Source organism: Ostrea edulis, chromosome 1 (genome assembly GCF_947568905.1).
Source record: "Ostrea edulis chromosome 1, xbOstEdul1.1, whole genome shotgun sequence".
NCBI lineage: Eukaryota > Metazoa > Mollusca > Bivalvia > Ostreida > Ostreidae > Ostrea > Ostrea edulis.
In genome coordinates, this window is record NC_079164.1 from 28,775,125 (window position 1) to 28,919,303 (window position 144,179).

At 34.9% G+C, this 144,179-nt stretch overlaps 9 protein-coding genes across 17 annotated transcripts in view; 5 read left to right on the forward strand and 4 right to left on the reverse strand.

The window, feature by feature from the left end:
- The window catches only part of LOC125663899 (RAB11-binding protein RELCH homolog), a 90,398-nt gene extending 74,127 nt beyond the window's left edge, over positions 1–16,271 (forward strand). For 2 of the 3 annotated variants that reach the window (XM_048896324.2, XM_048896325.2), the window contains exons 26-28: positions 9,352–9,468; positions 9,850–9,991; positions 11,337–16,271. In XM_048896324.2, the coding sequence (XP_048752281.1) occupies positions 9,352–9,468; positions 9,850–9,991; positions 11,337–11,460 (383 nt within the window). In that variant the 3' untranslated portion in view covers positions 11,461–16,271. Of the gene's footprint in view, positions 1–9,351; positions 9,469–9,849; positions 9,992–11,336 lie in introns of those variants that run through there. The other variant, XR_007365675.2, reaches the window with a different exon arrangement.
- A 2,921-nt stretch (positions 16,272–19,192) lies between these two features.
- On the reverse strand, positions 19,193–28,076 carry LOC125663900 (zinc finger protein 454-like). 3 transcript variants are annotated; one of them, XM_048896327.2, is made up of 4 exons: positions 27,948–28,076; positions 26,045–26,475; positions 24,233–24,322; positions 19,193–22,248 (listed from the first exon to the last, which is right to left on the reverse strand). In XM_048896327.2, exons 2-4 carry the CDS (start codon positions 26,462–26,464, stop codon positions 20,371–20,373), a joined length of 2,388 nt encoding a protein of 795 aa, XP_048752284.2. In that variant the 5' UTR covers positions 26,465–26,475; positions 27,948–28,076; the 3' UTR covers positions 19,193–20,370. The 3 variants fall into 3 exon arrangements, with proteins under 3 accessions (XP_048752284.2, XP_048752285.2, XP_048752286.2); XM_048896328.2 differs by lacking the exon at positions 27,948–28,076 and adding an exon at positions 26,923–27,707; XM_048896329.2 differs by lacking the exon at positions 27,948–28,076 and adding an exon at positions 26,701–27,707.
- Positions 28,077–28,230: 154 nt separating this feature from the next.
- LOC125663901 (zinc finger protein 260-like) lies at positions 28,231–36,861 on the forward strand. Of its 2 annotated transcripts, none has more exons than XM_048896331.2 (3): positions 28,231–28,364; positions 31,496–31,710; positions 33,891–36,861. In XM_048896331.2, the coding sequence occupies exons 2-3, from the start codon at positions 31,503–31,505 to the stop codon at positions 35,642–35,644; spliced, it is 1,962 nt and encodes a 653-aa protein (XP_048752288.1). In that variant the 5' UTR covers positions 28,231–28,364; positions 31,496–31,502; the 3' UTR covers positions 35,645–36,861. The 2 variants fall into 2 exon arrangements, with proteins under 2 accessions (XP_048752288.1, XP_048752287.1); XM_048896330.2 differs by lacking the exon at positions 28,231–28,364 and adding an exon at positions 28,437–28,572.
- A 2,840-nt stretch (positions 36,862–39,701) lies between these two features.
- LOC125665337 (uncharacterized) lies at positions 39,702–42,622 on the forward strand. 2 transcript variants are annotated; one of them, XM_056161302.1, is made up of 6 exons: positions 39,702–39,833; positions 40,011–40,104; positions 40,534–40,683; positions 40,776–40,868; positions 42,180–42,402; positions 42,556–42,622. In XM_056161302.1, coding segments are annotated over exons 2-6 (507 nt in total). In that variant the 5' UTR covers positions 39,702–39,833; positions 40,011–40,065; the 3' UTR covers positions 42,558–42,622. The 2 variants fall into 2 exon arrangements, with proteins under 2 accessions (XP_056017277.1, XP_056017245.1); XM_056161270.1 differs by lacking the exon at positions 39,702–39,833 and having other exon boundaries at positions 40,005–40,104.
- A 969-nt stretch (positions 42,623–43,591) lies between these two features.
- LOC125663904 (GPI ethanolamine phosphate transferase 1-like) lies at positions 43,592–69,101 on the reverse strand. 2 transcript variants are annotated; one of them, XM_056161204.1, is made up of 29 exons: positions 69,035–69,101; positions 64,524–64,760; positions 64,161–64,282; positions 63,561–63,659; positions 61,950–62,056; positions 61,261–61,385; positions 60,669–60,922; positions 60,484–60,524; positions 59,456–59,515; positions 58,502–58,594; positions 58,188–58,243; positions 58,005–58,026; positions 54,919–54,975; positions 54,731–54,810; positions 53,915–54,102; positions 53,711–53,783; positions 53,198–53,297; positions 52,863–52,958; positions 52,610–52,692; positions 51,793–51,840; positions 51,124–51,169; positions 50,087–50,195; positions 49,637–49,739; positions 49,368–49,455; positions 48,498–48,581; positions 46,945–47,000; positions 46,739–46,814; positions 46,489–46,605; positions 43,592–44,292 (listed from the first exon to the last, which is right to left on the reverse strand). In XM_056161204.1, the coding sequence occupies exons 2-29, from the start codon at positions 64,748–64,750 to the stop codon at positions 44,134–44,136; spliced, it is 2,769 nt and encodes a 922-aa protein (XP_056017179.1). In that variant the 5' UTR covers positions 64,751–64,760; positions 69,035–69,101; the 3' UTR covers positions 43,592–44,133. The 2 variants fall into 2 exon arrangements, with proteins under 2 accessions (XP_056017179.1, XP_056017196.1); XM_056161221.1 differs by having other exon boundaries at positions 69,011–69,081.
- A 197-nt stretch (positions 69,102–69,298) lies between these two features.
- LOC125663906 (cytochrome b-245 light chain-like) lies at positions 69,299–74,999 on the forward strand. Its single transcript, XM_048896335.2, has 6 exons — positions 69,299–69,628; positions 70,402–70,471; positions 72,558–72,632; positions 72,789–72,872; positions 73,012–73,093; positions 74,140–74,999. The coding sequence occupies exons 1-6, from the start codon at positions 69,571–69,573 to the stop codon at positions 74,284–74,286; spliced, it is 516 nt and encodes a 171-aa protein (XP_048752292.1). The 5' UTR covers positions 69,299–69,570; the 3' UTR covers positions 74,287–74,999.
- Positions 75,000–77,991: 2,992 nt separating this feature from the next.
- Positions 77,992–96,606, reverse strand: LOC125663907 (cyclin-dependent kinase 10-like). Its single transcript, XM_048896336.2, has 15 exons — positions 96,405–96,606; positions 95,157–95,229; positions 94,623–94,694; positions 93,434–93,536; positions 91,968–92,049; positions 90,674–90,794; positions 89,132–89,201; positions 87,715–87,774; positions 84,460–84,583; positions 83,943–83,992; positions 82,998–83,087; positions 79,818–79,870; positions 79,364–79,436; positions 79,123–79,177; positions 77,992–78,611 (listed from the first exon to the last, which is right to left on the reverse strand). The coding sequence occupies exons 1-15, from the start codon at positions 96,489–96,491 to the stop codon at positions 78,585–78,587; spliced, it is 1,140 nt and encodes a 379-aa protein (XP_048752293.2). The 5' UTR covers positions 96,492–96,606; the 3' UTR covers positions 77,992–78,584.
- A 3,241-nt stretch (positions 96,607–99,847) lies between these two features.
- Positions 99,848–121,751, reverse strand: LOC125663911 (Y+L amino acid transporter 2-like). Of its 2 annotated transcripts, none has more exons than XM_048896343.2 (10): positions 121,000–121,751; positions 119,221–119,346; positions 113,894–114,008; positions 110,633–110,677; positions 110,331–110,454; positions 107,867–107,970; positions 105,771–105,867; positions 104,448–104,597; positions 103,763–103,940; positions 99,848–102,823 (listed from the first exon to the last, which is right to left on the reverse strand). In XM_048896343.2, exons 1-10 carry the CDS (start codon positions 121,475–121,477, stop codon positions 102,759–102,761), a joined length of 1,482 nt encoding a protein of 493 aa, XP_048752300.1. In that variant the 5' UTR covers positions 121,478–121,751; the 3' UTR covers positions 99,848–102,758. The 2 variants fall into 2 exon arrangements, with proteins under 2 accessions (XP_048752300.1, XP_048752301.1); XM_048896344.2 differs by lacking the exon at positions 113,894–114,008 and adding an exon at positions 111,066–111,165 and having other exon boundaries at positions 121,000–121,721.
- Positions 121,752–133,746: 11,995 nt separating this feature from the next.
- The window catches only part of LOC125663912 (large neutral amino acids transporter small subunit 1-like), a 13,577-nt gene continuing 3,144 nt past the window's right edge, over positions 133,747–144,179 (forward strand). The window contains exons 1-9 of the mRNA XM_048896345.2: positions 133,747–133,963; positions 139,692–139,850; positions 141,104–141,239; positions 141,561–141,686; positions 141,903–142,002; positions 142,838–142,882; positions 143,141–143,264; positions 143,434–143,537; positions 143,704–143,800. Of these exons, the coding sequence (XP_048752302.1) occupies positions 133,802–133,963; positions 139,692–139,850; positions 141,104–141,239; positions 141,561–141,686; positions 141,903–142,002; positions 142,838–142,882; positions 143,141–143,264; positions 143,434–143,537; positions 143,704–143,800 (1,053 nt within the window). The 5' untranslated portion in view covers positions 133,747–133,801. The remainder of the gene's footprint in view (positions 133,964–139,691; positions 139,851–141,103; positions 141,240–141,560; positions 141,687–141,902; positions 142,003–142,837; positions 142,883–143,140; positions 143,265–143,433; positions 143,538–143,703; positions 143,801–144,179) is intronic.

Sequence of the window (144,179 nt, forward strand, 5' to 3'; positions counted from 1 at the left end):
CTAATGCAATTGGTTGTTAACTACATCATCGTGTGTCGTCTGTCGTCCGTTGTGTGTTAACAATTGAACATTTTTAACTTCTTGATAACTACCAGTCCAATTCTTTTTAAATTTGGTATGAAGCATCTTTGGGACAAGGGGGGGACATAAAGTGTAAATTTCAGGACTCCAGAACCCCAGGGGCATTAGGGGCGGGGCAAAAACTGCCCAAAATTGACCAATTTTCAAACATCTTCTCAAGAACCGCACATGTGTAAGAAAAACTAAATGCATGGTGATGTAGAGCAGGAAGGCCTCTACCAAAATTGTAAACTTCATGATCCCAGGGGTAGGGGTTCTGACCCCAGGGCGGGGACAAACTTGTTATATAGTGTTTATGTGTAAAACACTTAGATAACATCTTTAGTACTAATTATACTAAATTGAAACTAAATGAATATTTAGAAAGAGCAGTTAGTTCTTTACCAAAATTGTAAATTTAATGATCCCCAGGGTAGGGGTTCTGAGCCCAGGGTGGGGCCAAACTCAGTATATTGTGTTTTATGTGTAAGTTTGCTGATTCTGTATAAAATCTAAATGCATACTAAGGAATTGCAGAGAAAGATGTACACTTGTGAATTCATGTTCTCGCAATTTGATGTGTACTGAGTCATTTCACAATATTAAGTACTCACATTAAATAAGGAATCTACAGTATTTTTTATAACCTTCACCAATAAAATATTGTGTGTGTGTATATATAATTATAGTTTAATACAGGACTTTCGAGATACGGATCCACTCTGACTTTTATCGCGCGTTGAACGTAATTTGTAGGGCATGTCACTTCCGGATTACAATAACAACTAAGTAAACAAGCATGGAATACTTCATTTACTATCAAATTTCTGCATTTAAATGCTATCTTTGAAAGTAAGGAATCACTACAACCATTTTATAGGAAAATGCATTTGATTAAATAATGTGAGTTGGCGAGGGAAATAAATATAGGGAATATCTTGAGGATGTCGGTAAAACTTCACGCCTTGCATCCAGTCATACGCGTCTATATACGCCTTTCCCCTTCCATCTAACTTACTCCCAGGTACTAAGCACCAATAGTGACTTGGATTGTCATCATAGGACAGCGCTTAGCTCTTTACGGGCTGTCCGCTAGCGAAACACCATTTGTATCAATGTCAACTTTGCCCTACAATTGGTTATTATCACGTGACCGTGATGTATAAACGTCAAATATAATCGGTCGTTCCGGCACGTCCCGAAAGTTCCGTATTAAGAAAAATTTGGGCAATCATTACTATCAAATATATCTGGTGCCTCTTTCTTATTTGTATGTAGTTGATTGATTTATAGTATATTGTTTAATGTCCCTCTTAACGTTTGTATGTAGATTTACATTTTAGTGTTATAGTGGCAATGGCACCAAAATATGAATTTCACTGTGAAATAAGTACAAATATATACAATATGTGTTTTCATCACTTTTAGTGTGCCACAGCACACATTTACCTCAAAAAGTTATGGACAGTGGGTAGTATAACATTTGTAATTCGTTTTCATGGAGACCTTCGGTCAAAGGAAGAACCAATTAGAATATACAGTACATTTGAATACAAATGTGGAAATGAGCAGGGACAGTTCAGGGTTGATCCAAATGATGTCTCCCAAGATCATCGTCACAAACCATGGCCAATATGTATGATCCTCTCCCGTCTGGAGAGAGCTATATGTGGACTACGGACCATGGCTTGAGACGATGCCCAAAATCAGAACGATGGAATTACATGTACATGAAAAGGAGCTATTTTAAGATTGGAATATCCCATTCAAATTAGCACACGTAAAATACTGTGACATTAAAAGGGGGTACAAGTTTTGTCAAAATAAAATATACAGGGGAACACTGAGACTTGGATGAATTCTTTCTAAAGGAGGGATACAACATGCTTCTTTACTTTTTGTTCATAGAGTGATCTGCCCTTGGATAATTAAAGCTGTAAAGTCATTTTTTTAATGGCATTTTGGTATGCTTAAAACTTCATTGATAATGATGTCTTTTCCTATAATCATATAGTTTTCTATTTTATAAAAACAATGTACATTTATTGGCTAGTCTCAGAAGCTAGCATAGAACCCTAGGATAGAAGTACATGTACTATGCATAATCTCTTACTTCTAAAAGAGGGCCTTGAAAGAGGCTACAAATATTTGTTTCATCAGTGTCATAAAGCAAGTTTGAATGTGTTTACAGTGATAGAAAATCACTTGTACCTTACCTCTAAGCTCTACTGTACTGGTTGCCAATGGTTAAATTTTCAAGTCTAACAAGAACTCTTGATTAGTTGTTTGGTCTAGTAGTTACAAATTGGATTTCCTTTTCCAATATTTTTTCATTGCAGTCAGTATTATTTCTCCAAAAGAAGAAAATCAACAGAAAGAGATGAGATCTTTATATTTGTGTTGCCAGGTTTATGAGTTTAATCTTGTTTGACCAGCAAATTGATCTTTCCTCTCAGAAAGATTGTCCTGCTCAGTGACAGCTATTGGTGCTGGAACTGTGCCCCCTAAATGAGATCTTTTATAGTCATCTCTCCACCAATGGTCAGCCAATGAAAAAGGGTTTCACAGGAAGGAGATTTTTAAGATCCAGAGGGGTTTAATTGTCAGGGATATATAATTTTCATCACTTGGACATATGCCATTTACATTTTCTTTTTTTTTTTTTATCCCATTTTGATACAGTTCCGGGTTTAATTCATTATTCATAGAAGCAAGAATGATGGACGGAACTTAAATTAGCTTCAGTTCACTGTCAATCTAAATCTTCTTCCTAGTATATAGATCTACTCAGGAACTGATCAGGATTTGAAGGAAATGTATTACCATATTATTTTTTTTTTCATGAAAGCTTTGATTGAAATGTTTGAAGACTCTCCATTTAATGGTTCAGCAGATTAAAAGAAATACTTGTTTGGGTGTTATTGGATCCAAGATATAATTTTACATTCCATTATCATTTTCTTCAGTAGGGCTGAAACGATTAACCGAAATATTGATACTGTTCAATATAAGCGTTCAATTCAATATTCGATTCATTGCCTCAATCTCTTCGGTTCGATACTTTGTTGAAAACTGGCTTTGGTAAAATACATTGGGCTTGACCTGTATTTATTATTTTTACATGCACGTGGGACAAAATGGCATCTGATAATAGTTAGACTGTTGTTAGCCTCAAGTCTGACAAAAACAATAATGAACTTAATCAGTTCAAACTACAGAGTCAACAACAGGCATCTTGCCATTCGGTGGTTTGGAAACAGTTTACTTTTGAAATTGTGACTGCATGTGTATCTTCTTAATGAAATTTTTCTTCGATTAAATTGGTTTCTTCTATGAAATTATTGTAATGAAAATATTGAGTCTTGGCATAAGTATTGCAATACATAATTAACGTATCGTGAAGGGGGTGTATCATTTCAACCCTATTCTTCAGTAAAAATAAGATTAAGAGACAACCACTATTAGGTCTTAAACTGCCTTGTGACAGCCAAACTAACCAATCATGTTAAAACAGAGCTCTTTGATGGCTGTAATACATTAAGGTGACTGGAACTTTGTATGAAGTTGCTATGATAATTTCAAAATGTATGTTTGATCAAATTGTGAAATATCACACTTAGGCCAAAAAAAAATATATGTTGGTTTCCACTTTCCCGACCTACCCTATAAATTTCTGCTGACCCTAAAACATTTTTTTCCATTCTCACAGATTTTGCAAATGTCATCACTACAACAAGAGTATATTTATTGACTTATTTATTAGGTTATTTATTATGCACTAATACTAGACATATTCCAAAACACAGAAACAGTTTTTGTTAACAGTAAAGTGATGAAATATATTGATTCATCATATAAATTTCATTTGATTACTAGATAATCACTTTATTTTATGCATAGTAGAATACTAAATCATTAGAAAATTATTCAACCTACAAAAAACAAACAAAAAAACTACCTGACCCTTAAAAATGTTGAGGTGAAAGTGGAAACCAACATATATTTTTTTTTTAGCCTTAGAAAAAATCTTGTGGTATTGAATGCTACATGGTAAGCAGACAAATTTACATACTCACTTTTCCAATGTTTTTGCCTTTGATATTTTAACAAATTGTAATGATAGCCATGCATTTCTTCATGAATGTGCTACAGTTTTGAACAATTAATGCACATATGAATCCTGATCAATTAAGCACGTCTATTTTGATGGCTAATTATAGAAATTCTGACAGATATGAAAGTAGAATGTGAATATGAAAAATAAATTTCATTTTTGAAAATACATGAGGGTATGAACTGCAATGCTTCACACCGGCATACTTTTCATGAAGCACTATAACGCACTGGCTTAAAGCATTGCAGTTCAAGCCTTCATGTATATATTTTCAAAATTGAAATTTATTTATTATATAAATAACAGTACATGTATATATTAAATATTATTCATTTGTCTGCTTAACATGTGGCATTCATACCAGCATGATTGTCAGAAAATAATCATTCAATGCTATTAAAAGAGAAAGTATATCTAGATTTTATAAACCTTATATAAAAGGTCTTGTTTATATTTTGTTTTTTCATGTGGTATGCAAATTAAGCTATTGTAAAGATCAGATACTGGGCATTACCATGGTTACACTTAAAACTATGTGTAGTTTATTATTATCTAGAGTCTCAATATGTAGATACAGTTGTGACCTCCTGGCTCCATTACTATCCTCCTCCTAAAGTATTACATCATGGCTGGACCCTTACTATGCTAATCAGGTGTTCTAATCACTAATGGACCAGATATATTCTTGCAGGTGCTGCGAACTCCATAGAATAAATCAATGCACTTAGTGATAGCAAAATGAAAGGGCAATTTAAAAATCCATAGTAATTTGAGTGTAATTTTTTAAATGATAAGTAAGTTAAATCTATTGATTGATGTTAATTAGACCTTGAATACATTTGATTAATTTTTTTATGTGCAAAGTTTTTAGGTTTCTGTTAAAGATTCTGAACTTTCATTATACATGTACTTCATCACAATAAAGTACCACAGACAGCTGAAATTTTCCTATGCAAATTTTCTGCAATTTCCACTTACAGCAAAATAAGAATTATTTTTACCATTAGATTTAATAATGTTAGGAAGCTTACCTTATAAGGTGATTGCTAATTATAGACTGAAAGTCTGCCTGAAATCAGATTCCTGCTGCCTGTGGTGAAGATGTTATTGAATGAAGAGAAACTATTGTCACGCTGGAGGGTCTCTAGTGAAGTCAGCTAATGTTCCAGTGGGTCTCTAGCGATGGCAGATAATGTTATGGAACATCACATAACTCGTCACTAATTTGATTACTTATAAACCTCACATGGCAATACACAGTCTAATGTAATACTGACCGATTACTCAGTCTGGTAAGAATTTTGGTGATAATTTCCCCCATCGAGTCCCGATGACATTGAACACGGCACTAGCTTGTTAGCTTCTCAGGACTGCATCTTAATGTTCAGGCACTTTATTACCACCAGAACCACCAGCTAATGGATCTTTTGTCATGTCTTCCTTAGGAAACTCTGTCAGAATTTATTTGATTTTCTTAACTTCATTTGTGTTTTATTCAGATAATGTATGACATTGTTGTAGGAAAGGTTAGTTTAGGAGTGTATCCACAAGTACATGTACTATGTATTTCTTCATCTGATGACAAAAGAAGTATCTCAAACTGCTACTTAATTCTCCTTAATAAAAGATCAATAAATGGACGATACTTGGCATTTAGAAACTTGATAGTGTCATACAGACAGGTTATATCAACATGGAGGTTTATGATTGCATTTGATTTTTGACTTGGAAATTAATCACTAAAAGAAATTCCCATTTTCTGCCTAGTTGATTACAACTCTATTTACCCTATATAAATGCTCATTTCAACAGCTAATGACAGTCCTTGCAATTATGAGTACTGTTGTTTGTTGTTTGATTTAGGTAGTCAACAGAATTGATTTTTGGTAACATATTACGAAATACAGTTGGTCATTACAAGGTAAAAAGCTCTTTATAATGCCCACAGAGAAGGGCATATTGATTTGCCCCTGTTAGTCAGCAGGTCAGTCCTGTGTTGGTAGATAACCAAGAAATTTCCTTTTTATCCTTATAAAGTTTATGGGCATGCAGGTTGATCATAACTAAAAGATGACCACATTGAGGTTAGAAAGGTCATTTGGATTTCTACTATAATACATATGCAAATTATTGTTTGACTAACACTGTGAATCAAGATTTTTTTTATTGAAAGGAAATATTTGTGGGGTTCATTTTCTCATGAATATTGGTTTAAGGAGGTACTTTACATCTTCATATTATGGCTGACTTCCTTTTAAAACATGGATGAAAATATAAATATCAGCAATATTTGCCTATTCATTTCAAAAAATCATCGCCTAGTTGAGTAGCTCAGTAGGTTAGCACGTCGACTACTGCACTGTAGATTGCAGTTTGAGTCCAGCAGGGGTTGTAATTTTTTTCAGATTGCTTTCATCTAAAACTGCATTTTTTGACTAAATAAAGTAAATAAAATTTGAAAGTTTTCAATTTCAAAATATTGTTGTATAATAAAAGATCCTTCACTTTTCATCCATATAAAATTTCTCTGGTGTAGCATTCCTCCTTGATATGAACTCGTCATGTTGATTTATAATATATATGATTAAAGTGTTGCTTGCTTGCATGAGTGTTACACAATGCAAACACTTTTACCATCATTGATTCACAAATGTTTACAATAGTCTTTAACAAACTCATGATTATACAGATTCCTCATGAGATGTAGATGGACCGTATTCATTTTTAGGATAAATACTTGAAGACTACTGATTTTCCATACATGTGTTGCAGGGTCACTCACTATTTTTATGCTCCCCAAAAAATTTCAGGGGAATATATACAATTGCCATCATGTCTGTCTGTCCGTCCAAGCTCATATCTCATAATCCTTTCATCAGAAATTGATAGAATTGATCACAAATACTCGTTGAGACAGGAACTTTTGGACCAAGATCATTTTGGAAAGGTCAAGGTTACTCAGAACATATACCCTTAAATAAGTAAAAAGTTCTTTATTTCAACAGTTTTTGAACATATTTCGCACAAATAAGTAATAGGCAAATGGCTTTCAGACAAAGATCACTCAAGGTCATTCTGTCAAGGTCAGAACATATTCCTTATATATGAAAAAAAATACTTCATTTCAACAATATTTAAACAGATATTAATTGATCTTTTGGACCTAAAGGTCTCTCAAGTCGTAATTTTGGAAAGGTCAAGGTCACTCAGAACATATACCTTACAGTTTTTGAACAGGTATTGATCATATATCTCACATCAAGTAATAGGGAAATGTCTTTCAGACAAAGGTCACTCTGTTACATGTGCACCCCAAATCGTCACCCTATCCCAAATCATCGCCCAGCATCCCAAATCGTCGCCCCGGTGATCATTTGGGACAAGATTTCACTATCATAAGGGGTGATGATTTGGGATGTACTATAGTACACCCCAAATTGTCGCCCGTCCTAAATTGTCGCCTGCCAATATTCTATTCACGTTTTTAGGATAGATTACACAGAAGTTATTATATTGTACCACCTCTTATATCGGATGTACATAGGTTTCACGTGATTTGTTTGTCTGTTTGTCACTCCTATCTCTGGTGTTTTTCGATCTATTAGGCTGAAATTTTGTATGTAGATTACAAGTGACCCTCTGCCATGTCTCCCCAAGAATGAGAAATCTGGAATGAGAGCTTAAAGCGCTGTGCACAATTTTCAGCAACTCTGCAATATCTCTGGTGTTTGTGAACTGATATGTGGGTTACATGTGTTCCTGGCATATGCTTCCTGTAACATATCTCTTGATCGCGAGCTCAAAGTGCCGCGAGCTCTGTAATCATAGCGAACTATTTTTAACTGTCACTCTGGTGTTTGTGAACCGATTGAGCTGAAATTATGTTTGTAGATTATATGGGACTAAGCACATAGGTTTCATTTATTTGTTTGTTTGCTTGGTTGTTCATTTACTTATTTAAAGAGAGAGCAACCAGTTTAACAAACAAAAATATTGAAAAATAAAGATGAAGGGTGGATGTTTCTTGAGGTTTTCACGAGTGTCCAAACGGCAGGTAACAGGCATAATCTAATATAATCTGAGGTGACTAACAAGTCTGCGACGCACAAGACCTAACAACTCCATGATCAGCAGAATGACCCTACAACAAAAGGCAAAATGATTTATTTTCGGACACATCCCCTTCTCTATCTCTTTCTCTCTCTCTCTCTGAAGGACTGGATGAACAAAAATCATATAGACAACAATGACACCACCACCAACAACAAATACAACTCTTTCAATAGTAACAATACAACTTCCAACCGAAACAACAATAACAAATACTGTGATCATAATAAATCTTTTTAAAAAATTGTACAACAGAACAAGTACAAGATCAAGTAGAAGATTAAAATGCCTTGCTTATAGGGTCCAGAGAACCTTTATCAAACAGGACCAGTTTGTATGTAAATGATGTTTCCAAATAGTTGCAGCAAGGGGGACGACAATTAGGGGTGTGAGGTTATGCCCAAATCGTCGCCGGCGACAATTTGGGATGGACGACAAATTGGGGTGTTACATAAGAAACCCCAAATCGTTGCCTATCCAAAATTGTCGCCGGCGACGATTTGGGATGGGCGATGTTTTGGGGTGTAACACACTCAAGGTCATTTTGTAAAGGTCAATGTCACTCAACATGTACCTTGTATATGAAAAAGAAGATTTCATATCAACAATATTATTTCAACAGTTATTGATCATTGTATGAGTCATTAATCATATGAAGTAGCTCATTCACTCAGGTTAGATGCATTTTGTGGAGCATCCATCAATTTTACTGATATTCTTGTGTTTTACATAACACAAAACTGGGTCAGAATTTGACAATTTATTATTTGAAGATGTATGGTTCAGAATACCCTTGTGACCAGCAAAATTCAATCAAAAAGATAATTTAAAGATTAGCACAACTTATTTACAATTATTGAAAGAAAAACACATCAGTAACAAATTACTAACTCAAGATAGATATTCGAATACTAATACTGATACAATTATAGTGCATAAATATATTTTGAATAAATCAAAACTTTGAAACATGGATTCAATTTTATGAAGGGGCGTGTGTTTTTTAAACATTTCTTTTATCTATCAATGTTAGACAGTTTTATGGAATAGTTTTTGTCTATTTTCAGTGATTCTGCCCCGTCTTGCATTTGTGGCTCTCAATAACAATCACCAGCAGGACGACAAGAAGCGGACAGAGGTGGCGCTCCAACTCTTTGAAGCTTACAGTTCTCTGTCATGTTGCTGTATCCTTCGGCAATATCATTCAAAAATTTGATCCTGTGATAAGTTTTCTCCTTTGAATTTTTTTTATTGTCAGGAGCATGATGCACAATTCTAAGTTTAATGTCAGGGGCTGGAGTTTCTTGGAGTCACAGAATTTGACAGTGTAGACTAAAGTATTGTCTGAAGATCAATTAGGACATTTTTCTACATGTTGATTATTAAAATATAATTATACACAATATAACAGATGCACTGAAACACTACTATAACAAAGCATAGTAATGCCAGGTCAAAGCAGAAAATGTTGAATTAATTAGTAAAAACAGATTAGAAAGATGCAAGGGAAATGAGGTTGAGCGATTCACTTGGAGTATTACATATTTGACCTTGACAATTTCCAGTCATTAATGACCAGTTAGTGCAGGAAGCTATGTTGCCAGGACTACGATGTTTAAAACAGGACATGGCTGCCATGGCTCCTGAGAGGGAAGAAGTGGTGTCCTCCATCATTAGAGAATATGAAACCAAAGTGGAGGGGATGAGGTAAGGCAGCTATGAACCAAAATAAATCATTTACAGGAACTGTATCCAAGGGATGCCAAATAAGAGGCTGCGGAAATTTTAATCATACCGGGCCATGCAACAAAGATGCAGAGATTATAATGTTTTTGACCCGTCCGTCAGTCCCTTTCTCGTCAGCGCAACTCCTCTGAGACCGCTCAACATAATTTCATGAAACTTTGTAGTTAATAAGGACACCCTGTGTAGATGTGCATATTCCCAGGAAATTCTGTCAGATTCATTAATTTTTCTGAGAGTTAAAATTTCGAGCCCGTCTGTCCTGTTTTTGTTAGCACAGCTCCTCTGATACTGCTCAACAGAATTTTGTGAAACTTTGTAGTTAATAAGAACACATTGTAGATGTGCAAATTCCAAGGAATATTCTGATTCAATAAATTTTCTGGGAGTTATGCCCCTTTTGATCTTAGAATTTCAAGCGTGTCTGTCTTGTTCTTGCAGTAATACATAGCATTACCATTCATTATGTGAGGCATTATCAAGCAATGTTGGAGCATGGGGTATTTGAGCTTGCTCACTTTTTCTGTCAATTTAGAGATGTATTACTGTATTTTTATGTGTTTAGCAAGATTTGTATTTTGGTGCATTTTGTGCTTTAATAATGGTGCTAATCCATGGTTTGCAGTGATGAAGAAATTCAATATTTATCCATTATTGTAGATCATATAACACAAACATGTACATGAGCTCCATTCATGCTAAATTTTAATATGTATACTGAAATAAGTTTACATGTACATACAGCAATTGCTTAATCATGCTTAATGAAGACTTGGATTATCCTACCATAATTTGGTGTCAAGTATACCTGGCGTCAAGTATACCTGGCATTTTTTTTTTTTTCTTTAGAAAATGAATTTGAAATGTTGGTACTTTTTTTTCATTGGATTTTCATTTTATCCAATTATGATTCCTTTGAATATTTCAATTATAGTGATTTTTCATTGTCTTCCTAGGAAAGCCAACATTCTGACACAGCAAAATTACCCAATGTACACTGTGCTTTATGCTTGCTTCTACATTATGTATATCCGTAATTTATTCAAGTAGAATTCTTTTCTTCTTTTGAAAGAATATGTTTTATTAAAGAATTGTAGTGGGTTGTCATCTTTAGACCTTGTCCAGGCTGATTAATACATTATACTTGTGTTACTGTACAGATGTCAAGGGAAGATATCAATCTCAGAGCTGTCAGACCAGCATATTGAAAAGCTCCCAAAGATCATAAATAACAACCCAGATTCTTGTTACATACAGAATTACAAAAAGGAGACCAGATTATTGATATTTTGTGATATGTTTTTTACAGATCTGGAACAAGTCATAGTGGAACAACCCCAAACTTGGAGGATGTCAAATCTCGTGTCATGAACAGAATCAAAGATACCACATCAAAAGCTAACATCTCTAACATATTTACCAGAAAGAAATGAATGGGTTCCATCAATAGTTCTTATGAACAACCTGAGGTGTTCAAACAAGATGTTAAAAAACCAAGCCTTGACTGTTATAATTAATTTGATCATCATGGTGCTAGAAACACAGCACTGATTCTGAAGGAGTATGAACAAGACTTGTTACGTACAGAGCTCCAACATTTCTCACTTGATGACATTTTTGCTCTTTGTTAAAGAAATGAGGTCTGCTGTTACATGAATTTGATCCCAGGCTCTGTCTGTCTGAAAGCAAGTGTCATCTCCAGAGACGTAAATAGCTGAATTATGAATGAACACAAATTTGTTAACTGTATCTTTATGTCTGTTGTACAGATATCAGAGTGAACAGATTGAGTGAATTCACGACAGAGCAGCTAGATCATTGATTGATATATGTGCAAGTTTATTCCTCAATGGGCAGATACATTGATATATAATTGAGATGTCAAAAATGAATTTGTTTGGGAACTGAAAGTTATTTTATATTTATAAAACATTTAAAATTGATTATTTTTAATGCTGGTTGAAATGACAATTGTCACAAATATTTGCAAGCCATGAGCAGTTTGTGATATCTCAATTTCATTATGGTTGGTTTGGGCATCAAATTGTTTTGCATTTTTCCCCTTAAAATGTTTGTGTGCACTAGGCTGTTTATTTCTGATTATGATACTTTGAGCTCTACTCATTAGAAAGTGGGAGGAAATAGGTACTCTGATATTACGATGTTGGTTCAGGTTTTTGTAAAAATTAAGATATAGATATCTGTTCAGATAATATTTGAAACCAATAGACACAGTTGTTTTGTTTCACATAATGTGATTATATATGCAATTGTATTACATTTTCTGTGTATTATTAATTTTTTTTATAGAAAAATAGTGTCTTTTATATTTTCAAATTCTCCATTGTTTTACAGTGAAAGGCCCATGGTCCAGAATGCTCACATACACCTTGTTTGCTTGCATACATTGGACCCAGTATTGTAGTCATGCACAATGTAAAAGCTCACTGTTACATAACTTAACACAAAATAAGGATGCCTGCATATTTTTTTCCCACTAAATGTAACTGTTGTTCTAAATATATTTCCTGAAAGTCCTGTAAAATTTTTCACTTGTATCCGTATCCTTTTTATATGTCCGTCTTTAGATGGGACGTATTATGGTACAGCGATGTCTGTACATCCGTCAGTCCATCTGTCTCGGGGTTTTCTGTTTCTAATTTCATTTCTCTGTCACATATCAAGCTGAGACTTGTTATGTAGCTTCTTTGTGGATCACTCTAGATCTTGCAATTTTGATCCATTTCAACCTCTGTTGCAGGAGTTTTGCCCCTTTATTCGAAAAATTATTGTTATATGGAGGGTACATAATTTGTCCAGTGAACTCCTCCCACAATTTTCAAGTGATGACCAACTTGTGTTACAGAGTGTTTGTATGAGTATTGAAGATGTGCATGTGTCAAGGATTTTTATTTTCTTCAATTTTTGAGAATATTACAGGTTGTTAAACTTAGTAATTTTTTAGGAAATATATCAAATAAAGGGCATGGTTTGTCCTTTAACTTCTCTCACAGTATAGAAGCTAGGGTCTTTGTAAATAACTTGAAGATGTGCACAGTGCAAGGATTTTGATTCTCAACAATTTTCAATTTTCTTTGATGTTTTAGATATTTACAGATTGTTGAACTTTGTCAAATTTGAGGAAATATTTTAAACACAGAACTCTTGGTTTGTCTATCTACCTCCTGTCAGTTTTAAGCTAAGACTCTTTATTCATACAATGCAAAGAAAGTATGCCACAGCCTGATGATAGCTGATACTACCTGAAGCAAAGTTCTACAAGTTATAGCTTAAGGAAAACACCCTATGTAGGCATTTTCATGGGTGTATAATGTATTGTTTGCGATACTCTTGTTTCAGTCTTGTCCTTGCCACTGGGACCATGATTTGAATTGAAAAAAAATGTTCATTGAACCCACTCTATATGATCTATTTTTAAATTATCTCCATTTGAAGACGGATTTGCTTGTAATTAACCCAGGAGGTCCTTAATAGGAAGTACATGTACAATGTAATTGAAACTGATGATGGACAATCAGTTTGACAGGGATCAAATAGAAAAAGTCACATGTATGAATCTTTGCCTTGAGTGAGCTAAAATACAGATTCCTTCAATTTTGTTTTCACAAGATGGGCATTTATTTCTATAACCAGCAGTCTGATTTATAATTGACAATAGATAACATTTCTCCAATGTTCTTGTGTTTCAGTTTTGTTGACCGGATTGCAAAGCAATTCCAGGCTATAAATTGATGATGTCTGAAAGGAAAGCTGTCCAACATCAACGATTTGTAGTTAGTTCTGTTTCTATAAATGTCTTTGAACTATTGGTCCATTTACAGACTTTGTACAGACCAAATGAATGCCCTTTGACCTCCAGACCAATTAGAGGAGTATTTACAATTAGCCAGGTTTCTCTTTACCCATTTTTGTTTGACACATAGTTTCAAATAGTCCACAATCAGATCTATCTGACACGACACCCCATTTTGTGACCTTTGACATTAGGTTAATTTCTGTTTATGCATAAAATAGCCATTGATTTGCAGTAAAAGTGAACTACCACTCTTGCCTAATTTAGAGCATTATAGATAAAGAGTAAGGACTTCAAATTTTTATAAACTATAAAACGTTTATTTACAAAAGTACAGGGCTTTTGAATTTGTACTAACATTCTTGATTTTAATGGGGAAATGCTTCATTTTGACATTTGCTTGCAAAAATCACAAAACCAAATACAGTTACAAATTTATTGAATTAAGAAACATCAGATTGGATTGTGGGAACTTACAACTGCTCCACAAATGGAAGGAAATTACAAAAGTAATGGAAAACTATCCCCAAGACATTTGGGGTAAAGTGTTTTGAAATTAATGTTTTGTCAGTAAACATATATGAAATATAGATATTGGTTGTGCTCTATACAAAACTTTTGAAAATATTTTTGCCTATTACAAATCAAGATTTGACACTCTAATGACATTTTATGACCCCACAATGTACAAACTAGAATTGTGAAAATTACATCATAGTTTACAAATTGTAAATATGAACAATAGATTTCACATTGGAAAATACATGAGTGTATGAACTGCAACACTTCTTGCTAATGTACTTGTCATGAAGTGCTAACACGCTTCATGAGGTATGCTGGTATGAAGCATCACAGTTCATACTCTCATGTATTTTCAAAAATGAAATTTTATTTCTTTATCAGGACCTTTCAACATATTAGATGCACTTTCTAAATATTGTCTATGCAGGAAAATGAAAGACATCAATTTAAATAGTTTTAGCTCACGACATCAATTTAGATAGTTTTAGCTCACATAAGCTTAGCTTTTTTTTTTTGTCTGGCATCCATCCATCTGTCCATCCGTAAACTTTGAAAAATTTTTTTTTTACCTCCTCTCCAGAAACACAGGGTTAATTTCAGCCAAACTTGCCACAAAACATGCTTGGGTAAAGAGGATTCAATTTTGTTCCACTGAAGTACCATACCCTTTTTGAAGTGGAGATAATTAAGAATTAGTAAAAAGTTTGTGACATCATTTTAAAATCTTCTCAAAAACAACTGGGCCAATTTCAAACAAACTTGCCACAAATCATCCTTCAGTGGGTAGAAATCTTGTTCATAACTTTTGAATGGGGTGACAAGACCTTTCTTTTGGTTAAAGTTTTGACCTTTTAACCTTGACATTGGATTTTGACCTACTTTTAAAATAAGTTAACCTAGGCAATATTCTCTGCACTGTTTAATGTAGGGCTTTCATATTATGTATATAAATTCTCTATGGCTGAAGACCTTATTTTTCATTGCATGGCTTTTTGTCTTGTGACATTATATCATGGTTATGTTGTGACCCTATGGGGCTAGGTTGGGGCCACAATAAGGGGTCAAAAATTTTCATGGGAATAAAGATTGCATAAAATCTTTTAAAAATCACAATAACTGAACAACAGCAGGACCAAGGTGACTCATGTGAGTAATGTGGGCTAAGGGTCTCTTGTTTTTAATTCACATGGCCAAATAAGGCCTTATGTGAACTTTTTACTTTAGTCCCTCTACCCAGCTACTTTGATTGTTGGACAGTATTTAATCATTTCACCTCAATTATCAAACTTGGATATTGATCAGACCTATGGGTTTTGACCTTAAAGCAGGATTTCAGAAAAGGTCATTTAGTACATGTAACATACAATTGTTCATGTTATTTAAACAGAAATATCTCCTTCTATATACTGTAGATGTACTTGATTTAGTGGTAATTACATTGAACCAAGGGAGCTAATTCATGGTTTGAGCTAAAATATGAAATTTTTTATTTATCCATTATAATAGAAAATTATCGATTTCTTTTCATAATTATATCAACTAGTATATTAGGTCCAATAATGCTGCTTTTTAGATTTTCTAATATGAGTACACATGCAGTATCTCCCGGTATATGGAGAATGTGACTTGCACACAGGAGCAGTTTTTGTACCATTACAATATGTACTTTTACTTTGCAATCCGGTCATGCTGCATTTTACAGTCTTTGTTATTTTGAGCATAATGCTTATACACCAATGCTATATATTTTTATTCCAAAAGGCATATCACTTAAACCTGTTACTGTGATGAATCTATATAATATATATATATACACTTTTATATAATGCATTTCATTATGATCAATAATTTATTGTTTTGTTTGTAGATCGAATATAAATAGATTTACAATAAATCATTCTATCGGTATCAGTTGTCTTGTATGCATCCATTTGACATGATGGGCATTAGCAGTGTCAAGCATTGTTGAGGTGCAGTTCTGATTTTAGTAACCTTATATTTTTAAAATATCCCAAAGATGGAATGAAAAATGTGTGCAGTACTTGAGATAGTACAGATTGAGTTGATCGAAAATTCCATTCCTACTGGTGGAGTCCTCTCTGTGGGTTGGGATAATTAATGAATCACTGAAAAAGAACTTGTATCATTAATTTCCTGATGGTCAGTATTCAAAGGATGTGGTCATTCTTAATTAACTTAGAATTATAACACAAGTAGTATGGTTTCATAATTATTCAAATAACACCAATGTTTGCGTTTATACCCCCCGCAAATGAAGTTCACCCATCCATATGTAGACGCACTTTCTCCAGGGAATTTCATGGAGGCTGTAATCTTCGCTAACCAAGGATTTTTGGTCCACTCCGCTCTGTTGCCCCATCCCAAATGATGTTTCCAAATAGTTGCAGCAAGGGGGACGACAATTTGGGATATGAGGTGGTGCCCAAATCGTTGCCGGCTACAATTTAGGATGGGTGACAATTTGGGGTGTAACACGCTCCCCATAAACCCCAAAAGAGTGGACAGAAAACCCTTGGCTTGTGGAGATGAGAGGCTGTTCATCTACTTTATATACCAAATTTTGTGGAATGTTGTATAATACTACATAAACCTGTGCACCTGGTATTTTCAAACTTGTTTTATCATTTGTACTTTACCTATTATGACAGGTCAAAGTTTTTGGGAGAGGGAGGAGAAATGGTTGAGCAAGATTAGTGGAATTATGAGGAAACTCATACTCTCAAAATTGTATTTATCTGACAAAACCACAACATGTGATTCCCTAATGTCATGCCCATGGTAACAGATGGCTTGGACAGATCCATTTAAACTTTTTATACCCCCCGAACGAAGTTCTGGGGGGTATATAGGAATCACTCTGTCTGTCTGTCTGTCCGTCTGTCTGTGCAGATTCGTGTCCGAGCCATAACTTCTTTGTTCTTTGACTTAGGCATACCATATTTGGCACACAGGTAGATCACCATGAGACGATGTGTCAAGTACCTTCATGACCTCTATATGACCTTGACCCTTGACCTCAAGGTCAAAATTAAAGGTTTTTTACAATGGATTCGTGTCCGGGCCATAATTTCTTTGTTCTTTGACATAGGCATACCATATTTGACACATGAGTGTATCACCATGAGACGATGTGTCATGTACCTTCATGACCTCCATATGACCTTGACCCTTGACCTCAAGGTCAAAATTAAAGGTTTTTTACAATGGATTCGTGTCCGGGTCATAACTTCTTTGTTCTTTGACATAGGCATACCATATTTGACACATGAGTGTATCACCAGGAGACGATGTGTCATGTACCTTCATGACCTCCATATGACCTTGAACTCAAGGTCAAAATTAAAGGTTTTTACAATGGATTCATGTCTGGGCCATGACTTCTTTGTTCTTTGACATAGGCATATCATATTTGACACATGAGTGTATCACCATGAGACAATGTGTCGAGTACCTTCATGACCTGTATATGACGTTGAACTTTGACCTCAAGGTCAAAATTGATTATAGGGTTTTGACATAGTCATACCATAAGACATGGGTGTATCACCATGAGACTATGCGTCATGTACATTCATGACCTCTTTATGACCTTGACCTTTGATCTCAAGGTCAAAATTATAGGTTTATGCCATGGATTTGTGTTCGGACTATATCTTCCATTTTCTTCTACAAATGCATACCATATTTTTACACTCAGGAAAGAGGTAATTTATACCTATTAACAACACCCTTTGGGAGATTGGGGTAAGCAGGGGGTATTCTTAGTGAGCATTGCTCACAGTACATCTTGTTCATTTTGTCTATTACAAGAAACTAATAATGATAATAATCCAATACCGTACACAGACCTTTCACCTTCAACAAATGCTCTTTGCCGTTCATGATTTAAATTCAGCATTCGGAATGAATGACTAAGTCATAATTTTTGGCAACAGAACAATCTTTTTCTTTTTGATTAAAATTATCCATTTCCAAGAAACTGTACATGGTTAAAACTTGTTTGAATAATTATGATTTCATGATTATAGATATACAAAGATTATGCAAATGAATGTATGCCACAAATTTACAATTTTTTCAGTGCTAGCTAGGGCCAGTAGGAGCCCTTTACTTCTGACTTGACTAGGTTTAGGAAGTAGGTACACATGCCATATCCATAAAAGTATTTGTCCACGCTGATGCAGTGCTGCATGTATTTTCATCTAAAATAATCCACCAGGTTTAAACATACTTGCACTTTAGAGCATGAAACCATACTACGATGGCCCTCATATTCTAAAGAACAAAGTGTGACTTGGTAATGGAATTCAGAATTGCTGAAATAAGCTTTCATATTGATATTAATCTCAGACTTTCATCTTGAGATACTAGTTTCAGAATGACTGAATAAGCTTCCATATTGAGATACTAATCTCACAATGACTGAATAAGCTTCATATTGAGATCATACTAATCTCACAATGACTGAATAAGCTTCATATTGAGATCATACTAATCTCACAATGACTGAACAAGCTTTCATATTGAGATACTACTCTCACAATGACCGAATAAGCTTTCATATTGATACTTATCAAATCTACCAATTGTTAACTGGGAAAATATACAGTGAAATCTGATCTACCTGGTACTTTTTACTAATATAATTTCTACTAGTCTAATTTCAATTTTCACAGGTGTTTTGGGCACCAGGCTAGTGCTTTTGACAGTCACTGTCAAAACTATCACCCCTTCTGAAACTAATTCCTATTCCCAGCCAGTATTTTAGTATCTGGAGTCCTAGAGAAAAATTTGAAGCAAAAGCATGAGCTAGTAATAACAATTTTAATAATTTCAATTAGCCAACTTGTCAAACATAACTTTAAATTTTAGAACCAGAACACAAATATACTGTATGCATACTTTTTTCTTGGGGTTAAAACTCTCACTCTGTTCAATCCAGGGGTAAAAAACTGCAGATTTGTGTTCAATACATTTATTTTCAACATAATTTCATGTGAAATACTTGAAACTGATTGACTGAGAAAAGTTTGAAAAAACATGTTTTTCCCGTGGGAGTAAAAACCCCACACTCCAATGTAATAGTACCTAGCAACGGGAAACATTACTCGACAATGGATGATACGTTATTATAAAAATATCACATTCTTCAAATTGATGTGCAAATTGTTTGACATAAATTTTCTACAAATTGTGTTATTTTAGCGCCAGAAATAAATGCTGTCTACAGTGCATTATGGTAATAGTTTAAAGTAATTTATTAAAAGAAACAAACGATAATCGACAGCCTGGCAGGAATCTTTAGATAAAAGATGTTAAATTAAGTCGAGTTTTCGTGCTTTAATAAAAAGTGCATGTGGTTACATTGGTAACATTGGTTTTCTCAGGGTGGAAATTTTCAATGTTGCCCTCAACCACATGCACTATCTATATATTATGTTGCCTTTAGTTTCCCGGTATAAAATTCTGCAGATAAAGTGGAAACTGTACCACATGGCAAAAAAGTATATGCCTACAGTATTTCAATGCTAACAATGAGTGTTGTCAAGAAAACTTCATATAAAATAAAATTTTAACTCATTTAAATACAAATGTATCATAAAATTTACATATGTTTAAATCATAATATATGCTCCAGACTTTCACACTGGATTTGCAACACAAAATTGCATAGGTTACTGTACTCAAAATAATGGCAAGTACTCATTTTTGATAGAAACTGCCTTGAACAAAAGACAAGACAAAACTGTACCACACACTGACTTTCCATTCACCTGTTAAATCGATCTACCTTTAAACAAGGACACTGAGACTAAAACAAACAAAAAATATATAAAAATATAGTGTGCATTATCATAAACATTAATCTCTGTCATGAATTTCAAATAAATGCAAGGCATGTATAGAATGAGTTTTTTTAATGATGATCGACTGTCACACATCCTGCATTTAATTTTTCCTTTAATATATCCCTACACGTCGTTCGTTACTCTATCAGAGTTTCCATTCCCTGGGAGGTAGACTCAGTGATCATTTCTCCCCCATCCTCCAAAACCACACCCTCGATGTCTGTCGTCTGTGTCTCTCCATCTTCTACAAACTCATTGGACAGGGCTTCCATGTGTTCAATGACGTCTGCCTCCATGATCTCCACCTCCCCCTTGATAGGGCGGACGGCCGTCCTCTCGACCGAGAATTCCTCCTCCTCCATGTGAGTCTTCATGTGTTGCTGTAGGATTGTCTTCCTGCTGAATCCCAGTCCACAGAAATCGCAGCGGAATGCTTTCTGACCTGTATGTGTGCGTTGATGTGTGACTAAGTTGACCTTCTGACAGAATGTCTTCCCACACATATCACATTTGTATGGGCGATCTCCGCTATGGATTTTGATATGGCGATACAAGTCTGATATCTTCCCGAATTTCTTTCCACAAACATCACACACAATTTCTCCAGTATGAACCTTCATGTGAGCATTCAATCTCAGAGTGTCATTAAATCCTTTGAAGCATACTCCACATTTAAACGGAGAATTATCTCCCTCATGGATTTTCATGTGTCGCCTCAGATTTCCACTTTCGTTGAATCCACGAGTGCAGATGGGGCATTTATAAGGTCTTTCACCTGTATGGGTCCTACAGTGCATGCGCACCTCGTACCTGTGTGTGAATGCCTTGCCACAGTAACCACATTTGAAGCCTTTGGTGTCTGTGTGGGACTTGAGGTGTCTGTGACAGTTGCTCTTGTTGTTGTACTCTTTACCACACACATTACACTTATAGATGAATTTGGTTTTAGTTCCCTCTTGGATTTCAGCTTCAGCCTCCACTTCCATATGCATCTTGGCAGGGATTTCATTTTCTGTGAAAACTTCAGACTCGGCTGCTGGCTCAGGTAGTGAAGCATCATTTGAGGATACGATGTTTGCGGCGGCAGTCATGACTTCCGCTGCAGGTGGAGGGAACAGATCAGGATCAATTTCTGTAGCTACGTCTGCAATACTTAGCTCAATAATGGAGGCTTCTTCATTGGGAAAAACCATCCCTGGAGCTTGTTTGTAATTCTTCCTCTTTAAGTGATCTGGAAGATTTTCAAACACAGCTATCTGTCTGAGCTCCGAGTGAGTGCGGAGATGAGTAGAAAGACTACCTCTAGGATAGATTTTACCACAATAGCCACACATGTAGACCTTTTCTTGAGCATGAATTCTGATATGTCCTTGCCAATTCTGTTTATTTTTGTAAACTTTCCCACAAATCGTGCATTTATGGAGAATCATTTCATTTTCGTTCCCTGCATTAAGAATGATTGTGCTCTCGCTTTGATTGACTATATTGTTCTGAATAACAGTGGTACCATTTGGTAAGCTGCGTAGCTTGGGATCTCTAAGGATGTCTTTGGAAGTAACTTGTGTAGAAACATCATACAATCCTTGTCTGGAGAATTTTGGGAAAACTGTTATCTGAGTGGCCACATCTCGGTATTTCTTGGCCTGAATGGTCATAAGAGAGCTGGTTGGTGGGCATGGGGCACTGCTTTTTGAGGGGGAGATTATGTTCATAAGGGTTTTATTCAGCCCTCTCTGTTCCTTCGTCTTATCCTCCAGCATATAGATCTGGACTGTCCCGTCCTCTAACACTTCTGTTTTGTAATTTGACATTTCCTGAATGTTTTCTATGGTAACTTCCTGATTTGTTGTGGTTTCTTGGCTTTGCATTTCTGTCACTAACTGGTCCTCTGAGATCATGATCTCCTGGATTTCTGTTGGTGAATCAGGGGGCAACACTTCTCTCTTGGATGGGTTGAGCACTTGGAGGTATATCTGATTTCCATCTTCTGTCGAGACTGGCAGTAACTGAACCAACTACAAGAAACAAGGGAGGATAACTTACATTGCTTCATGCTCATCAAACAGATCGGTTATCTGTCTATAAAATGGCTTGACTTACGCTATATTTTAACCAACAGTGAAAAACAAAATATATTCCCATCATTACCACTAAGGATCTTTAAATCAAGTAAAATGAGTTAAATCTTATAAATCAGATCATGTAATCAAACTAAATAAAACATAAATCCCCTAAAATTAATCAATGAAGTAAATCAATAAAGAACCATAACTCTGGAAAACTGTGGGAATTTCCAAGAATCTTGGAAGTTGCAAGTAATTAAAGAAAATTAAAAATCCTAGCAAAATGCACATCTTCAATAAGCACGAACACTGAGTGAAATGTTGATCGAGGCCTAAGCCTGAAAACTGTGAGAGGGTTAAATGAAGAAACCAAGTACCCTATAAAATTGACTACTGGGTAAGCTCCAAAACCTGTAATTTCCATGAAAATTAAAATCTATACTACCAGGTACATGCATATCTTTACTTTAACAAAAACTGTATGAAATAATATTAGGGTCCTTGCCTGAAAACTGAGAGGAGTTAAACTGACAAACTCTGTACCCATATAACCATGATAACTATTCAATGCACCTCTGACAGAATTGTCTCCTATACCTCCTATATACACATGTATATATATAAAGCACTAAATAATCACAACTAGGTACTGAAAATTTTCGCCCCAGCCCGGGGTCGAACCAGCGACGTACAGCACCCACCGCCTAGCAAGATTGTCAAACCAGTGCGCAAGTCCACTCGGCCACAACGACTTCCCTAAAAAAGGAAGCTTTGTTATGCTCCTAAAGCGCTACTTATACACACTGATGCAATATATTAAATATTCTATACAATTGCATCGAGAGATCCACTCTCCTTATAAAATATCTTAAACACTGAACGACACAGCGACTGTGTGGGATTGCATCAGTGTGTATAAGTAGCGCTTTAGGAGCATAACAAAGCTTCCTTTTTTAGGGAAGTCGTTGTGACCGAGTGGACTTGCGCACTGGTTTGACAATCTTGCTAGGCGGTGGGTGCCGTACGTCGCTGGTTCGACCCCGGGCTGGGGCAAAAATTTTCAGTACCTAGTTGTGATTATTTAGTGCTTTATATATTAATTAATTGATTTTCACATGTATCGTTTAGATCCTAGGGGTAAACGTAAGGTTGGGTGTTATAATTGTTTGTTTGTGCTTTATATATATATATATATAAGAAAGAGTTGATATCACACAGTCAAAATAATTCAATAAAAAAGCAGGAAAATATACAGTTCCAAAATATATTTAAATCACATTTAATGTATATTTTCCTGCTTTTTTATTGAATTATATATATATATATAGATAATAATTACTTTTCGCAATGATCGGTAAAAGTATAGGAAGATTTGAAATGAAAGCGCTAAAGCTTTACTAAACGTCTTCGTGTATTTTTACCAATATATATATATATATATATATAAATTGATGATCAGATGGAGTTCAATCACATAACATAAATGTTATGTGATTGAACTCCATCTGATCATCAATTTATGTAGCTCCGTGAGGCCACGTCGAGCACTCTAGATTATATCAGAGATTTATCCCACTATATAGATATATATATATATATATATATATATATATATATATATATATATATATATAATAAAAAAAATTGGAATATGACAGTTTGCAGTTTTCCAAAGGAAGGTACATAACAAAGTTCAATGCAATTCGTGAAAACATATCGTAAAGAACAACCAGTGCCCCCCCATAAAAAACCTCAAAACCCCCCCAAAAAAACAACAAAGAATGAAAGAGACACATGGACAGCCCACATCAAAATAAATCCTGTCCAAAGACAGAAATTATGCATTCTTTTAATTTCAATCTGATCAATTTCTTTTCAGAATGCATGTATCATATGATAAAACAAATCTGTAGGGGTGTGTGTGTGTGTGATGTACCTGGTCATTTTTTTCGAGTTTTACAGGGACTTGATGAATGGCACCATCTTCATCTGTGTATTCTGCCATCGTTTGCATGTCTTCCATGGTCTAAATAGAATTAACAAAACACAATGTAAACATGACTGACAAATTGCTAGATAGGTTAATAAATTGTTTATCCAATCATCCAAATTCTTCCAGTATTGTATTGTATTGTATTGTAATGTTTATTGACCAAGAACCATACAGTTCATAGGTATAAATTATATACAACAACTTATACAATGAAATGATAACAAAACATAATATATCATACTGATGTACATGGACAGGATAGATACTGAGGATAATCTTATAATAACTGAGATCTAATAGTTGAACATTTATATAAGTATTTACCAAGTTTACATAATTCAGTAATATTTCCAGTTGATAATAGTTGGATAAGCTTGAAAGTGGAGGGGTGTTTATAATAATATTTCTTTAAATACTGTTTTCTACAATCATTATAAAAAGGACATACTAATATAAAATGATATTCATCTTCAATACTATCTGAACATAATTTACATTTTCTTTCGTTTCTTGGAATATTGCTAAATCTACCTTGTTCAATTTCCAGTACATGTCTTTTCAAAGATGTAATTGACCTTTAAAAGTAATTCTACCCTTGTGTGACATCTGCATAGGCTTTTGCAAAATCTTTATTCCATTAAAATTTGAGCATGATTAGAAATATATCTTTTGGAGGAATTTTATTCAATGGGTATTATTTAAAATCTAGTAGACAATTTAATATTGAAAAGTTTTATATTTTCTTTAAAGGGACAGGGACACAATTTGAGTAAAAAAAAATTCAAATTTAATTTTTCCATTTTTAATGTTTAGAATGCTTAACTAAGGTATTTCTAATGGTTAGCAAAATTTGAATATCAGTTGTCAAGGTCCATGAGAGATACAGAGCTCACAATTCCTTGTTATGTAAACAAGGCTCATGCCTTGTTTTTGTTTACATTAGGTTAAATATACAAGTAAAAGTTCGTTTAAAGCAGATTTTTTTTCAATTTACAAGTTAATTCTGAATACAATCAAATAGTTTCTAGTGTTTGGCACATCTCATTTTCTTTTAAACATGCTATTTTCTATTAAGCCATCTATATGTAAACAAAAACATGGCACGAGCCTTGTTTACATTTTAAAGAATTGCAAGTGCTTTATCTCGCTTGTAACTCAACAAATGATATTCAGATTTTGGCTAATCTTCAGAAATACTTTAGTTAAGCATTACAAACAATAAAAATGGAAAAATAAGATTTGAAAATTTTCAGCTCAAATTGTGTCCATGCCCCTTTAAATAATCAATTATCTATATTACAAAAATGTTTTCAAGGGCAATAACTCCTATGTTGATATTTCTCTATCGTATGTTTATTATACAATGATTTCCTTAATATTCACAATTAATTCAAATATATTCATAATTCAGCTGTTTTTTGGAACTGAAATAAAAAATTTGTCATTTTAACCAGTTTTTATGTACATGTAATTTTACCATGCTACTTAATGAAAATGTGTAATTTTCTGATGATTGATATAAACTTTTGTTTTTGTATGTCTGACATCTTTAAAAATCTGGCAACAAATATATTTTCTTCTATTATTGATTAGATTAACTTAATATATTAAGTGGAAATCAATTTAATTTTTCTACTTTGAACCATAAATTTTAATAAGTCCCATAAGGGTGAAGCTATCTTAATACAACTTGTGAGTTGATAGCAGGACTTCACATAAATAAAACAGATAGTGATCGAATGCTGTTCATCATACCTCCACCTGATTGCTGTTTTGAACAATCTGCATTTCATTGACAATGACTCCAGCCTCGTCAACTGTCTGTAAGATTCCTTGTCGATTTCCCTCCAGACCATCCTCCTGACCCTGCTCCATTACAATTGCATTGGCCATCTGCAGGAGCTGCTCCCCTGCCAGGGCCTCAGTAAAGCTGTCGCTCTCCACAGTCCCTGCCTCCTGATTGGGTGTATCTGTATAGAGGCAGTCCTCTGTTTGATCTGCCTTGGACATGGCTAATCCCTTCCCCTGAACTTGGAGGGCTGCATCCTCTGTGGTCTCAGTTGTATAGGTGATGACAACAGGTTCCCCAGACATGGAAGGTACCCCATAGGACAGGTTCCCTCGCCCTTCCTCAGAATCCTCCATCTTCACAGTGGAAACCGAATCTTCCTCCATTCAGCTCTCTCCTGGAAAATAAAAAATAAATCTAATGGTAAAGAGAACAACACTTCGCCTACACCAGCATGCTAGAGGTTCACGATGCGATGCTTTTAAACTTGTCAGGCTAATCCAAGCCCTCATGCTGTATTGATAAAAAATGAGCATTTTAATTCCTGCTGTATGTTTTTGCTGATGTAGTTCTTGTTTGTTGGTGTGAATGAAGCTATATGTTCTGATTCTGATTGGCTTACTAAAGTACTTTTCCTGGCCAGCTGTTATAAGTCCAACTCTGTTTTTCATCAATATCTTTAAATGTTTTCTTTTGGGTTTATTGAGTTAATGTAACAAGCGATGATTAAACGTAAAGGATAAGACCGGGATTTCAACCTGCCCGCCCCCTGAATCTCTAATCAGGTGCTCTAACAACTGAGCTATATGGCCACTATAACTATCAAACCTGTCTAACCACGTACCACATTCCTCCCTCCTTGAATGTCTTCACACCTTTCAAGACATCAACTCGACCATTTATTCCCTGGGAGGCATTTTCACCTGTCAGTTCTCAAGGCCGGCTGAGGCTAGTTTAGTCGGCACCAAATGTCACATTTTTAAGAAGGGAGAAAATGCAATGGATCAGACCAGGAATCAAACCTGGGACCCTGAATATTTAGTCAGGTTCTCTAGCAATTGAGCTATGTATCTGGCCACTAGCTGCATGGCGATCATCGAACCCGTCTGACTGCCACCGAGTAATTAAGGTTATATGATTTCTCGATCTACAATTTATTAGTACATACAATATTGTTTACTGGTACTCCTGGGGTTGTGTTTATTCATAGTATACTTGTGTTAAGCAGAATGTAGAAACTACTCATTCCTAACCTCATCCTCACAATGTCAGGACCCCTGACAGTGTGATGATGCCCTACCCTGTATTTCTTCAAAAATATTTTCGTCTTGTTTAATATACTTATGTATTATTTCTTATAAGGGGCAAAGTTCATGTTCAAAGGACATTACTTGAAATTGTGATGAATGATACAACTTTCTACAGCATGCGTTGCTTTCATCGCAATATAGGCCTATAAATTGTATATTGCTTAATATACAGATAATCCCTCCGAGTATTGCATTAGACACGCTTCCTAAGAGAAAAAACTATCTGTACAAATTCGGATTAGAAAAAAATACAAATCCATTTAGCTTAGATATAGCCATTTATTGAAAACAGGAACTGAAACGACTGGTGATGTTTTTTCCCTTATAAGATAAAACGAAAATAAACCGAAAGTAGCTTTTTGAAAGCATCTCTTTGGCAATGAAAGACTCAAACGCATTTAAAACCTGTGAATTCCCGTTGATGCTTGCATGCCACCCTAACTCAACGCTGCCAAGCATCCAAGTGAAATAGTTATACGATGTCTTAAAATGACTTTGATAGACCTGCAAAATTTAATATTTCTGTAGATTTTTTCGTCTTTATACACTTAAAACTCACCTTGCTGACGCAGGCTCGGCAATAAGAGGATGTAAGGTCTCACTAATGACCTTTAGAATTCGTGAATCGAACACAAAATGGCGTTGGAGGCGCAAAAATACATTAGGCTAAATCTACTCCCGAAGTTAAGACCAAAATCATGTAAAGAAAAAAATTAATATTTACGTATTTATGAAAATATTTTTTTAACCGTTGTTCACTATATTCAGAGAAAATTTACCATCTTTTTTAATTAAAATGGGATTTGAGGACAAATGAGAGCACTCAGTTTTAAATCGTATCAACATGAGTTATTTCCCTTTGATGCCGTTTTACATCGCTCGTGCCGCCATTTTGATTTATATTCCATGGGTGGCGTGTAATGTGACTGAGGCATTGATGTAATTGCAAAAAAAATTTCAAAGACAGATACGTGAGGTTAGTTGATTTTACGTTTTCAAGGATCAATTTTTGTCTGTCACTCCGATGCTTGCTTCTATCGGACTTGGGCAGAATGCAAGCATCAAATTGACTTTAGAGGTTTTAGATGCGTTTGAAAATGAAAAGATTTACTTTCACTTCATCATGACGCTGGACTTCAAATCGCTTGATATACTTCTCACAAGTCTTATGAACTGTGTCATATGTAAGATATTCATTACTTTAGGAAATTTCCTTTTTTACTGCAGGGGATCTAACGCTTAACCCGATTATAGTATAGGCTTGACCCAATATTTTCAGTAGATCTATATTGCATTCATGGGTATTCAATACACGTATCAACACTTCGCGAAAGTTACGTCCCTTGTCCGCCGTCTCCCGGTTAAAAATCTTATTTCCCTACGTTGGCCTTTGTAATTTTCCTATCTGTAGCTTTGACATCTGTTATTTTACCATCAATTGCAGTCAACTACAATAATGCCCCAGATTGGGGCAACCCATTAACTTGTATGAAAACTTGGTAGATCTAATTGGCTAAAATTCAAAGTAATAACATCTTACATTTGGTAAGGTAAAGGAGGAAAACTTGGTTTTTCACCGATTGACCTTTGGCTGACCCCACAAAGGGACGTAACTCGCGGCGAAGTGTTGATACGTGTATAATAATACCTTGCAACTATATTAAGGATACCATAAAGTAAATGTACGCATATAATTATGTAAACTACACATACACTAAAGTACACTGTAGAATGAAATCATAAGTACACTCACCTTAAGTAAGTTATATATATTACAACTTGTGTGAATGTTGTGTACATATATGGCAAGAAATTGGAGCAGTTTCCCTGGGTGGCAATTTTGTAACCAGGTTACACTAAAATACAAGGGTACTGGTACAGATACGCCTACTTCTCTTCCAAATCGGGGTTAAAATGGCAATTTTGTAACCAGGTTACACAAAAAAACAGGGTTACAAAGTTAAATGCAGGGTTACGAGGGTTACAGACCTCTCTCTCAACACAAAGTTAAATGCAGGGTTACGAGAGTTACAGACCTCTCTCTCAACAAAGATAAGTGGGTGTTGAGAGAAAGGTCTGTAACCCTGCATTTAAAGATAAGTGGGTGTTGAAACAATGGTCTGTAACCCTGCATTCAATGATAATTGGGTGTTGAGAGAAAGGTCTGTAACCTTGCATTTAAAGACAAGTGGGTGTTGAAACAATGGTCTTTAAAGCTGTATGGTCCGAATTACAATATTTTTTTCCATCTCGTAAAAATGCTATTAAATCATCGCACGTATGTAGTTATGAGACTGTACGACATATCATGAATTATTTCACCTGTTTTAACCCAAATAATTTGATTTTAAATCGATGTTTACAAATAACCGCGTCACTCTGCCATTTCAAGTGACAGTCATGTGACCAGTTCAAACTTTCAGATCATCGGTGGTCTTATCTGTGTAAAGCTGTGTATTTTGTTATAACCATACCGTACTATAAGTTTAATAGAAATAAAAATATCAAATACCTCTTAGTAATTCGTTGTTTTACGCTCTTTCAGCCTTAAAACTAGACATTTGTGTATGAGTTAATACATCATGTTGGGATTCCCCTGACGCGCGTGGGTCTATTTATAGACGTCTATTATGGGATGATTTATATATGTAGCCACTATATTTACTTTCTAAATAATATTCGCATTGTTTTCTTTTACATGCAGAAGTTTTCAAGCATGTAATTAAGGGAAAGTTAATAACTTTATAAAGTAATTAATCTGCTTTAAAGTAATTATGTACAAAAATAATACATAAACATCGGGTCATACAGCTTTAACCTTGCATTTAATGATAAGTGGGTGTTGAGAGAAAGGTCTGTAACTCTGAGAGAAAGGTCTGTAACTCTCGCAACCTTACAATAAGGGTGGTCAATATTTACTAGCTTTTTAGCACTATAAGACATATGTTTGATATGCTACATTGGATAAAAATATTGTCCCAATTGTAAGTTTGTAACCTGGTTACAAAATTGCCACTCGGGGAAACTGCACCAATTTCTTGCCATAAGTAGTGAGTTCATTTACTATTATAACCAACCCCCCTTGCAGAACTACTGGGCCAATTTCAACAAACTTGGTACAAATCATCCTTGGGTGAAGGGGATTCAAGTTTGTTCAAAGGAGATATAATCACAAAAATTATAGGGTGGGGTCATTTACATGTAAAAATCTTCTCAACAAGAACCACTGAGCCAGAAAAGCTGAAATTTACACGAGAGCTTCTTGACATAGTGATGATTCAAGTTTGTTAAAATCATGACCCCCGGGGTAGGGTGGGGCCACAATAGGGGATCAATTTTTTTTTTACATGTGAATATATAGAGAAATATTTAAAAGTCTTCCTTTCAAGAACCACTGGGCCTTAAGAATGGAGATTTACCTGAAAGCTTCCTGGTATAAAATAGGTTCAAGTTTGTTCAGATCATGGCCTTCAGGGGTAGGTTGGGTCTACACAATAGTGGATGAAAGTTTTATATGCTGATATACAGGTATAGGAAAATCATCTTCTCCAGAAGTAATGGGCCAATTTCAACCAAACTTGGTACTACCAGGTAACTTGGGATTCAAATTTGTTCAAATGCCCATCCCCCCTTCAAATGGGAGATAATCACAAGAATGCAAAAATAGGGGGGGGGGGGTCATTTAAAAATCTTCTCAAGAACCACCGTGCCAGAAAAGTTTACATTTGCATGAAAGCTTCCTGGCATAGTGGAGATTCAAGTTTGTTAAAACCATGGTCCCCAGGGGTAGGTTTTATCTGGTTTGGACCACAATAGGGGATCAAAGTTTTACATACAAATATACAGGGAAAATCTTCTCAAGAACCACTGGGCCAGAAAAGTTTATATTTTAAATACATGAAAGCTTCCTGATGTAGTGCAGATTCAAGTTTGTAAAAATCATGTCCCCGGGGGTAGGTTGGAGCCACTATAAGGATCGAAATATTACATGCGAATAGGTAGGGAAAATTTTTAAATATGGGCCAAGGTGACTCGGGTGAGCTTGTATTGGTTTTAGGTTGATTCTCCACAGCTCTCCATCACTTGAATTACACTTTTACTTTTTAGGTGCATTATGTCCAGTGATTACCTGACAATTGCCCCAAGTGATGACCAGGCAGCAGCAGAGACTGTACAACAATCAAACATTCCTCAGGGAAGTCAGGAGATTATCATTGATGGCACGCCCCTCCAGATTCCTGCAGGGAATTACCGAACAGAAGTCTTGGAGGATGGAACAGTACAAGTCATAGTGTACCAGGAACCAGTCAATCAGACACTTAGTAAGGGGACTAGTTTTTTTGTGTGTTCAGTTTGATAAGGTCTTACAATTGAAGGTATAACACATCATAGATATAAATTATATTTGGATGAAAATTGGAAAATACATTTATGCACGTGTTACTGGGTGATAAATAATGTAAGTTGTACTGGTCACAAGATTTATTTCATCACTTTAATCCATAGATTCTACAAGAAGTAAAAACACACATGCACATGAAACATGTACACACTACAAATGACATATGACATAAAATCACAGATGGACATAACAAAGAAAATAACTTGATATTTGATTTCATCAACCTGATAAATAGAATTTGCTTTCCTTGATCAATTGACATCATTAAGAATAAAATTATAAACAGCCAGATTTTATTCAACAGTATAATGCCTTTAAAAACCAATTAAGAACCTGTCCAGAAGATATAATAGGAAAATCAACACACCAAACAAGACATAAACAATACACAACACATTCTTACTAAATATATGGCACTAGAATTGTGATGGATCTCATCTTTGCTAACGTAGGATTTACAATCCACTCTGCTTGTCGAGTGAATTGTAACTTCTGGCTAGTGAAGATGGATGGATCTAGGTCTGCTTTATATCTATCAATGTATATCATTCAGATTTCTGACTCAATACAGGCATTATGAAATAATATTTAAACAATAATCACAAAATAATAATCAAATTTACTCTCGCTCCATGCATGCACTCCTTAACATATTTAGTAACTGATCTGATTAGTAGATTGCATAAAGTCTGTATGTCCTAAATTTGACTGATGTGTTAATGCTCCTAGATGAATGCTACTGTCCATTTCGATATTTAAATTCAAATTGACCAAGAACTGTCATGTGACCAATAATTAAAGAAACCATCCAATAAACCATGAAAGCTGTCTGTAGCCAACCTAAACTATAGCTGACCATAAGGGAAATATTTAAAAGGACTGGTTCACAATTTAAAAAAAAAATATTTCTCATTTTTGATGTTAAACATTAAAAATATAACTCATTTAATGTAATGACAGCCAAAAATTTGACCTTCAAAAATGCAAAAATAAAAACAATATTTTAGCCTTAAATTTGTTTATGTAAACAAAGACTCAAGTCTTTATAAGTAAACAAACAAACCAGTGAAATAATTTTGTAATATAAAGCATCTTAATTTTGCATAGTCACAAATTTTATCATTTAGATGACATGTTTTACCTAAATAATGCTTAAAATGTGAAAGATATAATAGACTTGGCTTGATATCCATTTCTTTTGAAAATTTTGTAAACAATAACATACCGCAATCTTTGTTTACAAAACAAATAATAAACTATCTAAAATGAGCTTTTGTGATAATGTATAACCTTAATTTTTATGTGAAATCTTTTAAACACATTGGACAGAAGCTTTTGATCATTAAAAGTGAAAAACAAAATTTTGGGGGAAATCGTGAATCAGTTTTAAAACTATATCTAATACCAACTATGGAAACCCATGTGTGAGTTTAATTGATTTGCTATGCTGAAAATATTTATCATTAAATAAAAAATACTAAACATATGTACTAAATATGAAAAATTATTCCAAATGGGTGTGGATGCTGTACCACACACATGCTGACATTGAAATTAAAATCATTGAAATTTACCTTTGTAGTTTTACCATTTTGATCGTAGAAATGAGTAGTTTTAGTTAAAAGTAACAGAGGAAAACTTTTGAAGATTAAAATGTACAGATCAGCAGTCTTGTGCATTTACCCACGGATTTAACAAACTATAAAAAGACAAAGAATGCAGGACTCATACTTATGTATGCATCGTTTCTAAAGGAACTCGGCCATTATGACTTACGTGAAATCTAGCTAAATGGTTTGTAACACCTGCCTCTGTAGATGACTGGGATAAAGTAGTAATACTGAATGAAATGGAACTCCGTGAAACTGAAAAACTTGCATATTGCAGATTTGGGGGGGACTGATTAAGTCCATTGCTTTAATGGCAATATCCATGTTTCTTTGGATACTTAACCATATTCAGAGATTTATAATTACTGAACAATGGTATTGTTTAGGGAAGAAATAATCCTGGTGTGAAAATATATATAATAGTACCTAACTTTTGCAATGAAATCTTTATGTACTGTCTGATGTTCATGAATTCCTTTCAATCTTGCAGATGATAGTGTTACTCAGCCATCACAGACAAGTCCAGTTCTTTTTCCATTGGAAACAGAGGTAAAAGGTCGCCGTAGCCATGACGTCGGCATACAGAACACAACAGTGCCACACTTTAACACATACAGCTTTGCAGAGCAGGGCACCCAGACATTTTCTTTGCCAGATCCACCACAGGAAATACTTCAGCCCGAGCTGGAAGATGAGATAATAGAAGAGGAATTACTTTCTCCACTTCCTGCCAAGAGAAAGAGAGGAAGACCCCCCAAGGCTCAAGTCATCCATAATCTTACAGTTACTGGTGATGGGAGCAAGGTCAACAAAGGCACCAGGTTACTGCCCTATCACAAGTGCACCATCTGTGGTAAATGCTACAAAAACAAAGCTAACTGGACGGCTCATCTCAAGCTACACAACAAGGAGGAGGTCTTTATGTGTGGATTCTGTGGACAGATATTTCAGAAAACTGCATTCCCACAGCATCTCAAAACTCACAGGAAAGAAAATGTTAGCAACGAAAACACTGCCCCATCCAATATGGATACCACTAATGCCAATTCCACAGGAAGTCTCTCCAACCATTCTGTACATGATGAGGTCAAACAATCAACTCCCACCAAACAGACAGGAGTGCTGAAACCTGCATCCACAATATCAACCAAACTAGACATCAGAACTGGAGATCTGGACCAGCAGAAAGAGGTAGTTGTACAAAGCCACCAGGTAACCCTTCCCAATCAGCAGGTAGCCACGGTCATAGACCTGGGGAGCCTTGGAAATCTGCTGACATCTGGCAACAACCAGAGCCAGCTGGACATGAACAAGGATGGTGATCCAGACAATTCGCTGGAGGGAATGGAAGGGGAGAGTGATGATTCTAAAACTAAATATATATATAAATGTAATGTCTGCGGCAAGGAGTACAACAACAAGAGCAACTGTCACCGCCACCTTAAAACTCACACCCACGAGAAGACGTACAAGTGCCCGGCTGATGGATGTGACAAGGTTTACATGCATAGGTATGAACTTCGCATGCACATGAGAATTCATACTGGTGAAAAACCGTTTAAGTGTGCTGTCTGTACAAGAGGATTCAATGAAGGCGGAAATCTTAGACGTCACATGAAGATCCATGCAGGAGATGACACCCCATACAAGTGTGGGGTCTGTTTTAAAGGCTTTAGCGAGATGTTCCGCCTGCAGGTCCACCTTAAGGTACACAGTGGGAATATAGTGTGTGATACATGTGGAAAGAAGTTTGGTAAGATCTCAGACTTATACAGACACATTCGTATTCACACTGGAGACAAGCCGTACAAATGTGATGTCTGTGGGAAAGCCTTCTGCCAGAAAGTCAATCTACAGACCCACTACAGAACACACTCAGGGAAAACTCCATTCAAGTGCACCCTCTGTAACTTTGGCTTCAGCAAGAAAAGTATTCTGGAAAATCACATGCGAGGCCACGAACCAGAGGAGATTGAGCAGCATGAGATGAACTTGAAAATGCTGGAGGAAACGGATGAGGGGGTCTCCATAAAACAGGAGCCCCGCACGCCAGCCCCGCCCCCCTTGGAGGACATTGAGGAAACAGCGCCCCAGCAGATGGAGGTTATGACCTTGGATGGTAAGACTGGCCTGGTAGAGGTCACCCTGGAGAACCAAGAATCGGAGACCGGACTGAGTCAGGAGGAGCTCGCCCAACTGGTGGCTGCCACGGTGGAGGAAACGGAGGAATCAGGACGATCTTAACCACAGTGAATGAAACAAGAAAATAGGAGTCAATCATAACCATGGTGGAAGAAACGGAGGAATCGGGACGATCTTAACCACTGTGGAGGAGACAGAAATTGGGGACAATCATAACCACGGTGCATTAGAGGAATCGGGACAATCTTGGAGGAATTCGGATGATCTTAACCATGGTGGAGGAGACAGAGGAATTAGGTTGATGTAAACTGCTAGTGTCAACACACCATGCATTGGACACACAACATTGAAATACACGTGTACAAGAATATGACTTAAAATCAAAAATACCTAAAAACTGGGTGTGTATGTAATTCATAAAAACAAATAGATGTGTGATATACCTGTGATTTCTAGTGGATTTACAAGAGGGGAACCTGGCATAAATTAAGAAAATTCACTTCCGACTTTTTTTTACCCATTTCCTTTCGTGATGTTTTGACTTATTTTTATAATCCTACTTACATTGATTTTGCTCCATTTCATAAAGGATTGGACAGGATTTCACCATGCAATGGTCAAAATAATGCTACAAGACTATTGAGTGATATATGTGATTTCATGCAAAAATGTAAACATTGTGATACATTTTCCCTAGAAATTCATGATACTATATTTAGGGGATGACATAGAGAAACTCCAAATTTGTGAAAATAAAATGAGTTCTGTTCGGATTGAAATGGTAGGGACATGTCTGGTTTCTAACAAGCTAAGACTGATTCATGGCGACAGTAAATACTCATAGGTTTTATTTCATCATTCAGCCTCAAGGATTGAATAGGACGGAAGTATTAGTAGTTGGTAGACCAGAAAGTGGTCAGTTTGTGCAAGGTAGATCAGAGGGTGTCTGGTTCATGGTCAGTTCACCCGAGCAGAGATTGGAGGGTGTCTGGTTCATGGTCAGTTCACTCGAGCAGAGATCGGAGGGTGTCTGGTTCATGGTCAGTTCACCCGAGCAGAGATCGGAGGGTGTCTGGTTTGTCAGTTCACCCTAACCTAGGTCAGAGGGTATCCAGTTTGTGGTATTTTCATTTTACTTGTTCAGTTTGTTATTTATCATATTGGTTTTTCCTAGCCATGTATCAACATTCATGTCAAAGATGAAGAATTAGAAAATAAGGGGTCACTTCATTGGAATGAATGTGACCTGAAATTCCTCCTCTGTGATTTTTGTTTATATTATACTATAATGTGATTCATATTAAAGATGTTTGATTATTTATCTTCTTTTATCTTTTATGGTTCAAGGTTTAGATCATTAAAGAGAGAATTTTGCCCCTTTGCTTAATCAGAAGGTGTCTGTGTGTTCCTATGGAAAAACTTGTGGAAACAGAATATTTCAATTCTAAAGTGCAACAGGCCCTTGAGAGTGCCAGTGAGATTAACAATCGTCTATAGCTAGTTTACTGTTATAATAATATTAACAATCGTCTATAGCTAGTTTTGTGATGATATTTTATTTTATTTAGTAACCTGGGCCTACTTAGTTATAGATACTAGACAGCTTTAACCAAAGTTAATGGAATCTGAATTCCTTTATAATGCATTAATGTATAATGACCATATTTCATATCTAATAAATGGATTGTGAAATTTTTGTAATCTTGGTAGCATTTTGAAGGGTTCATCAAATAAAAATAATCCACCATAGGAATTTTCAAAATTTTGTTTACTGCTTGATTTATTTCACCTAGAATTTAACATTGAAGTATATGGGAAAAGCATGTTTTATTACAATATTTTAAAAAGAAATTATATTTTCATAAAAATCCCTTGGTAGAAAGTTACATACACTTTCTCTTAATGGACATATATGAAATAAAATTAATCATTGACCACACACATTTTTAAAAAATTAGATTTTTCTTATTTTACAAAGGGCAGGCAACTCTTCCAAAAAAAAAGTCTTACGTGCAAAAAGGTCAGCTTCTAATCATTTACCAGTCATGTGAATTTCATCTGCTTCACTTTCATCATTATTTAACAATAAACATTTATGTTGATCTAAATCCTTCAAAATTTTTCATTATACATGGAATACCTTAAGTTACATTTCTTTCACAAAAAAGTATCAAAATAAAAAAACTGAAGAAAACTAAGTTGAATCAGGAACTCCATTTTAAGGTCATAAAAGAATGACAAAATGGATAGCAAACTTCATTTGCAAAATACCGCAGTGGTGGTCTAGAGGTTAGAGCGTTCACCCCAAATGTGGAAGACCGGGGTTCAAATCCTGGCCGCAACAGACCAAAGTCGATAAAACTTTAGTGACAGTTTCATCGCCAAATGCTCTGCATCAGGTGTGAATGTCACGGGTCCTCGGAGATTACTTTAAAAACAGATGTCCGGTGTTGCATGCTAAAGAACCCTCGCTGTTCAATGGCTGTGAGCACTGAGCAAATACTTAGGACCAAGTTTGAAGCCCTTCACTAGCTAGCTGATATTGATGACGTCTCCTTATGAGTGGAAAATTCTCAAAAGAGATGTTAAACAAGATACAATCCATGCCACTACACCAGAAGTATCTCCGTAACTTCATTTGCAAATAGATTATTAGTAGATAACCATGTTTCCTAAACACAGATTTAAATTTGGGTGAAGGACATATCTTATTAATACATTGAAATGAAAAAGTGAAGATAACGAACAGTGATCAATCTCATAACTCCTATAAGGAATGTAAAATTAACAGTAGGGCAAACACGGATCACTGGACATAATAATGCTTAGGAGGAGTAAGAAACCCCAGTCGACCGGTCCCTTATATCTTTATCAGGTAGACGGAAAAATCTGTAGTCAAAATCAGTAAACATATCAAGCAGCATTATACCCAATGACAGGTTAATTTGTATTGGTGAATTCGATCTTTATAACGACAATGGAAGTTGTTGTTTGTCAGTACTGATCATATGCATATGGTAAATCACCTGCACACCCCTAATGGTATCAACATTTGTCTACATGGTCCTTGCATGCCCATTGTTTAACTATCAACGTTCTGAGCTATGATTTGTCCATCTGTCTGTAAACATTTCCATCTTTGACTTATTTTCCAGATCCACAGGGCCAATTTAAACCAAACTTGCTGTAAAGCATTCTTTGGTAATGGGGATTTTAAATCAATATTTGCATCATTTTCAAAGGGGAGATAATTAAGAAATCGTGAAAATATGGTGGCATGTTTTTAAAAATCGTCTGAAGAGCCTCGATCTGGACCAGAAAGGACAAAATTTGTATGAAGTCTTCCTTAATGAGTTGTTTAACTTATGGCCCCATGGGTAGAGTGGGGCCACAATAGGGGTTGGATTTCTTTAAGAGAGGAACAGCTAGTCTTATATGGGAATACTCGAGGACAAATCTTGAAACATCTTTTCCTCATGAACAAATAGGGCTATGATTATTCATAGTTTGATATGCAAGCATCAACAGATAGTGGAAATTCAAGTTTGTTCAAATCATAGCCCTGGAGGGTATTGGATGAGGTTTAGTTTATCAAAGTTTTACATGGGAATATTTTTAATCTTTGAAATTTTAATTCTTATCAAGTACCACTGAGTGACCATTATAGTCATATTAATTTAATGTGTCTGCATTCCATTAGTAGTGCAGATTTGTCGACGTACTGAATAGAGATTCTTTTTATTTTATAAATATGTACAGGAAATTTGAAAAATAAAACAAAACATCTTGTCAAGATCTCAGTACCATATGCTAATTAAAACATATCAACATAAAATTGTTCCAAAGTTGTGTGAATTCAAGGTTTCTTTAATGGACCCAGGGGTGGGGCTTAATTCATGGATGAAATATTACACAATACATACATGCAGGGGAAATTTCTAAATCTTCTCCTAAACATAAAGGCAATGTTATATAGCCAATATTCATGATCCCCTTGTTAAATGTGACTTGGGTGAGTGTTGTGGCCTATGGGCCTCTTGTTGTTTTAGAACTGGTATATCACTTTAGATATTCATCCCAATATAGATCCGGTAATTCACATAGATCCGGTACTTAATTGTTTGCACGTGTGTATATTTTAATGGGGTTAAATAACACTGCACAAGGTCACATGATACTTCACTTGTACAACAGCTAAATTACCATCAGCTGTTGTAAAATGACTCCACTCAATTATATGTATATATAACTTGTATAAATCAAAGTATACCACACAACTGAGGGAAAAAAGGTAAGGAACGTTAAAATACATTAAAATTTATGACGTTTTACATATTTACTAAAGAGAGCTGAATGAAAAAACATAGAAGTACCCGTTATCACTTTCAAATTGTAATTTATCTCCGAGGAATTAATAGAGATAATCTCAACACTTTTAAAATTAATCCTGTTCATCTTGACTTTGTAGCTTTCTCCAAGACATTTGTGATCTTCATTGGCTTGTGTATGGCTGTATACATTAAATGATGAACCTCTGTGTCTATACGAGTGCTGAAATGGAAGTCGGTTAAATTCTTTTTCAAACTTAATTCGATAAACTTGATAATTTATAAAGCCATTAATCGGAAAGTTGAAAAAAATATATGTCCGCATGATCTGAATGAAATAATTTATTCCTTCAACCCTAACAATTTATTGTGAAGTTCTGTTTATTTCTAATATAACATTTCATTTCATGAACTATTTCTGATTACAATTTACTGTTAGAATTTTCTGTGTCAGGTTTTGAAGTATGATTGTACATAATAAAAGAATTCTAAATAATATTTAAGATTAAATGATGCAAAATGTAGCAATGAAATTAAGATGTTAATAAATATTCTCAATTACAATTAATTGTTATAACATTGTTATAATATACAATTTGTACATTGCATTTTAAATGTCAGATGAAAATACGCTAAGTAAATATTCGATACCCATTTTTCCAGTTCCATCGGATAAAAGTATTGGCAAATGGAGTGCCCGTTTCTGAGGATGTTCTGTACGACAAAAAGAACAAAGTGGCCATTCTGAACGTAAATGGCGAGGACGGCAATAAATCTATCTGCCAGTCCTCCAACTTCCATGACCTTGAGAGGGTACCAAATAATTAACAACTGTATAATAAAAAAAAAAAATACGAATTCAACGGCTGAATACAATCTCTTAATGTTCTCTCTTTTGCATTTAGCATATACTAGCCCTGAAGCAAGTGAAGTCTGGTAAATGCTACCTCGTGAACACCAATGAAACTGAGTCTGACATTGAAGGTTTGTTCGACCATGTAAGTTATAAGTATTTGTGAAAGATTGCAAACTCCTAAATTTTATCCTTCATACAAGAATTGTAGCGTACTCCTAAATTCATCCATTACACATTCAAGATGTTGATCCATATATTCAATGCAAATTAAAAATTGATACTCATCGGAGAAAATATACTACATTTTCTTCATTGGGACTCTAAAGTTACAACTAATCTCTGATTAAAGAATCGGACACTGAGGAGAAAAGATATACTCTACTTCATTATGTAGAATGAATACTTTCTGTATTGGGACTTAAATTCTAAAGTTAGAGCTAATCTCCAATTAAAGAAATCAATGAATAATTAAAACACCTTCCAACTGAATTATTTCTTAATTTCTCCTGAATTTAATTGGATCGAGCGCTCTTGAGATATAGCTCTATTGAAGTTTATATAATTAGCAATAGAAATTGCAAGTGTGTTCGAAGATTCGGCCAGGTTGTCCTGTTTAAGTGTAGATCCAAGTTGATGACCAAATTGCTATATAATACTCATAGTGCTATATATATAGTCACTCAGATGTATTAATGAAAATCGTGTAACCTGAAACTTGTGTTTATGCAGATGAAACATAAATAATGCAGAAACTATAATGTCTCTCTGGTCTTCAGCTATAATACAAATTTCAAATTCACATCACAATGGATGAATCATGTTTGACTGGCATTTTAAGTCCCATTTAGGACGTACAGATTGAATTTGCATGTGTGAGGACTAATAATCATAAATTATTTGGGGATATCATCAAATAATTAGGGAGCATTACAATCATTTAGCATTTTACAAAATTATGTTTTAAAATGACTGAATTGCTATTTTTTTTTAACTTAATATATATTGACTGGTCACGGTTAGGGTACTTGCTTTGCAACTGCGAGGCCCGGGTTTGATTCTCAGAATTCCGGCACTATGTCGAACTTTAGAGATGTTTATATATCTGTACTGTAAAGAATTAACCCTTACTGCATGGAGCATCATGTCAAGCACAGATAAACTCAAAATAGTTGATGGCATCTCTCTAAGAGAGAAATTGTCCAATGGGACATTAAAAAACAAGCAAGCAGTAGAGTGTATCAAATCACAATGTTAACTTCAAAGATGACATAGTATTATGAATGCCTTGCAAGTTTAAAACTTTCTTGACCAATGGGATTCCAGGTTACAAACCAATGAGATTCCAGGTTATAAACCAATGAAATTCCAGGTTACAACCAGATTACATAATATATCAATTTCAGTTAGATGATCAGTGGTAAAACTGACAATTAATGTTTGCTTTGGCTTTTAGGGTAAAATACATCAAGCCAAGCTGCTTTCTTACATTGCCCGAAAAGACAAGGTACCAGTGGAAGATGTTGAAGCTGAAGCTGGCAAGAAGATTGCCAATTTCTGCAGGAACTATGATACATACTGGCTGGAAGATACAACTGATGAACGCCGTGATATCCAGTCTTCAGAGCAAGCACCTAATTGCTGGTTTGGTTGTGGAATTTGTTTATTCAACATTCAATGTAAGTTTCTAAGCCAACTTAAAAGGCATACATATCTCAATATCAGAAAGACTCAACTTGAATTTAATACTGTCTGTTGGAAATTGAAAACAATTTTTACACATTTTGAGGTTTGCCACACAGGTTTAATAACTTTAAAAACATGTTTTGCAGAATGGTCAAGTTTTGAAGATCAAACTTACGACTATGCGAAGTTGAAATAAAGGAATATTGCACCTCTTTTGATGTTTTAAACACTTCCAGCTGCGTACGGAAACGAATGTAACATGCAGTCGGAGCTATGTGAGACTTCATTCATTCGTTTAAGATATGAGATAATATACCTCGAGTCTCTTCACAACTGCATATTTTCCACAGATCGCACAAACACTCCATTAACTATGGTGGTGTGAGGAGCCTCATTTGTATACTTTCAAACACCGAGAAACATTTCTTAACATTACATTTGAGGCATTTCCATTGCATTTTATATGTGGTGATTAACCTACATACAAGTATAGATTAATTGGGTCAAATGAATTCATATGCATATGCAACTATTTAAGGTGGCTGGGTGTCTCAAATCTGCACGAAATGATTTAATTATGAAAGATATGATGAGATATAATAAGTACATATGTCAAAAAGGCCAAAAATATGCAATTTTGGATAAAAAAGAATTATTTTCAAAAATTTATTTCATTACATATGAACTAAAGACTCCTGCATATTTGAACTCGCGCTCTGCGGTTTACCAGCCCAATGCTTTAACCACTAAGCTACGACAATATACAAACAAATTGATCGATACAAATAATTTCACAAAACATTGAAATCACCATATAGTGAAGTAGTCATCAACAGTATAAGCCTTGGTGTAGTGAGCTATCCTAAAAAGTCAAAAGATTAGATATCAACCTTCAGTGTTTTGAAAAACGGAGTGAATGTAAAGATATGGTATTACAGTGCCGTTCCCCCATCTGCCAATCTCTTCTAGTAGGCAGGGAAAACAAAAAAATGCCCCAAGATCTGACAGTAATAATAAAAGTTATATGCAAGTGCCTTATATAAAACAAATTACTTTAAGGCACTTTACAAGGGTAAAAAGAGGAATGCAACGATAAAACAATTAAATGAAATTAAATGACAGTATGAAATAAAATCTTGTATCTGTAAAATTATCAAAATCAAGATTGATAGCTATTAAAAAGTTGAATTTTTGATGATTAAAACAGTCCCAGCTGGTTTATACATGTTAGAATCTATAAAGCTAATTTCTAAAAATGAGTTTTAAGGCATTTTTTGGAAATTTCAAGAGATGTTAATCGACTTCTTGGTGTCATCTGGAAGGTCATTCCTGCAGCCCAGCTGAGTTGGCATTGTTTGTATTTATTTGTTTGAATTATCACTCTGGGTATTTTGTACATGTCAAAAATATTTCAGAAAGTATGTGTTTACTTTTTACTAAAAAAAAAAACAGGATAATTCTTGAGGTCCAAAATATGTGTGCTCAAGACTGTTAATGAAAATTCATAAGAACCTTGAAGTTCTGTTAGATGAATCTAAACAAAATCAAAAACTGTTTTTTATTTAAAAGTGTATTTTAATGAGTCAGATGTATACTATAATTGATCAAGCATGTCCCCCCCCCCCCCTCCCAATGTTCCATCTCCCATGATGCAGTAGTATTTTGGAACTATGTATCTGTGACAGCACCTCATGGGGAAGGTGAGAGGCTCCTCATAATTGGTTCTACCATTTGATCAGTTTAATTTGTACAGTGGTCATAAGATGAGAAACCCCAAACAGAAGCATGAGGAAGATGTTCATACACATCACGATCACGTAATGACTAATGCTTGTTCCGATCTCCAACCAGCTGCCATAGTCCCGCACCAGGAAGAAGAAATTCTGAAAAATAACGGAGAGCATTGCAGGAGGTATATATGTTGATGGTGAAGTCCATGATGAATGTGCAAAAATTGAATGGCCGATCACATCAATCTAGCTGTTCAGTACAAATGAACAGCTGATCGCATTAATTCGAGCTGTTCAGTACAAATGAACAACTGATCACATCAAGCTGTTCTGTACAAATGAACAGCTGATTGCATCAATTTGAGCTGTTCAGTTAAAATGAACAGCTGGTCGCATTATTTTGAATTGTTCAGTACAAATGAACAGCTGGTCACATCCATTTGAGCTGTTCAATACAAATGAACATCTGATCACATTAATTTGAGAATGAACAACTTGTTGCATCAATTTGAGCTGTTTAGTACAAATGAAGAGCTGGTTGCATTGATTCAATCTGTTTAGTACAAATGAACATCTGATTGCATTAATTTGAGCTGCTCAGTACTAATGAAAAGCTGAACACATCAACATGAACTGTAGTATAATATATTCACACCAGTAATTATAGGTATAACAAGAGGTACTGTGAGCAATGCTCACTAAGAATACCCCCCGCTTACCCCAATCTCCCAAAGGGTGTTGGTAATAGGTTTAAACTACCTCTTTTCTGAGTGTAAAAAACAAATGGCATGACAAACCGAACCATATTGCTACTTCGATGTCCAGTGCGTGTGACCTTTGACCCCAAAATCGATAGGGAACATCTTCATCCCATGGGTAGTCCATATGTATGATATGGTGACTGTAGGTGGAAAGGATAACGCTTTAGAGCCCGGAAACCATATTGCTACTTTGATGTCCAGTGTGCTTGACCTTTGACCTTTTGACCCTAAAATCGATAGGGAACATCTTCATCCCATGGGTAGTCCATATGTATGATATGGTGACTGTAGGTGGAAAGGATAACGCTTTAGAGCCCGGAAACCATATTGCTACTTCGATGTCCAGTGCACGTGACCTTTGACCTATTGACCCCAAAATCGATAGGGAACATCTTCATCCCATGGGTAGTCCATATATATGATATGGTGACGGTAGGTGGAAAGGATAATCCTTTAGAGCCCGGAAACCATTGCGTCTACAGACGGACGGACGGACAACCCGATTCCAGTATACCCCCCCCCCCCCCACAACTTGTTGCGGGGGGGGGGGGGGGGGGGGTATAATAACTACAGCTGGCTTATTGGTGATAACAACAAGAGGTACTGTGAGCAATACTCACTAAGAATACCCCTCGCTTACCCCAATCTCCCAAAGGGTGTTGGTAATAGTTATAAACTACCTCTTTTCTGAGTGTAAAAAACAAATGGCATGACAAACCGAACCATATTGCTACTTCGATGTCCAGTGCGCGTGACCTTTGACCTTTTGACCCCAAAATTGATAGGGAACATCTTCATCCCATGGGTAGTCCATATGTATGATATGGTGACTGTAGGTGGAAAGGATGAGGCTTTAGAGCCCGGAAACCATATTGCTACTTCGATGTCCAGTGCGCATGACCTTTGACCTTTTGACCCCCAAAATCGATAGGGAACATCTTCATCCCATGGGTAGTCCATATGTATGATATGGTGACTGTAGGTGGAAAGGATAATGCTTTAGAGCCTGGAAACCATATTGCTACTTCGATGTCCAGTGCGCGTGACCTTTGACCTTTTGACCCCAAAATCGATAGGGAACATCTTCATCCCATGGGTAGTCCATATGTATGATATGGTGACGGTAGGTGGAAAGGATAACACTTTAGAGCCCGGAAACCATATTGCTACTTTGATGTCCAGTGCGCTTGACCTTTGACCTTTTGACCCCAAAATCGATAGGGAACATCTTCATCCCATGGGTAGTCCATATATATGATATGGTGACGAGGTGGAAAGGATAATGCTTTAGAGCCCGGAAACCATTGCGTCTACAGACGGACGGACAGACAGACAGACAGACGGACAACCCGATTCCAGTATACCCCCCCACAACTTGTTGCGGGGGGTATAATTATATGTACTACACAAACTTCAAGCTGGGCTGTGTGTAAATAAGGGCAATAATGATCACAAACATCAGATTAAGAGACTTTCAAATGAGTGAAGTTGAAAATTTGGTGGTTTATACATCAGAGGAGTTTGTTATCAGTTGGTTCAGAATGTCGAATTAAAAATACCTTAAACTTTCCATGTAATAATTACATACCAGCGCCATGATGTCGGACATGATCATGACGATCATGAACAGCGCTCTGGTAGGAATGCGTGTCAGGATCTGGATTGTTCGGAAAGAGCAGGCCACCAGGACTAGAGGTAAAATATTCTGTAACACAGTCAACACACTGATTTTACATCGTACTACAGTACATCACAGATGTACAGTTGTAGCATCGTACTACAGTACAACACAAATGAAGAAATTTAATCGTATACAAGTATAATAGTAATTTTCTTACTTTGAGCATCAGAAGAGCACCCATCACAAATGGATTAAAGACTGTCAGAAAACAGTAAACAGCAGCTGGCTCAAAGCTGTGAAAAAATATGATGAATCAGGACTTGATTAAGGTATTGCAAATCACAGGTACTGGAAATCCGAATTTCAACAGAAAAGGTTTGAAGTGTTATAGATGGCTGATTCTCATTAATAACTGGTTCTCACCTGTTAATGCTGGCTATATTTCCTGTGCTGTAGAAAGCTACCAGTATAAAGAAAACCTAGTCCTACTGTCAAGGAATGCACCAGAAAGGACATGGTGTGATAGTAGTTTTTGGCTTTGAAATTTCATACATTCTTCAATTCTTGAAAATTTCATTCATTTTATATTTACAATTTTTTGTTCAGGAAGTCAGAGAAGCGGAAATAAGAATTCATTTTCTTTAAACTGATTTAATTTGGAATATGATGCTCCTAAGTTGATGAATTTCTTGTTCCTTTAAAATTCAATTTACAAAAATATAAATTTTTCAGGCATTTTTTGTGTGTGTAAAGTATGGTATATTAATTTGGGTCTGTCTGTAACAGTTTCCAGATGATATTCCAAATACAGTAAAACATGCTTATAACAAAAACACTTATAATGAATTCATGTTTATTGCAAAGTGAAATTTATTACTTTATGACAGAATAATAACGAAAATTTTATTGTTTAAAACGAAGTTTTGTTGTTTGTCCATTATAATTATCCATTATCTCTGAGACTTGGGAACATACAATTATCCACTATCTCTGAGATTGTTGTGAACATACAATTATCACCTATCTCTGAGATTGATGTGAACATACAATTATCCACTATCTCTGAGACTTGTGAACATACAATTATCCATTATCTCTGAGACTTGTGAACATACAATTATCCACTATCTCTGAGACTTGTGAACATACAATTATCCACTATCTCTGAGATTGATGTGAACATACAATTATCCACTATCTCTGAGATTGATGTGAACATACAATTATCACCTATCTCTGAGATTGATGTGAACATACAATTATCCACTATCTCTGAGACTTGTGAACATACAATTATCCATTATCTCTGAGACTTGTGAACATACAATTATCCACTATCTCTGAGACTTGTGAACATACAATTATCCACTATCTCTGAGACTTGTGAACATACAATTATCACCTATCTCTGAGACTTGTGAACATACAATTATCCACTATCTCTGAGACTTGTGAACATACAATTATCCATTATCTCTGAGACTGTTTAGGTATTACTAATGTTTACCCCTTATTTAGCAGATACAGAATCAATAATATTTTTATGATTAAGCAGGGGACATAAATTCCGTGAATTTGTTGTTCGAGATCAAAACAAATCACCTGCTGCAGGTATCAACTGACACCATTTTCTGATATTGGTAACATTATGATATAAAAAAAAGTAACATTTCTTAATTCCGTCTTGGTCGGCACATGAAGCCCATACTTTGTAAAGCAGCATAGAAAAACTGACATTTGGTCAGTTGAAAGAAAAAGGATAGAGTGTAAGTGTTTGTGATGTTATCAGAAGTGAAAAATAATTCATACAAGAAAAGTTCCATCAATTATGGCTTTTAAATTATGATCTGAGAAGAGGGAAGTTTAACTATTGGTGAACATATTCGCTCACAGAAATTATCCTTGTGGAATGAAATTTATTAAATTGAATATAATAAATACAAATTAAGTAGGAAAGACTGCATCATTAAGGATACATAGAAGAGAGATCTGCGTATATCTTCTGCCACTAGGTGGCGTTCTCCCGATAAAGCTGATGCAAAATTAGAGGCAAGAAGACTCTGAAAAAGATTTGAAATTACATATTTACCAAAGCACTTTATATCGACTGACACTATAGTCTTAGTTTATGAATAACACGTTATAACCGTATACATGTAAGTGTAATAAATGGAAAATTAAATACATGTACCAGTAACATGATTTTGTCCTTTTAAACTTTCATGCCAAGCTGATTAGCTCAGTGGATTAATTTGCGATTGCTTATCTGTTTAGTTTAATTTATTCATTTAGGAATAGGCATATACAGAGACATACATGTGCATTTAAAATAAGAGATCATGTAAAAATCGTTAAACTATTTCATATTAAAAATATGGGGATATATAATGTATATGCCTATGCCAAGGAATACCCATGAAAGCTGCATGACTTATTTCCAATGGCTTCCTGTAGATCATGAGTTTGAATTTAATCTTGCAGGAATTAAAAAAAAATTCTAAACTACTTTTACTAAATCTGCATTTTTTAAATGAAATAAAGTAAATTTTATAGTTTTCTATTTAAAATTTTTATTTGACATATCCTCCAATTTCCATCCATATCGGTTTTCTCTAGTGCGTTAATTCCTGCTTAAACACATTATTTTGATCTTGTACTGTGTGCATGATATTTAAATGAGAGGGGCAAATTACTTCAAAATATAAGATAGGGACAACACTCATCCATCATAATCTAAGAATGTATCTTTATTCAAAATACTTTTCAGAGATGTACACTAATTTTTGAATTTTTGTCCAAATTACATGCTACTTAATGGTAATAAATTATATATACCATCCTCTTACCTTTTCTTTAGCATTATGCAATTCTTTCTCCAAGTGAATCCATGAAAACAGCACAACACAAAAACACACAATAAATAGACACTCCTGTCTATCACTGTTAAGGAAATCAACAGTCTCAACTCACCGCACATCTACTCATTTACAAGACACATTATAAAACCAGTTAGCAAAACATGAAAATGACGTAAACGTCTTCAATATTGTGTTGATAACTCTCAGACTTAATAAACAATCAGTCTTTCATTCACACTGTCCTCATAAAAGGATACAATAAACTCAAAAGAAGATAAACAGGAAAAAACGCAAAAACAATGGCGAACAACCGTGGCAACAGCTCGGTGGGGCTCAACAAGGGGACCACAAAGGAGGTGGCTGAAAAATGGCACATAACAGTACTAAATTTCAAATTCCTGTCACAAGAAAGAAAATATAATTATCCACTATCTCGGAGACTGTAGTGAACATACAATTATCCACTATCTCTGAGACTGTTGTGAACATACAATTATCCACTATCTCGGAGACAGTTGTGAACATACAATTATCACCTATCTCTGAGACTGTAGTGAACATACAATTATCCACTATCTCTGAGACTGTTGTGAACATACAATTATCCACTATCTCGGAGACAGTTGTGAACATACAATTATCCACTATCTCGGAGACTGTAGTGAACATACAATTATCCACTATCTCTGAGACTGTTGTGAACTTACCTAGAATAGTCCAGGACAACATTTGGTTGTACCAATGAAGCCCCTGCTTTCTGTATATACTGGAGGACACAGACCATAGGTTGTAAATGGCCATCAGAAGTATTACCAGCTGAAACAATATTGATTAATACTGTCAGGTATAGATGCAAGGTCCTGGAGAAACACAAACAATCCTAACACCTAATCCGACAACTGTGTAATCCAATACAGAGTACAGTTACACCTATTTAATCCAACAATTGTGTAATCCAACATAGAATACTGTTAAACCTATCTAATCCGACAATTGTGTAATCCAATACAGAGTACAGTTACACCTACTTAATCTGACAATTGTGTAGTCCAATACATAGTACAGTTAAACCTATCTAATCCCACAATTGTGTAGTCCAACACAGAATAGAGTTAACCTATCTAATCCGACAATTGTGTAATCCAATACAGAGTACAGTTAAACCTATCTAATCCGACAATTGTGTAGTCCAACACAGAATACAGTTAAACCTATCTATTCCGAAAATTGTGTAGTCCAACACAGAGTACAGTTAAACCTATTTAATCCGACAATTGTGTAATCCAATACAGAATAGAGTTAACCTATCTAATCCAACAATTGTGTAATCCAATACAGAGTACAGTTAAACCTATCTAATCCGACAATTGTGTAATCCAATACAGAGTACAGTTAAACCTATCTAATCCGACAATTGTGTAGTCGAACACAGAGTACAGTTAAACCTATCTAATCCGACAATTGTGTAATCCAATAGAGTACAGTTAAACCTATCTAATCTGACAATTGTGTAATCCAATACAGAGTACAGTTAAACCTATCTAATCTGACAATTGGGTAATCCAACACAGAGTTCAGTTAAACCTATCTAATTCAACACAATTGTGTAATCTGTTTCGCTGTGAACTTCCACCCTAATTTTATTCCTCATTCTCCTTTTTTCAGTGTTCTATAGACTCTGCAATTTGAATCTAATTTCTCTCCCAGAGCATGTCAGATCCATCCAGTATTCATGTAAAATTACCTGCATAGATCTAATCTTTGCACCTTTTGCATCCTTCAAGTATATCCTGGAAGAGAGAAATATATGTTTTATACACTCTCAAAGAAAACTAGAGAATGTTTTTAGGAAAAACAAATGTCTCCCCAGCTCCCCAAATTGGAAGTGCTCCAAATGAGACCTCCTCCCCCTAATGTACTGTACTATACAAAGGAAAGAGGAGAAAATCTTTGGCTGGACCGGGAATCGAACCCTGTTTTACTAATCAGGTGCTCTAACCACTGAGCTACCCAGGCCAATATCCACAGTCCGTATTGCCCTAATTACTATATTACTGCATGGTATGGAGGAGAAAGCAAGAGCAGGAACATACACATTATGAACTCCCATAAGCCATATAGGAAAAGTGTTCACAAACTATTTTACATCCTCCACCCCTCTTAGATCCACTATAACTTTAAGGAAAATAGTTGGATACTCCTGTCCCTACAATATGCACATCTACAAATGGCAATGAAGCATTGTACAAAGTTTCAAGTCTATCTGATAACCCATATAGGAGGAGAAGTGTTGACAAGATTTTGTGACAAATGGACGGAGAGACGGAAAGTACAAAAACAGTATGTTTCCCCCTGAAAGAGTGGAGACATAATGACAATTTTCATACATCAGATTATTTTGGCTAAGACCTACCTAGCAATCACAGACCCACAGATGAGGGCTAAAAGTCCAGCCAATAGCCTAAAAAAAAGGAAAAGGACATTTAGTAATCATGAATTAAAAATGTTGCCATTTTGAATTTGTGACATATTTTCATAATGCTAAAGGTATGCAAACACGACCATGAAATATCCATCACGATTAGCAAAATCTCTACAAATTGAACATTCACACTGTGCATACTTCATTTCTTTGATTTAAAGCTCATGCCAAAGATGTTTAATCTCTGTACATTACTACATTACATGCTCTTTATATTGGAGAGGTACGTGCATATAAAGGCAGCTATCAGACTCTTAGTTTCAAAGTATTCATAAGTAATTTTAAATATCTATAAGTAATTTGGCAGTGCATGTAGTATATATAGGACAGAGTCTCACTGTATTTCAGCCCGGGTTCGTGTTTGCTATCAGTTTGTCAATGAAAAGTCAAAATCACAACAAGAATAACGGAGTTTCATAATTTACTATTAGATAGAAAATATCCGAAGTTTACACAAAAGGCCTATATGTTTGATTCCGAATAACAAATACTTTTTAAAAGAAATTAGTAATTTACCTTGAAATGGCCGAAACGGGGAGAAGAAAAATGTTTGGTCCGCAGACCAATAAGTAAGAGATCCTGAATAACTGATGACAGTCAAATTTATACTGTTTTAGACAATAGAATTTAAATACCAAAAGGGCAAGATTACAGTACTTTTAAAGTAATAGATGCGGATTGCAAATATCCGGAATCCAACGTACAAATATACAAATTTATTACAAATTATAAGTACTGCATGACTTACACTATGGTGTAGTTGCTCTGTCTTCCCACCACAGGAAGTAAAGGAAACACGCACAGAATCAGACAGATTACCAGCCACACAAACTAATTAAAATACAAAAATTCACATAAAATCACAACTGAACAAATCAGGGGTTTTCCATACAGATTTCATGTAAAGCCAAGGCATGTAAATATGTTTTATATAAAGCCCAATAAATTTGCATGGTTAACACTGAGCACATGAAAACAATTCAAATGAATTTAAATCTGACCTGATTAATTGACCTAGATCTGTGAACACAAAATGGCCACAACCCCAGAGCAATGAACCCAACTGAAAAGATCTCCCTATAGAAGAATCCTGCCACCTGATAAATACATATTTATTAATGTAATGTCAAATATTTTATAAATACTGAAATTGACATTTTGTTTTAAATATGATTTTTTTGAGAATATATACGAGTATACTCGACTAGTATATATTTGAATATTCACATACTCCTGAAGAATTGAAGAAATTATAGTTGAGTAGACTCGATCACCTTTGTGATATTTTATTATACACTCTCACACACACATACATATTATATACTAAAGACTTTACCACTATTTCCAGAACCACCAGGGACATAACTATTGTTCCAATCACAGACCTCTGTCTGGAGTACCACAGCTTGTTAATCACAGTCGTCAAAATGTGCCACCTACCAGAGAAACAAACACTGAGTGAAAGTTGCATATACAGGAGAAATACTGCACAAACAATCACTGAAAATCAAATTTATACAGGAGAAATACCACACAAACACTCACTGAAAATCACATCTATACAGAAGAAATACCACACAAACACTCACTGAAAATCACATCTATACAGAAGAAATACTGCACAAACACTCACTGAAAATCACATACATACAGGAGAAATACCACACAAACACTCACTGAAAATCACATCTATACAGGAGAAATACCACACACTCACTGAAAATCACACACATACAGGAGAAATCCGCACTTACCTCAGCATTGCTAACAGATTAATATAAGTATGACTGTGAAATGCTACAAAATATATAACACACAAGCACAGATACAGTATTACAAAATGACTGACCTCTCGATGACCAACATCCATAGCAGGACGGGAACCAGACAGTACAGATAATATGTCCATGGCAGGGATTGGACTAAGAAAGAACACATAGGTCTTTGTTATGTCAAATCTCTTTTAATTTCAAATAATAACTTCATGGTCACTTACATTTGCGATTAAATGTTTGTCACAATTAACCAAAGCATCACCATTTCATGTACATACCTAGAAGTAATAAAATGATCACCACAGCAACAGTGACAGCCAAACATCTGATGAATTTCCTCGACAACAGAAAAGGAGAATTGATCTCGTCAAAGGAAGTCCTGTTAAAGGACACGCCCACATGGTCCTGTAGAATGAGGGTCAGGACGTAGAATCCCCACCCCACAAAGCCTGCAGTGATACTTAATCTGTAAATAAAGACGATTACATAACCCCACAAAGCCTGCAGTGATTCTTAATCTGTAAATAAAGACGGTTACATAATCCCACAAAGCCTGCAATGATTCTTAATCTGTAAATAAAGACGGTTACATAATCCCACAAAGCCTGCAGTGATACTTAATCTGTAAATAAAGACGGTTACATAACCCCACAAAGCCTGCAGTGACACTTAATCTGTAAATAAAGACGATTACAGTGTTTAGCTAAAGTAATGCTTAAAAAAGTCTCCTAGTCTGTAAACAGTTACATATAGTGCTTAGCTAAAGTAATGCTAGAAGAGAGGTCACTGCACAATGAACTGTCTATCCAGTAAAACATACTTATAATGAACACATACATAAAGAATTCATGCTTATTGCAAAGTGATATTTATTCCCCTATGAGAGGAAAAGAATGAAAATTGTATTAGATGTAATGAGGTTTGGATTTTTCACTGGCCCTTGAGGTTTGCTATAACCGTGTTTTACTGTAATTATCAATTCATAAGGTAAAGTACTGTCAAAGTAGTATCAGCGATATTGTTTACTTGCATTTACAACTGATAAATTAATGTTTCTTTGTGACATTTTCAATAGATTGATAATAAATTATTACCCAAGCAGGAAGCGGTCATAATTTTGATAGTATCCTAACCCTCTCAATGCTAGCTCCATCAAAACCCGAGACTCCTCTATCTGCAAATTTTAAGTCACTTCAGAACTTTACAAAACTCATCAACAGGAGAATGAGAAAGAATTCATCTATCAGCATTGTTACTTTTTCTTTCTATGTTCTGTACTTACTGCCTCTTCATATAAACCGTCTTTGATTAAACTTCGAATCTTTCTGGTATGCAATACCTTAATTAAAACAACAACAACCCATAAACCAATGAATTAGAAAACAAGAGGCCACATCATTCACCTGAGTCACCTTGGCTCATATCTTAAGATTTTCCCTCTATATTCGTAAATGAAACTTTGATCTCTATAGGCCTTTCCGAAAACGTGAGTTATCTCTCTTTGTATTCTTACATTTAGTGTGAATATGACAACTTCCGGGTAGTAACACAGTCAGACTGCGCATATATAATATATATAGTTATATTAGTATGGGCGCTGTTCAAAATCGAGAACAGTTGAAATCATTTGTACGAGTGAGTTAGAAAATGTTAATGGAAAAAAAGAAGAAGAATTTCTTGATCGAGTCGGGAGTGATTTTCGGAGGGAGGGGGGATTTTAAAAATTAAATTGGAAATCACCCAGACATTCATTTGTTTACATATGTATCCAATAACGACTGACATAATTATTTTGTAGGCAATTTTTTTTATTATAGATATTTAAAACGTCGAGTGTCTGTGGTGAGAAGATCTTGCATACATGTAAAATGCCCCCCCCCCCCCCCCCCTCTTTTCAAAATAAAAAAAATCAATTAAAATAGGGAATCAACGCTTTCATTGTTTTATCAGGGCTAAATTTATTCCACCACCACCAATCGACTCTTTCAAAAATAAACCAGATTGCAATCATTGGGTAACTTTCTCCAAAGTACCTGGACGTGCAAATCATTTTGTACACTGCAGCATGAAGCTAGGATTGTTAATATTAACTGATATGTTTAAAATGCAGTAAAATAGGTAACTAAATAATATTTTTTATTAATTTTGTTGAATATTGCTAGACTGATATAAATTATTTTTCATAGACCTGTGTCATCCCGGAAGGGGGGGGGGGGCATATTCTCAAATGTACTCTCTGGGGGATAGGTAAGTTTACCCCCCCCCCCCTAATACAATGCTTTTGACGTCTCTGTATCTTCCCTCTTTTATTCGTTTTAGCCCCCTTGAAATCTACTTGATTATGTATAGGCACGTATCGTGTCATAAAAGAAATTGCAATGACAGACTTAGACACCCCCTTTCGCCACAAATTTACAAAATAATTTGAGTAAAACTCCGAATATTTTACTCAAAATGGCTGTATTTACAGGTACATACTCTTGCCGACTATAAATTCAGGGTGTTCAATTATACGTTATTTTATTTTCAAAGCATTGCATGTCAGTTTAAAGATGGTTTGTGACGACGAAATTCTTTATGGTTATACTTGTATTTGAAACTGTATAAAATTTGTGGGCAGACAGCTGGAAATCTGTCAGTGGCCTCTGCTTCATTTACAAGTAGGCCTACAGGCTGGGTTAAATTTTACTCACCAATCGAAGGAGATGAACATTTTCAGAATCCAGATGTGTCAGTCCGACATACCTAGACGTACATCGTGGCAGAACTTTCATCACTGAATGTACTACATTGATATTGAACAAGTAACTTCTGATATCTTATTATAAATCTGACTGTATTAAAACACGGGCTAAAGATCCTGAGGAAATGTATGCAATATATGACATATACTAATTTCAGTTATAAAACACGTGAAATCCTGGAAAATGGGGGGGTTGGGGGGGGGTTAGTTAGAATAATCTTACTGCGTCTCGGGACAGGCCCGTCGTAGGAAATTACATCACTTTAACGATAGAACATCCTATCGGATAGGAGGGGGGGGGGGTGTCCTCCTCTACTTACAACATTGATTTTCTATTATTTTTACAGGCAAAGTTGGTTATTTTCACGTGTATGAAGTAAACCTATGCATTGGGATCTTTTATTAACGTTAACATATTTGTTGGCGTGACTACTGTAAAAGTATACAGCATTATCTTTGCGGCCTTCTGCACTGTTGATAATGACGCTTCTCGAATATACTACCCGGAAGTCTTAACCTACTGTTACGCAAGCGTACTACGTTCCGGATCAAGGAAAGATAACTCATGTTTTCGGATTGGCCTATTGTGGCCCCAACCTACTCCCGGGGGAAATGATTTTTACAAAATTGAATCTGCACTATGTCAGGAAGCTTTTGTGTAAACGTAAATTCTTCTGGCCCAGTGATTCTTCAGAAGATTTTTAATGATTTTCCCTATATATGTGTATGTAAAACTTTGATCACCTATTGTGGCCCCATCTTACCCCCCAGGGGCCATGATTTTAACACACTTTAGTCTGCATTATGTCAGGAAGCTTTCATGTCAATTTCTACTTTCCTGGTCCAGTAGTTCTTGAGTCTGCACTATATCAGGAAGGTTTCATGTAAATCTCGGTTTTTCTGGCTTGGTGGTTCTTGAGGAGAAGATTATAAAAGATTTTCCCTAAATATTTATATGTAAAACTTTGATCCCCTATATTGGCCCCAACCTACCCCTGGGGACCATGGTTTTAACAAACTTGAATCTGCACTATGTAAGGAAGCTTTCATGCAAATGTAAACTTTTCTGGCTTAGTGGTTCTTGAGAGGATTTTTCCTATATATTTGTATGTAAAACTTTGATCCCCTATTGTGGCCCCATCCTACCCCCAAGGGCCATGATTTTAACAAACTTGAGTCTGCACTATGTCAGAAAGTTTTCAAGTAAATTTCAGCTTTTCTGGCCCAGTGGTTCTTGAGAAGAAGATTTTTAAATGACCCCACCCTATTTTTGCATTTTTGTGATTATCTCCCCTTTGAAGGGGGCATGGCCTTCGTTTGAATAAACTTGAAAGCCCTTCACCTAAGAATACTTTTGACCAAGTTTGGTTATAATTGGCCCAGTGGTTCTGGAAAAGAAGCCGAAAATATAAAAAGTTTACAGACAGACGGACAGACAGACGACGATTAACAGGCGATCAGAAAAGCTCACTTGAGTTTTCAGCTCAAGTGAGCTAAAAAATGGTATAAAATCTTAAATATGCAGACTTTGACATTCAGTGTTTAATAAACTACATGTACTACTGGTTCAGGTAAAACTTTCCAAGAAACGGGTATACATACTTTCCCAGCATGAAACTGAATACCTGTTTATCAGCTGTTAAATCCCTGGAAGGAAAAACAGAAGACACCCATAAAGTCAAAGTCAAAATAGTTTTTAAAAATTTATACATATCACTTACAGTATTTGCTACAGAAGGAGTGTTTTTTGTTTCTACCAGATATTTGATCAAAGAGTTATCTCCCTGTAACAGACTTTTCCAACTTACAGAAATGGTCTAAATGTTTGGGACAGTGTGGTCGTTTGCTTCTGTGTCATTTTGACCTGAATTCAAAAACAAATTTTTGCTCAATAATTAAATAAAATTGCATAAAGTAAAACACACTTATAACGAACACATATTTAATGAATTCACACTTATTGTGAATGATATTTATTCTTCTATGAGAGGAAATGATGAAACTTTTATTGGATATAACAAAGTTTGGTTATAACGAACTGTTTTTTGCAGGTCTTAGAGGTTCACTATAGCCGTGTTTCATGTACTGTTTAAAACACTTGTGCAAATAAATGGAACTTTACCCTGAACTGGGCCAAAATTTGCTGAGCATTAGCAAACATGGCTTCTGCTTGATCAGATTGTGGAAACTCCAGAACTTCTATAGGAAGCAAACCCTACAAAACATGCAACAAATTGTAGAGAATCAGCATTTAACCAAAGCAAACATCTCAAAACTAAAGAATGAGGACCTGTAGCTCAGTGGTAGAACATTCGCTTTGTAACCAGGAGGTTGTGAGTTTGAGCCCCATTCGTGTCATGGCCACATCAAACCAAGACGTAAACAGAGAGGTAGTAATTGCTCCAAACAAACAGTATTTAGAAGAGTCTTTGAGATATGACCTTAAAAACAGGTTCTATGTTGCAGTAGGTGTTGGAACGTTAAAGAACCCTCACTGCTACGGCTGTAAGCGCTAAGCATAGGTCTAAAACCTACAACTGGTGATGTCTTAATAAGAGTGAAAAATTCTCGACGGGACTTCAAACAAACAACCAACCAACTAAATAATGACAATGGTTTCTGTATACATAAAGGCATAGAGAGATGCAGCCTTTATTTCATGATAATAATAATAAAATTTATATGAATACCATTTTACAGCTTGTGAATACAGACAGTTTGTATTGTGGACTTACCATTGAATGGTGTGAACTTACCACTGCATGGTGTGGACTTACCACTGCATAATGTGGACTTACCACTGCATGATGTGGACTTACCACTGCATGATGTGGACTTACCACTTAATGGTGTGGACTTACCACTGAATGGTGTGGACTTACCACTGCATGGTGTGGACTTATCATCATAATATGTGGACTTACCATCACTTGGTGTGCCTGCCACCCACATTGTTTTGACTTACCATGGTGGCATGAGGACTTAGCCCTGACCCTAACTCTAACCCTGGACATATAACCAAGTTGTCTGAACATACAGCATTGTGTAGACTTGCCATCGAGTTGTGTGAACTTACCACTGAGTTGACGGGATAGGGCACACCAATCAGTGCTGCCATCAGGGGAGACAAGTCTGCCTATAAATGACACAAAAAAGAAAATTCCTAAACTGTTTGAAGTATTATACAGAAGTCCCCACTGTAAAATTACAACTTGCATACATGTATGTACTGATTTACAACTTCCTGTCACTGCATTCTTTAATTCACCCATAGGGCCTAAGCTAGTCTGATTAAAACCAGCCCCCCTTCTCCTGACAACGATAGGAGAAGGGGGGCTGGTTTTAATCAGACTGGGCCTAAGCCTGATTTGTGACCAAAATCCATACATTACATTTTTATTAGATAAATTGAAAATACATGAGGGTAAAGTGTGATGCGTATTAGCTCTTCATGAAAATTATGCAGGCATGAAGCATTGCTGTTCATACCCTCATGTATTTTATATTTACATTTTATTCATTTCTTTCGGAATTCCCAGCCGTTAAAATAGTCATACTATATTTATCAAGATTCATAAGTACATTGTTCACATTCATGAGGAAATGACTATCACATCAATTGGTAAAGATATTGATGGCAAAAACATTGGAAAATGATATATTATGAAATGAATTTCAGTTAATGCAGATTGCTATTATTTCACGAGATCTTACTTTCACAAGGATAGAACGGGTTTTTTTTAATTTATGAAATATAATTTTCTAATTCATTCATATTTATTGCTTTCAAGTCTTCTACATGTATGAGTTTATTCCTGAGAATTAAATATTCGTGAATGGTTAGTCTCGCAAAATTACTCATACACTGTAAATAATGTTTTTGCTTATAAAATGTGATTTAAAGTATTAATCGGTTTAGTTTGTAGATTCTAAGCTAGTATTTCTCCACTCTCAAAAGCCAAAAAAATTCTAGCTACCTGTACAGTACTTTATTGCCCTCCAAATTAAAGCAGAAGAAAGATGTGTGTATTGGAAATAACTCCGAGATTTCAGCAAAGTGTGCTACATATGATAATTACAGAGTTACTATGTACATGAACATACCTGTCGTACATCTGATCTCTGTAAGTGATCTAGTTTCCATTCTACAATAAAAGGGATTTGAAAAAATTCATCATTGATTTTATTTGTCATACTTCCAATTCTTTAGAAGCTACTGAAATCAAGCATTCAGCTTAAAACATTTAATATTCAGAAGGAAACATCATCAGAATACTTGTGGAAATTACTTTCTGTGAATCCATCCTCATACAGCCTTTTATTGTGTTTCTGACTCTTGGGACCACGGATTCCAGCACCCCAGGCCACCATTGGGGTAAGAGTTTCTGAGGGGTGCCCTGCCCCATGCGACCCCCAGTCTGTCATTCCATGGTCTGCTGTCATGATGTATGCAGTTCTGTTGTCATGGTGATAGAACTCTTCCAGCAGTGCCTCTACTTCCTGTATCCCATAATCCACTGTGGCTATGTTTGTAAGGTACTCCCTGCAAAAGATGATAGGCGTAACATTTCCACTTATCTGTAATATTTTATAATTGTTTCTGAAACTGCACTGGACCTAAGTTTATTTATTTGTTTACCTGATCAAATTTAGTGCATTTTTCATAAACATGATAGCACAATCATAAATCAAAAACAAATTGGAATTCAAAATTACATTTGGACTTTCTTGTAGTCATAAAAAAAAAGTGTACGTAAATAAGTAAAACAAAACTAGCATGAAAAGTGCTGAAATACAGAATCGCTTTTGTTAAAATCCCTCCATAATACCAAAAAATCATTTATTCTAAAATAATAATTTCATGAAAGGTTGTCTACTAACTGTGAGTACGGTTTGTGAGAGTGACCATTTGTGTCAATCCCCAACAGATGAAGGAAGAAAACAATCTTGTCTTTTTGAAGTTTCTCTAGCAATTCCGGGTCCTTAGTAGCATCAGAGAGGAATACCTGTGTTACAGAAATTCATCTCGTAAAAGTGGTACTTATATTGTGGTAGTGTGAGAGATGATCTTCCTACTAGCCAGAGCTAGTGGGACGATCCGTACAGCATTGGACTGTTGTGACAGAAGTCCTGGGTTCAATCCTGATCAGAGGCAAATACTGTTGATGCCTACATTGGGACCCCGGTACATTACGGTGAGTAAACATGATTGCCCCAAGAATTTTGTCTCAGAAAAGGGAGTTGTAGAATTTTTTCACTTTTAAATTTTTAACAAACTTTGAGGTAACACATACACTGTATATACACAGAATTTATTATTCATTTAACTACTTTACACAAACATTATATATATGCAGAATTTATTATTCATTAACTACTTTACACAAAGATGATATATATGCAGAATTTATTATTCATTAACTACTTTACACAAACATAATATATATGCAGAATTTATTATTCATTAACCTTAGCTTTACACAAACGTAATTTATATGCAGGATTTATTATTCATTAACCTTAACTTTACACAAACATAATATATATGCAGGATTTATTCATCTCTTTACCTTGACCTTATCGAACACCCAAGTGTCGAGTTTGGAGGAGTCTACAGCTGCGAAATCTTCACTCTCTGATGGATAATAATCCATGAATACATGATCTCCTGATGCACCTAATAAAAAAAAAACATAAGAGATCAATGGGCCGCAATGCTCACCTGAGTCAACCTGGTCCATTCTAGTGTATGATAAATCATCAAGAAATGTACATTGAAATTAAGACAAAACTAAACAAGAGGTACTGTGAGCAATGCTCACTAAGAATACCCCCAGCTTACCCCAATCTCCCAAAGGGTGTTGGTAATAAGTATAAACTACCTCTTTTCTGAGTGTAAAAAACAAATGGCATGACAAACCGAACCATATTGCTACTTCGATGTCCAGTGCACGTGACCTTTGACCTTTTGACCCCAAAATCGATAGGGAACATCTTCATCCCATGGGTAGTCCATATGTATGATATGGTGGCTGTAGGTGGAAAGGATAACCCGGAAACCATATTGCTACTTCGATGTCCAGTGTGCTTGACCTTTGACCTTTTGACCCCAAAATCGACAGGGTACATCTTCATCCCATGGGTAGTCCATATGTATGATATGGTGACTGTAGGTGGAAAGGATAACGCTTTAGAGCCCGGAAACCATATTGCTACTTCAATGTCCAGTGCGCTTGACCTTTGACCCCAAAATCGATAGGGAACATCTTCATCCCATGGGTAGTCCATAAGTATGATATGGTGACGGTAGGTGGAAAGGATAATGCTTTAGAGCCCGGAAACCATTGCGTCTACAGACGGACGGACGGACAGACAGACGGACAACCCGATTCCAGTATACCCCCCCACAACTTGTTGCGGGGGGTATAATAACTAAGAAATGTTTGGAACACACATAATTTCCTCTATGAGCAAAAACCACACAGGAAACAAACATTGATGACCAATACAAAAATTGTCACATGCACGAAATTTATGTCTACACAGTTTGCTGTTGTTTTCAGTATAACATCATTTGCAAGTTTGAAACAATGCAACATTTGAAATAGAAATTTAAAAAAGATGATGAAATTGATCAATAAAAACAAAGTAAACTTACAACAAAAATCAGAAGGGAGAAAATACAACATTTTATTTTAATAAACTGATATGAACACAACTTCATAGGAGGGTAACATTTCATTCTTCAGGTATGATATGCATGGACAAAGTGTCGACAATTGTTTTAGGTTTGGTGATATTCAGAATCTGCACTTCATTGATAACTGTTTTCTGCTGAATAGTTTTCTAATGCTAACCTTGGCTGTAGTTATCGTGTTATATTTATATAATACACTGTTTATTTCGATCAGGTTGCTCTAGAAATAGCTAAAATGTGACACATGCACTCCGATTTTAACACAACCTCAACAAGTATGTGCATCTGTAGGGCGGGGGAGGGGTTGACGTATTGCCTTTAGAAAACAGGTGTAGGGCGGGGGAGGGGCTGACGTATTACCTTTAGAAAACAGGTGTAGGGCGGGGGAGGGGCTGACGTATTACCTTTAGAAAACAGGTGTAGGGCGGGGGGAGGGGCTGACGTATTACCTTTAGAAAACAGGTGGGAAGGGCTGCTATCTTACCTTTAGAAAACATAGGAAGAATATCAGGACTTCCCCAAGACCATGTGAAACGACTCTCATTGAAAACGGAATCAAATTCCACAGGATTCTCCTTCCAACCTCAAAGAAAAAAAAATCAATAAAAGGGTTAGAAGATGAAGTGAATGCTGCAAATTCAACCAGATATTATATCCATCTCACTGACACTACCAAGGAACATAACAATTAAAATCTAATCAAGATCTCATATGATTTAGAATGTAAAGCATTTTCATCTGTACTGATCCTTAAAGTTTTCTGTTACCAATATTTGAATTTTTATGTAATACCAACTTTTTTCCTACCAAAATTTGAAATTCCTGTCTATCAATATTTGAATTTTTCTTTATCAAAATCTTTAAATTTTTTGAATTTTCCTGTCTAATAATATTTGAGTTTTTCTGTCTACCTATATTTGAAATTTTCTGCTAACCAATTTCTAAATTTTTCTATCTAATCAATATTTGAATTTTTCTGTCTAACAATATTTGAATTTTCATATTTACCAATATTTGATTTTTTCTGCTAACCAATATTGAATTTTTCTCTCTACCAATACATGTATTTGAATTTTTCTGATACCCTTTGCTACAGCACTGACATCTTCGTAGAATCCAGCAATGAGAGCCACATGCCCTGGACGTGACTCTGTGGGGACCCTGGTGTGAGACACACCCCACACTCCCTCATTCTCAATCACAGACCTGAAAGAAATCTTAATCTTAATGACTGTACTCTGTCTGGTGATATCTAATATTCATTTTCAAGGCATTTGCCTGTCAAAAAAAAGATTTACATATAACATGTTGCAATAATTTGCCCCCCCCCCCCCCCCCCCCCCCCCCCCCCCCCCCCGAATTTCTATGCAGCATCCCCAAATTAACAGATTTTTGTACCCATTAGTCAAATTTTTCATTTTGTGACTTTTAGGTTGTTTGCATTTACCTTAGATATGGTGCTGTAGGTTTGCCATTCTCCAACAGTTCATAAAATTTATCAGCTCTCAGCCCGTCGGCTACAAATAAGACGAGGCGTTTGGCTGGGGGGTTGGGGTTGGAAACATACGGAGTCATCCCATGCACCAGTGGAGAGGTGAAGTAAATGTCAAATATGGAGTAGAAAAAAATCAGATGAACCATCACCCCAAACACAATCAACTGCCATGTCTTCATGGTGCAGAACCTGTGGTATGCAGAGTGTAAAGTGAAGTTACATAAGCAACAGAACATTTCTACAGCTAAACAGCATACTGGAAATGCATTTTACAGTAAAACAGTTAACCTCCAGGGCCAGCAAAAACAGTTCATTATAAAAAACTTCATTATACAGTAAAACACGGTTATAGTGAACCTCCAAGGCCACCAAAAACAGTTCGTTATAATCAAACTTCATTATATTGATTATCCCATAACATTTTTGATATTTTCCTCTTTCAAAGGGGAATAAATATCACTTTGCAATAAGCATGAATTTGCTATAAGTGTCTTCATTATAAGCATGTTTTACTGTATATAGACTGATACACTGAAAAAACATTTGTCTTACTACAAATCTCTACAATAACATATTATCGAGGTCTCTAAGAATACTTGCAAATTACAGGAAAAGTAGGACTATCGCTAAAACAGAAGTCAACCTTATCATACGGAACATCAAAGACAGTGTAACAATATCCCACACAAGACAAAGTCAACAGGTACATGAATGTTATTAGCCAAATTTACATACTTAAACATCTAAACCTATTAGAATTAGCTTTATTATGTTACTTCATCACAAATCAGAAATTCATGAAAACCAGTCACATCATGAAAGTCTTTCGATTTTTATGTTTATAAAGAATGTGAATAAGAGTCACTGTATGTGTACTTAGTTTAGTGGGATTCTATTCATGGCTAAAATATGAAAATCTCCACTTATCTACAGGTGACTCAATCCTAACTTGCACTTGCAGAACTCTCAAAGCTCTTGATCTCTCAAAGTGAAATCAGGGTCCCGATTTTTCTCTTTATATAACTAAGCAAATTTACTCTCAATCTCTCAAATGTTTGATCTCTCAAATGTTCTCAATCTCTCGAAATGAAATTTGGGTCCAGTAAAACATATTTCATTGTTTTTCATTCTTGATCTCTAAAAGTGGTGGTAGTGTTAGTACACATGTATAAATATTTCCACTTGATCTCTATCTGGATAATGGTGAATGCCTGGGGCTAGCTTGCTGTGATAATTAGGTATTCATGAAGGTGACACATTGCCTGTGTTTCCTGGTGGGGTGAAAAGTTAATTATTTAATTGGTCAATTTAACTCTCCCCCTGTGCTTCGTTTTGTAAAATAACTTGACTATAGCCAAATTCACGACTAGTATGGATTTGACATTGAGATGAGAATTTTGAGAATAAGATTCAAAGACATGGCAAAGAAACATCGTTATCTATTAGAATATGGGCTTTGTGTAAAGTGACTGAAAATCTGACGATTTTGCTCTGTGTAGTTAGTGACTTCGAAACTTCCTTTATATGTATGAAATATCCATCTTGTTTATGAACATGTACGTCTGTCTTAACATGAGGAAAGACCAAATAAATACATAAACTTATAAACTTAGGGGGAAAAAATTATCTATGCAGAGTAAGTTCCATAATGCTGAAATCAAGTGAATTATTTAAAAATATGAAGGACAACATTCAAAACAATGCCAGGATGTTGTGAATATGCTGATTGCTATTAAATCTGAACCATAATGACTGGACCTTTAATCTTTAATTTGACTAAACTTTTGATCTCAAACTGTAAATCACTCAGAGTTTTATCAAGGTCCCTTGAACTTTGAGTTATCAAGAGTCACCTGTATTATCATACAAAGAAGATGAGCTACATCATGATAATGCCAATTAGTGCATCAGCTTCAATTACACCAAATTTTTTATACGCTAATAAAAGTACCCATACAATTTTCACCAAAGTGATAGTTGCCTTAAAAGAATTTCAAAAACATTATTCAACAAGATGTGTTTGTGAAACATTGATGTTCCTGAATTACAACAAAGTGAAACTGCAAGACATTTTGATTTTTTTTGAAAATTTTCAAAAACTAGGTCAATGGTCAATGTAAAGGTCACAAGTTCGACAAATCTGGATCGTTGGAAAGTCGATCTTCTCACAAAAAATGCACATGCTTAATATATAAACAGTACCTCTTACAATGGCTTACATTTGAACTTTCCAAAAGTAAGTAAAAAGTCAATTTAAAGGTCACTGGTCAAAGATCTTGATGTTAATAGATAGGTCTTGCCACAAGGAATACACATACCAAATATATGAAAGGTCTACCTCTTTATGGTGTAAAAGATATGACCAAGGTTTTAAAAATTTGAAAATTTCCAAAAATTAGGTCAAAGGTCAACAATTCTGCTATATGGCTTATATTCAAATTTTCTTAAAGTAGGTCAAAGATCAATGTTAAGGTCACCAGGTCAAAGAAGATTTTGGTGTCAATGGAAAGGTCTTGCCACAAGCAGCATACATACCAAATATGAAAGCTTTATCCCTTATGGTGTATAAGATATGATCATGCAAGGTTAAAGTTTTTTGCCACAGACAGGCCAAAAACTATATGCCCCCAAATCTTCAATTCTAGGGGCATAAAAAGATCCAAGGCTCTCCATATCAATTATACTATTCATCAAAACTTATTTTCAGGTCAGCCATGAAATCCCAGTTACAAATGAATGTCAAACACTTCACCTTTAAGCCTGGCCCTCAGACATTCTGGCCTTATACTGGTCCAGCCCTTACCATTTTTTTCTGCATTTGGCTTTGAAATGACACCCTGGAATCAGGCCAATCTATTAGGGCTTATGGGACAAATATATACTATTGTATAAATAATTAATTTTAAGAAATATGTATACTTCTGAGAAACTTATCACAATAGATTCCAGAAATAAAATTAATTTGAAAGGTTTTATAATCAACCCTTTCAATTTGAGAGAGATTCCATCTTTATCTTATCATTTTCTCTCTCAATTTATTGTGCTAGACTAAGTAATACCTAAGTTTAGTACATAAATCTACTTAAAAAACTTTTGTAGACCTAAAAAAAACCTACAAAACTGAAATATTACTACTTTGGAGTGTTGGTAAAATGGGAGGAGGAGGAGGGTAAGGAGGAGAGCAGGAACAGGGATGATAGTGGTGAAACAAGGGAAAGTAGATGAGACCAGAGGTGGAAAGAAAAAGGAAGAGGGACACCAGGGGTGACAGACACTCCCCTTTCAATCCCCTCCCCTGGGTTGCATACAACTTTTGCATATTCATACAAGATACAATTTGTGTTCTACAACCCCCCCCCCAAACGCAACAAAATAAAAGATACCTGTCCAGTAATTTTTTATTTATATTTGGGAAATCTCAGCAAGAAAAAATTTGTACAAAATGGAAAAAGTATTGAGTGTTTTGATAGAAATTAAAAATTGTAATTATTAACATATGTGCATTTGTAGGCCCTTTACAAGTTGAAGTTGGTATTGTAGTACTTAGGGCTATACGGACCGTGGATATCGGCCTGGATACCTCAGTGATTAGAGCACCTGACTAGTAATGCAGGGGTCCCGGGTTCGATTCCCGGTCCAGCCAAAGATTTTCTCCTCTCCCCTATACTACATTTTGTGCCGTTGACCACCCCTGGACTTGCAGGTTGTCCTGCCAGTGGCGAAAAGAATCTGGGTTGTGTGTCTTTGAGGGCGAAGACTATCTAAGGAGGGAGGAATGTAGTAATTAGAGCTATATGGACCGTGGATATCGGCCTGGATATAGCTCAGTGGTTAGAGCACCTGACTAATAATTTTGTTTACTAAATCCACATAACCTTGTATCTACAAAACAAACCTGTCTATACATCAGAGACTGTTTTAATGTTAGAAATAAGTTTTCAACAGTTTGATATTTTGTAATGTATCAATATATATGTGTATCTATGTATGGCTAACAACACATTCTTATATAATGTGCTTTAGTGCCAATAAAGAATTGAATTGAATTGAATAATGGAGGGGTCCTGGGTTTGATTCCCGGTCCAGCTAGAGATTTTCTCTTCTCTCCTATACTACAATATATGTATATTTAACTATTGTACTGAACCTCACTAAAACCAGAGATATATCATATAGATGTATCTGCTAAAACAACAAGATGACACTTCTAACACAGGGGCTTCTTATCCATTTTGTTCTCAATCTATATATAAATATCAGAGAGAGAGAGAGAGAGAGAGAGAGAGAGAGAGAGAGAGAGAGCAATTTAATATAAAAAAATGGATAAGAAGCCCCTGGCCTCGCCTGTGGAAATTTCTCAAAAGCATTTATTTTGACAAATCATACTTTACGATTTCATAAAAAATATGTCTGTTGTTACAAATTTGTAGCTTATATACACAAAAGATTTTCTTTTTCTTCACCCTTTTGTTCATTGAACTTCCCCCTCACTGCAGCGATGCTATCGTGCAAATTCTGGCTAAAATCATGAATTATATTATTAAATCGTTCGTTTATGATTCATTACTATAAATTTTAGAAACTGTTTTACATAGCACTTTTATAATCGATTCACATATCATGATCTTAGAATTATATATCGACGTGGATTACAGAGAATTTAAAAAAAAAAACTTTTGATATTGGGCCTAATTTTTATTTCACGACAAACAAGATATATACGAATAGCTTTAGTATTACTTAGCAATAATCTTCACGCCGTCAAAATGTAAACAAAAACGTCTCTAGAATATGAATTATTGCCACGAAAAAAATACGCTTTACAGAGAGGTTTTTAATATGAATAATGTTACATTTAGGAGAAAATTAACAGATTTCTACAACTGATCACCTGTCATCGATTTCTACATCCTGTGCGTTAATCATTTTGACTCATTGAATCGGGTCATTTATAGCTTCCGCCTTCCTTCTTCAGCTGGTGTGACTTCAACGATCCAACATGAGACAGATAGAATGGTCGATGTGGGCCAATGAACAGGCCATTATAAGCTCATCAGGTAAGTTGATGTGTGTTTTTTAAATTTGCCGTCTATATAACTACATTAAGAGACTCTGGAACCATGTGGAATACAGATATATAGTAGGGTATTCCATCACACAAGGAAATGCAAATTTCTATTTCTTCCCATGAACAATCGGGCAGTGGAACATGCTCTCATTAGAGGTTTAGCAGCAACATCAGCTGAAGGGTTCAGGTTTAGCAGCAACATCAGCAGAAGGGTTCAGGTTTAGCAGCAACATCAGCGGAAGGGTTCAGGTTTAGCAGCAACATCAGCAGAAGGGTTCAGGTGTAGTAGCAACATCAGCGGAAGGGTTCAGGTCTTGGCTGGTATATAGGCTTCCAACAGATGTACCATATATTTGGTAACTTTGGCATCTGGAATATTTAATGGATTTTTCTCAGAAAGCCAGTTGTTTGAAATCTTAGTGCTTTATTTTATGATGTAATTTTATTTAACAAGTGTATCATTTATATGAACAGAAAGTTTGGTGTTTTTAATTTTGTTGAATTTTCCTCCTCCACCAAAATATCTAAAATTTCTAGTGAGCCAAAATTACATGATAGATCAATCTCAGATCACCAAACATTTTCATCTAAATAGTGGGTGATCTAGAGGGGGGGGGGGGGGGGGGGTCATCTAGCTTTTGTTGTTGTTTTTTTAAACTATAAATGCTGAGAATTCTAGCTGCCAGTGCTGTGTGCCTGGGTGTAATACATTCTATGAACTTTCTGATTTGAAATTAGTACCCATACTTGCTTTATTTCCAGTGATCATGTTTGGAGGAATCATAGGCATCAGTGGATTTTTCACAGCGTGGGAGATTGGAATATATGCAGTGTATCCTAAACATTGAAAATATTGAAAGTGAGGATGTCTATGTGTTTGTAAATAGATTTTTATATATTGACAAAATACTTGGACAAAAAAATTCCAAATCTGTATGTACAAAATGTAGTTGCAATTTTTGATTCTTTCATTGAATCCTTCAAACAACACAAGAAGAGTTATTTATGTGTTTGGACAGGGATAGGGGTGATAAACCTTTACATTACATTACACATTATATAACATACTGATATGAAAGAAATGGCAGAAAAAGTATTTCTTTACAATGATTTATGAATTTTAAGTATACAGTAACATAAGCACACAAAATATTCATCAGTGGGAAATGCATATAATCTATAATATGCCCCCCCCCCCCCCCCCTTCAAAGAAGAGGGGCATTTGCACCTGTGGGTATGTCGGTTGGTAAACCACATGTTGTCCGCTCAATATTTTGAGAACCATTCACTTGATCATAATGATATTTCATATGAAGGTTCGTTATGAGTAGAAGACACCTATCAATTTTCAGGTTAAAAGGTCAAGGGTCAAACTGGACATAGGAATATACTGTCCACTCAATATCTTGAGAACCCTTTGCTTGACAGACATTAAACTTGGTGCAATGGTACATCTTCAGGAGTAGATGTAGATTTTGAGGTTACATGGTCAAAGGTCAAGCTGGACATGGGACGATACTGTCCCCTCAATATCTTGAGAACCCTTAACCTTCGCTTGACAGACATCAAACTTGGTATACTTGTACATTGTAAGGAGTAGATGACCCCTATTGATTTTGAGGTCAAAGTGCAAGGGTCAAACTAGACATAAGAAGATACTGTTTGCTCAATATCTTGAGAACTCTTTGCTTGACAGACATCAAACTTGGTACTTTGGTACATCTTAAAAGTAGATGAACCCTATTGATTTTGAGGTCACATGGTCAAAGGTTAAGGGTCAAACTGGACATAATAAAATACTGTCTGCACAATATCTAGAGGACCCTTTGCTTGACAGACATCAATCTTGGTACACTGGTACATATTAAGGAGTAGATGACCCCTATTGATTTTGAGGTCACATGGTCAAAGGTCAAAATGGACATAGGAATATACTGTCCATTCAATATTTTGAGAATTATAACCCTTTGCTTGACAGACATCAAACTCGGTAGACTGGTATATCATAAGGATTAGATGACCCTTATAAAGTTTGGGTTTATATGGTCAAAGGTCAGGGGTTAAATTGGGCATAGTAATGTATTATCTCCTATATTTTAAGAATCATTTGCTTGATTGACACCAAACTTGGTACACCATAAGGAGTAGATGACCCCTATTGATTTTTAGGTCACATGGTCAACCCACTCTGGACATAGGAAGATATTGTCTGTTCGATATCTTGAATTGGTTTGGCACTACTATCAATTAAATGATGCATATGTATAACCCTTTTTAAATTTGCACCATGGGGGCATACCTGGTATATGTTTTACAAACATTTCTTGTTCAACATTTCCTTTAGTACCTGTAGGCAATTCAAATTGGTCAAGTATATTCTCCATGTTGACCGCTCAATGTTTAATTCAAGAAGGAAAACTTTACTTAGATAGAAGAACGATTTCTGAAAACAGTTCACAGCAGTTCACAACAGTCTACTTTTGAAACCTTACAAATAGCCCTAGGGAAATGTTCAATAAATATTTGAAGTGGTGACTTACTATACCTTGGGTATTAGAACTAAATGTTCATTAAAGACTGTTAACTCTTAAAGACAATATGCATGAAGTTGATCTTTTTGTTCAAAAGGTTTAAAAGTCAATCGCTAATGATCATCTAAACCTTCAAAATATTATCAAATATTTGAAGTAATGTAAATGTAATGTGCATTACAGTATATTTTCTATGAGTAGATGCATTACATTACCATCATTTGTAATGCAAAAATGGCCCATTACACATTACACCCCCATTACACTGAAATTAGCTGTCGTTACATTACCATTACACATTACCATTTTCCCAGGTCTGACCCATTGACATAAAATATCAATCAAAATCCCAAACCAATTTACGATCATTGCCTTGACTCTGTACAGACTAGTGGCCATTCTGGTGTTTGTGGTCGAGTATCCGCGGGGTAAAAGAGTCAAAGGAAGGACCACCGAGCGCAAGTAAGGACACAATAACACATTGTCATAATGGAGGACTTAACTTTATTCTGTTCACTGTTTACTGAGTATTTATATAAAAGATTAGTCTTAGTCCTTTTGACTGATTTAACATAAGAAAGATGAATTTAATTTTGTTGATGGCTTTTTTTCCTGCAGATTCCAAAAACTGTTCACCAGGCTTGTGAACTGTAGCGGGTTTCTTGGACGGAACTACTTCATCAGATTTTTATTCCATCTAATGTAAGCTTCAGTGTGAATAAATACCAGACCATTCAATTTCAGTAAAAACTAATGGTTATAGATGATGTTATGTATTTCACCTACTTGTAATTGAGCTATAGTACATTCATGATGGAATATATTCATCTTTCCTTTTCAGATTATGTGTTCCATTATGTTTCATTCTTGCCACCATCATGGGTGGACTCTGTCTGTTTGTTACCAGCATGATTTATCTGGTGGTAAGTATCTGAACTCAGCATGATTTATCTGGTGGTAAGTATCTGGACTCAGCATGATTTATCTGGCAATAAGTATCTGAACTCAGCATGATTTATCTGGTGGTAAGTATCTGGACTCAGCATGATTTATCTAGTGATAAGTATTTGGACTGAACATGAAGTATCTGGACTTAGCATGATTTATCTGGTGGCAAGTATCTGGACTTGGCATAATTCACCTTCTGCATGATACATATTATTTTATTAAACAAAGATGTTAACAACAAACTTACAACTCAGCTTTATGACAAATTGGATGACATCAGCTTTTCCATCGTCAACTTCCCATATTTATGTAGCAATATTCCATTATCACCTGCAAATGGTGATTATTCGATATATGAGAGTATGTTCTGCATATGATCAATGAAGGCAGACTATGGGCAAATAATTTAGTGTTGCAGGGGTTGTTTAAAGTCAGTATATCAGCACGTTTTATTTAGTGACAAGTCTCTCTGAGAACAAAGATAACAGATACATCAACACGTTCAAATAGTGTGACATACCTTGCATGATGGGCAGTCTGTCAATAGATAATTCCAATTTTGGGTCACCTGTGGAAGTTCTACACCAGAGAAATTTGATATGGATGAAAAGTGGAGGATATGTGCAACAATATTTGGAGATTGAAAACTTTCAAATTTACTTTATTTAATCAAAAATGCAGTTTTAGTAGAAAGCAATAAATAAAAATTTAAAACCCGTTGGACTCGAACTTTCGATCTACAGTTGAGCAGTCGATGTGCTATTACCTACTGAGCTTACTCAGCTAGGAATAATAATTGAAATGAATAGACAAATATTGCCGATATCTATATTTTCATCCATGTTTTAAAAGAAAGTCAGCCATTATGACGATGTAGAGCAGCCCCTGAATTGAAGTTATGCTTTTTCTCACATATGAATGTTTCCTCTTCTTCATTAAGAATTGCATCATAATTTCAAACACAATCCATTTCTTCAAACTTTTAAGATATGATTTTGATAAGATTACCATTCTTTTGTAGGCAGCATTTAAAGGCGAGCAGTGGAAGCCGGTGGGACTGGAAGAAAAACCAGTAGAGGACACCAAAAAAGAACTTAAATCATTCCGTCAGCCAAAGAAACCACCACCGCGGGCGCCGCCTCAGGGGATAGAGGACAACCAGCTCTGACCTTGGACTGATTTTTGTTACCAAATGAGATTACAATCATTAACATGTTATTTATGCAGTCTACAACTATTTATAATCCATTCACCTTAATGCTTGTCAAATTTTCAGATTTTTTCTGATCATTCCAGCCTGTGGATTTTTTTCAAGTGAAGGGAATGGGGAGTGGGGAGTGTCATTTCTATATGAAACATACTTATCTGTGAGAGAATGGTGTGTGCCACATGAGCTTTGTGATTTTTATGCTTTTGAAAAAAGAGAGGACACATTGGTTTGCCTGTCTCTCTGTCAGGTGTTACTAATCATTCCTTCTCTTGAGAATCCTTTGCTCGACAAACATCAAACCTGGTGCACTAGTACCCCCTAAGGAGGTAGATGACTTCCATGGATTTTGAAATCACAAGGTCAAAGGTCAAACTACTCTGAACATGAGAAAATATTGTCTGTTGAATATTTCAAGAGCCCTCTGCTTGACAGACATCAAACTTGGTAGACTGGTACCACCCAACTATTCACCATCATTATAGACAATTTAAAGTTGACTCTTTTCAGTAGGTTCTGCAACTGGGGGTGGGGAGGCACATAAGTTTCTAAAACATTTCTTGTTGTATCTATTTATAACATATACTGTACAGTGCCATATTCTTAATTCATCTTGTGTGTTTACATGTATCATCACTTCTGAGCTTTATGAATTAAACTTTACTTGTCTAAAACTGTTTCTAAATATTACATGCATCATTCTGATAGTGTTCGAGGGACTAACGAGTCCGATAGACTCAGGTACTAATCTGAACTAAATTCACTACTGAAATTCAGCATTTTCCCACTGGAGAAACAAGATTGCTATGCGTAGCCATATGTCCCCCCACTGTACGAAATTTGAAGCACAAAAATTCCCAATAACTCCTTGTAAAATTTGTCAAATCAAATTGGCGGTGGAATATGATCAACCACATATGGTGACTAACAATCCTGCAAAATTGGAACAAAATCCATTTAGCAGTTTCAGAGGAGTTGTGTCCATAAAGTGAAGTGGGACACATGGACACTGGTTATTTCTATGTCCCCTTCCACATTGCGGGGGGGGGGGGGGGGGGGGGGGGGGGTGGGGGGGCAAGGCAAAAATCCCCCTCAAATTCTGACATTTTCCTTATCAGGTTTAAACAAGAGGCCAATGGGCCACACCACTCACATGAGTCACCTTGGCCCTGCTGTTCAGTTATTGTGATTTTTAAAAGATTTTTTTGCAATCTTTATTCCCATGAAATATTTTGGCCTGAATCCATTAACCCCATATAAATCTTTGATCCCCTACTGTGGCCCCATTGTACCTCCCAATGGAGTTCCGTTTATGATTTGAACATACACGTACTTCAATCTGCACTACCTGGGAATGCTTGCTTATTAATATGATTAATCATGGCCCTGTTGTTCCTGAGAAGATTTTTAAATATTCATCCTATATATCACCATTGAAAACTTTGATCCCTTATTATGGCCCCACCCTACCCCTGGGGGCCATGATATGAACAAACTTTAAGTTACACTTTGTCAGGAAGCATTCATATAAATTTCAACTTTTCAGGCCAAGTGGTTCTTAACATATTTAAATGATCCCACCCCTATTTTCACCTTTTCTTGATTATCTCCCCTTTGGACAGAGCATAGCCCTTCATTTGAACAAACTTGAATCCCCTTCACCCAAGGATGATTTGTGCCAAGTTTGATTTAAATTAGCCCAGTGGTTCTTGAGAAGATTTTTAAAAGATGCCACAATTTTTTTTTTACTAATTCTTAATTACATGCATCTCCACTTCAAAAATGTTGTGGCACTTCAGTTAAACGAACTTGAATCCTCTTTACCAAAGCATGCTTTGTGGCAACTTTGGCCGAAGAAGTCAAAAATGTTAAGAGTTTACGGACAGACAGACTGACACTTGACAAAAAGTGATCAGAATAGCTCTTGTGAGCTAAAAAAAGGTAGAGACAATATATTGTTAGATCTTTTCAATTATGCTTCCTTTATTTTGCTCCAGATGCAAGATTTTTGTTAAGGAGGTATGCTACACCAGAGAAATTTGATGTAGATGAAAAGTGAGAGGATATGTACAACAATATTTTGAAATTGAAAATTTTCAAATTTACTTTATTTTGTCAAAAAATACAGTTTTAGTAGAAGGTAATCTGAAAAAAATTTAAAACCCCTGCTGGACTCGAACCTGCGACCCTACAGTTCAGCAGTCGGTTATTCAAACCTACTGAGCTACTCGGCTAGGTATTTTAATGGAAAAGGAAAAGACAAATATTGCTGATATCGATTTTTTCATCCATGTTTTTAAAGGAAGTCAGCCATTATGACGATGTAGAGTACTACCTTAAATGCTCGTTTCTATAATTCCACATGGGTAATAAAACGACGCTTAAACTAGAATGGAACCAATACCCCAACCCCAGGGCACATTGGAACATTGGATTGAATTTGTGCTCATTGAGGAATAAACACATCCTTTTGACATGGAGAAGAACTCTGTTTTCTTGAGAGCAATTAATGTAAATGCAAATACTATGTATTCTTCAGTAGAGTGTTAATCAAGAATATTTAAGATATGCTCAATATGACTTCTGAATATCCTTTCATGGATAACTATTTCACATATAAGGGCCAGTAAATGACACATCTATTACTAACAAAATGATATCCACAGACAGACAGACAAATGGACTGATGATTCCATTACACTCTCTCCTAAACTTATGCAGTAGTCTCTGTGAGAGAACAGATTGTTACAAAATATAAAAGAAATTGACCAAGTCCATAAAATTGAAAAAACACCTGTAAAATGCAAGTATCCATAACTTCCTTGAATGTTAAAGAATCTCAATGAAAATGACAGGTGTACAACTACATTATTCATATCAGATATACACAAAGTTTTAATCAAATCTGTTAATTTGTGTTAAACCTTTAGATAAATGATGTCTACACACAAATGGATGGACAAGGTGATTCTCAGTATACCTCCCCTAAACTTCGTTTGCTGGGGAGGGGGGGGGACAATAATTTTTTCATCAGGGACTTTGACCCTTAGATCCTACTAGCAGGGCACTCTCAGGCACCTGACAGTCCAAGACTTCAAACTTATTTTTCTTAATTCCTCAAAAAGGGTACTACAGCAGTTTCCCTTAAAACCTGGATTAATAATCCCTGCATAGTTGAATTGTTTCCACTTTATGTACATGCATGTAAGTGAAATATCGTCTGGCTCCATCGAATTTCCTGGTTGCTAAATTTTGTAGATTTGTCAATATCTATCCTTTGCTGATAACTTCATTTTTAAGGTCAAGGAAAGACCCATGACATTCAATTCTTATGCCAGGTGACAGTCACTACCTATATTAAACATCTTCAGTTTAACAAGGAACAGTCACTACCTATATTAAACATCTTTGGTTTAACAAGGAACAGTCACTAACCTATATTAAACATCTTCGGTTTAACAAGGAACAGTCACTACCTATATTAAACATCTTTGGTTTAACAAGAACAGTCACTACCTATATTAAACACCTTCGGTTTAACAAGGAACTAGTCACTACCTATATTAAACATCTTCAGTTTAACAAGGTACAGTCACCACCTATATTAAACATCTTCGGTTTGACACTACTTATATTAAACATCTTCGGTTTAACAAAATGCCAGGATCAACCAGAAATAGCATTTTATTCATTGAAGTACATGTATGTGTTACTTGGTAACATGGCTTGGAGCCTGTAAGTCTGAAGCGCATAATCCAAAAACAGTATAAATGTATCACATGATTTTACACAATTAAAAATGGTCAATAAAATGAACATAATTTTTTCATGTCTATTTGGACAAGTTTTAAATTACAAGGTTAGCATTATAATGAGTCCATGCAGTCAGCATTATAACTAATGAGTCCATGCAGTCAGCATTATAACTAATGAGTCCATGCAGTCAGCATTATAACTAATGAGTCCATACAGTCCTGTGTGTATATATAGTATCAAGACATTTTCCAGGATCTCCAAAAGCACATCATCACAGAGAGATTAAATGGCTTCTTGTTCCACATCACCTCTGATATATTATGTACATAAAAATTTCAGAGGGTGCCAAGACTGTTGGTGTTGTATACACACACTTGAATCTCAAATCTTTTCACAGTTGCTTGAAACCACATCATTCCTTTCTCAGTCACAAATATTGCTCTGATTCTGCTTGGTTCAGCTGTCTGTCTCAGCTTTCTCCATTTCCTGTCGATCACTTTCTTTCAGTCCTTTGATCTTCTCTTCTTTGACTGAAAACAAATCTGTGTCATCAAAATGTTTCAAAGTGACATGATCATTGTGCACTTAGTGTTTGAAAACCTGACCAATTTTACAATATTGATAATCAAGTGGAATTCCAATCTGATTAAAATACAGATCTCTCAAATAGCGCACTCTGCGCTGTGCGCTATTTGAGAGATCTGTATTTTAATCAGATTGGTGTGAATTCAAGAAACATTATTGCATATATCATTGTTTACATATTTTCAAAACAGATTTTAACAAATAACAAGAATTTTATAACCATCAAATCCAACTGATTAATTAAATACTGAAAAAAAATCAAAATTGCTTTACCATATGGTAATAATTTTGATAAAGTAAAAATTTAGGTGAAAATTGTATGTTCTATATGGATCCTAAGTCAAATTTCCCAGGTCTACTTTAAATCTGTGATTTGTTCAGCAACTATTGTTAAATCACCATTGTGTAGGCATTTACTCTGAAATAATGAAGTCACGTGAAGTTGGAGTGACTTACCGCTGACAAGTGGAGGGAATCACTGGACTCGGCTTGCTTGCTACTTCCTTCCCCTCTGTCAAAAATATCAACCAATCAAATAGCATGTATTATAGGAGGGAAGATGCTAGCATCTTAGCTTGATGAATTAGTGGTCATACATCATATTCTGCTTTTGTTACAGTTGATAAAGAAAAACTAAATTGCCTCTGTGCAATGCAAGATTTGTAGTTCAAGCTATTTCTAATCACGTTAGTCTTACTTTTCTTTCTCTACTGGGGCTTTCCTTTTCAGTCTGTGCTGTGGGAACGAAGGCATCAGCTCTGGATCACATGCTTAAATACATAAAACATGATAGTAAATCACCAGAGATAGGTCCATTGAATTCATTATCAGTCTAATTCATTACAGCCAATCAATTTTTCTATCTTATGCTGAATTTTCATCTGACATCATGTAACCTAGAAATGTTGTGTAAAACAGTATTTACATTTCAGCAACAAACTTTGAATTCTGTATTCCAGATGTTCTTTAATCCAAACATTTTTTCTGGTAACAAGCATATCAAGTTTTAATGTAACATGATTATATAAGTAGTGATTCAATGTACAACGGTTTGACTGTAACTGATCAGATGAAGCGCTAGTAGAATGGATTTACAGTAGATACTTCATCACACTGACTGTAGATAAATTGGAACAAGGTCGCAGACTTACGGAATGGTTGTTCTTTGAAGTACGAGAAATCTAAACAATCTTCAGCAGTTGCCCTACAAGTACATAATGATTAGTCAATACACAAATACATAATGATTAGTCAATACACAAATACATAATGATTAGTCAATACACAAATACATAATAATTAGTCAATAGACAAATACATAATAATTAGTCAATACACAAATACATAATGATTAGTCAATACACAAATACATAATGATTAGTCAATACACAAATACATAATAATTAGTCAATACACAAACACATAATAATTAGTCAATAGACAAATACATAATAATTAGTCAATACACAAATACATAATGATTAGTCAATACACAAACACATAATAATTAGTTGATAGACAAATACATAATAATTAGTCAATACACAAATGCAAAGAAAGTTTAAGAGAACCAAATACCACCATTATGACAATAAATCATTATATCATGTCATCACTATGACAATAACTAATTATATTATCACACCACTATGACATTAAATCATTATATAATCCCATCACTATGACAATAAATCATTATATTATCCCATCACTATGACAATAAATCATTATATTATCCCATCACTATGACAATAAATCATTATATCATGTCATCACTATGGCAATAAATCATTATATTATCCCATCACTATGACAATAAATCATTATATTATCCCATCACTATGACAATAAATCATTACATTATCCCATCACTATGACAATAAATCATTATATCATGTCATCACTATGGCAATAAATCATTATACTATCCCATCACTATGACAATAAATCATTATATTATCCAATCACTAGGACAACTAGAACTGTCCTTTCAGGACTAATCCCACCCCCTGTCTTGGGGGACAATAAACTTGCTATTGTCCTCATAGCCAGTAAATAGGTGTATAATATTTACCCACCACTATCATGTACTGTATGTATTTAATTTTGTTAGAATTTTTTTCGTTTTTTGCAGTAAACACAATTTTGTGTGGATTAATTTTCGGTGTTTGTGATCACTTAAAAATTACATATCATGCACATGAAGTCTGCAATCCTAACTTGTGTAAATACCATTATGAAGCACACACCATTTATATATCATTTGTTCGACGAAGCTTGCTGTCGCAACACCTACATGTATTCACAAACAAATCATTATTTGGTGATTTGTGCAAGCTTAAATCTTAAATTGTTGTACTGAAGCCATTCAAATGTTTAAAGCAATTATTTTGCATTCTGTTTATCAATAAAATTAGTAAAGAAATTGGATGTACTGGTAGAGACAAGGCTCATGCCTTCATACTGGTCAATGTTCATAAGACATACTACAGTGTAGTATCAGGACAAGAATTTCCTCAATGTGCTATAAAATAATCATATTCAAACATTATTTAACACCCCCTCCCAAACTGAACGGAAGAACATCATCCCTGTGACCGTACAGTCGACAGTAAATTGAAATCCATTGCAAAAACAAACTCATGATGTGGAATGCAGCTCAGGTGTTGAATCACCTAAAGAAGGGTGTGGATGCTGACATAGACAGTGTGAATGGACATGACATACACTTGTCTTAGAAATGACATTAAAGGGGAAGGCAATCCCAAAAAATTTACATGATAAATGATAGGATTAATTATATGATAAAAATTTGTCACACTATTCTGTTATATGGCCTAGATAAGTTTCAGTACTAATTTGAAAACGTTAAAAATTGAAATTCCCGCTATCTATAGAGGCTGCCATGATGTGGAACTCTTTTGTATTCAACACCACAAAAATCAATAATTTTGACGTCATACCGTCTGTTCCGGTTTTTATGTGATTCTAAGATCATCAAAGATGTGCATGTAGTAGATTTTATGAATGAATAGGTTGATGGCTTCCTGTCAAGCAGTTAATTAGGTTGATGCCTTCCTGTCAAGCAGTTAATTACACTAATGCATAGAGGAGATGTGAATTTTTTTTTTGAAATTCCTGATCCAACCAAGTCATCAGGAAGAAAAGACTATGTCAACCGGGGATCCATCATTTGTGTATAACAAGTTGAGGTTCAGGACATTTGTATGAAAAAACGTGTACCGTCTGCTTAGTCTGCGACTCGACTGAACGTCTTTTTTTCTTAATTCCTTTTTGCAAAAGAACAGGCTCAAATCTATACAGCTCTAAACTTAACTGTTCGTGACTTTGTCATGTTTACAGTGCTGCTGATGAAATAAACCGGAACCAACGGTGTGATGTCATAAATTAAACTCCAATGGCCGCTTTCTTTGCAGCAGGTAATTTAAAATATATGATAGGTTAATATTGATTTAATTGTTAAGCAAGGATTTTTGTTGTTAAAAACTGTCACTCACGATACAGTAAGTAATACTTTATTCATAAAGCAACAATGTGGTTAGGGTTGCCTTTCCCTTTAAATGTTAAAATCAATACTTAAAATGAACTGTACTGTTTTGATAGTAATGAGTCTTAATTACATTGAACCTTTTTATTTCACCTGTGTATTTTTGTAATGAGTTGATTAACTATATATTAACACACTGACCTGCAGGTAAATCTACTCATAAGGAATACAATGGTGACAATTATAGTACCGACGAAATATGTTATCTATAAATGGATAATGAATAACAAGTGACATAGATATTTCTGACATTAAAATAAATATTTTCTGAAAATAAAAAATTACCATTTTTTCTAATTGACAAGAAAATAACGACATTCAAATTAAATATGTCTACAGTATACATACATTGTACATGTATATTTAGTTTTTATTTTCATTACATTTTATTTTGATCTTATTTCATTTCATTTAGTTATTTTTTTTATTACCGCATACCAAAGATATATAAGGAGCATAGAGAAGTTAACTGAGGCTCTTACTTGTAGGAGTATGTCCCCCCCCCCCCCCCCCCCCCCCCCCCCCCCCCCCATATGACAATAAAATGTACCCAAAAATATGACAATGACAATAGAATATTATAAATACTCCATACTCCAACAATGTTATAAACACCAACTGAGGCAACAATAAAACATAACATATACTCGCACTATGACAATAAAACACTACATAATGTACATACACAATGACGTGGAAATAAAACACTATACAATGTACGTACACTGACGTGGAAATAAAACAATATACATATTGTATGTACCTTTTTGTCGGATCAAACATAAACAGGAAGTTGAGGAGTCTCACTCCTGAATCTGTCAGCCACGGAAAAGTGTGTTTGATGTTGTTGTACCTAGGAATAGTATAAACAGTCAATAGTAGTGCACAACAAACACTGGTGAGGAATGTACATTTTTTTGTAGTTATATTTTGTTATTTACAACATTCTAAGTTTATTTCATTCAACAGTAGCTGTTTTCACCACCATTTTCAAGATTTTAGAGTTCAGTACTACACATTCAGACATCTAAAGTACAGTTATTCAGAGATCTAAAGTACTAATAACACAGTTATTCAGAGATCTAAAGTACTAATAACACAGTTATTCTGACATCTAAAGTACTAATAACACATTTATTCTGACATCTAAAGTACTAATAACACAGTTATTCTGACATCTAAAGTACTAATAACACAGTTATTCTGACATCTAAAGTACTAATAACACAGTTATTCTGACATCTAAAGTACTAATAACACATTTATTCTGACATCTAAAGTACTAATAACAGTTATTCTGACATCTAAACTACTAATAACACTTAAGGTTATTCTGACATCTAAACTACTAATAACACAGTTATTCTGACATCTAAACTACTAATAACAGTTAATCTGACATCTAAAGTACTAATAACACAGTTATTCTGACATCTAAACTACTAATAACACAGTTATTCTGACATCTAAAGTACTAATAACACAGTTATTCTGACATCTAAAGTATTAATAACACAGTTATTCTGACATCTAAAGTACTAATAACAGTTATTCTGACATCTAAAGTACTGATAACAGTTATTCTGACATCTAAAGTACTGATAACAGTTATTCTGACATCTAAAGTACTGATAACAGTTATTCTGACATCTAAAGTACTGATAACACTTAAGGTTATTCAGACATCTAAAGTACTGATAACACTTACGGTTGTTTTTTCAGTGACAGAGTTTCCATCGCAGGTAACTTTGAAAATCCCTACGGAAAAAATAATATATTCTTTTAATTCTTGACAAAACATTATTATCAGTAACTCAGTAAAAAAAAGTTTTGAAAGTCAATCTTAGTTAACAGCCACATAGACGGGACATAGCGATATACACAATGGATATATACAGATTTCAAACAGAATATTGAATATTCAAAACAGTATGCTCACTTCCAGTATCATTGAACTATTACCAGTTCAACCTTTTTATTTGAAAATTACATAACAATGTATGAAAGAATTAGAAAACTTCATACAAATGTAAATTGTAAATATGCTTCAGTGTTCTATCTGACATTCTGTCTATTCTAAAATGAAACTGATCTTTCATCACACCTCCGAATTAATCCATTCCTATTCAAGATTTATCTAAAATTCACAAATTATAATAAATGTGTAAATAAAAAATTAATGTTAAATGATCTACGATTTGTACATATGCAACATGGAATATTACCGGCCAAATGTTGTCGTTAGGTGTCCCCAGCATTTCGATGATGAGCTCAATTTGGTGAATGTCAGACCTCCCAGGCAGAAGAGGGCGATGAGCCAGCAACTCCCCAAAGATACAGCCTGCAGACCTGTGTATAACGATAGTGTGTACCAGTACAGAAAGTACAGGTGACTCTCAATAATTCAAAGTCCCAGGGACAGTTATAAAACTTTGAGTGATTGAGAGTTTGTGAGATCGAAGGCAACATCAAATTTGAAAATTAAAGGTCCAACCATTATGTTAAAATTTCATAACTGGAGTGCATATTTACAACATCCTGGTATTGTTTTTGACATGTTGTCCCTAATATTTTTAGGTAAATGACGTGATTTTAGATATGCTATAAAGGCAAATCTAATTTGATTTATACATGATTGCAATTATTTGTTTGTAAAACCAACATTGTATTTTTTTATATTTACTTGTGTTTACACGACGTCACACGTCTTTATCAGCGTAGTTACGCAACGTCGAACGTACATATGGATTGTGACGTGAAAATAACAGATTAAAAGAAAAAAATTTTGGATATATTGTAGCAGTTGTGGTTAGCAGTCAAATTTAGACACACTATATTTTGGTAAGCATACTTTCAGTAATTCAATTAATACAAAGAAATATTAAGCGTATACATAACGTACTTACCATTATTTCAGTAATTTAGTAGTTCATATCAATGACTGTCCGCATTCTTACTAGTATTGTACTTGGTTTTATCTAACGATATGTAAAATCATTTTGTATTGGTATTGTATTGTTTGTCTATTCTCTCTTGCAGAGAATTGTTTCACATTACTGCAGAAAATTAAAATAAATATGGAAAGCATATCTTTCTCGTCTAATGTCAGATGAGCTGACGCCAAAAATTCTCAAAACTGTTGTTTTCTTATCTGTCATTTTTCATGTCACAATCCATATGCATGTTTGATGTTGCGTAAATGCGCTAATAAAACTGTGTGATGTCATGTAAACACAAGTAAGGCCACACCAATTTGTAAAATAGTTCTTCGGATTTTCAAACAAAAAAAGTGAGGCGAGAGTGCGAAATTATTTTACAAATATTATTTTTAATTTTGGAAATAAAAATTATGAGGCGAGCGAATACAAGAAATATAAATATTTTTAATTGAATTAAGTGTGATTTTAAAAAGCGGGCGCCTGAAAATAAAGATCTAAAATCATCAGATATCATTTGTTTACCACATAAACTAAATATTTTTCAACTTTGTTGATATAGTTTACAATAAATAAGAAGTATTTCAGGTTTCAAAGACTTATTTTCTTTATACCTAATACATGTACTTTGCAACATTAACTGATAAGGTCTTTTTGAAGCATTTTATTTAAGTTTCATTTCTACAATCTTTCGATTCAGAGATATGCCTATTGCTAGGGACACATCCAGTTTTGACATTCATTGCAAATGCAATATCCATTGCATCGCTTTGAGCATTTTCTTGAATTTTGATATGACATCACCAAACCTTTTGTGAATTTGTCGTTAACTGTCGGTCCGGTTTGAAATAGTCATCGATCAGTACCCCTTGCTTGTTGTAAGAGGCGAATAAATGGGGCGGTCCTTCAGATAGGACTGCAAAAAACTGAGATCCTTGTCACAGCAGGTTTGGCACGATAAAGATCCCTCAGTGCCATAAGCGCTGAGCATAGGCCTAAATTTTGCAGCCCTTCACCGGCAATGGTAACGTCTTCATGTGAGTGAAATATTCTCAAGAGAGACTTCAGTCAATATATAGGCTAATCAAACAATCAATCATATGCTATCAATGTTCTCTAAATAGTGGCATCGAATAGCGCTTCAAAAGTTTCATCGACTTCCAGTTCGATTCCAGCATAACGAACAACTTCCAATCCAGTGTTATGAAGTATCGTACATATTAAGATAGACATCATGAATAACTTAACCGTATTACACTGTTAGGAAATTTCTCGAGAGCCCGCGCTTCTGTCATTTGTCAGCATATACATCAAAGTTATTTGTGCGCTTGTTGTAAAAACTAAAAAAAAATATTTACAGATATTTTTGAACACGCGGGCGGATATTATTTTTTGATAATATTATAATTTGGATTTGTTACAAATAGAAGTGGCGAATCCGACGAACTAGATTATAAATTGGCATGGCCTAAATATAAAAGAATAATTTGTATAAATCAAATTAGATTTGCCTTTATAGCATATCAAACACAGAGTTAAGTTCAAACACATAAATATGGCTATATAGTTGAATTATATAGCAAAAACAAAGTGCAGGGGAAGAGCTAAATTGACCAATCTAACAATAAACTATCCACTCCACAAGGAAACACAGGGGATGTGTCACCTATACAAATACCTAAATAACACAGGCAAGCTAGCCCCAGGCATTCACCGTTATCCAGGTAAGGTAATAAATTTATCATATTTATTACATAATGACGTGTTTTTATATGCTTAAGTGAAGGTGTGTACCTATGCTACCACCACTTCGAGAGGTCAAGAGTGAAAAACAATGAAGTTTTTACGGGACCCAAATTTCACTTTGAGATATCGAAAGCAAATTGGTTTAGTTATATAGAGAAAAAATTGGGACCATGATTTCATTTTGAGAGATCAAGAAATTCGATACCTCGAAGTTTGAGCCATCAAGAGTCACCTGTATTACAAGAAACAGACAGCAGACCTGTGTATCACCACCTGTCTATCTACTTCCTGTTTGTTCTTACCACCTGTCTATCTACTTCCTGTTTGTTCTTAACCACCTGTCTATCTACTTCCTGTTTGTTCTTGCCGCCCGTCCATCGACTTCCTGTTTGTTCTTACCACCTGTCGATCAACTTCCTGTTTGTTCTTACTGCCTGTCTATATACTTTCTAGTTGAACCTCTTACCACCTGTATATATACTTCCTGTCTGTTCTTACCACCTGTCTATATACTTCCTGTTTGTTCTTATCGCCTGTCTATCTACTTCCTGTTTGTTCTTACTGCCTGTCTATATACTTTCTATTTGAACCTCTTACTACCTGTATACATACTTCCTGTCTGTTCTTACCACCTGTCTATATACTTCCTGTTTGTTCTTATCGCCTGTCTATCTACTTCCTGTTTGTTCTTACTGCCTGTCTATATACTTTCTATTTGAACCTCTTACCACCTGTATACATACTTCCTGTTTGTACTTCTTACCACCTGTCTATATATTTCCTGTTTGAACCTCTTACCACATGTCTATGGCTGTTGTCTGCTCCTTAGCTCCAAACAAAAGCTCTGGTGCTCTGTACCTGGTAGAACAACAGAAAATCTTATTACACATACAAAAAAATCTCATTACACATACAAACAAGAGGCCCATGGTCCACATCACTCACCTGAGTCACCTTGGCCCATATCTGAAGACTTTCCATAGATATTTGCATGTAAAACCTTAGTCCCTATTGTGGTCCCAACAAACCCTGGGGGCCATGATTTGAACAATCTTGAATCTGCACAATGTCAGGATGCTTTCATGTAAATTTATACTTTCCTGGCCCAATTGTTCTTGAGAAGAAGATTTTTAAAGATTTTCCCTATATATTTGTATGTAAAACTTTGATCCCCTACTGTGGCCCCATGATTTGTGATAATCTACCCTTTGGGGCATGGCCATTCATTTGAACAAACTTGAAAGCCCTTCACCCAAGGATGCTTTGTGCCAAGTTTAGTTGAAATTGACCCAGTGGTTCTGAAGAAGAAAATGAAAATGTGAAAAGTTTACAACAACGACAACGACATACAATGGACAAATTTTGATCAGAAAAGCTCACGTGAGCCTTCGACTCAGGTGAGCTAAAAATCTCATTACACATACAAAAAAATCTCATTACACGTACAAAAACACCTCATTACACATACAGTAGGCAGACAAAGAGAGAGGTTGCAAACAAAAACTTCTTTACTTTTCACATACAAAACTTTTTTCGAAAAAGTTTCACGAAGCATCATCAATTCACAGGGTCCCAAACAAAATCAAAATTGTCAATATTGGCAATATTTACTTATGCTTTAATTCTAGTACATTCTCTACATGAGTATATGTAACAAAAAAAGCGATATTGTGATTTAATCATAGTATCTTCAGAAAAGATTGATATGAAATTATTGTGAAATTGTGAAGACACTGTTGACATATCTGTGAAAAGTGGTGTTTCATTCATCTAAATCAGATACCTAATGACTTTTTTTTTTAAAAAGAGATAATTTTATAAGATTTGGGAACTGTGTTTGCAGATCCACTTTTGTCTCACTGCTGTACATGAAATGAAAGCTTTAGAAAGCCCTGTCACCCCATCATTCACTCACTACTGTACATGAAAGCTTTAGAAAGCCCTGTCACTCTATCATTTACTCACTGTTGTACATGAAAGCTTTAGAAAGCCCTGTCACTCTATCATTTACTCACTGTTGTACATGAAAGCTTTAGAAAGCCCTGTCACCCCATCATTCACTCACTGCTGTACATGAAAGCTTTAGAAAGCCCTGTCACCCCATCATTCACTCACTACTGTACATGAAAGCTTTAGAAAGCCCTGTCACCCCATCATTCACTCACTGTTGTTCATGAAAGCTTTAGAAAGCCCTGTCACTCTATCATTTACTCACCACAGTGTTACCACTGTAGGGGTCATTGGTTTCTGTGGTATGCCATACTTCCTAGCCAACCCAAAGTCCGCTGAAATGACCAGAAATGACATGAAATTTTTTTTCATGTGGCATAGATCCAACATGATATACAATTTGAAATTAAACACAAGTTCCAAACAAGAGGCCCATTGTTCACCTGAGTAGCTGTATTCTCCCATGTGAACTTTTTAAGGTCCCACTGTGGCCCTTCCCTAATAGCAGGGGGCCGGGTCATGTCAACATTTTAATTTACATTACATACACAGGCTTCAGTAGTAATTTGACATTAAATAGTAATTTGACATTAAATAGTAATTTGACAAAGTAGAAAGTACATGTATACCTTTGAGATGACTTTTAAAAAAAAGAATTTGCCCTTTGCCTGAAAAAAAGCCACATTTCGGTTTTAAATTTTTACTTATGAATATATAGGAAAATTCTTCCTATATATTCATAAGTAAAAATTTAAGACCAAAATGTGGCTTTTTTTCAGGCAAAGGGCAAATTCTTTTCTTTTTTTTAATTTTCATTACTTGAGAATGTCCCCTTTTGGTTCTTAAGAAAAGGTTTTTAAAGTAGTTCATTACACCAAGACTTATACTTTTACTGACACACATCACAAGATGGCGATTTAAATGTTTTGTGAAATATTTTGAATCGATCAATTTGTTTGTTTATCATCGTAGTTCAGTGGATAAAGTATTCGGCTACTGACCTGCAGATCCTGAGTTCAAATCTGCCAGAGTTTTTTTTCACATTACCGGTAATGGAAATAAATTTTTGAAAATCTTGTATTTTTATCCATAATTGCATATTTTCTGCTTTTTTGACATACGTACTTCTTACATATCATCATATCTTTCATAATTACATCATTTCATACTGACTTGAGAAACTTTCAAGGTGTAGTGAGCCACCTTAAAGAATTTTCCTATACAATTTTATGTAAAACCATCAACCGCTTTTATGGTCTTGCTCTGGCCCCTGTGGTCATTGGTGGGGACAAACTTGAATTTACACTGCATAAAGATGTTTCAATAGTAATTTTAAATGATTATATCCTTGTGGTTCTTCAGAAGATTTCAAAAAAGAATTTTCCTCTATACAATCCTATGTAAGATTTTAAACCCCTATTGTGGCTCCCGATCATGATTTAAGTAAACTTGAATCTTCTATATATAGGAAAGCTTTCATACAAGTTCTGGCTGGTTCTTGAGAATTTCTTTTTTAAACACACAATCTTATTTTTACTATCTCTTAATTGCTACCCTTTGAAATGGGTGTGTTTTTTCATTTGTACTTTTGAAATTACTTGTTTTGCCAGATACCGTTCAACATTTGGCAGTGGTGTGAATTCCAATACAGCTATGATGGTAGCTGGTTCTCTGATGACTTGCCAGCATATAGATATGGTATGCATTCTGATAGTTATTTAACTGGTTCTCTGGTGACTTGCCAACATATAGATATGGTATGCATTCTGATATAGCTATTTAACTGGTTCTCTGATGCCAGACTTACCAATTTTAACACAGCCATTGTCCGTCATCAAAAGATTGGAAACCTTCAGATCTCGGTGAATTATGAAATTCTCGTGTAAATATCGCAGTCCTTTAAACAGCTGCAGCATGATACACTTCACCTACAATAAAGTCCAGCTATCATGACTGTCATCCTTGTCTTATACATTTGTTTTCTTCATTAATAATGGCAGTGTTCGTTTCCTCTTGAGATTGTACTCGCTTAATAAACTGGATCAAATCTTTCAGAAATGATATATAAGTTTCTGTACTGTTGTGATACTGATCAAAGAATTACTTTTATTGTCATTTAGGTAATTTACATAGTATAAAAAAACTAAATGGGTCAGCACAACATGAATGCCCCCACCTGCAGTAAAGTTAAATGTAGGAAATCCATCAAAGTATAGCATTGAATGTGGTGTTAAGATTGTATGTTACACGCATTCAGTACAATGAAAAACTCAACAACAATCCTTGATATGTTTTGACAGCCATAAAAATAAATAAATTTTTCTATGTTAAAGGGGCACAACTCCATCAAAAATCAATGAACTGGAACAAAACTCCAGTTCGACCTGTAACTCATCAATATACAACAGCATACAAAAAATCAATTCAATATCTCAAGGCATTTAGAAAAAAAATCCAGAAAACTGGTCATAACTAATTTTTCTAAGTTAAAGGGGCACAACTCCATCAAAAATCAACAAACCGGAACAAAACTCAAATTTGATCTGTAATTCATAAACATATACCTGTATACAAAAAAATCAATTCAATAGGCCAATTCAACTTAATTAGTAGATTATCATCCAGGGTCAACAAAAAGTATGGGGCGGGTGGGAGGATTTTATTTTTTAATTTCTATTTTCTGAGAAAAATATTAATGACAAACGAGTTTTTGTCAACAGAAGTGCATCATTTAATGCTAAATGGATATCAATCTATGCTTATTTCACAGACGAATTCCAGGTTAAGCTTTATTTTCAAACACAGAAAGATACCAAACTTCTTCAAGATATGAAGAACATTAATCCCTTTCATTTACGCCCGTATGAACGTGAGAAATTAAGAAAACCATATGATCTATATTTTCCTCACGTGGATTTTCACGTTGCTATACCGGAAATGTAAACAAGAAGTGTAAACACCAGAGTCGGACATGAAAATTTTCCGGAAATCGCAAGTTTCGCAAAATAAAAAAATCCGGGCAGGCCGATTTTTTGAGGGGCAGGCGGGGATGATAATCTATCAATTAAGTTGAATTGGCCATATCTCAAGGCGTTTCTTACCTGTGCCTCAGAAAATGGAGTAGACATGTTGTCCAGCAATGAGGCCAGGTCCTGCTCACAATACTCCATCACCAGGAAGATACTGAAATACAGATATCAAGTCAACAAAGGAAGATATTGTAACACAGATATCAAGTCAACAAAGGAAGATATTGAAATACAGATATCAAGTCAATAAAGGAAGATATTGTAACACAGATATCAAGTCAACAAAGGAAGATAATGAACTAGATATCAAATCAACAAAGGAAGATATTGTAACACAGATATCAAGACAACAAAGGAAGATATTAAAATACAGATATCAAGTCAACAAAATGATATCAACAAAGAAAATAATGCAACAGAGATATCAAGTCAACAACGGATACCATAATAAAGATATAAGTTAGGGAATACCATAATAGTTATAAGTCAGTGTTTGAAGATATCATAAAACAGATATCAGTCAACAGAGGAAGTGGAAGCATTCCATCAGCAGGAAGATATCATAAAACAGATATCAGTCAACAGAGGAAGTGGAAGCATTCCATCAACAGGAAGATACTATAAAACAAGGCACAGGTCAATATCTAGCTGCAATAATGTAGCCCTCTCTGATTTTGGGGGGGGGGAGAGGGTTCCGAAAACGTCAGAATAAAAAAAGATCGGATAGGGCTACATTATTGCAGCTAATCAATACCACTTGCTTTTAAGCTATAATTCACATTTCTATACTGATGCACAAATTGATAAAGTTTGTTGATTCTAGGACTCATATCTACATGAGCTCCAAAAATTCTAGACTTAATAATTGTTCAGTTACGAGTCGGACAGGATTTTGGCCTATAAAAATCACAGCATCCATTAATTAGATATGAAATATGTTATACATTAAATATCTTAAATTGTATTTTCCCGGGATTCACTGTTAAAAGTGGGGAAATGATGTATTCATGTTACAGGAGAGTGTTTTAATATAGTTATTATGGTCTAATATTGACCAATAGGAGGGCCGTATACTGTCACAGGAAGTAAGCAGGTTTGTTAGGCTTGTCACTTTCTAGCCATCTTTCAAGTAAATAGGGTAAATTTTACATATGAATTTTGATACATGCAATTCTTATCTAGCATTTTATATATCGGTCAAGTGTGAGGTCCTTCACACTCTCCCTGCATCATGGAGCAATGGCATCGGATACAGGTTTCCTAGACTGTTTCACGATTATTATCATTTTATTTCTAGGTTTTTCCTAGTGGGTTCTTGTGTTCAAAAAAAAAGGGGGGGGGGGGTTAATATATGCTTTAATATATACTTCTATGGAACAATATAGTTTAATTATTTTCATTCACATTTGTGTATAAATCTGAATAAATTTGTATGGTCTCCAGCGAACACGGCTGGCTGTATACTATGCACGTATGTGTTGTGCTGTTATGTTAAATAGGTAGTAAATGTAATACTATTTATGTTCTATAGTGTTTACCTTTCTAAACTTTTTCCAACTACAACCTCTTGAAGTTCCACTATGTTATGATGTCGCAGGTTTAACAGAATGTTGATTTCCCGTAAACCGCTGACAGGAATTCCTGAAATCATATCAGATAAAATTCAGACGATAGATAAACGGCAAAATACAAGGCAAACAACACCCAGTTTTTGTTTTCAATTAATCTCACACTGTTTGCTAAGAACAACATTGAACAACCTGAAACCTGTGTTACAGTACATGTATAAAACTTATTCGGATAAAAGAATTGCTTGCATAATACAGAATTCAGAGACATACAGTCTATGCGAAAGTTTTTTTTACCACACAGGACATTCGGTCCTGTGTAATTAATGAACACACCGGACCGAACCAAATTTTGTCAGACCGAATAACCTAATGTAAAAAAGTGAAAATGTAAAACCAAGGAAATCTTATTTATTATACTAGTAATACTATACCAGGGATCCCTCCCGCATAATACTTTAGACAGTCCATGCAGTTTTAATCATTTTGGATTTGTGCGATATTTTTTTACTTATAACAAACATTTAAATGACTCCGCGTCAACATAGTAAAGCTCAAAACCAGCCACTGAGACATCAGACATTCCGGTCCGGTGTAAAAAATAATGCATCGGACCTTGGGCACTGTACATCGGTCAGGTCCGACGGTCCGATGTCTTTCGCATAGACTGGACATACATGTCACATGTTTGAAAGCAACCCCCAAATCCATTGTGCCTTTCATGCACTTAAGGCCAAAATATTGACCAATGAACATTAAGCTCTCCCATCATTCTTTTCCAGTTTCCTTAACCTAAGGTCCATCAACCAATGAACATTAAATTTCTTCATGCATTAACCAATGAACATCATATTCCTACACATATTATCCAATCAGTGTTTAGTTCCTAACATATTAACCAATCAGTGTTCAGTTCCTACCATATCAACCAATCAGTGTTCAGTTCCTACCATAATAACCAATCAGTGTTCAGTTTCTACCATATCAATCAATCAGTGTTCAGTTCCTACCATAATAACCAATCAGTGTTCAGTTTCTACCATATCAATCAATCAGTGTTCAGTTCCTACCATAATAACCAATCAGTGTTCAGTTTCTACCATATCAATCAATCGTGTTCAGTTCCTACCATATTAACCAATCAGTGTTCAGTTCCTACCATTCTTTTCCCGCTCCATTCTCATTTTCTTCAATGCCACTAGTGTATCAGACTTTTTATCCCTAGCTCTATCTGAAAACAAAAAAATATTAAGGATGTACATCACACCAGAGAAAACTGTTATATATAGAAAGTGGAGGATATGTACAATAATATTTTGAAATTAAAAAAATTATAAATTTATATCATTTAATGAACAAATGCAGTTTTTTGTTAAGACAGCAATAGGGGGGAAATAATAACCCCTACAAGTTTCAAACTCCTGATCTACAGACTGGCAGTTACACTTTTACCTACTGTGCTAACCAGCAATTAAAGCAATAAACGTAAACAGAAAAGATTTATTACTATATTAATTTTTCCAGGAATGGTTTGAAAGGAAGTCAGCCATTATATCATTCATCCTTAATCAATTACATGATAACACAATATCCTGGACCTGGTATATATATATATGTACATGATACTTGGTTAGATTCATTGTAAAACAATATTTAATCCCATTATGTCCAATGAGACATTCAGAACACTTACATACAATGCCGTAAGTCCCTTCCCCAACTCGGCTAAGTTTCTCAAACTCAGAGACACTGCGGCACTTCCCATGCTGCAAAACATAAAATCTAAACATTTTAAAGAACCTGTCTTAAATATTGTTACGGCTGAAACGATACGCCCCCTTCACGATACGATACATATTGCAATACTTATGCCACGATTCAATACTTTCAATACAATGCAATTTACAGAAGAAACCAATAATAACATTGAAGAAAAAATTAATTATCAAGATTCAAAATCATAATTTTAAAAGCAAAACTGCCAAACGGTTAGATGCCTGTTCGCTGTAGTTGAAACTGATATAGTTTATTATTATTTTCGTCAACCTCAAGGCAAACAACAGTTTAAACATTATTTGATGCTATTTTGTCCCTCATGCAGGTAGAAATAATATGTACTGGCCGAGACTGATGTATTTTACTAAACCCGTTTGTAATAAACGTATCAAACTGAAAATCGAGGCAATGAATCGAATATTGAATTGAGCGTTTATATTGAACAGTATCGATATTTCGGTGAATCGTTTCAGCCCTACTTATTGTCACAGATAGCTTATATTCTAGGTCAGCCTGTATTTCGCTTCTGTTAAATTTTGCAAATACTGCGAGCTCTAATGGCAAAAGCGCATGAAAAAGTCTGTGCTGAAGCTGCACATTTGTTTAGAAATTTTTTTGTCACCAATCCTAGAAGTCCCTTTGTCAAAAAATGCGCCATTGCTAGATGGGTGCTGTTAAATAGATTTTCAGGATAATAACCACCTTGCCATGGAATAAAGTGTTTTGACGATTTTTATTCATTCTATTGAGTTGTTTTTAGTAGACTACAGGTTAATTCGATCAGTCCACCAGTATTAAAGCATGGTAAGCTGAAAAACATTTTGACAATTAAATACACAAATGAATGAACTCAAAAACTTGAAATACCAACGTCCAACAATAAAATTGGGCATCAGTATCTAAAATAACGATTGTATTACAGTAATATTCAATGTGGAAGAAAGAATATTATTCTTATTAATCAGTACAAAATTCTTTCTTTATAAGGACCACTGGTGACTGGAACCATCTAAGCGATTTAACTGTGTTAAGCGACTCGATCGAGGGATTCAAGTCACCCCTCAAATCGCGCGACTAAGACCTGCGCTCTCCCAACCACTGCGACATCATCAAATTGGTAACCATACAGATAGATTTATGAATTCGAATTATCTCTTCAACTTACTCGGGACGACTCGGGGACATCTATCCACTCGCCGGTCAGTATTGAGAGAAAGCCTGGCTTAGTATCCTTACCAAGTTGCTTCTCCATTACTAAATAATAAAAATTATTCAATAAATACTTTATGTATTTGCCATTTTGCAAAAAATCTGAAACATGAAAACCGTAAACGCACGACAATAATGGGTGCGAGACAACTCGTACCAGTAATGCAGAAAAGGCACAAAAGGAAATGTGGTAAGACAGAACTTTTCCGGGGGAATTACATGTAGTGATCAATCATCAGATAGTACTATAGGTACTGCTTTACCATCGGTATTGAAATTTCTTTTTAAATCTTCCTAATCACAAGTGCCTAAATGCAAAGGGAAGTTCAGAAATGATCGATGCGTTGCATGAAAGTATGTCATCAGATTTTGCAAAATCGATGATTTATTTAGATTTATGCATGATAGGAATATAAATTTTGTTAGTGTCTATTTCTATAGATATTATAAAAAATCTTGTTAAAATAAACTATTTAAAAGGTCTAAGTTATAGATGAATAATATATGATATGTTTCAAAATATTGAATCCAAGGGCAATAACTCTGTTTTTCTTTATATCTTTATCAAGGCTATTATTAGCTGCAGCTCTCTGAAAAAATATTTTGACGGAACAGAGTGAAGGAACAGTTTCATGAAATTGTTATGAATGTTATTATATCGTCATAACCAGTTTTTATGAAATTTTGATAACGCTGTTTAAGGAAATTGCAATTTTCTGACGTTGATATATGATTCTGTTTATGTATGGAAATAACTATTTTTTAAACTTATATCACAAACTGCGCATATGAAGTTACCTGTCTCTCAGAATAAACGATCTTATATAATTTTACCACAACTTTACTAAATGTGCAATATCACTATATTAATCAAAAAGAAGTTTTCAACATTATCTAAACTTCCTATCAACAAAGTCAATAAGTCACAAAATGCTAAAATTTAAGATACATTCTTTTACTATTAAGCCACTTTGTTTATTATCAAATAAACTGCTCTCTGGTAACATTTTTTTCAAAAATTGGAAAATTACCCATGTATTTTTTAATATCAAAGTCTAAAAATTATGATCCCTCAATATCCGAGCTGTGATCAACAAAATTATGGAAAGAATTGTATTTAAACATGTTTATAACTATTCCAGAAAAACAATCTGTGTTTTGAATACCAAGCATTGTGGGGGGAGGGGGGGGGGGGGTTAGTGTGCCTGACCACCCAGCTGTACATCAGTTACTTGAAACATATCACAGCATTGTTAAAAATATAGATGCATGAAGGTTATTTTTTAAATTACGGATCTATGGTATTAGTGAAACATTTTCAATAGGTTTAAAAGTTACTTCCGTAGTTTTAAAATATGTTTTCCTCTTGTACATATGTAGAAGCACCAATGCTGGGTTACCTTGGGGTTCAGTTTTTGGTCCTTTGCTATTTTTAATTTATGTTTATTAACGATGCATCTGAAAGTATGATTTCTTTGTGAATTTATTTTTTTGCCAATGCCAAATATTGAATATACCTCAATTCATGATATGTAGGAATATTCCATTATTATCTGCATATGGTGTTTATATCCCTCAACTGATTCGATACACAAAAGCTTGTTCTGCGCATGATCTGGTCTGGATTTCCCAAAACAAACTTACAGCGAATTACAAAAGACCAGTAGAGTTTTCAATTGCCTGCTGGATTGATCAATAAACTTTACAATTTGGTCAGCCGAGTATCACATTCAGTGTCTCCCCTTTACCATGTTTACATCTCATAGTGTAGATATAATATTTCAGCCAAAGAACAAGGTTGTTCTGTCAATTTTTTAATCCAATAAAAAAAAATTGGTTTTATGTTCAAAACAACCTTCAAATTTTCTTTAAGAAATGCTGAACACGATCACACTCCCAAAACAAATGCTTTTCTACCTAGCAGAATGTACAAATCAAAATTATTTTGTTTCAATCTTAAGAGATTTAACTTCTATTATCAAAATGTCCAAATACATGATCTGGGATGGTGTGACCACCAACCTGCAAACATTGGTGAAGTTTTTCTTCAGAAAGTGGCAATTCTAGTATTATAAGATATATTCATATTGATTGCCCGGATATCAAAATGGCCTTAATGAACTCGATGGGCATCATTCATGAAAAACATGATTAAATTTGCTCTTCTTCGTGTTTTTTATAAACACTTGCATTTGATTTTCTGTGATATACTAAAGTAAAGAAATAAAACAGACACCCATTTGAATTATTTTATAGGTCCGACATATGCATTTTCACTAAACAGCTAACCTCGTGGCCATACATGCTATTAGATTAGACTAAGTTTTTTTTCTTTTTTTAAAAATATGAATCTTAAACATGCACAAGGTTTACACGTTAGGAACAGAAACATCCATCCCATTGCGGCCTGTATGCCACTTGATAACGAGAAAGGGACAAATATACTTGTATGTCATGTTTTGTATATTAGTGTATGCTGTTGTTTATGATATACATGTCAAACCGACAGGTTTTATGCCGTGAACTTTTGGTCACAACAGTAATTTTTCTACATTAAAGGGGCACAACACCATAAAAAATTCATGAATTGACAACACATGCATTAGTTCCAAGTCTTTACTAAATGCAATAACTGAAATACTTAATATATGTAAATATAAGACAGTTATCTTTGATGAAAGAGAAACGGTAAAATCCTACTGCTACATAATGTAGTCCTCACGAAACCCTTTTCTAAATTAAAATTAATTTAAAAATCATATCTGGGAGGCGATATAATGAATATTGCATTATGCACAGTTGTATTCAAAACCTGAGGAGCTAATATCACTACTACAATTAACAAACTCCCTAAACTTTTCATCTAATTGCATATTAAACCATGGTCATATGATTAGCTGTTCAGCAGAAATTCATGCAAGACATAAAATACATGTAATTCAAATCAATGAATGTTCTATTTCTTTACTTTATCAGAGAAAATGAAATGCATGCGTTAATAAAAAAAAACATTAAGAGTGATAGAATAGCAAAATTAATCGTGTTTATTATGACGTCCATCAAGATCATTTCGATATCAGGACAAGCAACACAAATTCATTAAAAGATTTATATCATGTTGTACTAAAATTGCCAATTTCAGAAGAAAAACGTCACCAATGTTTTGCAATTAATATAACCATTTACAGTATGTCAATCAGGTGGGTCACAACATTCCAATATCAGGATATTTTGAATATACCACAGTGGAAGTAAATTGATTGTCAATTTCAATAATTTTTCATTATTTTCAACAGGTCAGAAATCAGTCTTTAAAAAACATAAACAAATATTTTTAAAACTGTTACTCTCTTCTTCTAAGTAACTACGATGATGACACCTGCAGTTGACAACACAATCTGTCTGTGTATACAAATCTTTTATTCATTACAATTTTTAAAAGCTTAATTAACATAAAAAAATTGCATTAGAATACAGAAATTTTCACTTATACTGCAATACAGTTCTTGATCTGCAATATCATAACATCTGAAAAGTGTAAATGTTGAAACATGTAAAACACAAAACATTAAATTACAATTTTCTAACACTGTATAAAACACAGAAATTACAGACAGATAAACAATCACCATTATTAAAAGGGGAGAATATTGAATTAAGCTTTTAGTATAAACACATCAAATACATGTAAAATAAATATGTGCAATAAAGGTAGCTTACAAAGGTTAAGGCATAAATACACAATTTTCATACATCTTTGTCTTTTTGAGCTCAAAATTGTATCAATGCAGACTAAAAGATATCAGTACTAAGAAACTGCCAGTGCGTAGTTTTGAGTTCTAAAGCCAGACTGAAATGACTACATTAGAGAGTATAAACAAACTAATATTGCTAAGAACTTTTAACCGACATGACTAGTAAGTTATTTAACATGTAATCCTCTTAGAAATGCATGTGCCTTTATAATAAAACGTAAAAGTAACATGGGGGAAAAAATTCGAAAAAAAAAACCAAACCTACATATTAAAAAAATAACACCATCTACCAACTTTCTACTTTGTAATGATAATCAGATCTAAAAGAGTCTGGGAGTCTTTGGGAAGTTGTATAAACTTTGAATGAAATATTAGTATATTTTAATGGATATTTTAAATGAAAACAAATGCAGATGTTTGAAAACTCAGTTTTCAATATGTGGTCTCAAAATCTAATAAAACCTCACTGTTAACCTGTAAGCTTCTGTGGATTTTACTAGTTTGGCTCTTCAATAATATCATAACATAATGATAGGTTGTTGAAAATGTCATACTACAAATTTAATGCATCTTCTCGCTCCGAGTTGAGATTGTCAACATTAGTTTGGATTGGGAATTGTCTAGCTCTTTATCACATTGTCTACGTTTCTATAGATGTGTATGGGGTATGGGTATCAATTCAAACATACTTTTATAACACGCCTCCGATGATAACTCTACACACCATCTAAAATGACTAGGCAACAGATATGTATTACTTATATTGAATATGGGATTGCTTATGTGTTCAAAAAAGTTGCATAACAATTGTATAACTGCTTAATAATCATCTGGCATTGTATGTAAAATAAATGCTGCAAAACAATTGTAGAATTCTTAAATAACAATTGTAGAATTGCTGAATAATTTTTTAAGTCCCTCGACATGTATATATCGAGCTTGACACTTGCATACACACAAATGTACATACAAAAATAGACAAAACTAAAGCTGCCCAAACAGGACTCGTACCCCCTTTGCAGGACACACCCAAAATTGAGTACATCTGGAAACCAAAATATCGATAGGGTTCGTCTTTATCCCACCACCAGCTTGTGTGTGAAATATGTCGACTCCAGGTAAACCACTTATGGCCTGAAAACCATTTTCCTCTCCAATTTGTTTGACCTTTTGATCCTGAATTTGGATCATCCTCATCCCATGATGGGTCTGTATGTTCACTCCAGGTGTGATGGGAAATCCCAGAAAAGCCTAGAAACAGTTTTCCAGTTCACTTGACCTCAAAGTCACTAACATTGATTCTTGTCTCATATAGTCACCATTGATGTCAGTTAAAATCAATATTTAGCTTCAGTAAATAATCAATAGATTTAGAAGGAGTCTATGATTGACGTTTTATTATCCTTGGTAAAAAATCAGTTAACTCTCCAAAACATGTTTCTTTCATTTGTGTGCTGTCGAAATGACCTTTGATCCAAAAAATACAAGAGATATAAGATGACCGGACGGACAAAGTGACTCCTTTATACCCCCCCCCCCCCCCCCCCCCCCTGTGTGTGTGTGGTATAATAAATACATACTGTTAAAATAAATACATATCATGTTCTTAAAATCTACATAATGTTGGATGTGTACTAATGCTGGAAATCAAAATTTAAAAGTTTGGCATCACTCATGTAATTTGCTATCAAAACTGTGACAAAGAATTACACACCGATTTATTGAAGGCAGTGATTTCTTAAAAAAGTTTTGAGCAATATCAAATTTGAATGATTATGAAATACCCACTATTCATATTTCATTCAAAATATCATTAAATCAAGTGACATAATTATAAAACAGGGTCAAAATATGCTGTCATAAAGTACAATAAATACATGTAACTGAAAACTTTTTTTGGATAAATTTGAAATTATTGTGGCAAAAACACATCATACAAATATTACCGGTAATAAAGAATAAATACATGTTTTAATATCTATTGTTGAGAAGTAAATCTTTTCCTCATTTCGAACTACAAAAAAATATAGTACAATTGCAACACAGTTTGACAATAAACATAATTTTCACTTCTTCAACAAACTGAACAACATTTCAGGAAATGAAGCTTAAAGACAGCGATTAAAGAAGCAAAAATTCTGATTCGAACAACCAACTGGCTGACTTGTTATACGCTTAAATATTGAGGACATTCCTTGGAATAAAATTGGGTATGTTTACATGGAATGTTGCTATTGCAACTGAACACAGGCCACTACTAGTACACACATAAATCAGTCTGCTCAGTAACACAACTGAACACAGGCCACTACTAGTATACACATAAATCAGTCTGCTCAGTAACACAAATGTCTGAGGTATTTACACGGAATCCATGGAGCAGCAGCATATAAGAACAAAATAGAGTCAACTGTTAACAGATGCATAGAAAGCAACACAGTACACGAGACAAGGAGTTCCTCCATCACTGAATGCCACAGATCTCTCCCTCTTCCATTCTCCCACCCCCCTTAAATATCTTCCATCCCCACCCCCCTTCCTTAAATCTGAGATCTTTAATCCTCTTTCATTTCTTCACGAACCGTCAACAGTATTTTCTGTGTAAGCACTGTGAACGAGTCTGGAAAAAAAAAATTAAACAGTTTTTATTCCAAGGGGAAAAAATCACATCTAGAAATCAAAACAAGAAATCTTTGAAGCATAGTCTCCTAAAAAACTCAATATTGAAGTATTGGAGATGTTCAAGTCTCCCTAATGACTGAACATTGAAATCTCCCTAATGGCTCAACATTAAAGTCTCCCCAAGTTTCATAAAAAAGGGAAATCTTTTATTTTATTTACATGTAAGTAAATAGGCCTACGTTGATCTTAGTCATGATTTTGGTGAATATTTTAAACTTCTATAATCGAACCCCATTCCCCACCCATCAACTCACACAAACCAATATTTCTGATTTGGAAATTCTCAAACGTACGTAATCATAGATATCTAACAATTTGCATACATGTCTTAAGGAATGATTCGTTTCACACCTTTATGGGTGTACATATCTAAATTCCCATAGGAAAATCTGTCCGATAAATTCGGACACTATTTTATTAATCATTCTGTGTGAACTTATTGTTTGTGTATGTAAAATACACATTCTTGTACATCCTAATTTATCATAAAACATTTTCTTAATAAATTTTATTTACTGCATATACAATTTTTCTATGACTGTGATAGGCAGTCAAAATTTTCCAAGGCTCATAGTTTTTGATAGAAAAGACCAATATGGTGTTCATTATGGAAAATAACCATTTATAGGTATCCTAATGTGTCATTTTCGAGATTTCTCTGTATTCTTTGTAAACAAAGGAATGAAATTAAGAAAACAATGCAAGTGATAGAAGGACTAATATATTATTTGAGGCTTTGAAATGTTGCGTCCAACTTTCCCAGTCGTCCAAAATTACCAGCATTTACCCTATGTGGTGTGCAGTTGACACAGTTTATTAGTTCTTCACATTGTGGTTGACAGTTTCAGTTTTGTACATTGTGCAATTGAAGTCTTACCTATGAATTCAGAGAATACCCTAGGTTTGTTTTTCCATGTAATGCCCAGCAGATATACAGGAACTCCTGTCAGAACCATGATAATTCCCCAGAGGACCTCGTTCGCATCAATTGTCAGAGGCATCAACAGAAGGAAAACACAGATGAAGATGAAGAAAATGGGCAGCAGTATGAACACCTGTACAAAATAAAGCAGTGTGAACACCTGTACAAAATAAAGCATTATGAACACCTGTACAAAATAAAGCATTATGAACACCTGTACAAAATAAAGCAGTGTGAACACCTGTACAAAATAAAACAGTATGAACATCTGTACAAAGCAGAGCACTCTGAACATCTGCATAAAATAAAGAACAAGTCAATATAACACTGCTTACAGATGTCTATTCCATTACACGCATTTTAAATACAAATATCACAAGATGTGCCTTCAAGTTTGTAAACTGCCTTTTCTTGGTATGACTTAATATTTTACATAAAATGTGTTTTGAAAAACACTATGCCCCCCCTCCCCCCTCTCCTTCCCCGTAATAGTAACAATAATAACGAAGGTTAAAGTTACTGACAGACAAACAAACCAAACACAACAGGCCCTCAATCTTCAATCTCTGGGATACAATTAGGGTGTACATTGTTTTAATGACTCGAAGTTGAACCTTTAAATTTCATAGGTATAACATACCTTGATGGGTCGTTCCCGTTCCGGGAATTTATAGCGCATATAGAGGAGGCCAGCAATGCTGATGGTGATGAACAATGTCTCCACAAAGGCTGCGTAGTTAATCAGTACCTGGATGTCACGGCTACACAACATCACCAAGGACATAAAGCACTGAAAAGTCAACATAATCATTCAAGTTACACATTCCATATTCACAAGTTATCTCCCTTACAGCTGTGAGCAATGAACTTCATAATAAGTGTACAATTACTACCTCTTGAGAAGTCTACAAATATTTGAGAAAACTTTGCAATATCACAACAAGGAACATGCTTTGAGAGTAATTATTCGGTAAGATGGATTTCAAATAGTCATATTCTTTACACAAGCATCAACGACAACGACATTTACACCACCAAAACTTGGACATTCCCGATTTTCCAGGATGGCTGACAGCATCCAAGTTGGGGGCCACTGATGTGCAATTGGAACGTCAAATTATATTTTTTCAATAATATATCTGAATGTATAGCAATATAAAATCATAGGGGGCTTGGTATTCGGTAAACTATTTGATATATATTTTTGCATAATTCTATTACATTAGATCTATTCAGTTAAAATCTTGTGTTAAATTTGATATTAGCTAGTAAATTTACAACTTAATTTTCATTTGCATGAACATTTAATTTGTTCACCATTACTGAGAACTTCAATTTCCTGTCAAGGTAGCATGGTGACTGTAGAGAAAAACACTGTTCCTTGATTCCAGCATCGATTTCTATTAGGGACGGTAAATTGTAACCATACTTCCCAGTCACAACAGTTCTCCCTCCAATTGTATAACAATATTCATAGCTTAAAGTATCTACTCCACTCACCAAGGAGATTTAGAGGGAGTGGCCTTCTTAAGGAGATTTAGAGGGAGCAGTGACTCCTTAAGACAGCACAGAAGTAGGGTGAACATGATTTACATGTGGTTTAGGCCACAAAAATTAAAAGCATAGCTCAGTGGTCCTGTGAATCAAGCTGTCAATCAAAGGTTAAATTTTTTTAATCCTACTAACATTCCTTAAATATAATCTTTTCTCTCTCTCTAGGTAAAACAAATGAAAATGTGTCTTGTTCCCTATCATTTCACTTAGGTGTAGATGTGTACAGATTTGGAACAAGGTTAATCCAAAACTCAATCTTGGATGCTTTTAATCACTCGGAACCATTGACCTCTCTGTCTATAATGACAAGAGCACGACTCCTTTCACTTTATTTGGAATAAACAGAAAGTGCACTGTATTTACCTGTGGAGTGAGGACACAGGGTACCTCAGAAATGCAGAAAACTTACCCCAAACAAAAGGGACGGAAGTGGTGTGAAAAACTTCATATTCAGGGTGGCTAGGAAATCTGGCAGGTGCCCCTGTCTGGCACCCACAAAGTACAATCTACAATGCATTTCAACTTCATTCATATATTTTGCTGTAAGAGGATAAATAAGACTAATAAATATTATTATATAAGCATAAATGTCACAACTCAAACAGAAAAAATTCAAATACTGTTTAAATTTATTTCTTGGCATTTACATGTATATGCAGAGCAAAACACCAAAAATTGCACTTGTTCAAATTCAGTATAATTTTTAAGTACTTCCTTTTCAACATCACCTGATAGTTTTTAACTATTGTATATAAATGTGTGAAAAACTCTGCAGACTGTTACATCCATCCCTGTAAATGGCTCAAAAATACTTCAAATCCATGATACCCAAAAATTTATTTCTCTTTTCTTTTATCTGCAGAAACTGTTACTGCTTGTATTTTTTCCTGAGACTCATTATACCATGCACACTTCACCATACAATAGATTCAAAATTATTATGGTATAGGTCAGATTTGATCAATGCTCTGACACACATGTAAACTCCAACTACCAAAAAGAAAAGTACGAGAAAAGCGGAGAAAACATAGAGGAAGGAACATTTGGATTTCATTTCATTTATTTAAAGTTATGTTTCACAGACCATTGTCCAGTCACAGAAGTAGAGAGCAACATTTATCTGTGTACTAATATTTTAGAACAGTCCCTGAGACACTTGGTTGTATGGTGTTTCTAGACTTCTAGAACTTGACCACAAATGGCATCAAATATATATCCATATGGTGTATTGATTTACTGTTTACTGGAAATAACCACCCCAAATCACATTTCAAATCCAGAGACATACTGAACTCAAGGTCACATATCAATTCCTGTGACGTATTGACCTCAAGGTTAATACATTACATGTTGACCATTAATATCATACTCCACATTCTTTTGGCATGCATGGCTACACATTATGGGTTTGTAGAAATCATTTTAATATTGATGACCTTACTTGGCCTTTAAATCCCTAGGAGACTGCAATATTTTATAAAAACAAATACCATAAATATTCAAATCTTATGACAATAAACAAATAACTTGCGACCACCTTCGGTCAGTCATTAACATTTCAAAAGGCAGTGAACTTTTCTACCCAGATTATATTGATAAATACTTGAACTTCTTTTATATTGATTTGTTCTATGGAATCACATATATAAAGTACTGTCAAGGACCCTGACTAATATATCCAAAATAAAGCTGTGCGACAGACTGAGAACATCAAAGGCTCGGACAGGAGATACACAATGCCAATCACTCCAGCTTCCAGGTCTCGCCATTTTGCCAGTCTTCCTCCCCATTATTGCCAACAAAGAACCCATGTCAAAGAAAATTTGTATTCTACAACTGATGTCACCAAAAAAACAAAACTTTACCATTATCGTAAATGAATAAGTATTTGGAGCAGCTGTTGGGAGTGGATTTGACTCAATATTACATTTTTCAGTGAATTAACTAATTCTGTTTCAATGTATTTACTTGTCAATATAAGCACTGACCTTTGAACTTGATTTAAATACTTACACATTTATGAAACGCTAGTTAAATTTTAAAATATGAGCTTAGGGAATACAGTTCACTTGTGTTCTAAGGAGCATGAACAACTGTAGGCATGGGATGGCTTCAGCATTACCTATCATACAAATCATCCCCATGCTTCTAATATTTCCCCATGCTTTTCTCCCATGATTTTCCAACTCCCAAAAATATAACCAAGAGATTTATTCCTTAAATTAATGTTTTTCAGAAGCAACTTTACCACCAAAAAAATGAAAATTACTCATCATAAAATTATGTTGTAAAGCATTATTAATCAACCTAATTTATTCTGCCACTTTTTCATGGACAAGATTCTTGTATGACAGAAATGTGATTCAGAAAGTATACAAACACAGACATCATTAACATAACTGTCCAGAGACTAGTTCTGTATAGTGAAAAGCCAGAACAAGATCTGATAACAAATGAATCTTACAGCAGTATAGCATTTGACTTGACAGCAAGCATTTCAGTTACCTTGATGAAGTAAATATTGCTCCATTTACGCTTCCAAACGTAGAGCATGCCACAAACACTGGCATGATCCATGCCATCACCCCAAGTGTCCTGCCAGCAAAAGTCTGAAAACCAAAAACATTCTGTATTATTAATTTGAAAATGAAATAAACTTGAAAATTTATGCACCCTGAAAGGTATAATGAAGGCTGCTGCCTAGCACATCCTTTACCATATATCTCCTTTACTATACACTTAAGGTCGGATCTCCTTCACTATATAGTTAAGGTCATCAGATCGCCTTCACTATATAGCTAAGGTCAAATCCCCTTCACTATATAGCTACGATCAAATCCCCTTCACTATATAGCTAAGGTCATCAGATCTCCTCCACTATATAGCTAAGGTCATCAGATCTCCTTCACTATACAGCTAAGGTCATCAGATCGCCTTCACTATATAGCTACGGTCAAATCCCCTTCACTATATAGATACGGTCAAATCCCCTTCACTATATAGCTACGGTCAAATCCCCTTCACTATATAGCTACGGTCAAATCCCCTTCACTATATAGCTAAGGTAATCAGATCTCCTTCACTATATAGCTAAGGTCATCAGATCTCCTTCACTATATAGCTAAGGTAATCAGATCTCCTTCACTATATAGCTATGGTCATCAGATCTCCTTCACTATATAGCTAAGGTCAGATCTTCTTTACTATATACCCAAGTTCAGATCTCCTTAACTATCCATTGACATCATTCACACAACAAAGAATAATTCATAATATTAAATACATGTAGAACTTAGACTGTGTTCATTCAATGTCATATCTCCATAGTCAGTCATCCTGGATTCATTTTTATCAATTGTAAGGTCAGTATATAGGTCTTGAAATTGACCTCATAGTAAAGGTCATTTTAGATTCATGAATTGAAATCTTGTCAGGTAAAAATTAGGTTAAAAGTCAACATTTAATTAATAAATGCTTAACATACATGCAATTCAAATGGATTTCAGAGTAACTTAATTTGTCTCTGTCAACCTTCAATACAAAGGTAGAATTTTATACTTCTAAATAAAGGTAGAATTTTATACTTCTAAATCACACATTCACAAATAAGGTTAAGTCAAGGTCATCCTGAATTTGTGACCTGGAAGCTTGTCAGATCTGATGATATCTTTTAAGATTACTTTTTTGACAGTTATTACGATATCATCAGTCTTTTCCACAATCTACACCAGGGATTCCACATTTACACAGAAGCTGAGGAGACTCCATCAATCATAATGATTCTCTGTTTCTAATGTTCACATCTCCACTTAAATAGAGAAAATGAGTAATTCAGTCAAAAATTTTAATTTCATGTTTGTGATCATTATAAGATTTGGTGTGTATAAACTACAATAAAACTATAATATGCTGCCCTATCAGAATGTGTACACATGTTCATTAGGATGAATCTTGGTCAGTACTGGAGGAATCATACTGTGCAATTGTTGGTAAGAGTGTTGGTTGGTAAGGGTAATACTTTGCCACATGTAACCAGCTCACATTTCACACTATGAATGAAATCTCCCACTAGTATCTGCTGCTACCTCAGCAGTACATATCTGCTGACCATTAACTGTCATGTTACCACATGTCAGATCTGCTGACCATTAATTGTCATGTTACCACATGTCAGGATTGCCAATCCTCCTTTAACTGGACTAATCAGACTGAACATTCAGTGCTATCACATCAACTCCCTACCCTGGAGAGTGAGAGAGAGGGGAGGGGATTAGCTGTGATAAGTTCAAAACAAATGTGCAGTCAATGCAATTCAGTATACTGCAGTCAATGCAATTCAGTATACGACACCAAACATATTTATATCAGCCAGCACTTACCCACATTAAATCAGTTTCCAAACATTTAACAAAGTTGCAATTACAGGTTTACATGCATAACTATTTACTTTTAAATCAATATTACCTAAATTAGAAGCATGTTGTAACATTTAACATAATGGTACCACATGAAAACCACAGGAAAGACAAAAGGTTATAAATACCTTTCATTTTTCTTAAATTTGTTCGATATTATTTTGGCAAATTACAAATTTATTGTCCTGTAAATTCAACAGTTTGTTCCCTTCAGCTGTTACTGTAATGCTGTAATTTCAACAGTTTGTTCCCTTCAGCTGTTACTGTAATGCTGTAATTTCAACAGTTTGTTCCCTTCAGCTGTTACTGTAATGCTGTAATTTTGAGCTCTTTCCATATGTGGGTTTCCTCCCACATAATGACATCCGAGCATCAGAGTACACCATTTGAAATAAGCTTTTAAGCTTTCATGGGTTATCCTTGGTATCTATGTGTGTATATTTGTATAAATTATGTATCTATACCGAATAAAGAATTATCTATTCAATGGTACAATTGAGCTGTTGGTGACCTATGACCTTAGATTAGTTAGGATGTTCCTCAGTGTAACTCACCACAGCAGTAGCTTTGGAGGCGATCATCTCCGCTGGTGTTAGAACGGCGAAGTAGGCCACATTAGCCAACACGTAGATGAATGTCACTAGAGGAATGGAAATACCAATGGCTCGGGGTAGATTCCTGAAAGTTCCAAACAATAATCTGTACCTTTTGTTGCTAATTTTTCAATCTGACTGCATACCTCCAACAAGGAATTATTCACAAATTATAAAAGATCACTATGGGAACATGGACTGTGGAGTATTCTTACAAATTATAAAAGATCACTATGGGAACATGGACTGTGGAGTATTCTTACCTGTATGGATTTTTCAATTCTTCTGTGACAAAATTTAAATAATTCCTGTAAATATATAAAACAAAATAAATTTAAATCATTATGCAAAGTCAATCTTTACTAAAAAAGAATCTTTCAACTCGTCCTATTCATAATTGCGATTCAAAATCATGCATTATTTCTGATCAGAATATGTTAGAAACTTTACATTAATGTAGCAAATTAATCCTGACATACATCAATAAAAAAAAAAATCAAATATATTGAAATAAGCAATCCATTAAAGCACCAGTTGGTTCAAGCAAAGCTAATGTAAATCAATGTTGTTAGTGTTAGTGCACTACAGCAATAAAATACAGGAACTATAATTAAAACTTAAAATGATAATTTAAATTGTCCATGATACATGGAACATCACAACCCTTGAGACAACGTTTCACAAAATAGACTTTACCATCCAGCATACGAGAAGAGACCCGAGTAAAACGACAGCGCTATCCTTCCTAATTCTGTCTCCGAGTTTTCAAACGGCTCCTTAAAACTTTCTCTGTCACCTAATAAAGAATTGGTTTTTAAATTTTTTTTACAGTTACTCTTTACATTGGTAAATTTCATCACATTTCATTTACTTGAATGTACAGGATTCAATGTTCTACAGTATACTTTAACACAGCATAAGGACTCTTCTGTTTGCCCATCAAAACTGACTACCATGCTTTGTTTCTAACATATTTAACTCAATTTGAATAAAATTGATACATTGGGTTATTTTTTAATGTTCTATGTTCCAACATAGACATATAAAAATAATTAACGGGTATATCTTTATGAAATTAAATAAGATTTTATCTTCATTAAAACATTAAAATTCTGGGTTTTATGGAGGTTAGAAACCTCCTTTCTGAAATCATTTTCCAACAGTGCCTGGAAACAGTTGCTAGAGTGGAAGCCTGAAAAATACCCCATCCAATCCAATCTATATATTTAGTTTGTTTAGTTGAAAACAATAATTCTGATGAACAACAGAAGACTGAAATCTCCTTTAGTGGCAACACTATATTCCTATATGATTCCAGAAAAGAATTACCCTGGTATTCAGGTACATCACCTGGGAGAGTCCTGTCAGGTGAGAAAAGAATTACCCTGGTATTCAGGTACATCACCTGGGAGAGTCCTGTCAGGTGTTACTTCATTATTTTTCTCAAGATCATGATCTATTGTTTTATATGTATGTAGTTACACCCTGAAATGCAGTCTGCATTACACTCCTGGGGCAGTCTTTCAGAAATACAGCATGCATGAGTGATTACTAACATATTTATACACAGAAATATGTTACTAGGTTTGTTTTCATTATGTCACAAAATACACAAACTGAAAGAGCCTCCGTGCTGTCTAATTAAAACTGTATAAATGTGCTAACTACACATTCTAACACAACGCACCTGTTCAAGAAAATCAGCACAAATAACTAAGTACATGTAGTTTCAAAGATGAAAACCAAAAATACTATAGGTCTATTAAATATTCTACACAGTATTTATTTTTAAACTAATATTCTTTTGATTCTTAGTATATTCCACCAAAGTGATAAAAATTCACTTCTATTTCCTGACAATCTGTGACTTTATAACAAAAATGAGATTCAGGAAAGCATGGCCTCAGGATCACCAACTCATCACCTGAATTGATAAGTGTAAATATGGTTAAGTGGCCTCTTATCCAGTTATTGATAAGAAATTTGCAGCCAATTTATACAGAGAAAACAGGAATAATCCTCAGCAAATAAACACACTAGGACTTTCACCTAACTCAAACAGCAAAACATAAATTATAGGGCCATTCAATAGTGTCAGCCTGTTTATTGGGTGAATATTCTATCTTATCAAATCCCTAAAGTCAACACCCACGGGCCTCAGTAGTTAGTGTCCATAATTTTACATGAGCTGCCATTTCCTTCAATAAACAAAGCCTGTTTTCCCTCATTTGTTGGTTTCTACTTTTAAAAACAATCAGCAAATAGCCAGATGAACAGCAAATAGCCAGATGAAGACCAAATATTACATCATTTACTAGCAACCTTTGTTTTCTCTGCTAATATTGTAAATCTCATGTATATTTTGAAAAAACAAGAGGCCTGTGGGCCTTAAAAAGGGGCAAGGACACAATTTGAGCTGATAATTTTCGAATTCTAATTTTCCATTTTCATTGTTTACAATGCTTTTAAAACTGAAGTATTTCTAATCGTCAACCAAAATTTGAATATCATGCAGTTGTTGAGTTACAAGTAAGATGCAGCACTAAAAATTCCTTGTTATGTAAATAAAGCTGGTGCCATGTCTTGGTTTATATATATATATTGCTCAATAGAAAATATCATGTTTAATTAAAACAAAATGAGATGTGTCAAACACTAGAAACTGTTTATTTGTATACAGAATTAACTTGTAATTTGAAAAATCTGCTGTAAATGAACTTTTACTAGTATATTTAACCTATGTAAACAAAAACATGGCATGAGCTTTGTTTACATAACAAAGAATTGTGAGCTCTGTATCTTCCATGTACATCGACAACTGACATTCAAATTTTTGCTGACCATTAGAAATACCTTAGTGAAGCATTTTAAACATTAAAAATGGAAAAATAAAATTTGAAAATTTTCATTTCAAAATCCTATCCATGGCCCTTGAATGGTCATCTGAGTATGCACTTACTATTTACTTTCTACACTTTACTCTTACGAAATCATTGTGTAATGTACTGTGTGCTTTTTATACTTTCTCCATATTTATACAAAGTTTCATGAAAATCTGAGAGATAGCATGTGCCGACCTCTGCCTGATATCTGCCTGATATCATAATGGACACCCTCTTAAGTTTGCTCATTCAGAAATACATGAGTGAAGAATTGTAAAAGAATGACAGTGTTTTAAAATTTTCATCTTAATCATAAGATTTTTTTGTGAAAAGGGCCACTGGTCTGTTACAATATAGCCCGATTAATAATAGTCCACCACCACCACCACAGAGAGGCCTTACATAAAGAATTAAATTGCCAAAGCTCAGCTCCTCATCCAAATCTTAGCTAAAGTGACACTCAATAGTTTTTCAAATCGTCAATGTCAATGTTGACACTTTTTGAACTTTGGACTTTTTTCAAATGTAATACCTCAAGAATGAGTTAATACTGTCACTTTAACATACATTGTTAACTACTGAATGGTAAACATTTGGTAGCAATGCGGGTATCAGCATTTGTTTATATCATTGCTCGTTTACCATCCTGAGAAGGAGAAGAAGCCCGAATAAAATGCCAGAGCCAGGTTGCCGAGGGAGATGGGGGCATCAAGCCCCTTGTAGTGGATAAATGGTTCCTCAAAGCTTTCCCTATCACCTGTGGAAGGTGAAATATAGTCAAAATCTTCATGCAGTTCATATGATACAAATATATTAACATGAATACCATTATGATGCATGTAATATTCAATATCTGAGGAATTAAACATGTTAAAAGTTCTTGGTACTTTTCATTTGAAAATGTTGCATTAAATTTATCTGTACCTTTAAAAATCATGATACTAGAATAACATTCAGATGTCTATCCCTGTATGATTATATTAAAAGCTCTATTATCCTTGTTTCTAAGCAGACATTAATTCAAAATCCTAAGACAATGGTGTTGAACTCCAAGATAAGAGAGGACTTCTGTATTTCACTTGCTAGGTAATGGGGTGGGGGGGGGGGTGGGGGGGGGGGGTCAGACAAGGACATGGATATACATCTCCTGCTAGGTAACAGGGGGCAGGGGGGGGGTGTCCAGAGAAGGACATGGCTATCTGTCTCCAGAATAACAATTTTCTGGCTACATGAGAATCCATTTACAGTTGGACCAATGAAATTTGCCCTGGCTAAATCAGAGCTACCAAGTTATCATAGCTTACCATATCTTCAAGAAACATTCAAATTGTTCACCTCTCTTATTCCAACTTACTAGATAAGAACATTAAAAATGTTCAACCCTCTTTCTATTAATTCAAACAATATTTTTTGAAAATTCTAAATGGGATTGGGCAGCATGATAAACCTATGTTAGCCCTTTCCCTGAACCCTCTTTCTCTCAATATATTCAAAATCTAACTCATTCTTTAAACTGATGAAAATTTGCTCTACTTGGTTTTAACACTGGTGTGTCATAAGAACAATATAAATGGCAGGGATGAATAGAAATGATGAAACTCTGGAGGGAGTGGAGGATACATGGAGGAAATGAGGACAAGTGTACAGCCAGGGATTTTTTTTTTAGAGTCTGTAGGAGGCCGAAATAAGGCCCCATTCCCAATGCTAAAAAAGCAGGTATTTTCCCTAATTTTTGCTTCAAAATTCCCAAACAATGAAAACAAATCAAGCAGAGTAACCTAATTGTTCATAAATCTTCTTCAGAGGCCCACAGATTACAATTTTTGCTTCAAAATTGTTATGTAAATCTAATTTTCTGACCTCTGCTTATTTGAACGAGGTAAAGTTTAACCAAATTGAAAATCAGAAGGAGTCCAATTATTCCTTAATGCACTCTAGATTGGTTTTCTCCTTACTTCTTTGTATGAAACATTTTCCCCAATTTCTAAGAAATGTCACTATTTTTCCCAATTGGAAAGGCCTAGGCCCTTGAAATCAAGACCTTGAAAAACCCTGACAGCAATAAAATCATGATGGTTTATTAGATAGGAACTCCTCTTCCCAAGTCAAGGGTTTGTGATCCTCCACATTTCTCACAAACCCTTGACAGATTACGTTGAAATTTCCGGGGCTGCATATCTGACCTCTAAATGGTTCCAGGAGCATATTGCATCATCCAATGGAATTCAACATTCTATTCAGCACATAAACAAATAATTGTGACACTTGAACTTAATCGAGGATGGGTGATGTTCTCAGTTCTGTCAAAGAGACTGAGAGGGATGTTTTCACTCTTCCAGAGTTTTCCGTAACTTGTTGAAATCCTTGAGTATTTGCTTGTATAAATTTTTATAGTCTTTCTGCGTTTCAACAAAATCAGTTGAGATGTTAGATCCACTTACATGTTTACACTTATCAAACATAAATTTCGATTGGTTAAAAGTCAAGATTCAGCTGAGGTAAAGATTTTGCTTTTACACTAAATGGCGATATCATTGACGCTTTTATGAAACATAATCCATCGAAAGTTTGTGAGAAATGTTTTGGTTCATAACCCTTGACTTGGGAAGATAAAAAAAAAACTATAAACAAAGAAACAACCTTGATAACATTCAAACAATGTATAATGAGGATTACGCAGAAGGCAGAGTCAGTATAAGTACACTCCTTTAGGAAACAAAGTAAATTTAAGAATTGAACAGCACTTTTGAGCTGTTCATGGTCAATATGAATGGATTTGGATTTGAGGCAAATTCTGTGAATCGCGCTACATACGTCATCACAAAGACATGATGTCACACTTTGTCTTACCCTGCCTTTTAGCAACATTGCAAGGTGCATTGTACTTCGGAGCTAGGAGACCACAAGATTGGGATGCTAATCCACGCAAGTTCACAATCTTAATTCGAGGTGTGACTTTGCAAGGTCTTTGTAACACGTATTTTCTCAAATCATTACGCTCTCTCAGTCCTGTGCTTTAAACTACTTCATAATCCATTCATAGTCAATATGAACGGATTGTGTCGCGTGCTGATATTGCTTGGTTCATAGAGGAAAATGCGACTTGTAATATAAATATAATTACATAATAAATAATTTCGTTTCCAAGCCAGACAGTATGTATGAGATGAAAAGATTATCAACAAAAGTGAAGACAACAAGAGATTATGCCCCCCATGGTGCAAAATTAAAAAGGGTTATACACACACATCATTTAATTGATAATAGTATCATCAATTCAAAGTATTGAGCAGACAATATCTTCCTATGTCAAGAGTGGATTGACCATGTGACCTAAAAATCAATAGGGATCATCTTCTCCTGAAGATGTACCAGTGTACCACATTTAATGTCTGTCAAGCAAAGGGTTCTCAAGATATTGAGCAGACAGTATATTCCTATGTCCAGTTTGAACCTTAACCTTTGACCATGTGACCTCAAAATTAATAGGAGTCATCTTCTCCTGAAGATGTACCAGTGTACCAAGTTTGATGTCGGTTCTCAAGATATTGAGCTGACAGTATATTCCTATGTCCCATTTGACCCTCAACCTTTGACCAAGGGAAGCAAAGCAGCGACACAAGCTGATGTCGCTGAATTCCCACTTTTCAATATGGAGTCCACTCTGACTCTCCCCCGCACATGTCACGATATAAAAGCGGAGTTAACAGTCACAAGGATATCAACTAGTGTACGGGCGACAATCGATTATGAAAAATAAAATCGATAATCGGAATCGAAGAGCCAAAAACGATCAACAATCAATTGTCAGCGACAATCGTTTCATCACTAATTTAAACCGAACCGAGCTAACCCTGAATCGTCCCAGCCCTATTCAGTACAAAGGTGTTACTGGTTCAGTACAAAGGTTACTAATTCAATACAAAGGTGTTACTGATTCAGTAGAAAAAAATAACAGGTGACCATGTATGATTAAAGAGTTTATGCAGTACAACTAAGTTGTAAATGCTGCATATGATTTCCAATATGGATAAGTACATCATTCCAAGGCTTGTCAGTGGAAGATGAGGCTGCAAGTGAACTGTCTACTTCAACAACAAAATTTTTAAGCTGCAGACTGACCTTTAATCATTGTTTGATGGTATGTTTGGACACAAGTGTAGTAGTGACACAAGTGTAGTAGTTGGAAAGTATGTTAGATTGTTTTTTAAAAAACATAATAAAATTTTGAGGTGGTGATGCAAGAATACAGCAATATAAAACCTCTATCATGTGCAGAAAAGGTTGTGCTGTAAATCTACAGTTTATATAAGGGGGTGGATCTGCAGCTCTCTGCTATATAAACCCCCCGCCTCCCGAGAGCTACAATTCTGCACGCCAGCTGTGCTATATGTACTGTTACAGTAAAACACTGTTATAGCGAACCTCGAAGGCCAGCAAAAAACAGTTCATTATAACCAAACTTTGTTATATCCAATAAATTTTTAGTTATTTTCTTCTCATACAAAAATACAAATATCACTTTGCAATAAGTATGCTTTACTCTATGATGTAGTGCAAACATGGGGTAGAATGAATTTGAGACCATCCAGTGATTCAGATTGGCGTCGGCCATCGGCAAATGGCCGATAAATATTGAATTTGGCTGACTAAAATTCTCCAGAAAGGCCAACATGGCCTAAGAAATTTTCGTTTTTTGGTCAGTACGGCCGATCGTGTTTAGTGTTTATCGGCCACAGAAAAAATTGGTTTGTCTTAAAACAAGTACTCAATGGATCGTTTGTAAAAAAGATTTTGATTGGTTTTAGAAAAATTAATTGGTGACCCTGTTGATCTTGCTCGTGTTTGCAACAATCAGCGGGGAACCAGCTTTGGAAAAAAAAAATGGCTTCAAAGAAGAGAGTCTGGTTTGATGATCATGATTGGCAACAATCTCTATTAAACATTAGATTTTCCGGTTGCAGTAGCTAGGAGGTCGTGACTTCGAGTCCCGCTCGTGCCATAGCCGCATCAAACCTAAGAAGTAAACATGGTTAGTGATTGCTCCTTCGCCAAACGCTCATCATTTACTAGATTTAGAAGTGAGAATCACAGGTCTTTCGGATGCAAACTTAAAAACGGAGGTACTGTGTCGTGGTAGGCATTAGCACGTTAAAGAGCCCTCATTGCTATGGCCCTGAGTGCTCAGCATAGGTTTAAATTTGTGATACTTCACCTACAACTGGTGACGTCTCAATTATCGATGGAATGAAAAACAATCAAACAATAACAGCAAACAACACATTGCAACACAGGAACGACCGCAAAGAATTCCGAAACAGTTGACTGCAGTCATAATAATTAAACTGAAGAATTGAAAAATAAAAAGTCAGTATAATTTTAAAGTTTTGAGTTTATTTTGCAGCATTGCTTCACATGTATTTAGGGCCTAAAGTTTTCACGAAGTTCGGCCAAAATGGCCGATAATTTTTGTATCATTTAGGCCCTCTGTCCTATCAAATTGCATTCCAATCTGAATCACTGTCATCATCATTTCTCAGTAAATATGGATTCTGAGGCCAAAAATAAAAATTGATTTGTTTGATGTACTCCGACCGATCCGTCAAATTTGCTCCTACCCGATCATTTTTTTCAGCAATTTAAAATTTCATTTTTTTTTTATTTTATTATTTTTTTGGTTCCCTTGAAAAATAGAAAATTCTCCTTATTTTAAAACAAAATATTAAAAAAATTTCATGACATTAAAAAAAAAAACACCTACCTACCGACCCACCTTAAAAAATGTGGGTCGGAGTACATCAAACAAAAATATTTTTAATGATGGCCTGATGAAGAATGCATGTTAAATCAGAAGCATTGTGGAGCAGTGTCACAAGTTATTTCGTAAAATGAAATAAATTTGGGAATTTTTCTACAATCTGATATTATAAGTAAACTGTATCCTACCATACCAAGTGATGAAGACTTACCAATGTAGAGATACACCATGCCAGTGACAATGATGATGACTAGAGCTAGGACTTTGGTGATGGTGAACACATCTTGGACACGAGCTGCCATTTTCACATTCCATGCATTCACAAATGTAAGAAGAGCTGAAACATACACAAAATGCTTGCATTTAGATGTGAATACCAACAGCTTTAAAAGAAATATTGGATAGCAAATTTCATGCTAAATTGAAAAAATCATGATACAGAATGGTTGCAAAAATTCTATAAAACAGAACTATTAAGGTATTCAGTGTATAACAAATTTTAAAGGAGATTGAACAATTAGGATTTATTTAAATCATGAGTAAATGTTGATTGATTTAAATCAAGATAGTGGTACAAATATTGTCAAGCATCATCTTATCTATGATGAAAGTGAAATAGATCAAATTCACTTGTTTGGTAAATCATTAGAAGTTAAACTCTTTGCAGATCCGCCCTTGATAAAAAAAATTTTAAATCTTAATTTTCTTAACATATCACATATCAGTGAAAAATGATCAATTTTTATTTTATTTGGCGCCCACGTTGGTTAATAAAGAAAAGGTTTATGCAACTTTTCACCAAGAGATTTATCATATGAAAATACAATGTCTTTTAAACTAAAGATCTTGTCATGCTCCTCCTTTATAGAGAATTCAAGCCATAATCAAACATTTAAAATTCCTATGATGTATTGAGGGTTTTATCCAGCTTTTAAATGTTACTATCCATTTCAAATTTAAGGGGAATTTTTGAGAATACAATCATGAACTTCCAGGGGAGGGGTCGGGGTGGGATCGGTGATATCCTCAGATTATAATATCTTAAAAAAGGCATATACGTAAATTGATTACTGATTATTATCTACATTGTAAGACTTTGATAATTAATATACAAAATGACTTAGAATATATAATAATTCAAATGATTTTTGTTAAGATTCTCATACAATTTTTGTGTAGTTTTTACAATTGATGAAGGAAATTTTTGCCTGTGGAAGGGGAAATAATCATGTGTTGTCAAAGGGGGAATGGTATCCTTTAATTAATACCGGTAGTAAAAAGAACCTCATTATATCACTGGTATTATTTCTATTTCATAAAGTTTTCAAAAATCACGCCATCTGGCATAAAATTTATAAGATCTATCTATATGAAATGTGATCGTTATAATATAATAATCATTTAATAATATTAATCATTTGTACTTATACTACCTTTACTATTATTACATGTAGTGTTGTTATGTACATGTATATATTTTTTTATTTTATTTTTCCTGTGTGTATTTCTGACTGTTTTGCATTAAGATACACGGTGGTACTTACATGTAATACAAATAAGTATTATCATGTTCAAAATGTCTCATGTATGAATATTGCTCATACTAATAGTGCATATTTTGCTCTTGTTTTGTTCTTTTCTTTTTATCATCATTTTTTAAAAATAAACACTGCACATTGAAATGTTAACAATCATGTATGCTGTATGCCCGAGAGGGCCCTAATTTGGAAATAAATCATATTCTATTCTATTCTATAAGCATTGTACCTTAAAGTACAGCTAGACTTCTATATACTTAAGGAATCCATCCCATTTTGAATTAGTCATTTATAAACTTACTAGTAAAATATAATAATACTGAAAACACTTAAAACAATATCTATTATAATTTCCTTGTCAATGCTGAACCGTTCAGTACCGCGCGGGTATTGCATCATCACCGTTTACCCGGGTTGCATCATCATATAGACCTAGCTAAACATGTACTTACTGATACAAACAGCCGCTAGAAGAGTAACCGCTTCTCCCGGGGCCTCACAGTCTGGGAATAAGGGTTCTAACACATAATACGCAAAAGTTTGAGCGGTAATAGCATTTCCCGTCGGAATGATGATGATGATCGCAACCCAAAGGTACAAAAAAGCCGGGAAGTGACCGAAGGCCTCCATGATGTAAGCATAGTCCGCCCCCGATTTCAGAATCATTGTCCCTAATTCAGCGTAACAGATGGCCCCTACCAGCGAGATGACCCCACATAGGACCCACACAATGAGAGACATTCCCACGCTGCCGGACTCCATCAACACGCCTTTCGGAGAAATGAAAATTCCGCTTCCTACGATAATTCCCACAATAATAGCCACTCCATTGTGCAGGTGAAGTTCTTTCTTCAGTTTAATGGCAGTATCTTCTTCTATAACCACCTCTTTGTCGTCTGGATGAACTTTAGCGGTGCCGTTCTCGGACATTATGTTTGTTGCTGACTAAACACGTGGAACTTACAGATCGGAAAAATGGGTCGACGTTAAATGTACTGTACTGTTACCTATAATTTCAAGTTAACAAAATTATCACAAACATTCAACTCAAATCCTAAAAAGACTACTGAGATACCCTGTCCAGTTTTTGTCAACGACTGAAATAAATACAAACACTTCCTCTACTTCCATTCAATATAGCGGGAATGTTGTCAAATACAAACACAACAGCATGCTTCCGGTTTTTGTTACAGTAAGAAGTCACGTGTTCATTTAACTCGCGGTTCTATTGGACAGTGCGAATAAGGCTAATGAATTATTGGCGGCAAATCATGAAATGATGCAACTTTATTTGATGGGGTCCCATTACCTGGTATGCAGCCGGAGTAGATAAGATGTATATGAGGACATATATATACATAAAGTAATAACACAAGAAAAAAGACAGGGAAAAGTCCAAATAGATCAATATGATACAAGTATAAATAAATAACTATAAGATTTAGATAAGTTTATTCCAATCTTGGGCCCAGAGGGCATAACAGTAAGACAGTTTATAAAGAAGGAAATTCAAAAAAGAAAGAAAGTTTACAACATTAACTACAGGTTATATAGACTCCAAACTGCATGTGGATGCAGCATGTTGGGGAAGCAAGTACATACATATATGAATTGCTAATCATGTATATATACAAGTAAATGGACAGTATCAGTATTATACCAATATATGAATAATAAACTATAATGATTTCTGTAGTTTTAAAGCATCACTTCTTTTTCTGAAAGTTTGCACTAAATATTCACTCAATTTGACAATTACTGGTTTGTCTTCCTTAATCATCAACCACGTAAATTTGTCCTTATTTGTTAGATAGATAAAATTTTTGTTGAGCTTGTATATACCATTAAAAAACATATTTCTCTCTTCAACATAGAATGGACAATCAGTAAGGAAATGAAATTCATCTTCTACACAATTAAGGTTACATAATTCACATATTCTTTTGTTTCTTTCTAAAGAAATCTTCTGGCCAGAATTGGTTTTTGTAAATTCATATCTTCCTCTTTCAATTCGAAGGTCTATGGAGCGCCAAATTAACATAAACTCAAATAATTGAAGATATCTTCAATTATTTGAAGATATCATCAATTCAATTATTGCTCTCTTTAACTGAATTAATGCGCGCATTAAATCAATTATTGCTCTCATCAAATGAATTAATGCCCGCTTCAATTCAATTATTGCTCTCATCAATTGAATTAATGCGCGCATCAATTGAATCAACGAGAGCAATAATTGATTTAATGCGCGCATTAATTCAATTATTGCTCTCTTCAATTCAATTGATGAGAGCATCAATTTCGTAGAAATATTGCTCGCAATAATTGATTTAGAGCTCGGTATAAATAATTTGATGATCTCTTTAATTCAATTGAAGATATCTTTAATTATTTACAATGCGTTTGTATAAGGAATTAATGCGCGCATCAATTCTTTTAAAGAGAGCAACAATTCAATTAAAGAGATCATTAATTCAATTGTGGATATGTTGAATTGAAGATATCTTTATTTAGTTGCTCTCTCTAAAAGAATTATTGCTCTCTTCAAATGAATTAAAGATATCATTAATTCAATTGAAGAGAGCAATAATTTAATTAATGCGCGCATTTAATCCATTATTGCTCTCATCAAATGAATTAATGCGCGCATCAATTCAATTATTGCTCTCATCAATTGATTTAATGCACACATTATATCAATTATTGCTCTCTTTAATTGAATTGTAGCGCGCATCAATTCAATTCTTGATATCATTAATTCATTTGAAGAGATCATTAATTCAATTAAAGCGCGCATCAATTCAGCAGAAGAATTAATGCTATCATCAATTCATTTAATGCGCGCAAAAATTCAGAATTGAAGATATCATTAATTATTTGAAGAGATCTTTAATTAAATTGTTGCGCGCATCAAATGAATTGATGCTATCTTCAAATAATTGAAGATATCTTCAATTATTTGAGTTTATGTTAATTTGGCGCTCGATAAAGGTCATGTGCACTAATTCGAAATCTACATAGAGTTTTTCTTAATTCTAGGGATTCTAAAAATATATAACTTTCCATAGTAAAGTTTTCTTTATACGAAAAACATGTTGTGAGTTTTCCTGATTTCTGACCCTCTTCACGTCGTTTTGACCAGTAAAGTAAAAATTGTTTCCGTACCTGATCCTTCATTTGTTTTTTGAAAAATGAGAATTTGAGATTTTTACAATTGGGTACCAAAATGCCCATTTTTTCCTTAAAATAATTAATGTTTTTGTACCAACAATTTATATTATATGAATTCAGATTGATATTCTCTGTATAAGCACTGTATAACAGGGATGATTCTGGGCAATTCTCAAGTCTATGCCAATATAGTAAAATACTTTGGATTATAGAGCAGAACATAGGATATCTACCCAATTCAGAGATTATTGCAATACGCCAGTTTCGAGATACGAACTCTTCTGTATAGGAGATGCATTTAGTGGAACTTTGAATGCCTAAGTGGGAAAGCGGCTTCTCTTTAAATATGTAAATGTGGGAAATACTAAATACTATCGAAAGAAATGTTTTACCGAAGAGGAAACATACAAACAATGTCATATTTGCAAGAAATATCTTGGATATGGTACTTATGACCAGCGAAATAACGTGATAGGATAAGAATTCTATGTATTTAATTACTCCCTAAATACTTATCACTTACTTAGTTTGTGTATCAGTCGAATTCGGGTTATCAAACAGCGTATGAGAAACTTACTGAGTACATTCACTTGCACTGTGATGAATATCTGTCCCACTCCCGCGAGTAAACAAATTCTTTCGCGCCTTACTATGTACGAGAGTTCTCCAAAGGGAAATAACTCGGACGTATCTCGAAACCGGCGTATTATTAGTACTTCTTTTACCGGCACCCGGTATTATATATAAATAATGATAACTAGTTTACAAGTAGCAAGCATTTATATCTACAGCAATGAAATATAGAATTTGTATTATGTTTCTGTTATATATATTTACATTATATTTAATAGTATGTAATCACACACACCAAAAGCGTAATCAAATCATTTTTGTTACGTTCATTTGTTTTTCCAACTAATATGTACAGTTAGAGCATTTTGATTATTTCTTATTTTACAACTTTGGAACAACGGAGAGAAAAAAAACCCTGATAGAATTAGCCACAAAACACAACAGTTTGATTTCGAATATGGGGGTTGTAGAATAACCAACTTAAAGATATTTATAAAAATCTTTCAAACTCACTTGGCTTACTGAGGAGAATGCTAGTTTCGGAGTTGGTCGGCAAAGAGGGCTAGGCTGTTTACAATAATTACAGATTGTATAGTGTCACCCATATGTGGTTCTGGTTAAATGTACAGAAAATGAAAGTGATCTATAATCCTTTAGGAAAGAAACACTTTCATATTTTTCTGAATTTATAAATATTAGTGTACTTTCACAACATGATGAATTATTTGAAACTTTGTGGTACAATGATAGAACTAAGTTTCAAATTCAGTGTGTGTTGTTGTTGTTGTTGTTTTTGTTTGTTTGGTTTTTTGTTTTTGTTGTTTTACAAATCCCTTTATATCAAGTGATTTCATACTGTATCCGACTTGATTACCAGTCAGGGATTTTTTTTATTACATATCATTATGAGAGTACCCTGCCCTTCACTGTGTGTGAGCACTATTCTATGTACATTCCCTGGAATCAAATACTTAGACTCCTCCTCTTTTAAAAGACCCTGTAGGTCTTATTTAACGTCCCTCTCGAGAATATTTCACTCATATGGAGACTGCCGGTGAAGGGTTGCGAAATGTAGGCCTATGCTCGGCGCTTATGACACGGGACCTCGGTTTTTGCGGTCTCATCCGAAGGACCACCCCATTTAGTCGCCTCTTACGACAAGCAAGAGGTACTGAGTACCTATTCTAACCCTGATCCACACGGGACAGGTATGAATTTATAGAGATTTTACTTAAGGATAAATGAGGGTCCAGAAGAATTTATGATTGTTTTATGTTTCAGTTATATACAACGTAATTAGCCATTGTGCGAATAAAAATGGTCTAAGGACTCATCTCTACAAGACCATTATACTACTGGAAGAAAATGTTTAAAAATCTAAAATCCCTTACAAAGGATGCATCATTATTCTGAATTCTAGAAGTGAACAAATATCTTTAATTTTTCAAGTATTGTTGATTGTCAAACTGTTAACATGTGCGATATGTACACTTGAACCTGGAACGCTGATACTCTTATCTTTAGGTCCGTCGTGCGTCAACAATTGAACATTTTTAACTTCTTCTTGATAACTACAATTCCAATTTTTTTTTTCAAATTTGATACGAAGCATCTTTGGGACAAGGTGGACATAAATTGTACATTTCAGGATTCATGCACCCCTGGGGCCTAAGGGGCGGAGCAAAAACTGCCCAAAATTGACCAATTTTCAAAAATCTTCTTCTCTAGAACCGCAAAACTAAATGCATAATGATGTAGAGCAGGACGGCCTCTGTCAAAAGTAGAAATTTCAGGATCCCCGGGGTAAGGGTTCTGACCCCAGGGCGTGACCAAACTTAATATATAGTGTCTATGTGTAAAACACTTAAATTACATCTTCTTTAGTGCTATTGATACTAAATTGAAACTAAATGGATATATAGAAAGAGCAGGTATAGTCTTTTACCAAAATTGTAAATTTGATGATCCCAGGGGTAGGGGTTTTGGTATTAGGGTGGGGCCAAAATGTGTAAACAATAGGCATTGATTAGCTTCTGGTGTAAATTAGCTGCAACACAAGGTGAAAAATCAGTGGCGGATTTAAGGGGAGTTGCAGCACCCCCCCACCCCCCCCCCCCCCACCCTCCCCCCGAAATGTTCAAATTTCAGGTAAATCGTGGTATCTTGTTTAGAAAAATGTACTAAACGATAAAAGAAGCAATAATTTCTTCCACTCCCGGAGAAATAAATGACAAAATCTTTTGATTACTTGGATTACTTTATTGGGAGAACTTAAATTTTTTCCCAAAACCCTTAAAATTTCCGTCATTTTATTAATTTCACCTTATTAAAATGATAGAAAATATACAAATGACTAAATAGGAGACACATTTCAAGCCCTATAAAATCTGTAAAATCCAGGAGTTTCCGGGGGCTTCGCCCCTGTGCCCCCACTGGGGGCCTCAAGGTGGCCTCCACACCCCCTGCCTCATAAAGTGGCGTCCCCTGTAACCGCAATTCCTTGATCCGCCCCTGTAAATTGTCATCAAATCTGTATAGTGTTTTAAAAAACTATAATAACCCATGGTGCAATTTCATCAAATCTATACAAGATGAATGTGGTCTTCCCTATATTTGGCAAACTATGAATCCAGCGAATTTATCCTGAATTAAGAAAATAGTTTTTAACACATTATATAAGCAGTCGTGGTAGGTTAGGTCTGTATTATAGAATATTTAAGACGTCCTTTTGCCTTGAAAAGTATTTAATATTCTTGTCTTGTAAATATTTTAAACTTTTTCGTAGATTCAGAACTTGTAATGTTAAACTACCTATTGAAATTGGAAGATGATATGACATACCGAGACAAAATAGAATTTGTAAGTTTTGTTTGAAAAATGAAATTGGCGACGAGTACCATTATTTATTTAATTGTAATTATCCATCTATACTGCAATCAAAGTACTTCTATTTACACCGAAATGTGTACAAGTTTGAACAACTTTTTAACACAGCAAATAAAATTAAATCGATGAAACTATGTAAATTTGTAAAAATTATTATTGAGAGAGTTACCTCTCCTGGCCCCAAGACCATAAACTGAGAATAGATTTGGGTCTAAATTTCAAATTCAGCTAACTTTTGAAATAATTTCATAAATAAATGAAATGTTCAGTATATGTTTGTATTTGATATTTTTTATAAACCAGCTGGGTTTTTAACATATGTGCTAGATTAATCTTATGATATAAGTAATCACAATTTGGACTTAAGTCTATTCTCAGTTTATGGTCTTGAGGCCAGGTCAGCTCATTATCAGATACCGTAATTCATTTTTCTCACGTATGCGTATTTAACTATATTAGTGTAATGTATCCCTAGTACATTTTATCAGTTTATGAGAATAAACTATTGTCATTGTCACCCCAAGCTTTAATAACGGCGCGTTGGCGACGTTTCATGGACTGACAGACACTCCTAGTGGTCTTTTAGGGGTTAAGATCTGTTACTCTTCCAACAATGCCCTTCCAGGATCTTGCGGATTCTGAGAGTAAAGCTGGCGGCTGCGCACACGTCTACCTAAAGCTCAATCTCCCACAAATGAAGTCCGGTGACATGGTGTTTGTGCCAACCAAGAACGTTGATGCCGTTCGTTACAAACACAAGCTGCAGAATTTCATCTGCATACCGTAATTTGTATAGGAATGAAGTCGTGTAATTAATGACTCATCTGAATATATTAATTATAGAATTTTCAAAACAAATTATCTGTTGAATTTGTCTAGAGGTTTAAGGATCTGGATTGCGAACTCCTGAGAAACTGATATAGGTAGAATAATACTGAAAGTAATTAAAGGACATGTACAACGGGTAATTGCAAGTTTCAGTTTTCAGTTTACTTTATTCACTCACACCATATTATGGTACATGAGATACAATATATACAACATTTACAAATAGAATATATTATATGCAAGAAAGTGAGGAATTTCACTATAAGGCGATTAATTGGGGCGGTCCTTTGGATGAGACCGCAAAAACTGAAGTCCCGTGTCACAGCAGATGTGGCACGAAAAAGATCCCTCCCTGCTCATAGGCCGTAGGCGCCGAGCATAGGGGTAAATTATGCAGCCCTTCGTGCAGCAGCCGTGACGTCTCCATGCGAGGGAAATATATTCTCGAGAAGGACGTTAAACAATAGTCGGCCAGTCAGTCATTATATCGTGGAATGTATCTTCTTTTTTTAAATAACAGAAAAATATATCTCAAACAAAATATTTGTAATGTGTTGATGAATACACACAGTGTGGTATTTTTAAAATAATTGGCAATTAAAGTTTGTTAAGAAAATTGTTTGGTGGTGCCTTTCTGAACTCAATCAATCATTTCCTGAATCTCATCACCATTATATAAAATGGTGTACAGGGACATAAAAGAAACAAAGAGTTGGTATATACATATTAGCAAGTGATGCATGCGTGAAATAGAGTAATTGTAGAGCTATACTGACGTCGCCTCTAGGTGTCAATTTTGGTAACGTCAAATGACGTAAAAACGCAACATCAGAACATCGATATAATTCATATAACTTACGTTAAAGAAAGTTTTGATAAAGAAAAATATGAAATTGATATAATTATGCCAGTGGTTTGAAAGTTGAGGCTAACACAGCATGAAACTAGTTAGATATTTTTCCTGAGATATCAAATCTATACAGGTAATGGCTAAACTAAACTTGCGACTTAATCAGAATCAGTAGATAATAGATATATATTTCCTCCGTGATCTTAACGTTGCTCTTTTAGACCAGCAGGGATATATCATCTCAATAGTCCATAATGAAGTCTTCATCTTGTGATTTTCAGTAATTTGCCATGCAATAATTGTAGTTAGAATTATGTAATTTGGTACTTGGGTATGCGCGATTAACAACTAGCACGTCACCCGCCGTTATACCGAGATATTACTTTCATATACAATTTCTTTATACAGGAAAATAAAATATCAAATATCAGCATGCTACAACGATTTAGGTATGAATTCATTCTTACATGCATGCGGACAAACTGAAATGCTATCCATAATTCAGTGCAGGTCTCTCATACTATATATAGTAAACATGATGGTTTTGTATGTATATGTGTAAACACCACAACACTGAAGTGAACACGGAACGCTTAAACCGTAAAATTGTGAGGTGAATATCCCCCGAAATTACACATTGATTTCTGCATTTCGTTATTTTAATACATGTATAACATTGATTAAACAGGCAGAGCTACATACAGTCAATATTTTTCTGGTTAAGCTTGAAATCTAAGGGGCTATCATGGCAATGCAGCCACCTAGAAAAAAGGGTTGTTGTTTTTTTTACAATGACCAATATCTGTTATTTCTATATTCAAATAAAGATATTTTGGGTGACTGTCCCACCTCCACCCCACAATATTTCATTGTAGTATAGTGAATGAAAAGAATGTAAGTGTAAAGTGAAGACATGTATTGAAGGATAAGTCCCCACCCCCATTTAATCGAACCCTGGGAGGGATGAGGCAGATTTAGCTTGTAAGGACCCTAAATCCCCCCCCCCCCCATGACTTTTGGTTTGCTTGTCAAGAATTTTAGACGAATCCACGTTTTAAATGTGAAGCATGGGCATTCTAGGAAGGGGACTACAATTGATTTATTTTCTTCATAAAAGCGCATAGTTTTCTCAAAAACAGTGTTTGTTGTTAGACATGATTTGTTTAAAAGTAGAGATATTTTTAATTCTAATTATTTGTTTAAGTGATAAACGTTGCATTCTCTGTTTTGGTAGTGAATTACAGTTGTGTATATATTGAAATTCATCTTCAACCTCTTGTATATTCTGTCCTCTCTTGGTATATTCATTTCTTACAGGATTTGTTCTGGATTTAGTTCGTTTTCACTTCTAGAAACTTAAAAAATCAAAATGTGCATATCTATATATACAGGAAATGCAAAAGCAACCGAACAACATAGAAAACACACACAACAAACACAAAGTTCTATTCGAAGTGAAGACATATTTAAAACAGCACAGAAAAAAATACTGGTGCAAGGATATCTACTTCTGCCCCTGTCCGGGTTTGAACTCACGACCCGTGGAACCCAAAACCATAGCAGCATTTGACCAGCATGCTTCGACCATTTAGCGGTTAGTCATTGAAACTTGCTTTCTCGCCACACCGTCACTCGCTACACGGTCATCGAGAATGGATATTTGTCATAACTGTAAGATGATCATACTGTACAAAAAGCAAGCTGCATTTGAAATATAATATATAAAGATTACAATGAACTCTTGAACAAACATAACTTTTATATATAATTATATTTATGCATGTGTAAACATACAACTATACATAAAACAAAAAAACCTCACGGATTATGCTTTTTAGGATAGAAATATGTCGATTCCAACCGATGATCGATTATGAAAATTAACCAATATATCTACGGTAACACCTATGTTTATTTATTTTTCAATGCATACTGGTAAACTTACTATCTATTTGTTTGTACCTGATGTAACAGTGATCTTGTTTATTGAAATTGCGTGTACGATAGCCCCCCCCCCCCCCCACCCCCCTTACACACACTGATCATGACTAACGCCTACTTGCAGCATACCCCCCCCCCCCCCCCCCCCTTACACACACTGATCATGACTAACGCCTACTTGCAGCATACCGACGGCTCGATTTCGCATTTCATTGTTTAACGCGCGTAACTTTTGGCTCTAGCTGTTGATTTGACCAGCATAATTTTATCACGACAAAACCCGTACTTTTCATTGATTTTGAATAGCTCCAGGAACGCAAATTTACTTATATCACGTGACTAATAAACGCGGGTACAACATGCAAGTTCTGAATTTTGTTTTAAAACTAGCACGATGTATGCTAAGTAAAATTTCCAATAAATATGAAAATATTATCCAAAAAGTGAATTATGTGAGTGTACTCTTCACGTCTGTCTTTCCTCTCTTACGTAACCTGTTCTTTGAATATTCATCATCCACGTCATATACACATCCTCTCAGCCTCCCCTTTAAATAATTAAAGGGGAGAAACTGCACGGGACGGATACAAACTGGTTACACTGCTTGTAGTGACGATATAAAGCGCTATGATCAAAGCCGAAACGAAAGGCTGTACAGAACTTTCTTCTTTTCTTTTTTCTGTTTTCGTGACTACGATGTGTTTTTTGTCGGGAATATGATGTAATACCACGTTTAAAGTGCGTGGAAAGCCGGTAGAGATCAGCGACGAACACAATTAGGTTCCCTACAGATTACGAGTAGCAGAATTTAACTTCTACAATACACCGTTAAGCAGTTTAATGTCTGAATGACAATTCATGGTCCACGAGATATTGTATAGCTGACAATATGGCAAGATAAATCTATTTATTGTCTACTGACCCTCGATCCGATGTTCGATGTCGGGGTCAACCTTTGGGTAAACTCGTACGTATACATGCACAAGAAGCTTGTAATAATCATATGCTAATGAATTGAGTTGATTTCATTTATGATTAGAAATATTTCATTTCAAAAATTGATTTGATTTAAACATATTTTACTGTATATGTATATAGTTTATTCACCAATCAAGGGCCCTCGGGGGGCATGTCAGAGATGGGGTAATCGTAATCAGTAATCGTAATTGATTACAATCGATTACATTTTTTTAAGTAATCGTAATCATAATTGATTACATTTGTTTTTAAAGCAAAGTAATCGTAATCGTAATCAATTACTTTGGCAAAGTAATCGTAATTTATGATTACAATAATGATTACAATGATTACTTTATATTTATATTAAAATAATTATTTAATAGATAACAGTTAGAGCTTATGTATGTTATGTGTGCCATCATAAGATTTATCCATATCTATATGATATTATACTTACAGTATTTGCATGTATTCAATAGCAACTAAGGTCTAAATCTGTTTAAATTAAACTTAATAATCTGAACTAGTTCAAAAGCATGTAATCATGATTACTCTTCACAGTAATCGTAATTGTAATCAATTACTTTCAAAATATGTGTAATCGTAATCATAGATTTTCAAAGTAATCGTAATCGTAATCAATTACATTTACAATGTAATCGCCCCATCTCTGGGGCATGTACATGTTAACAGGCAATTAATTATAACAATGAAAATAAATGTATATGAGTGCTTATATCATACCAACGGTTTGAACACAAGTTCTTTCAATTTACGGGGCTCTCACCTTAATGCAAACTACATACATACACGTGTACAGATTAGGCTCAAATAGGAAACATTCAAATCCTCTCTTCTAAACACAGCGCACAAGGTATCGAAGTACATGTGGAACCCCCCCCCCCCCACCACCACCAAAAAAAAAAAAAACCTCGAGCGGGAAAAGAAGAAGATAGAAGTAGACCTATATTCATGTTATCAGCGTATGATTAACATGTTTAGCCTACTGTAATAGTTTTATATCTTAGCAACGGAACAAAAATGTCCGACCAAAACAAGTTTACTATATATGGGCCTAAAAAATACTGATTGTTGTGCTAATTAAAAAGCTTCAAAATTCAAGAGAAATGCCACGAGTTTTCTCTCCGCAGATGAATGCAGTTTAACGAGAGAAAACTCGTGGGTTCTGACGATAATAGTTCATGTACATGTATATGGTTCTTTTTTATAAATCAAATCTATCCTATAGAATATCAGCTAGCGTGCGTTGACACTTTAAATCCTTGATTGTTGTATCATTCATTAGGATGTAACATTGACATCAAAGTAAATTCTCTAAGCTATATATATATATATATATATATATATATATATATATATATATATATATATATACACAGGCACATAAAGTATGGATATTACTACCCCCCCCCCCTCCTTTTTGATAATATTTTTTTGTGGCAATAATTTCTCTGAAATCTGTGAATTCCTTGTCTATCTCATCCCTCTTTCAATTTATGTAATCGTTTCACGCTTTTTGTAAGCTTTAGAGATTGGCCTTCTACCGGTATAATAAAATAACTGACATTTTAGACAGTATTTCAGATCACTGTCATCATTACTTTCTATGACATGACTCTATAATTTTCCATATTTTGAATTAATGGATTTTTAAACTTCTCTTCCCTGTGACATCAATGGATGATGCAACGCTTGTAAAATTTTGATGATGCAACCGGGGGGTATACTTTTTTCAAAGAGAGGATGACAGGTTATATTTGACCCAATATTTACTTAAAGAAACGGTATTGTAATCCATGCAATCATCATTTAAACAGCGTTCTTTTGAAATAGAAATTTAAAAATAGATAATTATAAAACGATGATTATTGATAAACCATTAACAATTTTTAAGGAAACCAACACATTGACAACCCCTGTCATTGATAATGGTATCGCCCATGTTATTTACTTCCGGTGGTAAGGAACTTTGTTTTCCATTCTTGTTCAGAAGCGTGATCTTCACTGTGGTACGGCGGGAAGCAATGGCGAAAGGGGACACTGTGTCGATGGAGAAGGACTCCGACGATGGCGTACAACTCAAGAGAAGAATTACCCTTTTCAATGGAGTTGCGATTATTGTGGGATCAATCGTGGGGTCGGGAATTTTTGTAACTCCGAAAGGTGTTTTAGAAAGCTCGGGTTCGGTGAGTATCATACTTACCAAGCACGTGTCGTCTGTAAACAGTTAACGGCTTCTGTGTTTTTAGATATTTGTTTGCTTGTAGTGAACAAAATATAACTTTTTGGTGTTGAAATGGTTTCCCTAAGTAATGCAATGTTCACCCTTTCCGCTTCATGCATCCCCAGCCTATTATGATCTGATGCAATGATGCATGCTATGCAGTAGAATGTTGGGAAATAAACATATGGCGTTGGAAAGATATGTTTAGAAACCTTTCCTAAATTCGTAACTTACATATTTGACCCTTTTTAATAGAAGTATCTTACAGACAAGGTTACGAACATATTTATTTTATGACAATGACAAGGTGTATCATGTGGAAGTTTTTATTTACTAAACATTGCGGTGCAGTTTTCACGTGACTTAAAGCAGCCGTGTGCTTATAGTCACATCTTATCCTTGAAATCATTCAATAACTCCCTGCAGTAGGTTTTCTCAGGTGTAAATCATCAGCTTTGGGCAGTTCCGTTTGTGTTGTGCATGGCATTTAGATATTTTGTGTTATAACAAAGTTCAGATTGAACAATAAGGGGGACACATGACTTTGTCCTTTTGAATATGTCATATTTTTACTAAATTTTAGACAAGCTTCTTTCTAATCTCATGTTTCCTGCTCTGAGAAAATCACCCCCTACAGTAAAATCGTCTTGGTAGTGAGGCCTTTGCCTAGAGCATGTGGACTTTCATTAATCTAGAGCAGCTGGACTTACACTGAATTGTGTGCCTGTCATTTAAAGCTGAGGATGCCCACCCAGGCATATAAACAGTCCTCAATGGATGCCACTTATACAGACTATGAAATTCCATCATATAGCATTACAGACCCTCTTCTCTTTATTTTTGTTTTGTTGTGCTTTTCTGGTCTGATATATAGAAAGTCCCCTTTTTAGCATTTAGATTCGTATTTCACCAGCAAACCTGTTTTTATGGTCCGCATTCTAATCTCAGAACTAATTAATTTTAGATTGGTTTATTATTTTACTGCATAGGACTGTCCTTTGGATGTCATTCTTTAACAAGCTAGGGAGGAGGCATTTTATTGTTTTTCTCTCTTGCTATTCAGAACTCTCATTGATTTTGTTTGATCTCTTACATTAATTCATTTATTTGATTGATTTCCCTTTTTGTAAGCGGATCACTGATAATTGAACTAGCTATAATCCTGATTTAATCAAATTTAATTTGTTAAAATGTTAACCACTGGTTCAAGATAATCAAGACGTTGCACGTGTATTAACAGGTAGAAGTAAAAGATCTGTTAAATTTTTATTTTGTTTGTGTACATACATATAATAGAAAAACTTGAGGCAAAGAAAAAAAATTTTGTTTGTTTTCTTTAACAACCCATGCATCCATTTTGCTGCTAACCAACCTTTTTTATTGCTTTTGCCTTCTGATTTAAAAAAAAAAAATCTTGATTGTTTTAAATGTATCATACTGGACAATTTTTGAAATATTTCAGATTTAACCTGCATTACAATGTCAATTTATTTTTGGAGTACCTCAGCCATTGAATGCCTTTCTAATATGGCATGTTGATCTATCACCCTGGTATATTCCTCTTCTTAGGCGTTTCATTAAGAAGACTACCTATCTTATTTCTTCTAGCCTGTCATAAGAAACAGTCTTTGTTTTCTATTGGTCTTAGTTTACAAGAGGTGATGGGGCATAACTAAGAGTGTCCATTTCTTAGAAACTCGGTATCTTGTTACATGGGAATTTTAAATGGTTTTATGCCACATGTTGTTCTAGACTGATGATACAAAATCATACCAGCTGTATTCATAACATCCCAATTATGTGAAGACATCTGCATATATATGAAGGGTCTGACTGCAGCATTAGATATATATCTTCACTGTAAAGAACATGGATTTGTTGCGTCCCTGTCATTAATCTCTGGTGTCTCCTTCACCGTGGAGAGCTGTCCACCTACTTTGTGTTGAGGCTGACGTCCAAGCTCTACCCACATTCCCTGTATATCACAGAGAGAGCATTGATTTAGGCGTACATCTATGTCATTTGCATGTTTACACAGACTGTAAATAATTCACAGACTAATGTAAATGCAAAGAATTTGCTCTCAACAAACAAGACTTTCACCGTGTTCACAGTGTTGAATGCTGTGAGTGCTTAAGTCAAGCATTATGTAGAATTGGTTGCAGAAAATTGGGAAGAAAATAAATGAATCTGAAGTCAAACTTAAGGTGATTTTTTGAGATGTTTATCAACTAGATAACAATCTAACAAATTCTGAAGAGAATACACATTTTGTCCTTGAACATGCCACTATTGAATTCTAGTCTGGCTCATTAAAAATAAAAACTTGTAGTGGTGACAAAGGCATAATTAGTCTAATATTGAAATGAAATATATACATATGGTAATGTAGTTTGTGGTTAAGTATTTTATTTTAGCTCTCCTGTGACAGATTCAAGTGAGGGTTACAATTTGATTTTATACTGTTTAGACTTTTTAAGTTTTCAACTTCTCCAGAATGGTCTACTTGATAGCTTGAAATTGTACCTTCATCAGTCATAAGTTTTACCTTCAGTTCATTAATCAGAAATTGTACCTTCATCAGTCATAAGTTTTACCTTCAGTTCATTAATCAGAAATTGTGCCTTCATCAGTCATAAGTTTTACCTTCATTGATCAGAAATTGTACCTTCATCAGTCATAAGTTAAAATTGTTAAAAACAACAAATTACCTCTATCAGCCCATTATTGTCAAGAAATTTTACCTTTATCAGTCAGGAATCGTACCTTAAGTTTATCAACCAAAAATTGTCACACGTCTTACATTTATCGGTCAGAAATTTGACTTTATCATCAGCAATGCTTCCATATGACTCCTAAACTAACTTCTGTAGTGATATCAGAAGAAAACCAAGATAGGCACATTGTGATTTCAAATTGACCACAATCCAAGATAGGCACATTGTGATTTCAAATTGACCACAATCCAAGATGGGCACATCATGATTTCAAACCAACCAAATGTAAAGATTGTGTACATATTGCTGAGAACAAGATTCAGGGAAATTGTTGCTGTTCTATTAATTGCAGGGGTTCTTCTCCGTAATTCTTTTATGATTTTGGCATTTTAGTTTAACTTTACTTGAGAAGTTGTTAATCTAATTAAGATAGAAGTTTGAGTTTTTCCTGACCAGTGTGTATTTGGAAATTGAACAAAGTCTTTTGGAAACGATTATAGGAATGGAAGTATAAATTCTTTGTGCTTTGGTTCATGTATTGAAATGACTGCTATTGATAAGAAGTGTTTGTGTTTTGTGACAGGCAAAGGGATATTATTCTGAGTCTTTTTAGTTAAATGTGTCCATGAGACTTTTTCATTCAGTTGCAGTTCAATGGAAATATTAACATGAATATAAACGTGTGTTAGAATGTGTATAAGATATGTGTATCATGTGACCCATGTTAATATGAGCTGATGCAGGGGACTGCCCGTTGTTGTGTTAATGGAGTGAATTTGCCTACTGGCATTGGTCTGAAAACATCTGAGGACAATAATCTGATTTGTCATTTGTGATGACAAGTTTAACTTCATGTTGTCTTGACAGTAAATTTGTGTTTTCATGTTTGAGGTTTTTTTAGGGGGTTAATACAGGTCTTTGCTGTGTGAATTTTTCTTTTCACAATATTGAAAGAAAACATCTGGAGGATCTTTACTGGCTCTTTACTGTCAACACTATGTCTAGTTTTCCTATTAGCAGCTACTAAGACATTCTTTATTCCATGAACATTAGGGGGAGGGGGATATAGCCACAAATGTAGAAAAAAAAATTATCATATATTAAAGTTTCAGTATTTTTCATAAACCCCTTACAATTTTTAAAATCAGAAGTTTTATCAAATATTGAATATAGGTGGACAAAGTGTACATTGCTATTTGAACATGTGTCATGAACCTACCTGTATGTGTGTAATGTATATGTAAGTATGCTTCTCTATGAATATATTGTTCCCACCCTTTTTCTGTGTTCATATACAATGCTGTACAGTTCATTAGATTCTGTTTGACTTAATCGTACATTGTGACAGTGTGTATCAGCATGGTGACAGCTGGTATAGAGTCAAACAGGACTCGGTTCTCTCTGTTTAGATTATTGCTTGTGATATGGTCCATTTCAGTGATGCAGTAGCTGTAGAATCTTTTTGTATGGTGATATGGTTCCTTTCTCTAATGCAGAACCTATAGGATCTGCTTCCTGGCAGAAGGGTATGTCATGATGAGGTTCATCATGATGTATTATACTCCATTAGACATGGCTAGGAGTGTCATGGTTCATTAGACAAGACTAGGAGTGTCATGGTTCATTAGACAAGACTAGGAGTGTCATGGTTCATTAGACATGACTAGGAGTGTCATGGTTCATTAGACAAGACTAGGAGTGTCATGGTTCATTAGACATGGCTAGGAGTGTCATGGCTCATTAGACATGACTAGGAGTGTCGTGGTTCATTAGACAAGACTAGGAGTGTTATGGTTCATTAGACATGACTAGGAGTGTCATGGCTCATTAGACATGACTAGGAGTGTCGTGGTTCATTAGACAAGACTAGGAGTGTCGTGGTTCATTAGACAAAACTAGGAGTGTCATGGTTCATTAGACATGACTAGGAGTGTCATGGTTCATTAGACAAGACTAGGAGTGTCATGGTTCATTAGACATGGCTAGGAGTGTCATGGCTCATTAGACATGACTAGGAGTGTCGTGGTTCATTAGACAAGACTAGGAGTGTCATGGTTCATTAGACATGGCTAGGAGTGTCGTGGTTCATTAGACAAGACTAGGAGTGTCATGGTTCATTAGACATGACTAGGAGTGTCGTGGTTCATTAGACAAAACTAGAGTGTCATGGTTCATTAGACATGGCTAGGAGTGTCATGGTTCATTAGACATGACTAGGAGTGTCATGGTTCATTAGACAAAACTAGAGTGTCATGGTTCATTAGACATGATTAGGAGTGTCATGGTTCATTAGACATGGCTAGGAGTGTCATGGTTCATTAGACATGACTAGGAGTGTCGTGGTTTATTAGACATGATTTAGATTAGGAGTGTCATGGTTCATTAGACATGGCTAGGAGTGTCGTGGTTCATTAGACATGACTAGGAGTGTCAGGATTCTGTATGATTCATCAGACATGGCTAGGAGTCTATGTATCTAGTTGGGATCATAAAGTGTTTGCTTTGTCTGTCATTTCCACTGGCATTCAGCTGCTGTTTTTGTGTGATATATTACATATTTAATAAGATTTTAAAAGACTTTAAAGAAATAGAGTGAAGTTGAAGGAATAGCCTAAATCTGAAAAAAACCCAACAAAACTCAAGATTAAGAGTAAAAGTATTTCATTGGATACAAAAGCTGCATATTTTTCAAGAAAGATTTTCATAATTTTGTATGATTGTAAATTGTCTTTTACTTAACAAAAACAAAAAAGAACTATTCCAGACAGATTAAATTTGTTTTGGGGGCAAAATAGCTAAAAGTTTTAAGGAAAATAGAATTTTATAGGTAGCTGATTTTCAAAGAAATTTATTATGGACACCACCTGAACATGGAAACTGAACAGAAAATGAGATTTTGTAATAGCTAAACATAGTTTACAAATCTATACTGTGTACCAGTATACAATATCAATCTTTTTCTTGTTTTTGTAGGTGGGTATGTCCCTGGTGGTGTGGACAGGGTGTGGTTTTCTGTCATTAGTAGGAGCCGTCTGCTATGCTGAGTTGGGGACCACAATCACACGATCTGGAGGAGACTATGCATACATCTTGGAAGCCTTTGGACCCTGTCTGGCCTTTCTTCAGCTGTGGGTAAGGGTTCAGAATAAAACTCTTCCCGTTCAAATAAAAGTCTATTACTTAAGAGGAACTGATTCACATTTTTAGCTCACCTAACTGTCCATCAGTCTGTAAACTTTTTACATTTTCGACTTCTTCTCCAGAACCACTAGGCCAATGATAACCAAACTTGGCCAAAAGCATCCTTGGGTGAAGGGCTTTCAAGTTTGTTCAAATGAAGGGCCATGCCCCCTTCAAAGGGGAGATAGTCACAAAAATGCAAAAATAGGGTGGGTCATTAAAAAATCTTCTTCTCAAGAACCACTGGGCCAGAAAAGCTGAAATTTACATGAAAGCTTCCTGACATAGCACATATTCTAGTTTGTTAAAATTATGACCCCCAGGGTAGGATGGGGCCACAATATGGGATCAAAGATTTGCATACAAATATATAGGAAATTTCAAAAAAAAATAATCTTCTTCTCAAGAACCATTCAGCCAGAAAAGCTGATATTTATATGAGAGCTTTCTGACATAGTGCAGATTGAAGTTTGTTAAAATCATGGTCCCTTGGGGTAGGATGGGACCACAAGGGGGGATCAAAGTTTTACATACAAATATATAGGGAAAATCTTTAAATATGAGTCAAGGTGACTCAGGTGAGCGATGTGGCCCTTGGGCCTCTTGTTATATAGATATTGTGTATTTCACCAAAGGCTTGAGGTTAGGAAGTATACAAAGTCATGAAATAAAATATCTGATTCTTATGCATTGCATGTTGTGATAGATACATACACACACATATGTACATACATATATACATACATGTGTGTCTTCTATTTTATGATGTGATATATGTTATATTTTGTGGGAATTAATATATAAAATGCAGCATGTTGGTTTCATAAAAGAAATGTACAGTTGAAGTTTGGTATCTCAAATACCATGGATATGTGGAAATGAGTCCCAACTAAGATTCCTGTATATATTTTAACCTCAATGTTGTAAACACTTGAATATCTAAAAAAAATTCTCAGCTCCATGAAGTTTGAGGTCTGTCTTCTTACAGGGTAACCTGATTATCATCCGTCTGTTTACAGTGTATTCTGATTATTATCTGTCTGTTTACAGTGAAGCCTGATTATTATCTGTCTGTTTTCAGGTTAACCTAATTATTATCTGTCTGTTTACAGTGAAGCCTGATTATTATCTGTCTGTTTTCAGGTTAACCTAATTATTATCTGTCTGTTTACAGGGTAACCTAATTATCATCTGTCTGTTTACAGGGTAACCTAATTATCATTCGTCCCACAGCCCAGGCTGTAGTGGCCCTCACCTTTGCCAACTATATCCTTCAACCCTTCTTTCCGTACTGCGAGTCGCCACTTCAAGCCAAGAAGCTGTTTGCTGCACTTTGTATCAGTAAGGGTTACCTTTGTCATTGTTTAGGATATACTTGTACTCTGTGTACAGAGCACACTTTGTTTACAGTGTTTCATAAGACTCTTATTTATCATTCCAACAATCTGCTGTGTGTGCACATTATACACTGTAGCATCAGGAAATTTAACATGTTGCTTATACATAATAGCATCCTTTCATATCTAATGGATTTAGAGTAGTCAGCAGTTTTGCAAAAAATGTAAATAGGTACATTGTCAGCATTTTCTAATTATAAGTAAATCCAGCTGTAACTTTTTTTTCTCACAGCAGCATATAAATTGTTGACCTCTTTGCACTTAGGTATATTGACCTTTGTGAACTTGGTTAGTGTGAAGGCTGCCACACGAATCCAGGATATCTTCACTGTGGCCAAAATCCTGGCTCTGATTATCATCACCATCACTGGATTTGTCCTCATTGGTCAAGGTAATTTCAAACTAGTGAAGACACAGTATTACTTGCTGTTGATTGTTGCAAAATGGGAAATGGTCTCATAAACAAAATTTTTAAATTATTATTTGATACAACCATCCTTCATGTTGACTGTAACATAGGCTATGACCATCCAGGGAAGAAATGAAGAGTCTTGTTGACTGGGTCGGTCTATGACTGATGTGTTTAACTAAGGTGATTACTTTGTAGGGGAGGTAGAGTATTTTCAAGATGCCTTTGAGAACACAAAGACAGATGTTGGACAGATTTCCCTGGCTTTCTACTCGGGACTGTTCGCTTATGCAGGATGGTGAGTTCAGACTGGACTGTATAATAGATTAACTAAATAATCAAGATCTGACAGTAGGAAAGAGAAGAGTTTATCATGCAGTGATCAGATTCTTCTGAGAACAACTTTTAATGCACCCTTTACTATCAAATGAGAGCATTTTCTAAATACTCTTTTATCACTAAAATTCATCCCAAATTTGCCTTTTAAGAAACTCCCTTATTTTCATAAATACTGTAAAGCAGGGAAAATATGTTATGTCTAAAGTGTACTAGATCTACCCATAAACCTATTTACGAGCATTTGAATTTGGCGAAACTAATATGACGCAGACTCAGAAGCTTTAATGCAAATACTTCTACAAGTGTTTAAGTTTGCTAATAACTTCCTCATGAAGATAATGATCTCCATCTGCTTTATAGTGGAAATAGTATAGTAAACAGCTTTACAGTTGATATAAGATTAAACTGCTTTACAGTACAAAAGTAAACTGCTTACAGTTGATATAAAAGTAAACTGCATTACGGTTGATATAAGATTAAACTGCTTTACATTACAAAAGTAAACTGCTTACAGTTGATATAAAAGTAAACTGCTTTACAGTACAAAAGTAAACTGCTTACAGTTGATATAAAAGTAAACTGTATTACAGTTGATATAAAAGTAAACTGCTTTACAGTACAAAGGTAAACTGCTTACAGTTAATATAAAAGTAAACTGCATTACAGTTGATATAAAAGTATCTGCTTTAGATATAAGAGTAAGTAGTACAGTGATTTGTGTAACGTAACGTGATATCAGAAGGAACTGCATGGCAACATACAACTCTTAACACAGAGTTTTCATTATTTTACAGGAATTTCTTGAATTTTGTGACAGAGGAAATGATTGATCCATTCAAGTAAGTTTAAGAAACATGACATGTGGTTAAGATTTCAATGCTATAATTGCTAGTCAAAGTAATTAACTATGATCATGCATAAACATTTCAACTCCTGTTTTGATCAATGTTCTGATATGTTGTAATTATAGAATATAATGTCTAAATTCCGACAATAATTCTCTAACAATAATTTGCAAAGCACCAGTTGTATGTATCTACAAAAAGTCTATTTCATGTTGTCAGTCAGAGTTTCATTGTTGATAAATATTTTGGTAGGAACTTGCCAAGAGCCATCTACATTTCCATTCCCATCGTAACCTTTGTCTACGTGTGTGCTAATGTTGCCTACTTAACTATCATCTCTCCGGCAGAGATGCTTGAATCCAATGCAGTAGCTGTGGTAAGACCTGCTCTTAAATTTCTCACAAACAGTTGATTTCATTGCACAATGTCAAAAGTTAATATCATGTTTAAAAATGAACAGGTAATTGAATATGGAATGGACACTTGACATCATTGATTTTTGAACCATGATATTTAAGGCTTTGCTCATATATTTTTTGATTTAGACATTTGGAGACAAGGTGTTTGGTGTAATGAACTGGATTGTACCGGTATTTGTGTCACTCTCCACATTTGGAGGTGTCAATGGTCTTCTTTTCACCTCAGGAAGGTTAGTGCCAATCACTATATTAAATATTAAAATATTATATTCAATGTACTGAAAAGTTTTGTGACATATCTTTCAACATTTTTCAGTTATTTTACAAACACATAAGGATATTAACCTCTTTTCTTTTTTTTCTTTTTTTATACAATTTACATGGCTATGTTTTCAGACTGTTCTTTGTTGGGGCCAGAGAGGGGCACCTGCCAGAATTTTTCTCCATGATTCACACAAACAAGTACACGCCCCTTCCAGCCATGTTGTTCACAGTGAGTTTCTGCCATCAAAAGTCCACCATACAGAGAATTATAATGCTGTATTTAAAATTATCCTCTTCCTTCATTGTGAGAGTGGATATAGTAACAGGACCATTCATGTGTAGGTTGAGTGTGTGTGTTTTAGCTTGACTGATTTCATACTTCACCTGTAGTGTTATCAAGAGAGGTAGAACCCTGCTGATTTTGAGGCAAAAAGGGTCATGGTAACTACGGCTTCATAGACAAAGCTTGTAGACACCCAGTGTGAGGGGATATGCCCAGCCTTGCAAAGCTCTTGTTTCAATTCAGAATTAAAACTTTAAAAAATTAATGGTTCTGATTAGATGTGTCATGTAAATAATGTGAATTGAAATATATTTTATCAAATTTT

Bases quoted from the DNA above. Each gene is read 5' to 3' on its own strand.
- LOC125663900 (XM_048896327.2), bottom strand. From the start codon at position 26,464: ATGGAGGAAGATTCGGTTTCCACTGTGAAGATGGAGGATTCTGAGGAA. The intron at 24,323-26,044 runs GTATGATGAACA...AATTCTATTTAG, and splicing joins AAAACAGCAATCAGGTGGAG to ACCATGGAAGACATGCAAAC. The intron at 22,249-24,232 runs GTACATCACACA...TGTTTCTTGTAG, and splicing joins AACTCGAAAAAAATGACCAG to TTGGTTCAGTTACTGCCAGT.
- LOC125663901 (XM_048896330.2), top strand. The intron at 31,711-33,890 runs GTAAGGGGACTA...TCAATCTTGCAG, and splicing joins ACCAGTCAATCAGACACTTA to ATGATAGTGTTACTCAGCCA.
- LOC125665337 (XM_056161302.1), top strand. From the start codon at position 40,066: ATGATGAACCTCTGTGTCTATACGAGTGCTGAAATGGAA. The intron at 40,105-40,533 runs GTCGGTTAAATT...CCATTTTTCCAG, and splicing joins ATACGAGTGCTGAAATGGAA to TTCCATCGGATAAAAGTATT. The intron at 40,684-40,775 runs GTACCAAATAAT...TTTTGCATTTAG, and splicing joins ACTTCCATGACCTTGAGAGG to CATATACTAGCCCTGAAGCA.
- LOC125663904 (XM_056161204.1), bottom strand. From the start codon at position 64,750: ATGAAGACATGGCAGTTGATTGTGTTTGGGGTGATGGTTCATCTGATT. The intron at 60,525-60,668 runs GTAATTTCCACA...CTTTTATTGTAG, and splicing joins TGAGGATGGATTCACAGAAA to AATGGAAACTAGATCACTTA. The intron at 58,244-58,501 runs GTAAAGTTCCAT...TTTTGAATTCAG, and splicing joins AAATTTTGGCCCAGTTCAGG to GTCAAAATGACACAGAAGCA.
- LOC125663906 (XM_048896335.2), top strand. From the start codon at position 69,571: ATGAGACAGATAGAATGGTCGATGTGGGCCAATGAACAGGCCATTATA. The intron at 72,873-73,011 runs GTAAGCTTCAGT...TTTCCTTTTCAG, and splicing joins AGATTTTTATTCCATCTAAT to ATTATGTGTTCCATTATGTT. The intron at 73,094-74,139 runs GTAAGTATCTGA...ATTCTTTTGTAG, and splicing joins CCAGCATGATTTATCTGGTG to GCAGCATTTAAAGGCGAGCA.
- LOC125663907 (XM_048896336.2), bottom strand. From the start codon at position 96,491: ATGGAGAAGCAACTTGGTAAGGATACTAAGCCAGGCTTTCTCTCAATA. The intron at 87,775-89,131 runs GTGAGTAAATGA...TTGTTCTACCAG, and splicing joins CCTACAGTGGTAACACTGTG to GTACAGAGCACCAGAGCTTT. The intron at 83,993-84,459 runs GTAATATTCCAT...TTTTTTCCGTAG, and splicing joins CTAACGACAACATTTGGCCG to GGATTTTCAAAGTTACCTGC.
- LOC125663911 (XM_048896343.2), bottom strand. From the start codon at position 121,477: ATGTCCGAGAACGGCACCGCTAAAGTTCATCCAGACGACAAAGAGGTG. The intron at 110,455-110,632 runs GTAAGAATACTC...TGGAACTTTCAG, and splicing joins GAATTGAAAAATCCATACAG to GAATCTACCCCGAGCCATTG. The intron at 105,868-107,866 runs GTAACTGAAATG...AATGCATTGTAG, and splicing joins GCAATATTTACTTCATCAAG to ATTGTACTTTGTGGGTGCCA.